This window comes from Hyperoodon ampullatus, assembly GCF_949752795.1.
Source record: "Hyperoodon ampullatus genome assembly, chromosome: 17".
Lineage (NCBI taxonomy): Eukaryota > Metazoa > Chordata > Mammalia > Artiodactyla > Ziphiidae > Hyperoodon > Hyperoodon ampullatus.
Window position 1 is genome coordinate 40,855,198 of NC_136930.1, and position 115,349 is coordinate 40,970,546.

At 40.8% G+C, this 115,349-nt stretch overlaps 2 protein-coding genes across 4 annotated transcripts; both read left to right on the forward strand.

Annotated features, from left to right (window-relative positions):
- Positions 1–17,329: 17,329 nt before the first annotated feature.
- On the forward strand, positions 17,330–70,346 carry MTDH (metadherin). 3 transcript variants are annotated; one of them, XR_013811343.1, is made up of 13 exons: positions 17,330–17,935; positions 30,095–30,199; positions 43,738–43,822; positions 44,542–44,718; positions 46,118–46,183; positions 47,802–48,038; positions 50,575–50,664; positions 52,834–52,932; positions 58,940–59,064; positions 64,107–64,214; positions 66,064–66,107; positions 66,620–66,760; positions 69,145–69,283. XR_013811343.1 is itself a non-coding variant. In XM_079722486.1 (13 exons), exons 1-13 carry the CDS (start codon positions 17,555–17,557, stop codon positions 70,015–70,017), a joined length of 1,842 nt encoding a protein of 613 aa, XP_079578612.1. In that variant the 5' UTR covers positions 17,338–17,554; the 3' UTR covers positions 70,018–70,346. The 3 variants fall into 3 exon arrangements, 2 of the variants coding, with proteins under 2 accessions (XP_079578612.1, XP_079578613.1); XM_079722486.1 differs by lacking the exon at positions 66,064–66,107 and adding an exon at positions 69,947–70,346 and having other exon boundaries at positions 17,338–17,935; positions 69,145–69,301; XM_079722487.1 differs by lacking the exons at positions 50,575–50,664; positions 66,064–66,107 and adding an exon at positions 69,947–70,333 and having other exon boundaries at positions 17,338–17,935; positions 69,145–69,301.
- Positions 70,347–84,126: 13,780 nt separating this feature from the next.
- Positions 84,127–84,773, forward strand: LOC307065748 (activator of 90 kDa heat shock protein ATPase homolog 1-like; the record flags this gene model as incomplete). The annotated part of the gene is given in 3 exon segments (XM_079722668.1): positions 84,127–84,510; positions 84,513–84,518; positions 84,522–84,773. Coding segments are annotated over 3 exon segments (642 nt in total).
- Between the last annotated feature and the right edge of the window lie 30,576 nt (positions 84,774–115,349).

A 115,349-nucleotide genomic window follows, 5' to 3' on the forward strand; every position in this document is an offset into this window, starting at 1 on the left:
ACATTTATTTCTCACAGTTCTGGAGGTCAGGAAGTCCAAGATCAAGGTGCCAGCAAATTAGGTGTCTGGTGAGAGACTACTTCCTGGTTTGTAAATGGCCAACTTTTTGCTGAGTCCTCACAGATGGAAGGGGTAAGGGAACTCTTGGGCCCCCTTTACAAGGGCACTAATCCCATTCATGAGAGCTCTGCCTTCATGTCCTAATCACCTCCTAAAAGCCCACCTCCTAATACCATCACCTTGGGGGTTAGGATTTCAACATATGAATATTGTGTGGAGAAGGGGGCAACAAATATTCAGGTCATAGCATGTATATTAATTTAATGTATTTACAAGATTTACGAGTTGCTTAAATCCTTAAAAAAAATATTTTGTTTGTTTCAAACCTAACAAGTGAAATGCCCTGCATTTGTACTATTCAAGATATTCAGATATACAATAGTTTATCAATTCCAAGGTGTACTTTTTTTCTCATTTTAACAAATCTGCAAACTGAGTGTGACTTACAATCAGTGTGGCAAGATAGCATTGGCAGTATTTTTCCTTTCATGATACTACATGAAATAATGGTGCATCTCACAATTGATGGCATCATACATTTGATGGTATTAAACTTGTAATAGTAATTTGAAATGTCTCAGGAAGCTCAATAAACTAGTTTTATTTAGGGGAATTTAATCTGTTGAATTTGGAATTTAGTGGAACATCAATTTAAAAAGCAAGTGAAAGGGATTTTTCCTAACTTTTATAAAAATTCACAAGATTTATTAACAAAATAACAAATTGGATTTAGAAGCTTAAGAAAAATGAATTTTCCCAATTTACAATAAATTGGACATTATTTAAATACAAGCAAATGTGGATAGTACTTTCCATGCATGATAGCGCTCAGGTATAAACTGAAAGGATGTCATAGATGACACACAGAATGAGGGAAAAATTTCCGTTGAGATTTCTTCTCATTATCCAAACAGTTGAAAAATATATCATTCCATATATATGCCTGAAGCATTGTAAGCAATTTTAAAAAGCTGAACTTTTAAAAGCTGAACTTTTAAGTTAATCAATAGGTGAAGTGTGGTCAGCTTTACACAAATTCATGAACTTTTTTTCCATAACAAAATTGTTAACCACAAGAAGTCCATGTGCACTGGGTTATTTGTCATGGTGCTTTCAGAGATGGTGCTTTTATCCTAAGAGACCTGTCATTGTAAGCGTTGCTAAGACAGAGGAAATTCATCTCATCAGAGGAAATGCTCTATAATGGTATTACCTGCAAAAACAATAAGTGTGCAAGTGAGAACACATTGTGTTCATGGTTAATGTTACCCGCCATTCAAGTGATCAAGCTTGATTCCTTCTCTGTTCCCATATCCAATCAGGAACCAAACTTTGGTTCTTCCTTTGATATAGAATGGAGCCTTGCACATGGGATGAGCCTTTGGCTCTTCTTTTCACATGTTATGACTGTATGATAATGGCAGTGAGAATGGGGTGGGGCTCATACCTACCCCCTCCTGCCCCACTCCCTACCCGCCAACACCAATTCTCACTGCCACTATTATTCAGTCCAGCCTTCCCTCTTTCCCATGAAATATCTTCTAAATATGGAAATATTTAGAAGTTCAAAACTCTATGAGACAGAGGCTGGCACACCATTGTAGAGCAATTATACTCCAATAAATATTTTAAAAAAAAAACTCTATGAGAGGCAGGCATCTTTCTCTTGATTACTGCAGGATTTAATTTAAATAAAAGGTTAGTTTTGCTTTTCAAAGGTAATGTCTTTTGTCCTCAGCAGATTGCTGAAGAACTACTACAGTACCTGTATATGGAAATTCTAACTTATGAATTCTGCAGTTCTTTTTCAGTGCCTAATCTATGGTCTCCTGCTGGAGCACCAGTCCTTCCAACGTCCATCAGATGCCCCTCCTAAAGCCCTCAGAGTAGACCCTAGGGCTGTCCGCACAGTTTTTCTTAGAATGACCAACTCAGCCTCTAAGGCCAGTTCCAGAAGCTTCCAAGGGGGCCTTCACAGCCAATCAGCTGTTTCTTCTGGCTGTTTCAGTCTCAATCTGTACACTATTTAAAGGGCTGAAAGTTAAAACCGAGCCAAAGAAATAGCTAGGAGGTGACAGCAGCTAAGCCCACGTGGCTTTAAATAGAGTGAGACACCACATAAGAAGTTTCCCCGGAGTGTTCCTACACGGTGATCACTCCCTGTGTATCACTCACGATTGCACTGGAGTCAAAGGCTTGGTTGCAGTCCAGATAAGAAAAAAGTGGGACAGTAGTGCTTCTACTTGCCAGGAGACAGATTTCTGTCATTATAGAGTAGGGAAAATACCATTTGTTATGCCAGAGAAAAAGATGTTTTACAAAACAAATGAGAAGAATGTATCTATTGGTCAATTGTTATTTTATCTTACTCTAGGAATTACTGAACTTCAGATAAATGATTCTTCACTACAGGAAATTTTAGCTCCTAAGACTCCTCCAACAGCAGGGCCAGGCAGGCCCCTAAATGTGTGAAATAAGAAGGTGGAAAATAAGGGTTGAAGGTAAGTTTGCCCCTACCTAAAGATATTCAAATTTTAAAATATTTAAAAACACTGAACCACCCTTTACAAAACCAAAATACAGCTGCAGGCGATTCTGGCACACATATGCCGGCTTGTCTTGCTGGCTCTCAGGTTAAGCAAAGAGATTATAAAAGTCATCAAAGGTTTGGAAATGCTTTTTTAACTACGAGGTTAAATTTTAGATAGCATGACTCTCTGCTGTGAAAAATGAGATGATACACTCCTGTTTTTTCTCCTACCTACACTTTCCCCTCACTCCATTTTTCAATGCTTATGAGACATTTTACTTTGCCAGGTTATTAACCATCACATTGTGCTCTGTAACAGTGGTACTCCTAGTTATTCAGTCTTTGTTCTTTTTAAAAATGGATCCAGTGCTCATTTCTAGTTCTTTTACCAATTTTAAATTCTTTTTAAAAAAATATTTATTGGGCTTCCCTGGTGGCGCAGTGGCTGAGAATCTGCCTGCCAACGCAGGGGACACGGGTTCGAGCCCTGGTCTGGGAGGATCCCACATGCCGCAGAGCAACTAGGCCCGTGAGCCACAACTACCGAGCCTGCGCGTCTGGAGCCTGTGCTCCACAACAAGAGAGGCCGTGACAGTGAGAGGCCCGCGCACTGCGATGAAGAGTGGCCCCCGCTCGCTGCAACTAGAGAAAGCCCACACACAGAAATGAAGACCCAACACAGCCAAAAATAAATAAATAAATAAAATTAAAAAAAAAAAAATTTATTTATTTGGCTGTGCCGGGTCTTAGTTGCAGCACGCGGGCTCTTACTTGTGGCTCAAGGGCTTTTCTCTAGTTGTGGTGCAGGGGCTCCAGAGCACGCAGGCTCTGTAGTTGCGGCACATGGGCTCTCTATTTGTGGCGCATGGTCTCTAGAGCACACAGGCTTAGTTGCCCCGCAGCATGTGGGATCTTAGTTCCCTGACCAGGGATCGAACCCATGTCCCCCTGCATTGGAAGGCGGATTCTTAGCCACTGGACCACCAGGGAAGTTCCCCCAATTTTAAATTCTTGTTCTTCATTCATTTCTTTGGCTGAATTTCAATGTCAAGTGGTTTTTTTGTTTGTTTGTTTGAGGACTCTCAGGTTTTATATCTCTTACACGCTAGATTCTAAACACTATTTTCCCTGTGCTTTTTCAGGTTTGAGAAAACCTACTTGCTGACTTTACATCCAGTTGTTCGGCTGGATCACACTTTCTTTTCCTCAGAAGTTTATAAATATTGTGTCATTGCATTCTGCCCTTGGATATTGCTGAGAAGTCTAAGGCAAGCCTAATTTTCATTATAGGTGACGTACTTTGTTTTCCTGAACAGCTAAAAAATTCTTATCCTTGAATGTCAATAACTTAACCAGAGTATGTCTTGATGTTTATGATGCTGTACCAATTTTTTCTAGCATGCAATGTGCCCTCATATCTAAGGAGTCAGTTTGTTAATTTCAGAGAAAGTTTATTTCTTAGGTATCTAGCTACTTTTCCTATTCCATTTGTTGTCTATATTGGATGGTCACTGTCCTCCATATTGTCTTTTACATATTTTAATCTTTGTCTTTTTTCTCTGCATTCATTGATTATTGTAAGCATTTCCTCCATGTCACTAATTTTATTTTCATCCACTGTCCATCCCGTTCCTTGCTCTTCCTAAATTATATATTAACTGTATTATGGTGCTCTGTAGGGTCTCAGTTTCCTTAGCACAGAAATTTCCATATTCATTTCATTCTGTTTTTTTATTACCTCATTTGGGGGACTTAGTTTTATAAAATAATAGTATTGTTTTATAAAATAATGGTATTATAAAGTTATTCTCAGGACTTCCCTGGTGGCACAGTGGTTAAGAATCCGCCTGCCAATGCAGGGGACACAGGTTCAAGCCCTGGTCTGGGAAGATCCCACATGTCACAGAGCAACTAAGCCTGTGCGCCACAACTACTGAGCCTGTGCTCTAGAGCCCGCGAGCCACAACTACTGAGGCTATGTGCCACAACTACTGAAGCCTGCACACCTAGAGCCCGTGCTCTGCAGCAAGAGAAGCCACTGCAATGAGAAGCCCGCACACCGCAAGGAAGAGTAGCCCCCGCTCGCCGCAACTAGAGAAAGCCCGCGGGCAGCAACGAAGACCCAACACAGTCAAAAATAAATAAAAAGAAAATAATAATAAAATAGTATTATAAAGTTATTCTATACCTTAAAGCACTCCCAAGAAATCTTTTTTGTTTGTTTGGAGATGGTATATTTTTCTTATTTAAAAACCCATTCTCCCCCTTAAAACGTCTCTTTTGGGCTTCCCTGGTGGCGCAGTGGTTGAGAGTCCGCCTGCCGATGCAGGGGGCGCTGGTTCGTGCCCCGGTCCAGGAAGATCCCACATGCCGCGGAGCGGCTGGGCCCATGAGCCATGGTCGCTGAGCCTCCGCGTCTGGAGCCTGTGCTCCGCAACGGGAGAGGCCACAGCAGTGAGAGGCCCGCATACCGCAAAAAAAAAAAAAAATCTGTCTTTTTAATACCATGTTCTGTTCTTTTGCTTTTCATTCTTTTCTTCCTTCTTTTTCCTGCTCTAATGAGTTTGCTTACTTGCCATTCCATTTCTTTTCACTTTTCATTAGAGAGCTCTGTCCTGATTAGGATCAGTCAGTCTGCCCCATTTGGAGATAATTTAATGTACTGGAGTTGCTCTCAATCCATTTATCTCTAGCCTGAGGTCATGGTGGGTAACATGTGAGGGGAGACCCACACTGGGTCAGGAGGAGCCTCTGATTTCTCCTGTGAAGTCCAGTTAAACATCCTGTACCAGTGCCCACCCCACCCAGCTGTGGGTATATTTCTCTCATTCATCCAGCTCCCCACAGGGACCTGGAAGTTCAGATGCCATGGAGGCCTTTCCTGCCCCTGTCAAGGCCCCAAAGGTGTAAGTAGGGTTGGCTACGCTTTTGGCGTTTTCCTTTACCTTTCCCAGGGTTACCTACTCACTTCCTCAGTCTGCTTAGTCCATTTGGAAGGCATTAATAAAAATTATCAGACCTCTCAATACTACTCCTGTGGAGTGGGTGTGAAGAAAAGAGCCACCCCCAAACCTCTCACACTCTCCTTAGCCATCACTTTTTGAAGCTTATGATGTAAAATGATTCTTTGTTTGGATGCCATTCATAAATTGTTGCCTTTTTTTTTTTCTTTCACTATTTCTGTCCATTTCATTCGATTTGGAGGAAGGGTGTTTAATCTGGATTTATCTTGCCATTGTATTCAGAGGTCAATTTACCCCATTTTCAAATCTTCAAACCCTATTCTCAAGGTTATGCACAGTGCTGTCTACTCGCAAAGAACCATTAACATAGTCTGTTAGGGAAAGTGCACCTAAATATTGAACTTCATTCTTGTTGGAACAACTAGGGCACAGACTAGAAGAAAGCATTCCAGTCATTCAAGATAAATGATTTCCTGTTGCTAAATCCTCTTAGGAGATACAAACAAATTACTCTAAATCTATATTTAACAACCTTTTCAGTTTCGGTTTTAAAGTTAGCTAAGAATAGTTTGTTCAGAAGAGATAATGGACATGTTCGAAAAGTTTCTGATATAAACTGAGATTGTTGTAACTACAAGCAATTTCAGAAAGTAGATTGTTATGAGACACAAATTCGCACTCATAAATAATTCAGTTAGAGAACTAAGCGAGAAAGTAAGCTTTGAGAATTATAAAAATAAGGAAGCAGTCAGAAAAAGAGAAATAATTTTGAAATAAAGAGCACTAGTGCTAGAAGTTTTCTTTCACTGTGATGCCCAATAAGACCATAATTTCTGTTTCTACTATGGCTACCACAAGTAAAAGACAGTGAAGATAGAAGTAGTATTATTAGAAGAGGAGAAGAAATGTGTGTTTCTAGTCTTTCTAATTCTTTTTTGGGCTACCAAAATTGGGTGAGAGAGGTAAGTCAGAAAACAGGAGCCCTAAATGTTGATGGATGAGAAAGAAATCACATAGAGTTCAAAGAAGCCGTAAGGAATATCTGGAAGAAACTACGAGGACTTTCAGTTTTACAAACTACGAATAAGTCTTAAGAGGTATCTCATTGCAAAATGAGGATTCATGCTAATAAATTAACTTCTCTCAACTTCTCTTTTTTCCACTAATGGAACAGTGATCCTCATGTCGTGCAAAAACAGAATGCCAGTCATCCATGATTCTTCCCTCCCCTTTATCTCACCTCCTTACTGTCACTCACTGTCACTCTTTCACTTCATTTCCACTGGGTTTAGGCACTTGGTCCCTCACACCCCAGACCACTGCAACAACCTCCATTCCGCCCCACTCTCCAATCACCACATTTGTTAATTCATCAGTTGATCAAATATTAATATTAATAGGCAGTGCAGTAAGTGTTAGGGGTACCACAGGACACAAGTAAGGTGCCCTTCCTGCCCCCATGGAGCTTATGTTCTAGCCAGGGATACCAGCAAATCAATTTTATGGTATTCTTGCCCTTAAAGACTCTACCCCAGTGGTCCCCAACCTTTTGGGCACTAGGGACCGGTTTCATGGAAGACAATTTTTCCACGGGCGGGCGGGGCAGGGAGGGTAGGGATGATGGTTCAGGCGGTAACGTGAGCGATGGGGAGCAGCAGATGAAGCTTCGCTCACTTGCCCGCCGCTCACCTGCTGCTGTGCGGTCGGGTTCCTAACAGGCCGTGGACCGTGACCAGCCCATGGCCCAGGGGTTGGGGACCTATGCTCTACAGAACAATCCCAGGTCTTATCCTGTGTTATAGACCGAATTGTGTCCCCTCTAAAACTCCTACTTTGAAGCCCTAACCCCCAATGTGACTGCATTTGGAGATACTGCCTTTAAAGAGGTAATTGGGGTTAAGTGAGGTCATAAGGGTGGAGCCCTAATCCAATAGGACTAGTGTCCTTATAAGAAGAGGAAAAGACACCAAAGATTTCTCTCTCCCCCTGCACACACACAGATGAAAGGCCATGTGAACACACAGTGAGAAGGAAGCTGTCTACCAGACAAGTAGACAGGAGAAACCAACCCTGAGGGCACCTTGATCTTAGACTTTCAGTCACAAGATCTATGAGAAAATTAATTTCTGTTGTTTAAGCCATCCAGTCTGTGGTCTTCTGTTACATAGCAGCCCAAGCTGACTAAGAAATCCTATTACTCTTATTCTCACCAGACAGGCACTAGTCTCTAATACTAGCCCTCAGCTCCCGGGAAGCAAAATTCTCCAAAGACACACATCTTTTCTGTTTTAAACCTTTAACCATGTTACTCCTCATCAATATTCTTGACTGTTTTAATAAAGTACGCCATTCTTTCTTTCTTTCTTTTTTTTTTTTTTTTTTTTGTGCGGTACACGGGCCTCTCACTGTTGTGGCCTCACCCGTTGTGGAGCACAGGCTCCAGACCCGCAGGCTCAGTGGCCATGGTTCACGGGCCTAGCCGCTCCGCGGCACGTGGGATCTTCCCGGACCGGGGCACGAACCCGTGTCCCCTGCATCGGCAGGCGGACTCTCAACCACTGCGCCACCAGGGAAGCCAGAGAACACCATTATTTCTTAAAGCATAAATATAGGCAAAGTTTGTCGATCTCTCTCTTAGATCCTTGTACCTATGATTGAAGCCTGTTTGGAACAGGAGGCCATAACTAAAGCACTAATGGGGGTTTTCTTACTCTAATTGCAGACAAAGTCCACCCACGGAACTAAACACCTTTTAAGAACAGGAATCATAAATACAAAGTAACTGCTTGCTTGTTACATTAACATCTGTCCAGCACTTTCACATATATAGATTTCATCTGATGCCCACAGAAGAGTAGGAAGCTGACAATTATCTTGACCAAAAACTAGACACAGCTATGAAATACCATTTTAAAGTAACTAGGTATTCCATATTACAGTTTTTTTGTTTTTACTTTTTCAGGAAAAAAATGTGTTCTAACTTATTTATCTGAAAAAGATACACTGTTTATCAAAAATGTCCTTTTTTGGTAAAGGAGGTAGATTTGTACTGAAGCAAGCAAAGCTCTCACATGTATTCACAAAATGGCTCATCAGGAATAAGGGTCACAACACAGACAAAAGGAATTTGTCCAAGTAGTAACCATACTTTACATATTGCAATTCACTTGTACCATATTCTGAGCAAAAACAAAAGCAAACAAACAAACAAAAACACATTGAGTTCAAGTAATTCATCAAATTTAGGATTTCTTAGATGAAGCAAGGCCACACGGGAGCAATAAACTTATTAACTGCCAAGTTTACCTTTTCTATTACAATATCAGTTCTTTGGTCAGCTTTTGAGTATCTGAGGTTACTAATTTACTTAAACACTTTGGTCTTTCCCAGCAAGGACACCTGTGTCTTTCCCTTCTGCTCAGTCACCAGAATAGCTACTCGTTTTTACAAACTTTAGGTCTCAAATGAGGTTTGAGGTACTATTTTTTTTTCTCTTGTCCTGCAGCGGTAACTTACCACCTTCTAAAGAAGTTTTCCTTTTAGTAATAAAGCTTTCAAAAGTTCAGAAAAACATCTTAAAATTTAACTGAAACCTTAGAAGCTGTTTCTTTGATTTTTGAGACTGTTCATATGAATGCTGCAGTCACCCTGTAGGTAAAGTTTCAACAAAGTGAACAAAAACAAAACAAAACCTTTACCTTATTCTGATTAAAAGGATAGTATATATTCATACAAAATATTCAAACAATTCAGGAGAGTACACAGAAAAAAAGTTTAAAAACACCCCGAAATCCTACTTCCTATATGTGGCTAAACTGCTGTAAAGATTTGGATGAATATCTTTCCAGATGCCTCTCTATCCATGTATACCCATATACATATCCTAAAATTTTAATTATCTAATACTCAACATGTTATTCTGTAACCTGATGTTTTTCACTTAGCAGTGTGGCTTTCCATGTCAGTGAATAATTGATATACATAGATATATGTCATACTCTTTAATGGCTTCATAATATTCCTGTCCTTGTGTATGTCACAATGTATACAAACAATCACCTCCTTAGGTTGCTTCCAATGTTTTGAGATTGTAAACCACAATGTAATGACTCTGTGATTCTACTTCTGCGTATTTGTCCAATTATTTCTTTTGGACAATTTCTTAGCAATTAGTTCTATTGCTGTGTAACAAGTTACCACAAACTTAGCAACTTAAAACACATGCATTATCTCAGTTTCTGTGACTCAGGAGTCCAGGCACAGTTTAACTGGATCCTCTAAGGTCTCTTCAAGGCTGCAGTCAAGGCATAAGCAGGGCTGGGGTCTCACCTGAAGTCTCACTTGCAAATGATAAGGAGTGAAAGTGTGATCAGAGCAAGGAAACCAAGAGGTACCTCCAACTCTCATCTCTCCTCTGGAGTTCATATCCATGTATACCTGCCTATTTCATATCTTATCTGGATAATTTGTACACTCAAAATCAATGTGTATAAAACCAAGCTACTCATCTTTGCTGGCCAAACTTAGTTCTTTCCCAATATTCCCCATTTCAGTGAATGGCACCACCATCTGACCAGCTGGAAGTGAGAAACCTAGGAGTCATTGTTGACAATTCCTTCTTCTTCAATCCCTCGCCAAAATCTTAAGACTTTATCACTAGCTACAGAGTAGTGCTCACCATTATCCAGACATACGTTGCTCTCTCATGTCCCAAAGCCTTCACTTTCACTGGTCCCCATGCTTGGAAATTCCTCTCCACTCTCTTCCTTCTCTTCTTAGCAACATCTTACTCATCCTTCTAGACTGAACCTAAACATATTGTATTTGAAGTGTTCCACTGCCCCTATGCAGAAATAACCTTTCCCTTGTTGGTTACATCAAACACTTTATAAATACCTCATCATCCCTGTTATAGACTGGATTCTCTGTGCAGCAGACTTTGAGACAGATCAGCATATAAGGAAGTGCTCCTGGAACTAATGCCAGTGGAAGGAGGAGAAGGAAGTGGGACTGAGCAGAAGGAGAACTGGGCTGAGATACAGTACCAACAGTCCTCAGCCGAGCTCAAGGAGTACACTGGGGCTGGCATGGTCTTTCAAAATTGACCCAGGTTGGGGCAAGAAGGCCAGGACTGTGTAGCCCAGGCTGATGAGTCCTTGGATGTGGGTTGTCCCTGAAAGGAGACATGACCTTGGCTGAGAAAGTTTTCCTCAGTAATCTTCCCCAAAGACTGACACCTAAGAGATGTCTTCTGGTAATACTCCCAGAGCTGGGGAATAAGTTCTTCATTACAGAAGCAGGAACTGGGAGGTACATCATAGCACCCAGTACAATCTTCATGCTCAAATCAATTTACTATGGCAATGCTCTCTTGCATTAAAGCTATTTAAGAAAGGGTCCATCATCCTCACTAGGTTCTGAGATTTTTGAGGACAGATAGCATGCATTTAAACCAAACAGTTGGGATTTAATAAAAGTCCAGTGAAGAAATGATTGAATAAATGACCCAGGGAAACTGATTAACCAAAAACACAGGAGCCTAATTGACGAAACAGAGTGCCGATTTCTTCCTTTGCACCAATGTTTCTCACTCATTTTTTCGTTATCACCCCTCTAAGGGCCTATTTTTTCCTATGAAATTTTAATGCCACATATATATCGTATCAATCTGCACATGTAGTATATTATATCTGTACTTTATATACTAAAAAAGGGTTTTTTGCCCCCAAAACCAATACTCTTCACCCACATGGGAGCAATATTGCTCCACTAAGAATGTATGATTTACATTAATAAATATAACTGTGAAGAGGATCAGATTACTTAAGCCAGCTCTTCCTGTAGTAAAGGAGATGCCTCATTACAAGGTAGGTATGGTGTGCTGAGCATGAAATCAGAGCAAAGGGGGTTAAATGACCTTAGGGGATATCTATTGATATGGTCTAATACACCTTTCCCCACTATAAGATCACAGCAACCCCACAATTGTATAGTCAGGGGAGCCTCCATTATTTTGCCTAGCTTCTGTGCAAACTATTGCTTTTGTCATTTATTTTATTTTATTTTGTGTGTGTGTGGTACGCGGGCCTCTCACTGTTGTGGCCTCTCCCGTTGCAGAGAACAGGCTCCGGACACGCAGGCTCAGCGGCCATGGCTCACGGGCCCAGCCGCTCTGCAGCATGTGGGATCTTCCCGGACCGGGGCACGAACCCGCGTCCCCCACATTGGCAGGCGGACTCTCAACCACTGTGGCACGAGGGAAGCCCTGTCGTTTAATTTTTGTCACTTAAATTACAGAGTATCTCAGGCATACAAAAAGTAGAGATAAGGAGCACTCTTTTACCCATAACCTAATTTAAGAGATAAAAACACTATAGATTCATTTGTAGCCCCGTGTATACTTCACCCCAATCCCATTTCTCTCTCTCTCTCTCTCCCTACAAATAAGTACTATTCTGACTTGGTGTTCATTACTCCCATGCATGGTTTTACATCTTTATCTATAAACCTATTTTTTAAACTTTACATACATGGTATCGCAATGAGTGTCCTTGGACACGTTCATTGCTGCACAGCATTCCACTGAATGGATACACCACAACTTTCATTTTTGTTACCACATTCACCGTCTTTTCTGCTTCCCCTGACCCTTGCCCTCATGCCCCAACCAGTTTTTAGTTCCACACAGGTTCTTAGCAAATTCTCCAATCTTTTAAAGAGGCTTGGAAGTATCCTGGCCCTTTCAGCAACACACTCATAAACTATCTTTCAGCTTAGGATACATCTGCAGAGAACTTTATTATTTACTAATTCTTACAAAATTTATTCTGAGGGTAACCCTTTCCTGACCATATCTCCAAATTCTTGGCACACTCAACTGTATTCCCTGATTTACTGTAAAATCCTTCTCCTAGGACTTCCCTGGTGGCACAGTGAAGAATCCACCTGCCAATGCAGCGGACACGGGTTCGAGCCCTGGTCTGGGAAGATCCCACATGCTGCGGAGCAACTAAGCCCATGCGCCACAAGTACTGAACCCGCGCACAACTACTGAAGCCCGTGTGCTTAGAGCCCGTGCACTGCAATGAAGAGTAGCCCTGGCTCACTGCAACTAGAGAAAGCCCGCACGCAGCAAGAAAGACTCAACACAGCCAAAAATAAAATAAATTTAAAAGAAAATCATCCTCCTAGGTATATAATCCTGTGACCCAGGAGTTCATAATGTCAATAGCCTCCATTTTAAAGACCCAAATCAGCATTTTTCTTTCATCAGCCCTGAAAGATAAGCTACTTGAATGGAAGCTTCCTGCATTGTTATGGGCTGAAAGTTTGTGTCCGCCCCCCCTCCAAATTCATATGTTGAAGCCCCAACCCCAACATGACTGCATTTGCAGATAGGGTCTTTAAGGAAGCAATTAAGGTTAAATGAAGTTGTAAGGGTGGGGCCCTGATGTGAGAGGATTAGCCTCTTTATAAGAGACACTAGAGAGCTCACTGGCTCTCTCTCCACCATGTGAGGACATAGCAAGATAGTGGCCATCTGCAAGCCAGGAAGAGAGCCCTTACCACAACCCAACCACGCTGGCTCCCAATCTTGAACTTCCAGCCTCTAGAACTGTGACAAAATAAATTTCAGGGCTTCCCTGGTGGTGCAGTGGCTGAGAGTCCGCCTGCTGATGCAGGGGACACGGGTTCGTGCCCCGGTCCGGGAGGATCCCATATGCCGCGGAGCGGCTGGGCCCGTGAGCCACGGCTGCTGGGCCTGTGCGTCTGGAGCCTGTGCTCCGCAATGGGAGAGGCCACAACAGTGAGAGGCCCGCATACCGCAAAAAACAAACAAACAAACAAAAAAATAAATAAATTTCAGTTGTTTAAGCTACCTAGTCTATGGAATGTTGTTACAGCAGTCGGAGAAAACAAACACACACTAATCCCAAGAATTGATCACAGAGTATATGAAGAAGAGGAGCAACCAAGGGGTCAAGAACAGGGAAGACTGGGTTCTACTATGAGCTCAGCCACCCTGACACTGCGGTACGAGCTCTAACCCTTTGAAGCGTCCTTTTTCTCTTCTACGAAGTGAGAGGCCTTAGGTAGAACGTCTTCAGGTCTCTTAAAACTTCCAAACTAAGCGTTAAATCACATACTGTGGGCTATGCCTCAGGCAATGACAGTGCCAGGCTTTACCCTCAAGAACTTATCATGGGGACTTCCCTGGCTGTCTGGTGGTTAAGAACCCGGCTTCCAATGCAGGGGACACAGGTTCGATCCCTGGTTGGGGAACTAAGATCCTCCATGCCGTGGGGCAACTACTGAACCCATGATGCTCTGGGGTCTGAGCGCCACAACTAGAGAGAAGCCCATGCACTGCAAGGAAAGATCCCACATGCTGCAACTAAGACCTGCACAGCCAAATTAATTAATTAATTATTTTAAAAATAAAACTGATTTTAAAAAGTTACTATGGATATTTACAAAGCTATTTAGTTACAAGCATATTCATGACAGAATTGCACTTAATGGCAAAAAAACAAAAAAAACTTGTAAATAACCTAACTATCCAACAAAAAAAGTATGTTAAATAAATTACAGTAGAGCCAGATCATAGAATAAGTGAATATTTATTATGCAAACCTGTAAAAAAGAAAACTTTTTTGATAATTAACATAAGTATATAGTGCTGAGGACTTCCCTGGTGGTGCAGTGGTTAAGAATCCGACTGCCAATGCAGGGGACACAGGTTCAAGCCCTGGTCCGGGATGATCCCACATGCAGAGCAATTAAACCCGTGTGCCACAACTACTGAGCCTGTGCTCTAGAGCCCGCGAGCCACAACTACTGAAGCCCGTGTGCCTAGAGCCCATGCTTCGCAACAAGAGAAGCCACCGCAATGAGAAGCCCACGCACCCCAACAAAGAGTAGCCCCCACTCGCCGCAACTAGAGAAAGCCCGCACGCAGCAACGAAGACCCAATGCAGCCATAAATAAATAAATAAACAAATAAATAAATAAAATAAATGGATATAGTGCTGAGAAACCTTAAAATCATAGATTGGTAAAAACTTTGTTAAAAATCCTATCAGTGGGAATTCCCCGGCAGTCCAGTGGTTAAGACTCCGTACTTTCATTGCCGAGGGCGAAGGTTCGATCCCTGGTTTCAGGGAACTAAGATCCCACAAGTCGTGAGGTGCGACCAAATAATAAATAAATAAATAAATATTTTTTAAAAATCCTATCGGTGAGCATGGAGCATGCCTCCCCTATACACAGCTGCTCCACGTGGGTCATTTTTCAAAAAACTTCTGTGAACTGTTTTATTGAGGTATATTTGACATAAACTACAATATCTAAAGTATACAATTTGGTAAGTTTTGACATACATAAACCCATAAAACCCACAGACCCATAAAACCATAATAATAAAGATAACATAGCCATCACTCCCCAAAGTTTCCTGGTGCCCCTTTTAATCCCCTCCATCCCACTGCTCCTTGGTCCCACTCCCCTCCCCAAGTCACCACTGATTTGCTGTCACTATAGATTAGTTTGCATTTTCTAGTTTTATACAAATGGAGTCATACAGTACATACTCTTTTTTGCCTGGCTTCTTTCACTCAGCGTAATTATGTTGAGATTCACCTATGTTGCTGCATGTATTTATGTCTGAGTGGTATTCCATTGTATGGGTCACTCTGACTCTCAGAATAAGCAGTCTTCATTCTCAACCCAGTTGCCTCCAGGAAAGAGGTTTCAGAAATGACGTTTTATATTTCTCTTAACTTTGCCATGTCCAAGGAATTAGGATTCTGAGTCTACTTAGGCCAGGCCTGATATTAACTCTTTTAGACACAGCTTGCTTTGTCTTTCAAAGCATTCCTTCCTTTAAATTTTACCTAAACTTCATTCTGCTGCAAGTTAATAAACCTAACTCTGTGGGGCTACTGGTATGTTCCTGGTGAGCTTCATCAGGTGGGCTTTATCAAGTGACATGAATGTTCATGACCACATCAAATGCAAAACAGTAAATAGTGTATGACTCCATTTTTGTTCTTAAAAACTTAAAAAGATGACTACAAATTATATATGAAAAATGATTATACCTGTTTTTACCAAAATACAGTAAACATTTTCTTTTTAAGATCAAAGGAGAGTCACGGAAAAACAAAGAAGAAAGGTGACAGGATTTTACATAATCAATACTTGCTAGGCTGCCAAAGGAACAGGCAAACCCAGCTACTATTATTGTATAATAGCTTAATTCATAAATCCACAGGTGTTAACCTAGAATAAGCAGTGGAACTTCTTAGGAAAGTCATCATCCTTCATGTCTCTGGAACCAAAACATAAATGTAGAATGATAAATCTACTTTCATAAATATAAGTGGAATTTGGAACCTTTTAGAGATGAAGTAGTTCCAATGACATCTTCTAAGTTTTGGTCTTGTAATTTACACAACCTTTAATTATAAGTCTGTAATAAAACTTCGCAAGAGTAGCAGTTTATTTTTATTTTATTTACCAAACTCCCTTCCACCCATTAATCACAACATGCATTACAACACAGTTGCAAAGTAGGTCAAAATACTCCTAAACACATTTTTGGATTCGGTACTTATTAATATTACCCCCCTTTCTATTCTTTGAGAAAGCCTGTTTTTAGTTCACTTAAGACACTTGCTTACATGCTAATTATCATTTAATGATAAAACACCCAGTTTCCTTACAGGGAAATGTAACTTGAAAACCCTACGGCAGCCCCGAATATCATCTTTGTAACTGAGATCTGAAAATCCATTTCTTACTAACGCTACCCAGATATGGTCAACACAGCAAAAAAATAACAGAATTTTTGCAAACTCCTCTTGTGATCTTGCCCAAAAGCTTAAAATAAAACGCAACAAGGAATCTACCTCTACATGTAAAACACAATCCAGTATGCCTCTTATTACTTCTTATTAAAGCTACAAACGAGTAGGAAAAGAATACTGCCCAGGGGCTTTCCAACTTTTGAATTCTGGCGACTAATAGCAGCGAGAGCAAGAGCGAAGGAGAGAAACCACGCAAAAGCGCCCTAGCCAGGCAGGCAAATGGTAGACACGCGACGTGGGTAAGTTGGCCGTGAAGAGACAAACCCAATTTGTGAACTAAACCTATGCGCTGAAAGAAGAGTGACCGGTTTCAGGCTCGGCTGAGCCCACCTGGAAGCATCTAGCCGACCGGTGACCCAGGGAGAAAAAGCCGCTTCCACCCCGACACCACCACCAGAAAAAGAATGGAGAAGAGACAGCTACTAGGGCAATTTTGACCCAGACCCCGTGACCCGGTTCCTCGCTCTTCGCCCTCTTCCACACCCCCAACCCGCAGGCTTCGCAGAGAGCCCCTCCCCTGGACTCATTCAAAGCGCCACGTCTCCTAGCTCCGGGCCACCAGCCATCCCGCAAAGACTTCCTCCGGTTAACCCCTCCCAGCCACCCGCCCAGAGTCACCGATCCCCAAGGCTCGGCGCCGCCACCAGGCCCGAAAAGGTCACCGCCAACTGCAGCCGCGGAGCGCTCGCTCCAACGGCTCCAGCCCCGCCCGGCCTCGCCCGCGCCCACGTGACACCCAACGCCCCGCCCACCGGCGCCCACGTGACCCGCTGCCCTGCTCCTAGTCTACGCTCGCTGCGTGGATCGCGGCCGGAGCCGCCATTGTTCCGCCGAGGGAGGACAGCGGGGCCTGGCCCTGGCGCGGAGACGCCGCTTAGCGGCCGCCGCTGGAGACACTCCCTCCCGCCGCCCCCCTCCTCCTGGCGGCGGCGGAGTGAGGCTGACGGGGGGCACTGGGAGCCCCCTGTCCTCCTGGCGGCGGCAGCGGCCGATCCTCGGCTCCGGCGCGAGGGGCGGCCGCAATGCGCTCGGCCTGAGGCTGTCCGGCCCGGCCTTTCCTTGCTTCCCTTGACTGTTCCACGGCGTCTCTGCGCCCCGGCGTCATTCTGCGAGTGCCCCTGACGGTAGGGAAGATGGCTACACGGAGCTGGCTGGACGAGCTGGCCCAGCAGGCCGAGGAGGGCTCAGCCCGGCTGCAGGAAATGCTCTCGGTCGGCCTAGGCTTTCTGCGCACCGAGCTGGGCCTCGACCTGGGGCTGGAGCCGAAACGGTACCCGGGCTGGGTGATCCTGGTGGGCATGGGCGCGCTCGGGCTCCTTCTGCTCTTCCTGCTCGGCTACGGCTGGGCCGCGGCTTGCGCCGGCGCCCGCAAGAAGCGGAGGAGCCCGCCCCGCAAGCGGGAGGAGGCGGCGGCCGCGCCGGGCCCGGCCGCTGACGACCTAGGCGCGCTGAAGAATCTCAGGAGCGAGGAGCAGAAGAAGAAGAACCGGAAGAAATTGCCGGAGAAGCCCAAAGTGAGTAGGGGAGGAGCGGCGGGAGAGTAGGGGCGAAGGGCCAGCGTGGAGCCCCTCGAGCTTGCGGGAGGCCAAACGCGAGCCGCCCCAGCCGGGACTGGAAAAGGAAAAGAGTGAGGTTAGTCGAGAGCCGGAACGCAGTCTCTCCAGGCGGAGGAGGTGATCGGTGGACACGTTTCTTGGAGAACGGTGGAAACTCAGGAAGTATGGGACCAGTGGGGAAGATGAGTGTAGAGGAAGGAAGTTAGACAGTGTGGGGTATGTTTAAATAGAAGCGCCCTGCGGTCAGGTCATTTTCGGGAACCTTGACCGCCGGAACGACATGCCAACGTCCCCGAGGCCTGCTGGGTCGGCTGCATGTGTGTGCGGAGGCTGATGGGACCTGACGGTGGGGAAGTTGTAGCAAGACTGCGCCGGGGAGGCAGAGCCTGGCTCAGGTCACACTGAGATGGGGAGATACGGCGGCCTGCAGACTCCGGGGCTGACTCGAGGCTTAAAGGTACCCAGGTCTGGACGCGCTTCCATTTTAGTTGGGACTGTTGAAGGGAGACGGTGGCCCCCTGTCATTCCGGTGCCTGTGGCAAGTGGAGGCCGGACCTGGAGCAAGGCAAGAGGGGGTCTGTTTTCTCGGGTACTCGGGGCTCCGGGGCCCTCCGAGAGAGCGCTCAGGCAAGTTCGGCGGAGCGGTGTGGGCGTTTTGAAATAGAGTAAAGGGATGACAGAGCAGAAAGGCGCAGGCTGCGCGAGGCGTTCCGGCACCGATTTACCGGGCCACGTGTGGAAACGCAGAGAGCATCACAGCCGTTTTATCTTGCCTTCGCGTTTCATTTCTGCGGCCTTTATGGCCATTTCCCCACGGTTCTCCCATTGGAACGTTCATGGTTTTATTCATTTATAAAAAAAATACCGTGCAGTTGAGCAGGGTATGGAGGGTGTGCAAAATGAGAAGCAGCTCCTAACCTATTTTTATAGCCACTGGATTTAGCTCTTCCCCTTTTCAGTACGATAAAGTACAATACTGTGTGACCTGCGCTCTGATTTTTGCTGGATAGTGAGAAGTATACACGTGAGAGTTAAAGTCAGTCATGGAAACTAATACAGGAGACAGATTCAAAAATAATTCTAATATTTTGTGGACTGACAGGTGCTGTAGAGGTGTGAGCAGTGTAAATGAGGGTTGGAGAGTGGGAGACTATTTGCATTGGAGGCATTTAGGCAAGTTATTGGAGGAAGTGAGATCTGAGTTGAAGCTAAAGTAATGAGAGTATGGTTGGTAACAGTACAAAAGATAAGGCTGTAGTAGAGATGTGACAGGTCACAGCAACTGCATTATTAGGTGTAGATTAGACCTGCTGATTAAGAGGATGCAAGATACATGCAAGACCTGGAAAAGGATACAACTTTGTCAGTGTGAATACCACCTTAGGTTAGGAAAAGAGAAAATACAAGTGATTTGGAACATAGGTAATTATATTTAAACTTGTAGGGAGTATCAGGGATTACCAGAAAGTAATGTTATGGTGGAAATAAAGAACCTGGCTCCAAGACAGGAAAGAAGGTGATCTTGAAAAAAACACATACATTAATAAGCCTAGGACCAGTGTGGATGAAGCAGGATGTGAAATTTTCAAAGCCCTGTTTGGGACGTCTGGAATTTCAGATAGACTTGGGTCAAGAGACAGGTGCTCCAAGAGCCCACCCGAAGTGCATCACAACACTTGGATGACCCATCTGAAGAAGGAACACAGACAGGCTCCTGTGGAACTTGTGCTGTGAAAAATGCTTATCAAACTTAGTACTTATTCCTTCTCCTTTTCATTTGAGTTAAGAAAAGGGGAATGAATAAATAAATCCAGTATTATCTTTGGGGAGTGGTTGAATGTTAATCGCGTGAGAAAACGTATTTGCCTACCTAATGGTAAAGTTGTGTTGGAGAAGTTCATCAGCAGTTTCAAAACTGTGGCTTTCAAACGTTTTTGCAACCTACAGTGAAAACATTTTACATTGCAATGCCCCCCACACGTGTATCAAACTATTCTATTTGTTTTTCTTTAATGATATTTGTGACCCACTAAATTGGTTTCATATTTGATTGTGAGGCGTGACCCACAGTTAGAAAAACACTGCTTTATAGGGTTAAGAAATATAAGCTTCCATTTATTTAGTTAGTACTCATATGGTTTGCACTGTGCTAAATAGTTACTTGGGGAAAAGCAGGATTCTGCTTGCAAATTGAAGGCAGTAAAAAGGAATACAATATTCATATGTCTCACAGTGAAGGAAATACAAAAGTAAAAGCTTAGTTTTTCCCCAGGGAGCTGCTTATTCCAGTTGTGGAAAAAGATACCAGAAAACCCTAGTGTGGGCCCAGCTGGCCAGGAAAAACCTTATCACAGAATTTGACTTTGAAAGTGGGGAGGAGCAGGATAGTGGGAGAGCCTGAAGAAACAGCAATGGCTCGGGGGAGGAAGACTTAACTCTGTCAGCCTGGCAGGAATTAGGACCTCTAAATTTGAGTAAGGCATTTAACCATGCTCCGATAAGCTTATCTTGTTTATAAATTGAAGATCTTAGTTGAGTTAAAACACTGCAGGATTCCTCAGCGTGTTAACCCTAACTACTTGCAATAGACTTTGGGGGTTTTTTTGGTCGTGCCACACGGCCTGTAGGATCCTAGTTCCCTGACCAGGGATCCAGCCAGTATCCCCTGCATTCGAAGCATGGAGGCTTAACCACTGGACACCAGGGACTTCCCTGCAGTAGAGTTACTTTGAATGCTTGTTAAATGGTGTAGATTCCTGAGTCCTACTACACATCTTGTAAATTCAGAATCTGTGGAACTGGGTTCAGGGAATCTGCATTTTTAACAAGCTCCCTTGCCTGTGAGTCTGAAAATCATTCCCTGCAATAGGGCCATAAGATCCATAGTATAAGAGAGATTTCTAAATGGAGTCATGTTTAATCTTATGATCCATCTTTTATTACTACATCATTCTGATCAACATTTTAAGATATACTTAATTCTGATTCAGGTGGAATCAGTGATGTCAACTACTGCAGTTTTTTAAAAGGACATTCCATATTTGTTTAAATATTTTATTTTCGTCCTTTCAATCCATCCTTTTTAGTTTTCTCTTAAATCATTGCAAATTTTACAACTCGAATTTTCAAAATTTATTTCTAGTTGCCTTCTTTTATTTGTAGAATAGACGTCGTTTAGCTTTTTAAAATCTATTGATAAGCATTTTTTTTTAATTCTTATATCGGTTTGCTTTTTATCCCCTAATTTCTTGCCATAAGTTTTGGGGGCATGCATTGCAGTTCATTCCCCTGTTCAAAGTGAAGGGAGTGATGAAGGGGGTGGCACTTGTCACTGGGCTGAGCTCTTGGCGTTGTTGGAAATCACTGTTTTCATACAGGTATTTTTCATGACACCTAGTTCATTGTGAGTGTTAAATAGGCACTCAGTAAATATTTTTCGCTTGACTTAATCTGCGCAGTGATATTGATGGATGTAAGATCTCAGATAACTGGTCTTTAACAATCGTTGCTTTGAATTTCAACTGGGAGCAGGTAACCAAGATCATCGTCAAAGAAAATTCATTTTAGTGGACAAGTTTTTTTCATATTAGTTTAGGAATTTTCATAAAGACTTGCCATAGTGCGATTGTTAATATCTAAAAGCCCAGTAAATAAAAGAGTAGTGTTTTGTCTTGTTTGCTACTGTATAACCTTGCACGGTGCTGGCAGTCAATAAGTAATTATTGAATGCATAATATAGTAAGATGTCCCACCAAAGTATTTATGCAACATACTCCTATTTTTCATGCCTAGTAAATTCCATGTGAGCCACCTTTTTCTTTTTACAGTGGAAAATGGCTGTGTTTGCCTCATCTGGCTAGAAATTTGTAAGGTCCATCTTTCTACAGCCAATAAATCATTCTAATAGTATGCTGTGTCTTTTGTAGTCATTACTTCTTTTCCAGTTTCACTGCCACTGCCCTACTTTTGGACTTTATTACCTTTTGCTTAGGCTGTCCTAACAGCATCCTAACTGGTTTTCCTGTTTCCAGTCCTTTTGTTGCCAATCCTTTCTACACACTCATGCCAGCTAAATCTTTTAAAGCCCAGCTCTGATCATGTGACTTTCAAGTTCACATCTTTTCAGTAGTTCCCCAGCACCTGTTGAATAAGATCCAGTGACATGGCACTCAGGCCTTTTCATGATCTAACCCCATCTTAGATTTATCTCATACCATTACCCCTAAGACATTACCATTAGCTAGACGTCAGTGTCTCTTTATTCATATTATCTTCTTCTATTCATATTATTTTTTCTAAAAGGCCTATTTTTTCTGTATCTCTACCAATTTCTACCTATCCTTCAAGGCCCAGCTACATTGCTGCCTTTACTATATAAAGCCTTCTCTAGCTCCCCAGCTAGAGTTAGTCTCTTTTTTATGTTTATTTTATATTTTTTATGAGAGCTGAAACAAGAAGGCAGAGCATTGCCTGGGAATGTGCTTGTAGGATGACTCAGATCTTTTCACAGCTCTGTGCATGTCCAAGAATGACAAGTATTGATTTTGGGGTTAGAAATAAATTTTAGTGAGTAAGCAAATTTGCCAATATGGAATCTTCAAATAGTGGTGATCAACTGTTTATTTGCCTGTGTCTGTAACTGGACTATTCCTCTCATCTCCAAAACCTCATGTCTAGATGTACACTGGGTTTCTTCAATTAGAAGCCTGATGTTTGTCTCAAAAGCTTTAACATCGCCAAAACAGGGCTTATAATTCCCTGCCCTCTCCCAGCCTTCCCCATTTCTGTAAATGGTAAATGACTGCCAAAAATCTAAGAATCGTTCTTGGTTCTTCTCTTTTCCTTGCCTCCTCATCTTCACCTCATATCCTAATCCTTCAGCAAGTACCATCAGTTTTATCTCCAAAACATATATTTAGTCCAGCTATTATCACCTTAACTCACTTGTACAGCAGTAGCTTCTGTTGGCTGCCCCCAGTGCTTCCTCAACAGCCTAGTAAGGAGTCTTTTTAAAAACAAGTCACAGTCTTGTCTAAAACGAACATTTCAGTAGCTTTTGCATTTAAAATCTAAACTTCTTTCCTATATGGCCCAGCACCTGCTTTTTTTTCTAAGCAATTTTGAGTTGGTTTCCTCTCATTTGCTACCTTCACCTATAGTGATCTTTTTCAGTTCTTCAAACTCTCACAACCCAGTACCTTTACATGAGCTGTTACTAACACTTCTGGAACCATCTTGACCCCACTGTTCTAATCAGCTTTTAGATCTCACTTTAATACTCACCTTCCCAGAAAATGCTTTCCTGATCACCCTATTTGAAATAGGCATCCCCTTTTATTTTCTGTCTTAACCTCTTATATGTGTTTCCTTTATTGTAGTTTGTAAATTGTCTAGTAACTTATTCATTTACTTTTGCTCAGGGTCTTTTCTCTCCACTAGATTATAAGCCTTGATATGGGATAGCAAGCAGCGACTGGCATATAACAGCCTTTGAAAATTATTTGTTAAACTAAGTGCTGAATGAAGTATCTAAAATGACATCTCACTGTTTAGTTGAATAAACTGTTATTGGGCTAAATAAATTTGTCTTTTAAGATATTCTCAATAGAATTATGTCTGTTATTCATAGGTGGTGATTTTGCCATGTCATTCCAGGTATTACTAAAGTTACGTGTCATCTACAGGATTTTCTTTTTCCCTTTAAGTCACTAGTCCCCTTAGTTTTAAGTCTTAGAAGAATACTCATTTGATTTAAAAATCCTGAGTGATAGGTAAAACAAACATTCCTGATTTTGCAAAAAGGAATCTTGAGTTTCAGAGAGATTAAGTGACTTATTCAAGGTCATAGAGCAAAGGCATTTCAAAGGCAAAACAATATCCTGATTTCTAGTCTAAGAACTCACTGTTATTTCCATTATACCTCTCTGATTTTTTTTTTAACCTCTCATTTTGATAGCATGTTCCAGGATATTATATTGCATTCAGAGAACAAATCTAATTTTCTCAGTGAGTTACAACTTTATTGCTTTTAAATTTTACTTTTAGAATCAGAAGTTTCTGCTGAAAATTATAATGACCTTTACAGAATCTCCAGAATTTTGCGTCTATTTGTTTGGTTACATGACAGGACTTTTTCATCCTGTCATTTTCTTCTGCCAGAGGCCTTGCAGAAAAGACCTTCAATAGTTCTGACAGAAAAGACCTTAAATAGTCATGCTCATCTTAAATACCAAGAGCAGCAATAAACCCTCCGAACACTTGTTTTTGTTGCACTTTGGCTTTATTGAGTATTGTACTACTTCTCAAGGTTGTGAAAGCCTTGAAAGCATTTTTAAATGATTGTCACTATTATTACTATTCAAACAAAATCATAAGATCTCTGTGAGGAGTTGGTGTTATCTGACCAGTTTTATTTGGCTGCACCGCAGGGCTTGTGGGATCTTAGTTCCCCGACCAGGGATTGAACCCGGCCCTTGGCAGTGAAAGCACCGAGTCCTAACCACTGGATCACCTGGGAATTCCTCTCCAGTTTTTAAATTTACTCTGTTTTCTCTCCAACTATGCTAGTGGTTTTCAAACTGTTCCACAGAATGCCAGTATTCCAGAAGGTGTCCTTCAGGATCTGAGAAAGAATTACATGGATATGTGTCTGCTGTATCACCTGTAATCCTTATCTCAGTACCCGTCTGACATAAAGCCTTGAAAACCAACACTGTATTTAATGTTTCAGAAATCATCTTTAGAATAATTTGGCCATGTGATAGGTATTGAATGTCATCTCTCTAACCTATATAAAAGTAGCCCTGAGCATCCCTGATGCAGGCAACAAAGAGATGTTTTGGAATCCCTGAAGAGGATTTAGTTTTTTGGCTAGCTGTTGAGAAGGCACAAGGATCTTTACCCTAAAGGAAATAACTCAGGATATATAGCAAGATTTTGCAAATTTGATTTATAGGCCATATTTGTAAGATTATCCTCTTAGTTTTTAGGAGTTTAAAATTGGGGTTGAATTTTAAAACAAGTTGGTAAATTACTGTGACTGAAGCTGTAGCTTATGTGTATGTTTAGTTTATGTAGTTGATATGTGCACAACATTTGGCAGGAAAAAACAATTTGTGTTTTCAAATAAATGACAAGAAATTATTCTATCTTGAATATGTATCAGCACTCTTCACAACTAAAACTAAGAAACTGACAAAGTCTTGTCCATTAAATGAGATAATGCATGTGCTTGGCACATGGCAAATACTTGGAAATTATTAGGTCTATCAGCTAAAGATGATATCTCTTGAATTTCCATGATGTCTTGCCTTTATTTTTTTTATCATGGACATAATATGTAGTCTTATGCTTCCTGTATGCTCAGTATAATTTCCAGCTAAGAAAATTGAGACTCCAGTGAAGTAGTAACTTGTCCAAGGTGATAGACATTTGGGATTCAACCGTGGTCTCAGCTTGCCTTCAAAACTCATACTCTTCTCCTTTAAGAGGCTGGGGAATGGGGCCGGGTTGGGGGGGGCGCGGAGGGAGGCAGAGTACATCTTTTGTCTGTTATTTTAGTGTGCGCTGTTGTATACCTGTGTTCTTCCTTTGCTTTGGTCTAAGCTTCTCGAGGGCAGGAGTTGTGCCTCACTTGTCTTTGTTTCAAGGTTTTAAGGGTTCTGCATATTACTCTACTGAGTTCATTTACTGGATATTGAGTGAATGAACATGAATGATTACTGTGTAATTTTTTTAGAAAACAGTGAAACTATAAGCAGCTTTTTAAAAAAGAAAGATAGTATGACATGTCTCTACAGCAAGCCTGGACTATTTTTAGCCTCTGAGAGGATACATTTACTCATCATTTGTATTCTGTTAACTTCCCAAAAGAATTTGTGTCTGGAGCATTGGGCCCATTGGATACGTGTACAGTTTGTTAGCCCTCTTGACCACCAGGACTTAATATTTATTTTGAGCTTGCTAGTATGAAAAATGACTTGAATGCTGGAACATGGGATGAGGATATGGGCCATCATAGCTTTGGAGAGGAAAGGATATTGAAGGAAAGAAACTCTTGAGCAAGTAAAGTATGCTTTCACATGTTTTCTCATTTACTGTCACTTTAACAAGTTACATAAGACAAGTTACATATTTTCTTCGTATTTACAGATGATGAAGTTGAGGGTTAAGTCAAGGAAAATGCTTAAAGTCACGGTGATTAAATATGGAAGTTGGGCCTTAATCCCAGGTTGTCCATTCTAAAGCCCGTAGTCTTTTCATATTTCACTTTTTTTTTTTGGTAGCTAGCAGGCTGCCCTTCTAGTTTCTAAACTTAAGAAGTGGACTTCCCTGGTGGTGCAGTGGTTAACAATCCACCTGCCAATTCAGGGAACACGGGTTCGGGAAGATCCCACGCTCCGCAGAGCAACAAAGCTCGTGTGCCACAACTACTGAGCCTGCGCTCTAGAGCTCACGGGCGACAACTGTTGAGCCCACGAGCCACAACTGCTGAGCCCACGTGCCACAACTGCTGAAGCCCGGGCGCCTAGAGCCCATGCTCCGCAACAAGAGAAGCCACCGCGATGAGAAGCCCACACACCGCAACAAAGAGTAGCCCCACTTGCTGCAACTAGAGAGCCCGTGCGCAGCAATGAAAACCCAACAGCCAAAACTAAATAAAATAAATTTTTTTAAAAAATTTAAAAAAAAATAAATAAACTTAAGAAGTTTCCAAGTAATTTGAAGTCATGGTTTTTACATTTCGTGGCTAAAAATAAAATTTATATAACTAAGTGAAAATAGGATTCTAAATGCTTTCATTTTAGAAGTGTCAAATGTTAAACCTTGTATATGCTTACCTTAGCTATAGATTCTTCTGCAATTTAGAATCAGTTTAACAGATATATAAAGGCCATTCAAATGGAGTAGAAGTCTATTATTAAGCATATCTTCTTATTCTGAACCTTAAAACTCCCAGAGGGCAGATTCCTTTCATATGTCCTTGTCCCCGAGGTCCCTAGCTCAGTGCCTTGTACTTAAGTACTTAATAAACGTTTATGGAATTAGTAAATTGGAGATTGACTAACGTGAAGAATTTTATTTCCTTGAGTAGTTATCAAATAAGAGCCTGTTCCCCTGCTGTGTGGCCACCTCCTCCATTTTATTTTCCTGATTGTCAGCTAGGTGTCTTCATTCTGCTTTATCACCCTCCCAACACACACGTTCTTTTGTGAATGTATTTTTTAAAAGGATCTGGGATGGGGGTTGAGGGAATGTTTAATAATAAGGCTGACATGGCATTGTCTACAAGTTTATCCATGTAAGAAATGATTATATCATTTTTCTGTTACTGGTTGATTTTTACCAAATTTGAAGGACATTTTGGGGTGGTCTAATTTAAAATATAGATTGCATGCTATATGTAAAATTAACTTTGGTTGGCCCTGGAGGGGAACACCTCAAAATTTTCCAGAGAATTTTAAACCGGGGTACAGCAAGAGGCCCATGTAATTCTAACCTGTAGAAACAACACCATATATATTATAAAGTCTCTATGATCAGAGAAGATACTTTGATGTAAAACCCAGCATGGAAGTCACATTGGATTTGAAGTGTTAGTTTGCGATTAGTTCTTTTCATGTGAGCAGATCTACATAATATGCTTCCATTTAGGGATTTGCTCATTTAAATGTGGTTAATGCTTTACCAGGACAAGGCTTCCTTGACCAGCTAGTAGAGATCAGATTAGTGCTGTTGATAGGTAGGAGAGGCACAACCACCATAATGTATCCTCTTTTCCTGCTACCTAAGAATGCTGTTGACTTTTCCCTTGGGATAGGGGGCTTATTATTTCATGGTGTCAGGCATTTGTGGGGAGCTGTTGATGACTTACGGAACCCCAATAGTTATGAGACCTATATAAAGCCCAAAAGTTAGTGGAAAATTGGGAAATCTGCATAGACCAGAGGGAACAGCTGCAGTTGTAGCTGCTACATAAGTCGTTGCAAAGAAGGAAGTAAAATTGGCGCAGGTTGGAATGTGGGACCACCTTTGGCTTGCTGATCATTGCAGAGCCTGTGAAATGGAGACTGAGTGTTCCTCTGTTGGTCACTGATTGAGGACTTCAGACTTTGTATTTGTCCAGAAGGAAAGATTGTTTCATCTTTCATTTGGGAGGCTCTATCAGCATTGTTTGCAGTTGTCTCAAAGGAATTGCATTGAAATTTTTAGCGGTTTTTAAGATAGTTTTTAACCACTTAATTTCACCTTTTTACAGTTAGTATATAAATTAAAATGACTCAGTTTAGTCATTTACATGAGTAAAATGGAGGTATCATATAAGTGACTATGATAGTTTGCTGAAGGAATTAGTTAAATGAAGTTTCATAGATGTGAGGCTTGTGAGCTGCCACGTGAAGAGAGGGAAACTGTGTGGACTTAGAGCTGTAAGATTGGTCAGTTGGAGTAAAGCTTACATGGAAAGGTGAGGATGACCCCAGAAAATCAGAAAAAGTAAGTTTGACTAGTCTGAAATAAGAAATGGCATACGAGAACTGACAAGTAAGATGGTGATACTGGAAAGTAGACTTAAATAAAGTTTTATATTCCTGATGTGGATATGGCTCTAAGCCCAAATCCCTTTCTGGGGTTTCTGACCTTTCTCAATGCATTGTCTCCTCCACCCCTCCCTGCCCCCCCTATATACATAAACACAGAGAAATGAGAAGAGACAGCATTAAAGTGGCAAAACAGCCCAGAGGAAAGAAAACCAAACCAAGAGTGAAGACACCTGGTTTCAACATTAGCTGTCTGACTTTAACAAGTTGCGTAAGACTCAGCATATTAAATTTGAGTTAATTAGGAAATTAATCAGCTAAAAGCTTTTGTTTGGATTTTTCTGCAATAAATCTTTGGAAAGCCTGCAGATTGAGTTTTGGAATATTAATGGTTTCTCTTTCCAACTGCATATCCCTGATAATTTTGCACAAATGCAGGTAATGTCACATTAGAAAAACTGAACATTCATATTGTTTTCGTGACTATAGCTCTGCTGTAATAAGTAATCTGGTGGAAATCTGTTCTGCAAGAACTAGAAATAAAGCAATTTAAACTAGTATATTGATTTACTAACTTACTGTGTTGAATATGAGAAGAATGGGCAAGTGAAAAGTAGTAGTAAGATCCAGAAAGGTTAGAAATGCAGATACCTGGGAGATACCTGGGCCCTTTTCTTCAAAGTTCTGAATCTAAGTATATTTCTGGTGATGGGGCTCAGAAATGCTTCATTTAAAAAACAAAACCCAAACTAGTGATTCTGATTAAAAGCCAGAATTGGTGTTCACAGACTTAATTCTACTCATGAACACCTCTAAGTGCTGTCATTTTATTTTGGGGATGTTAGGAAAACTGAGGTAGCCTTTTTAAACTGTGGCAGTGGGTTAATAAAGCTTCTTAATCCTAGAATAGTAGAGCTATTAGATTGTAAGATTACAGGGGACATTAGCGATTATCTAATACAGAGACCAACAAACTGTGGTCCATGGACCAAATCTGGCCCTCCACCTGTGTTTGTAAAGTTTTTTTGTAACACAGGCATACTAATTCCTTTATGTATCATCTATGGCTGCTTTTGTGCTACAGTAGCATAGTTTTGTAGTTGCGACAGAGACTCCATAGCTCACAAAGACTAAAATATTTTCTATCTGGCCCTTTACCAAAAAAGTTTGTGGTCTTTTGAATAGATCAGACCTATCATTTTTATAGATGTAGAAACAAAACTCAAAGATAACGAGTGAAATACTCTGAGATTACACAGCCAATTGGTGGTCAGCGTGCAAAGACAATTTAGTTCTTTTTTCTGCTTCCATTCCACTATTTTTTGTTGGAGGTACTGATGCCTGGGTGAAATCAGAAAATAAATTTGTGGTACAGTTTTGCTTATAAGTTCATTCTTTATTACATTACAAGATGTAGTTCCTGGGGACAATAGTCTTAGATAACACAGCTGTACAAAAATCTTTTTAATTTGGGTCAGGGGTAGAATTTGATTGATGTATATTCTGTGTCCTGAGTACAAATCTTTGATTTGCTCTGCCAAGCAGTTTGATAACAGAATCCATTATTGTTGCTGTGCAGCCAAACGGACGGACCATCGAAGTGGCTGAGGAAGAGGTCGTCCGAACTCCTCGGAGTGCAGCAGCAGCCAAGCAGCCATTAGAGACACACAAGAAAAATGAAAAGGTCAGTTGGGAGCATGTGAAATTATATGCAAGGCTCTTAATAAAGAGAGTGACATATAAAATGTTATGTGTACACCCCCATTTAAGGAAAACTAAAAATCTGAATTTATCATAGCGGATGGATGGGTGGTGGAGGTTTAAGTAAGTTGGTTTTGTTTGTTTGTTTTTTAAGGAGGGATGTATCACCAAGTATTTTAAACATTGCTGTGACATCATTAAGTTTTCATTTTGCCAGAAACAATTTATTCATGACTTGAACATCTTTTATATGAGTAAGGTTCCAGATATGTAACATACCTCTTATTGGAAAACAAAATTGTGATACCTTTGTTAATAGTGCACTTTTGTCATGGAAAGCTTGGCAAAATTGTTCTATGGTATTAAGTGTTAATATAGATTTCTATTGTGACAGCGACATAATCATCTATAAGATACAATTTGAATTTGTTTAACAAAGGAAAATATTCTGTACTCAGGTCATTATTAAAAGGTTTGGATGTGCACTCTTAAGTTTTCAAATAACAATCTATTATACCCCATTAATGGTACATTCCTGGGATTTTATTCATTTTCCAGTTGCCAGTGTTAGAACGGACCCGTTTTTATTTGACTTAATTTAGTTTGTAAGTAGGCAAAATGTACAAGACTCTGTTAACAGTGGTACCTCCTGCTGTGGGCGAGAGACTTTTTATTTAATTCTTTTTGGTACATTAAAAACTGCAACCTCCCCCCACCCTTTTTTTTTTTTTAACCCTTGCATGCATAACTCCTTTTCAGGGAAAACGAACAAAAAAACAACCACAGGTAGGTAAGTGGTTTCTAGGAACCAAGGTGCCACAACTCCAGCCCCGTAGAGTAGTGGTGTGAAGTGGTTGGTACAGTTTCTTAATGCTCATAATTTCAAAATACCACTGAAGAACTGGTGAGATCAATTCTGCCCTGTAACCCGGTGAAATTGGTCTAGGGCCAAGACAGCTGCAGGTAGGATGGCTTAAAATGAAGGATGGTTGTGGGAAAGAATTAAATATATGTCTGACCTTGCCTTTGGCAGAAAAATAAATAGTAAATTACTTTTGTTAACAAATAAGCATACAATTTAGGGATTTTGAATTTACACTGTGAATAGTTTATATGCTTAATGTAGATGTATACTTCTCCCATCTAGTGTTTCCTTGTTCCTGGGCTTTCTCTCTACTAGTGAGCATTTTATACTTAACTCCTGCTTCCACTCCCTGAATTATCCTGAAAAATCTGTAGTTGGAATAATTAATCAACTACCATTCATCTCTGATTGATTAATTATATATAGATTGTATGTATCGAGATGTAAAACCATAGTTTAAAGTTTTAAATCATTCTGAAATCTCTTATGTTAGAAAGTAATTATAATGGTTGACATTTGTTAAGTATCTATAACATGGCAGGCACTGTGCAAGGTGAGGTATGTGTATATATCGTACATACTTACTTCATACATAATTACTTATTTAATTATAAGTAAATATATTTACGTATAATATAGTAGGGACAACTTATTGAGCACTTACTGGGTGTACTTTTAAGACTTTATAGAATATTTATACATGTTACTTAAATTATCCTCGCAAGAATGCTGAGGAGGTGGTATCATACCTATCTTACAAATAAGAAACCTGAGGCTTAAGTTACCTAAGCTTTTAAAAGTACAGTCAGTTCTAACCTAGACTAGACCCATCTGACTCCAAAGTCTGTGCTTTTTACTGCTCTGTATTATTTCTGATCCTTTCAAAAACTCTTCCATGGAGGCAAATAGTATTAGTCCCATTTACAGATAAGGGCTCTGAAGCATAGAGGGATTGTGTGATTTCTCTAAGTTCATACGTAGTTTCTGAACTGGGATTTGAACCCAGCTCATTCTGATACCAAAGCCCATGCACTGTTTAATCACTTGACAGAACCACCTCCTTTCAGTTGCCATTGCTTTTTTAGTGCAAGGCTTCTACCTTTGGTTTGTCACCTATTTGATTTGACTTTTTGCATAATAATAAATGCTACCACTCATGCCTAATGTTTCTTTTCACAATCCTACATCTTGAATTTATGCTTTTTAACTTGGTTCAGTCCAGGTGACTCTCATTTCAGTTAACTTTTTATGCTGTTGTGCTGTGTGCTTTTATGTGTTTTAAGTATGTGGGTTTTTTTTTAAGACTTCTTACTGTCTTTTTTCGTAAATAAACATCTTAGGTCTACTTATGCACCTTAATATATGTTATTATGTATTTGTTTTCCTCTCAGAGCCACGTTAGGCACTTTAAGAAATACAGTTTGCCCGTGAAGCAATTGAACTCTATGCAGTGATATTGAATACCTTGTCCTGTCACTTGAGTAAGCCTTATAGATAAAACTGTCTAAAAACCGTATATGACAAGAGCTATAGATATTGGGTCTATAAAGCAAGTTAAGCTACCAGGTCCATTTGGATATGAAGGTTAATGCTTCATTGATGCTAGTCTCTAGTAGAGTATACATTGGATCATTAGCCAGGCTGAATGCATTGTGCTATTTGATGATGAAGAGAATAAGGAGAAATGTAAGATGTACTTACCCTCAGAGAGATTACAGTCTAGTTAAGGAAAGGCAAGCATAAGAGAAGATACCAGGTAACTTACGGCCTTGAGTGCCAGGTATTCAGAGAAGTAAGATTATCCTATTTGGGTAGCCAGAAAAGATTGACTTAATTGGACTCTTGAGGATGGGGATGGTATTTCATTGAGTAGACGTGGGGAGGCCAATTTTGGCAGGGGAGAGAAACAAATGAACACAGTCATTGTTCAGCTGAAACAAAACAACATATTCAGACTCAAGGGAAAGCCCTAGACAGGTTTGACTGGTCAGGGTGGGGTGGGGTGGGGTATGATAAAAACGTAGATATGCTCAGCTGGCAGCAACATTTGTGATTAACAAATCAGCATTGCATCTGTGATTGTAAAGGTCTGAATTAAGATAGAAGTGTAAAGATGGTTAGTAAGAAAAATAGCAAAAGCAAAAATGTATAAAATTTGGTCACCGTCAGGTTGTTGTGGACAAAGTCAGTGGTGTCCTACTGAAATATTCATTATAAATATTAACAAGTTCTTACGTTTTCGTGACGCTACACAGAGTACAAAATGTTTTCACATCTCTTAATCCTAATGCACAGGGAGGAAGGTATTATCATTTTTTTTATACAGCTCATTGAAAAGAGTTTAATGAATTGCCCAGGATCACATAGCTAGTAAGAAATGCTCTCTCAATTTCTTTGAGGTAGCAGTTCTTAAAGTGTGGTCCGTGGACCCCTGTGAAGGGGTTCCAGGGACCTTTTTGTTGGGTCCCAGAAGACAAAACTGTTTTCAGAATAATTAAGACATTGTTTGTCTTTTCCGCTGTGTTAATATTTGCATTAATGGTGCAAAAGCAGTAGTGACTAAAACTACTGACTCCTTAGTACAAATAAAGGCAGTGACACCAAGCTACTTGTAGTTGAGTTCTTTACTGCAATCCACTTACAGTTGGAAAAAAAAATTAAAAAGCTAATTCCACTTAAGAGTATCCTTGATGAATCTGAAAAAAATGATCATTATTCATTTTATTAAATCTTGACTTCTGAATACATGCCGTTTAATTATTCTGTATGATGAAATGGGAAGTATGCATAAAGTATGCTCTATACTGAAAAACAGTGGTTGCCTTGAGGAAAAACACCTGTGCAGTTGAGTTGCAAGCTGGACTAGCCACTTATTTCTTGTTACTCCATTTTTAGTTGAGAGAACAACTGATAGGCCATGGTTATTTAGAGTTGGGTGTTTGTAGACATTTTTTCAAAAATAATCAAGACAGTTCAAGGAAAACAACTGATAGTACTGTTGCAAATGATAAAATGATTTGTTGCCAAGTGAAAATTAGAAATTGGGAAAATTTGTGTCTACCACCATGAGCTTGACAACATCCCAGTACTTAATGAATTTCTGATGAGATCAGCAGTGATGTTAACAAATGTGTTGGGTTTTTTTTAATATTGTATATAATGGATTGGGGTTTTTGTTTGTTTGTTTTTATCTATTTGGTTGCGCCAGGTCTTAGTTGCAGCAGGCGGGCTCCTTAGTTGCAGCTCACGGGCTCCTTAGTTGTGGCATGCGAAATCTTAGTTGGGGCATGCATGTGGGATCTAGTTCCCTGACCAGGGATCCAACCCGGGCCCCCTGCATTGGGAGCGCGCAGTCTTGACCACTGGGAGACCACCAGGGAAGTCCCCAGAATGTTTTTTGGGTTTTTTTATAAATTTTATTTATTCACGTATATATGTATGTATGTATGTATTGGCCACATCAGGTCTTCCTTGCTGCGCGCGGGCTTTCTCTAGTTGTGGCGAGCGGTGGCTACTCTTCGTTGTGGTGCACAGACTTCTCATTGAGGTGGCTTCTTTTGTTGCGGAGCACATGCTCTAGGTGCACAGGCTTCAGTAGTTGTGGGACGCGGGCTCAGTAGCTGTGGCTCGTGGGCTCTAGAGTGCAGGCTCAGTAGTTGTGCGCACGGGCTTAGTTGCTCCGCGGCATGTAGGATCTTCCCGGATCAGGGCTCAAACCCGTGTCTCCTGCATTGGCAGGCAGATTCTTAACCACTGCGCCATCAGGGAAGTCCCCCAGAATGTTTTTTAACCTTTTGGAAGATGTATGTAACTCAGTGAATCAGTATTTTCCAAACGCTCGATTCTTGCATGTTACAAAAGTAGACAAGTATAAAAGATTCATTTAAGGTGCATGGTAGACCAATGGATTTTAATGTAGTAAAGTATAGAAAGCTCATTGATGTAGTTTCAGATTCCACATTACAACAGTTTTTAAGAAACTACCACTTGACAAGTTTTGATGTAATATTTTTTCCTTCCTCTACCTAAAATCCTTCATGATTTCCCGTTGTTATTACTCGACAATCTTGAACATAATCCAGTGGCACTGTGGCTCAAGTCTCTTTTCTTACCTCTTACCTTCTCTAAGCTCCAGACACTTTGGTTTTCTTTCTTTTCCTTTTTTTTTTTTTGATTTAGTTTATTTATTTTATTATTTTTGGCTGCGTTGGGTTTTTTCCTGCGGGCTTTCTCTAGTTGCGGCGAGTGGGGGGCTGCTCTCCGTTGCAGTGCACGGGCTTCTCATTGCGGTGGCTTCTCTTGTTGCGGAGCACGGGCTCTAGGCATGCAGGCTTCAGTAGTTGTGGCACATGGGCTCAGTAGTTGTGACTTGCAGGCTGAGTAGTTGTGGTGCACAGGCTTAGTTGCTCCGCGGCATGTGGGATCTTCCCGGACCAGGGCTCGAACCTGTGTCCCCTGCATTGGCAGGCAGATTCTTAACTGCTGTGCCACCAGGGAAGCCCCCTGGTTTTCTTTCTTTTTTGTTAAACAGCTTTATTTTGAGATATACCATAGAACTTACTTCTTTCAAGTGTACAGTTTTGGTGTGTTTACAGAATTGTACAGCTATTACCACAGTCTAATTTTTAAACATTTTCCTCTTCCCAAGAAGAAATCTTGTGCCTGTTAGCAGTTGCTCCCCGTTTTCCCCTCTCCTCCCCTTGGCAACTGCTAATCTTTGATGTGCTATCAAGAATATCACAATTATCTGAAAAAAACTATTGAAAAACTCCTCCCTTTTCCAATTACATATCCACGTGTATGTAGCCATATTTTCTTCATATGCTTCAATCAAATAATATATCACAGTAAATTAATGCAAAAACAGATATGCAGGTCCAGGTTTTTTTAATGGAGCCAGACATAAAAGATATCTGCACAATGTAAAACATGACATGCTTCTCACTAAAATGTTTGTTTTGGAAAATATAGTTCTTTATATAGGTATAATTATATAATTAGCTTATTACTTTGAGATAAATTAATACATAGCTAAACAATTTCTTAGTTTAAATTTACAATATGGTAGATATCAATAGATAGAACCCACACAAAGGCTCTTTGATATCCTCAATACTTTTTAAAAGTTTTTATTCATTCATTCATTCATTTATGGCTGCGTCAGGTCTTAGTTGCAGCACTCAGGATCTTTCGTTATGGCGTGTGAGCTCTTTCATTGCAGCGCACAGGTTACTCTCTAGCTGTGGCGTGCAGGCTCTCTAGTTATGGCATGTGGGCTCCAGAGCACATGGGCTCTGTAGTTTGTGGCACGTGGGCTCTCCAGTTGTGGCGCGTGGGCTTAGCTGTTCCGCAGCATGTGGGATCTTAGTTCCCGACCAGGGATCGAACGTGCATCCCCTGCATTGGAAGGAGGATTCTTAACCGCTGGACCAGCGGGGAAGTCCCCTCAGTACCTTTTAAGAGTAGAAAAGAGTATCCTATGACCAAGAAGTTTGAGTGATTAGTGTTTAGAAGACCAAAGACAAAATTATTCTGAGGCAGCATAGATTTTACACAGGCATAAACTCTAGCAGTTAGCAAAATAGAGAAAAACCTTCATGCTCAGGGAGCTTACATACATTTGTTTTATGTTCCATAATACATCTTAGAAACTGTAGTTTTAAACCAGGGATTGGGAAGCCATGACCTGCTGGCCATATCAGGTTCTCTGCCTATTGCTGAAAGTTTTATTGGAACACACACACTTACTCATTTGTTTATTGTCTGTGGCTGCTTTTGCAATACAACAGCAAAGTTGAGAGGCCTTATAGTTTACAAAGCCTAAAATATTTACTATCTGGTCCCTTATTTGCTGAACCCCTGTTTTAAACTCCTGATACAGTCTTTTGGGTTCATTAAAATGTTTCATTATCTGGAGTGCTTTAATATCATCTGATTCTCTAGGTCTTGGACTCTTGACCTTCCAGGCTCCCTTGTGCCGCAGTCTATAGCTTTGTGATTTTTTGGGTTTCACCTAAGGAATTAGTTTTCAAAAACTTCTTTAAGGTAAACCAAATGTTTTTTTTAATAAAAGTGGGAATATCTTACCAGAGAAGCCTCATTTCTGCCCGTAGACTTTTCTGTGTAAACACCTAATGAATAGTGGAACTGAGACCAGAACTAGGACTTCTGCCTTAACCCATCGTTTTTCCACAATACTATGGTGGTATCAGGCAGGAAGTGGCAAGAGGGGATCAAAAGTGAAATGGTGAATTTGTATTTTATAATGCTATGATTGAAGTAAGAATGGAAGTGGAATCTCCATGTGGAACTAGTTTAGGCTATTGGAAATGTGAGAACCAAACTGGGAAAGAGTTCAGGGCTAGATAAAAGAAGTTCTTAAGAAAGGTTTCTTGTAAATTTTTTAAGATTATGAGTTGATAACCATGCTGTTTATGCAGTGTTCCATAACTTATGAGGTTACACCAAACATATTTAAATAATTAAATGGCTTGGATGATGAATCAAGTATACAAATGTAATAGCTCAAAGATTTTATTTGGGGGGACAGTGAGAGTTGGGAAGACAGGGCTATACGTAATGCAGTCTAATTTTAGGCTCTTTCATTGATTAACGAAATATTAATGGAATACCTTCTATGTGCAGGATATACTATTCTAAACACAAGAAATATAATGGTTGATAACACAGGATAAAATGGTTGATAAAAGAGTCACTATTCTCATGAAGTTTAGTGGGGAAAACAAGCAAGTATAGTCTCTAAAGTCAGATGGTGATAAATGCTGTGAAAGAAAATAACTAACCAGGGTGAGGAGAAAGAGGTTAAAGTGCTAATTGTGGGCACTTCCTTGCACCTGCATCTCTACTCCTTACTTCCATTCAAAAAAAATGTATCAGAGTAGTAGTGAGTGGAGAGATGCTGAGTCTAGTTTAAATCATACCTCCTCCCCAAAATGGGGGAAATCAATTGCAAGCCTGTCTACTTTTAAAAAGGTTTGTGATACTTTTCATAATTAATCTCATCCTGATATTGTGTCACCAAGTTACTAAGATTAAGAACTGCTAGTTCAGACAGAGTAGAGAAATGGAATTCGTATGCCTCTTGGGCCATTCATCCTTTGCCATTTAACTATGCCCAACTCATCTGTATGTTTGAGACAAGTGAGAAAAATAAATAGTGCCAAAATGTGTATAAAATTAGGGACTTGCCACATTTAGGCAGGAAGTGGATGAAATTGATCCTAAAGCATAGGTTTCTCAGACTTTTTCAAGTGGCAATTGCTAAAACTTTTCAAAATAAATTTCACTAACAACTTTTAATTTTGTCAAGTACACTTTTATTTTTGTTTATTTTCTTGGCTGCGCCTCCTGGCATGTGGGATCTTAGTTCCCTGACCAGGGATCGAACCCGCACCCCCTGCATTGGAAGCACGGAGTCTTAACCACTGGACTGCCAGGGAAATCCCATCAAGTATATTTTTTTTAATTTGTTAATTTTTTTTGCTGATGTTTTTAGAATTAATTTTTATTGGAGTATGGTTGCTTTACAATGTTGTGTTTCTGCTGTACAACAAAGTGAATCAGTTATACGTACATGTATATGTATACGTGTATGTGTACGTATACGTGTACGCATCCATTCTTTTTTAGATTTCCTTCCCATTTAGGTCACCACAGATGACTGAGTAGGGTTCCCTGTGCTAAACAGTAGGTTCTCATTAATTATCTATTTTATACGATAGTAGTGTGTAGTGAATCCCAGTCTCCCACTTTGTCCCACCCCCACCCCCCCTTGGTAACTGTAAGTTTGTTCTCTACATCTGTGACTCTTTCTGCTTTACCAATAAGTTCATCTGTACCATTTTTCTAGATTCCATGTATAAGCGATATTATACAAGTACATTTTTAAAACCACTGTCACCATTGCAAAAAAAAGAAAGGAATTTTGACACAATGGAAGAAGAACAAAAATCTCGGAAAGAAGTTTTTGCCATGAGTTAATGAAAAACCTTCATACACCAGCCACTAGTCAGCAGACCAGAGCACTCTAGTATCCATTTCTAACCTTTAGAAAATACTCAGCATTCCTCTTTTTCATGCTCTGTTTACTTTATCACTCCTGACATCACCAGCAGAGACTTTCGATGATTACAGAGCTGTAAGTATTAGAGAGGTCGGTTCCCCCAAATTTTAAGGACTAGTATTTCCAAATTAGAGAATTAATAAATTGAATAAGGATTACATTCAGAACCTGGCAACTTACCTTGTGTGTAAATGGCTAATTGCAAAATAAAGTATCATTTAACTAAAAATTTGTACAGTATTTCTCTTCTGATAGTTTTGTTGCAGTGCAAATATTAGATTATACTCCCTAAATTAATCTTTTCAGCATTAATTGGGCACTGTCCTGCCTTTCTTTATACTTTGTAGTTCTTTTATCTGTTAAGAGAGCAGTTAGCCATTTTAATAGATCTGCTTTTGCTGTCAAGGTATACCTTTTGCCACTCTAATAAATGATAGCACTTATTTGGGTATTGTCTAATATTAGGGAGTGTTCATTTATGTTAAGATTAAAAGATGAGCTTAATTATGGAAGTTATTTTTGTGTGTTTTCTTTGATAACCAGTTCATATTTTTTTTATATTTAAGTTCTGTGAATTTGAGAGCAAATTATTCATACTCTTAGAACTACTTTAGCATGTGCTTTAAAGACTGTAGTCTCCAAATTGGAATACATAAGAAGATCCACTGGGATGAAGGAAGAAGATATTAGGCTTTCTATTTATACTATTTTTTTTACCAAAATATTAAGCTTTACTCATGTTTTATATATAGTCATTGGCATCCTTATTTAGGATGTTAAAAGGTATTAATTAATTAATTGGGGAGAGGGAAATGACAGAGATAAAGCAAATGGGGTGGAACTTTAGCTGGGTTAAGAAAAAATAATGCACATCATTTTAGGCATTGGACATCAGTAGAGGGAGGGGGTACATGGTAAAGGGTACAAGGAAAGTCACCCTAAGCACCCAGGCTACCGTACTTTATTTTGAGAGAAAATTCATGGTCAGTAACGTTTGGGCAAAGCCAAGAATATTTAGAGATGACAGTCGTGTTGGAACCAAATGATTATGTGAATAAAAGAATATACGGTTGAGATTAATTTGTGGAAGACCTGTATCATATGAGGAAGTTATTAGACTTTATAGATGGTAGAAAATGGTAGGGATTTTTTAAATGGGAATGTAAATTAATTGGACTGGTATAGATATGTTGGGAGATGAGCAATGGGAGGGAAACCCTTGAAGATAAGAATTTCTCCTAATGTCTCATTTACATGTCTGTTTCTCCTATTAGATTAGTATAGTACACCTTCCATAAGTAGACAGTTTTATTTAGTTCTGTATACTGAGCTCCTAAAACAGTGTCTGACACACAGTAGGTATTTAATAACTCTTGATTGTATGAAGACCATTCAAGAGAGGCTAGTTTAATAATCCACCCAGCTCCATGGTGAAGCCTGACAACAACGGGGGGAAGAACTATGGGTAACAGGAAGGCAGAACTTACGTTCTCAGTTTTCCTTCAACTGTTAGCTGTAATGGAGCTGATCAGAAGTAAGACATTGACCTCAGTAGGATGGCTGGGTCAATTAGTAGTGTGTATACATATTTACTTTAAAGCTTTTTTTTTTTTTTTTTTGCGGTACACAGGCCTCTCACTGTTGTGGCCTCTCCCGTTGCGGAGCACAGGCTCCGGACGCACAGACTCAGCGGCCATGGCTCACGGGCCCAGCTGCTCAGTGGCACGTGGGATCTTCCCGGACCGGGGCACGAACCCGTGTCCCCTGCATCGGCAGGCGAACTCTCAACCACTGCGCCACCAGGGAAGCCCACTTTAAAGCTTTTTTATAGTATATTATGTTATTAAGTCTCATCCGAGTGAGAGGTTACTTTTAAAGTGAGGTTACTTTTAAAGGTCATAGTATAAAATCAAACAAGATGGAAGCCTAAATCAAGATAATTTCCCTTACTTTTCTGCAGATTTTATTTTAATGACAAATCATAGTATATTTCAGTGTGAATGTAATTCCTGTCCTTTTTCCATAGCTTCCCTCTTTTTAAACAAAAAAAAGCTGATTTATGCATGCGGCTTTGTAGTCAGCAGTCTGCTTTCACATCTTATTTAATCCTTAAAAGAACCTTATGTGGGGAGAGAGGGAGACGCAAGAGGGAAGGGATGTGGGAACAGATGTATATGTATGACTGATTCACTTTGTTATAAAGCAGAAACTAATAAAAATAAAAAATTTTAAAAATTTTAAAAATTAAAAAAAAGAACCTTATGTGAAGTTAGTAGGAGTTTTTGTCCCATATGACAGTTGGGGAAAAGGGTTTAGAGTGATTCAACCCTAAATCACATAGCTAATACATGATTGAATTTATATTTGGCATTATATGTAGAGAGTCAGAAAGGAAAGTATTTGTGAGGCAAGGCTCTGGAGTCAGAACTGGATATTAGTCTTGTTTTCAACACTTAACACTATATCTTAGGCAAGTTATATAATCTCTTTATGGCCTCAGGTTTCCTTATCTGTAAGGCGGGGGTACTTACTTTACTTAGTTTCTGTAGGTGTGCGCTGTCCAATATAGGAGCTGTTTGCCGCATGTGGCTATTTAGCATTCTTTTTCGTACTGTCTTATTAATAGTTTTTAATATTGATTACATTTTGAAATGAGAGTATTTTGGATGCGTTGGGTGAAATATAAAAACTAATGTTACATATTTTAACTTTTTAATATCTGCTAGAAAAATTTTAATCACATACGTGGCTTGCATTATATTTCTGTTGGACAGTACTACTCTAGACCAGGGGTTGGCAAACTCTGACCCCCAAATTCAGCCAGATTCCTATTTTTAGAAATGCAGTTTTACTGGAACACAGTCACACCCATTTAATTATATATGGTATATGACTACTTTCATGCTACAGCAGCAGAATTATTTGGTTGCTACATATAAAACCATACGGCCTGCAAAGCCTAAAATATTTACAGTTTTATCCTTTATAGAAAAAGTTTGCTGGGAATTCCCTGGCGGTTCAGTGGTTAGGACTCTGCGCTTTCACTGCCGAGGACGTGGGTTCAATCCCTGGTTGGGGAACTAAGATTCCCAAAAGCCACGCGGCCAAAAAAAGAAAGAAAGAAAGAAAAAGGTTGCTGACCCTTGCTCTAGATTGCAACTGATAGATGCTCAGTGTGTTACATCTTTACTTAAGAGTGGATATGAGAGACAGAAAGTAGATTAGTGGTGGGTGCCAGTGGGGAAAAGGTAGTAGGGAGTGACTGCTAATGGGTTCCAGGTTTCTTTTTAGGGATGATGAAAATGTTCTGGAATTAGATACAAGTGATAGTTGTGCAACTTCGAAGATACTGAAAACCGCTGAACTACACTGAAAAAGATACCTCAATTTTTTTAAGTGGATATGAGCCTGGTTTGGTAGAGGTAATAAACCAGTACCTTAAACATGATACATGTTAATGATAATGAGAACATGCAAAGAAACAGATGCAAATCAACTATGGGGAACGTAAGAAAACATTTTAATAGTTTTTATGTATTCCCATGCCACTTGAGAATATTTGCAAGTAGTTTCTTGATAAGAAGCAATTAACTATCATTTATTGCTTACTCAAACTGTCAGTTACTGCTTACCCTATTTCTTTTTAGTTGTAAGCTTAACTTTAAGATAGTGCACAATAATACATACATAGCCAATCTCGGTAAATAGTCACAATAATATATACATAGCCAATCTCGGTAAATAGTTAAATGAGTGAATACAAAGTATAAATAAAATCTATATTTTTAAATATTAGTTCTCTTCTGGAAACACTTACCTAAATATAGAAATCATGGCTTTATGAAGTTTTTAGTAACCTTTTGAGAGGAGAAAATATTAGCAGAAGGGAATTGGAAAGCCATTCCAAAAATGTCCATATCTTGTATATGTGTAGGTGTTTTTTCTTTAATGAATTACTATACATCTACCATATACAAATCTTAGGTATTATCACACTGCTTGGAAACTGACAAAATATTATCTATTTTGTACAGTTGACTCATTAATTTGTTATACAAAGAGTATGCCAACAATCTGCTTTACGAAATCAAAAAACCAATAATCAGTACATCATTTTCCTTCTGACCACTAGCAATAGGTTTTCGTTTTATTGCTCTGAAAACATCATGTTGTAGTACCTTATTTATGATGTAAGTTAGGATAGCATGATGTCTAAGGGCACAGACTTTGGAGCCAGATAGACCTATTTCCTAATTTATTAACTTAATGCAACCCAGACAGCCTATTTAATATTTAACATATCTAAGTCTTTGTTTCCTAATCTCTAAAACGGGAATAATACCTTTCTAGTGAGCTTTTTTTAAGGAATAAAGAATTGAATGTAACGTACTTATATAGTAACCACTGAATAAATGGTAACCTCATACTATTATTGCCATTTAATGTTAAGTTTTTTAATCAAACATTAAATTTTTTTGGTTGTCAGCATCATACATTTCATTATGTATTTTACTGACTCCTACCTTTTCAAAAACATAATGAAATATTAAGTAACATTCTATTTTACTTTCAGTCAAAGAAAAATAAGAAGAAATCAAAGTCAGATGCTAAAGCAGTGCAAAACAGTTCACGCCATGATGGAAAGGAAGTTGATGAAGGTACTTGAGCAAGCGAAAGGACTGTAGAAAAATTTTTAATCCTTTTTTACCAAGGTGCATTATATAAAAGCTGCATTTGTTTCGCTTAATCTTTTATCTAGCTCTTCTTTTTAATAACTATAGATTTTAATGTACACATCTGTGACATTGTTAGGAGACACCTCTTCCCCCTAAATTATTTAAGTATCTAATAGTGCTTTCCTTGAAGGGAACTGCCTTGAAATTTAAGGTCTAGCTTAATATCTTGAGCAGTTTAAAAGCCGTTCATTTATGTCTTTGTTTCCTAGAAACGTGGTTTGGTTTTTTCCCCATTGTTCTTAAATATACCATCCCTAGAAGGCTGGGTACGAAATAAAGTAAGCCATTTATTGTCCTCACCTAATAAACCCATTTATTAGTAAGTATATATAACACTCCCCTACTAGTACTATCCAGCAAGATAAAAAATATGCAAGATAACTTAACATCAATTTTTTCTAAACCATAGATGACAGATCTGATAAAAATTACCAGAATAAATAACGGCAGTTAGCTGCCTAAAACAGCGAGATTCAAATAAATTCATAGGATAAATTAGTATAATCAGCACTCTTGGTTTTTAGTTTAATATCTAAATTTATCATGATACTTCAGATGCCCCACCATGTTTTCCCCCCAAAACTACAACTTTTTTGTCTTCCCCTTACTGAATAACGTTTTTTTTTCTGGGGCTATGTCAGGAGCCTGGGAAACTAAAATTAGTCACAGAGAGAAACGACAGCAGCGTAAACGTGATAAGGTGCAGTCTGATTCTGGTTCATTGGATTCAACTATCCCTGGGATAGAAAATACCATCACAGTTACCACCGAGCAAGTTACAACTGCATCATTTCCTGTTGGTTCCAAGAAGAATAAAGGTATATTAGTGGAACATAAGAGTGATACATCAAATCCAACTCCTTTTAATCAGATGTACAAAATACCATTACGTCAAAATCTGGCTATTTTGAACTGCTTACATCATTGTGCTGATATACCCTTCTTCGTGAGAGCACTGTGGACCACATATTGGTTTACCTGATACCAGCAGTGTTACTTGTTACATACTGCCTAATGAATGGCCTGTTAAATTAAAATTGCCTTTCTGCCTTGTCACATGAGAAAATGATTGCTGCTTTTTTCTCACGTGCATTGCTTTGCCCCAACTCCCTAACATCTCCATTTCTTATAGTGGACATTCATTAAATGAAATGACTTGTCACCACTCTTTTCATTCCAAGATGAAACAAGCATGTTCTGGATAATGCAGGTTCTATCTGGATTTCTTATCACCCCAACTTTTTGAGAATGCTATAGGTGTTTGATAAAGCTAGACTGGAACTGCAAACATTATTGAGCTAATGTTCTTCCCAAGTATTTCAAATGTTCAAACTATCCAATACTGATGGCTTCTTGTTAGTTCTTACATTGCCATCATTTTTACCCTGGAGACATCAGTCTACAGAGTGATGCTGTTCATCTTGCTTCAGGCATTGACTTTTCTTCCTTCACCTTTTCATTAATTGCCAGCACCTCCCACTTGTCTCCAAACCTCTGTCTTAGCCTTGGTGTCTTTTACTTTTTTGCTTGATGATTTGGTGGAATTTATTGCTGTGGTACAGCAGTGACTCCTGCTTATCCATTTTCACTGTCACATATTAGCCATGCTGTAGTGTTTCTGTTGGTGACTCTTTTTCACTGTCTTGTGCATGCCTTCCTTGCTAGCACAATCCTATGTCATGCTGGGTTTTTGATACATTGTGATCATTATGCTTTTCAGTGTCAGAGAAATAGTATCTTTGTTATAACATACAGTCTTACCGCTTGCCATATTTCCTAAGTCCTACTCCAAATATTGGCAAAATTCTTCTAAGTTGATGTGTTTGCTTCCAGGATTGTTGAAAAGGCACCTAGCTGGTATTGCTGAGAGGTGGCAAAGTTGAATCCAATTACAGAGCCCAGTTCTCCAATTCCTACTTTAAAGAATCTTGATAACCATTATAGAACAGGAGACTCTATATATACTTGGGCAATTTTCCAGGTCCTTTTTTGACATTTTAGTTGACTAAGAATATGATAACTAGAGAACTCAGTTCCTTAAGAACATGTGAAATGTGTTGTGAGTAAAAAGTGACTCTTTTCTAGTGTAAGACTTTAGTACTTAAAGGAGCAATTTATGATAAATAATTAGTAAAAATTAATTTGTATGTTACTCCTAACTTAATATGCATAGTGGCCTATTTAGTATTAAATAAATTTTATTTCTATTTCAACCAGGTGATTCTCATCTAAATGTTCAAGTTAGCAACTTTAAGTCTGGAAAAGGAGATTCTACACTTCAGGGTGAGAGAAATTACATGTAACTTAAATTGAAGGCCCATCAAGATAGAAACTTATATGTATGTCTCTTTCCTCACATGAATGACACAGAAAGAAAAAAAAGGCTTAGAAATGATTTTAATTACTAAAGTAACATAATCACAGTTCAGAGATTTTGGAAAATAAATAAACAGAAAAATCACTCCCACTTCTAACAGTCTTTGGTATATTCTAGTTGTTTCTCCCTCTCCCCTATATGTAAAAACATTCTTTAATAGTTATATGCAATTAATAGTTAATAGTTTATATGCAATTTTGATTCTTGCTTGCATTGTTTAAGCTAATAGAGAAAAAGATTTTTTTTTTCCGGACTTGGGTTTGATATAGGCATATATGGGATTAAAGACTTTACCCCTGAAATTAAATAAGAAGCCTTAATACCTATAATCTTCTAAACTGCTTCCTGAACAGTATCAAATATTTCATAATAAATGGACTATAGTATAGAGTTATGCAGTACTTCACAAATAGAAAATATATTTTATTTACTAGTTTATGATAAAGATTGAATTAAGTAGAGAATGATATACCTTACCTAAAAACTAAAGTGTAGTAAAAAGTAAATTCACAAATGAAGAAGCACCTTGTCGTTTCAGGCTTGTTCTTAACACTGTCAGCCTTCATTCTCATGGTTCTCAATCCTGGCTACACATTACAGCCATCTAGGAAGCTTAGAAAACCACACACGTATATAAAAAGAAACATGTACTTACATACACACACCTATGTGTATTTGTGTGTGTGTGTGTGTGTGTATATATATATATATATATATATATACACACACAGATAATACATACACATGTGTACATATACCTGCATATAAATGTATACACACAAACATACTGATGCCTGGACTCTATCCCTAGAGATTCTGATTTTGATTGGTTTGGGCTGAGGCTCCAGTGTCTACTTTTAAGAAATTTTTCGTTTGTTTCAAGGCTTTTTTTTTTTTTTTTTTTTTTTTTTCCCCACCGGCCCAGCCGCTCCGCGGCATATGGGATCTTCCCGGACCGGGGCACGAACCCGTGTCCCCTACATCGGCAGGCGGACTCTCAACCACTGCACCACCAGGGAAGCCCAAGAAATTTTTCATTTGATTTTAATGTGCAGCCAGGTTTTAGAATCACTACCTTATATGATATATATGTATGTATATATATATATATATGTATGTGTATATATATATGTGTGTATATATATATATATATATAAATATTTAAGGAAAGAGCATGTAACTAAGGAGAAGTCTTTATGTTTTAGTGGGTGAGTATTCTGAGTATACCAGAATATGTGTTTTCTTCTTTGCTCTGTTGTACTTCTTTTGAGCAAGTCAGTCTGCTTTTGAAAATATTATTAGTATATATATTAAGTTCAAACCTACTCATAGTTTTTAAATTAACAGTCATCTATGGTGGTCATGTCACTTTTTAAATTCTTCATTTTATCTTTAAAGCTCGAGCTATTTAGAGGATAAATAAAAATATAAATATAAATCAAACAATTATAGAAACTTGAAAATATCCCAGTTTTAACAAGGAGTCGTGTATCCATTTTTAATCTTTATTTTCTTTTCTTTAAGTTTCTTCAGGATTGAATGAAAACCTCTCTGTAAATGGAGGAGGCTGGAATGAAAAGTCTGTAAAACTCTCCTCACAGATCAGTGCAGGTGAGGAGAAGTGGAACTCTGTTTCACCTCCTTCTGCAGGCAAGAGGAAAACTGAACCATCTGCTTGGGGTCAAGACGGTGGAGATGCTAATGCAAATGGAAAAGACTGGGGAAGGAGTTGGAGTGACCGATCAATATTTTCTGGCATTGGTAAGAACTGTTAGAAAATTTTAAGTTTGTTTAAAATGCCTATCTGGTACGTTTAAAATTTTCCAAGAATGAAAAACAGATCCATTAGTAGAAAAACTAGTCATGCTATATGGAAAGAATATAGATTAACTCATCTCACATCCTTCACATGGAGCAAAATGGGAACTAAATAAGTGAATAATAGCATTTATTATTTACTCTTTATTTAATTCTTTCACTTTTATCACATTTGATTATCAGTTTAGCTAACTGATATAATTGTGTATTTTTAGTGATGTAATAAGAGTAATGTGTGAGCAGACTTTTTGATTTCAACAGTTCTACTATTGAGTTTAAATAAAAATAATAAATGGAGGTACAGTTTATAGCATCAATTTATATACTATTTTACAGTCTACAAAATGCCTGTTTGTAATTAATTTTTCCCCTGGATTCTAAAGATAAAGACTAGTAGTGAGAAGCTTATTTCTGTTGAGAGCCATCGAGTTAAAAGCAACTTAATTTCAGGTGTGTTTGTGTGTGCATGTGTTACAGAAAAGAAATCCATATTTAATATGGAAAACTGCAAAAAGAGAAGGAAAAACCCACTGTTATCACATTACCCAGTGACAACCACTGTTTTTTACATTTCCTTATGGTCCTTTTTTTTTTTTTTCCTGTGTACAATTCTGTGGGTTTCATTTTGGTTTTCTTACACAATCCAAATCATACATGCATTTTTGTGTTCCTCCTCCCTCACTTAATATTGTGCCTCAAACATTTACTTTCTGTAAGTATTTTATTTAATGACCATGTGATACATTGTGTAAGCATAGCATAAACTATTTCACTATTCCCATATTATCGGAGAAGTAACTTCTTTTTTTAAAGAAATGTAAATGACGTTGCATTGAATATATTTGTTTGGGGGTTATTTCTTTAGGATAGATTCTTGGAAGTGATATTATTGGATTAAAGGAAATATGAATGTTTACAGTGCTCTACGACATGTTGTCAAAGTATTTTCTAGGAGAATTCTAATTTATCCTGTCAGCATCAGTATGAGTGCCATTTATCATATGCTTACCAAGGTTGAGTATTCTTATTTTTTTAATCTTTTCTAATTTGATAAGGAAAAAATACGTAAATTGTTTTGGTTAACTTTTTAAAATCACTAATGAGGTTGAGTGTTTTTCACAACTTTCTTGATCATTTCTGTTTCTTTTGTAAATTGTCTATTCATGTTTTTTGCCCATTTGTGTAATGGCCTCTGTTTTTTGTGCTTTAAGTTGTAATTCTTTGTGCATTAAACATATCTTTTCTGTTGTGCTTGTTGCAGATATGTTTTGCTTGGTTTATTTTAGTTTGGGGGAGCAATAGACATTACAGAGTTTTTAGTGTTTAAGTAGAAAGAACTGTTTCTTTGCATGTTACTTGCTTTTCCCATCACTTGTAAGCTTAGAAAAACTCATGTTGACTAACATCCCTAAGAAGCAGACTCTATATCATTTGCTAATATTGTTCTTCAACTTGTTCTCCCCTCTTCCCCTGCAATGTCCAGAAGTTGTGTAGAAATATCAAAATTTGTTTGGAAGAAGAAACAATCCCTAAATTCCTAGCCTCGTTTTCGGCAGTAATAAAAGCATAAATTTCTATGCTATAAAGCATCCTTTCACACTTAATAAAAGAAATGGTCAGATTTTATCAAGTAATCTTAAGAACCATGACCTTTTGAGATATTTGCAATTTACTTATAAAACCTATGTAGCATTTTCATAATTAGTACATAAATTAGTTGGTAGTACTTGCTTAGTGTTGCTATAGACAAACTTAAGCAGCAGATTAGAGTTCCTGCCTAGATGGATTAGGACCTTTATTGAAATTGAAAGGGAACTATATTAAATGAGGTTTGCAGTGAGTTACTGAGAAGAGACAGATGTGACTTGTCTCATGGATGTATATATGTTCCTTAAAATACTCATACGTAAGTAGGCAATTGCTTTAAAATGTTGAGAAGATATCATGGTGTAGTGGAATGAGCTTGTTCCTAGTTAAGACAGACCTATTTGGTATGAATCCCTATTTTTCCACATACAAGCTTTTATGGATATTAGGCTAGTTATTTAAGCTGTGTGAATCCCATATTCAAGTAGTTGTAAGGATTGGCTATAATGAGTGTGAAGTACCAAGTTTCAGTGCCTGATCCAAACTAGTAGCTTAATTGTGGTAGATGATCGGGTAGCTTGCTGTAGTAGAGAAAGAACATGGGCTTGGAAAGTAGGTTTAAGTTCCAGTCATGGCTCGGGTGTTTTCTGTCAGCAGGTCACTTAACTGCTCTGAAACTTTGCCTAGCAGGGCTGCCCTAAGGATTAGAAGTAATTGGTGTAAAGAGCCCAGTACATAATAGACATTCAATAAATGGTAGCTATTGCCATATTAGGTGGTTCTGATTTCTAAGGGTATCTTTAAATATTATTATCATAGTTATAAATCTGTACGTATCTTTCAAGTTTCATTGCAAATTGAAGGTTCCAAGTGACGTTCTTTATTTTAACAGCTGCTTGGTCTAGTGTGGATAGGGGAATGAATACCTCTGAACAGAATTCTGCTTCTTTTGCATCTCTCACACTTAACTCTGCTGTTTCTGGTATGTGAAAACAGTCTTTCATTTAGTTAACAAAAAAATTTTCTGTTTAATTTTAGCACTTGCTATTTGAAAAAATAATCAGAGTCAAGTACTGCTATCCACATAAATTATAGATATACAGTATAAAGTAGCAGAGGCCTTAATAAAGAAAGACCTAAATTCTTACATGCAGGTGGCTTAGTTCCTTTCTCTGGTGGAGATAGGAAGATTTTGTGGCCTAGCTTAACTGAAAGTGTGTTGGCACACAGACGAATGCAAATAGAAGGCCCTCCCTTCAAGGTCATGACACTCTTCTGTTACTAGTTTACCCCTACCATAATTCTACTTGCAGTTTGGCGTTTTATTTCTATCTGCCCTTATTCATCATGAGTTTATAGCTTTCAGGTTATGTGGACCCTCTGAGTATCTGTTGAGTTAGAAAATTAATTATTACTACTAAACTACTATAATTCAGCATTACTTACATGGATATGCCTTTTATTAATAATATAGATGCTATATATACTTAACAAATACTACATAAACATGGGACACATTTAGTTTTGTAATGTTTGGTTCACATTGGAATTCATGGACCCAGTACTAATCTTGTAGTTCCACAGTGTCTGGAGTCACCTAGTCTAGAATAGAGGTTAGCAAACTTTTTCTGTAAAGAGCCCAATAGCAAATATTTTAGGCTTCGTGGGCCATACTGTCTTCTGTTGCAACTACTTAATACTGCCATTGTAGCAGGAAAGCAGCTAGAGGCAATACATAAACCAAATGAGTGTGTCTGGTTCTGAAATATTGTTCTTTTGATTTTTTTTCAACTATTTAAAAATATAAAAACTGTTCTTGGTTCATGGGCCATACAAAAAAGAGATAGTTAGATTTGGCCTATGAGTTGTAGTTTGCCAACCCTTGGTCTCATAGGCTACATTTTAGTTCCAAAGGTACAAGTTAATTTCTTCCTTCATTTGGTGACTTTGTACAACACAGATGCTATTCTATTCATATATTCAGAGAAAGCTGCTAAAGAAATAGCAGCAGTGTTACTGTAGTCTTTCTAAGCAGCTAATGTGCTATTTATATATGAATTTTATAGGGTTACTCCATTTGTCAAAATTTATATTTAAAATATATAACTGTTTTGAGTATATTTCAAGCATATTAGTGGAAGGCTAGTAAGATCGTCTATAACCAAGTGAAAATTTATAAGTGAGTAAGGACTTTTGTGAGGGGAAGTGTCTTTTATACTAACAGGTATTCTTAACTCTTTCTTTATCAGTGGCTCTGAATGCAAAGTGAATATCACAGTCACCTAAGAAGGACTCCAAAACATGTGCAAATTCTGATTCAGAAAGTCTGGGGTATATAATCCCTGATGGAAAACCACTGCTTTACATTTCTATTCTAAAACGAATTTATGGCTATAGAGCCAAGGATTTTTGACCTGGCATCCTTTAATTTATATGCAAAATTTTGTGTAAGTCCTGGACAGTAGTCCAACCACAGCTTTCATCATATTGCTAAAGGACTGTGTGACCCCACTCACCCCACCTATTCCCCACCTCCCAAAAAAGTAAAAACAGAAAAAATTTAGAAGATAATATTCTCTTGTTTTTAAGTGCACTTGAACTTACCTTGGTCTCTAAACCACCAGCACAACTGTCTTATTCTCTTTGGCTTCTTTCTGCCTCACCTCTCTAGATAGTCATCTATTTCTTTTATTTTTTCTTAGGCAGAAGGTTCTAGCAAGCTCAGACATTTTTCTAGTTGTGTCCTTCAGGGTTCTAAGGATATAGGCATACCCTGAAATTTCCAGTATTTCTTTTATGCTTTATTATTTTTCATGAAGAAGAAAAATAAAACAACTTTTCTTTGACTTCTTGAAATCTGTAGATAACCCGGTTTGAAGTATATATTATAAAAGACAAAATCTAATGGATTGGTACTAGGGAAAAAATATATTTCTGATCAGTGAATTCAATCCAGTGATTATCGTGCTTAATCTAAAATTACCCTCAATTCTGCTTTTCTTTATCTTAACTCTTTTTCTAATGTCTGCAGTTTTCCTTTTAGGAGAAATAAAAAATAATTAAGTCTTCGTGTGCAAAGTATAGAACTATTGTTATGAAACATCATTAGCAAATTCCATTTTTAATTTTATTGCATTCGTTTTCATTTAAGGGTCTACTGCTGAGCCAGTTTCTCAGTCTACCACTTCTGATTATCAGTGGGATGTTAGCCGTAATCAACCATATATCGATGATGAATGGTCTGGGTTAAGTATGTCCTTTTAAAAATTATCAGTTTGTTTTTGTTTTTGTTTTCAGAATTTCCTTTCTAGCACCCTAATTCATGCTTTATGTTTTAATTTTAATCCTAATTTTTCACCTTTCAGGTCATAGTAATATAGTTCAATACCAAATGTGTACTACTTGTAAACTGACTATTGAATACCTGTAGAATTAAAACTAAATTCACTTTTCATGATTGAGGCAATATTTAAACATGAACTTTTCATATAATTGCTCTGTAGTTTGTCTAGTTTTTAAATTGTTTTAAATGAATATTTTATTTCTTTTCCTAGTTTTAATATAATAGAGTAAATAGAATATACAGGGATGGCTTTGAATTCATGAGGTATGCACGTTTTTATATTGGTAGAAAACCATTTTCTTAGTCTAATTTCCAGTAGAAGCATAGGAAAGTTAAAGGCAAGAGTCGCAAAAAAAGAGGAAGGGAAAAAGAAGAATATGGTTTTTATGTTCAGAAAGTTCATACCATCTTCATTTAAAAAAAAAAACAACAGATTTTTTTTCCCCCCACAACCTTAAATCTTAGAATTTAAAACCTCTGGAAACAGGAACTCTCATTGACTTTCCTTATCCTCAGTACCTAGTACAGTGTTTTATACACAGGTGTTCAATAGTAGTAATGATAATAAAAGCAAACACCTGACTGTGCCAGGCACTGATCTAGATGGTTTAAGTCTTATGCATATTATTAGCTTGTTTAGTACAATTCTGTGAGGTAGGTATTATTTTTTTCCCACACTTTCCAGTTGAAGAAACTGAGGTAAAGAAAAGTTATCTAATTTTCCCCAGCCACACAGTTAAGTGGAAGAGCTGGTATCAAACTTTGGTAGTCTGGCCCCCAGAGTTCATGTTCTTAACCACTGCATGGTACAACCTCGATGATGATTGTAATCATGAAGGGATGCTTGCAACACAACCCAAAGATTAGTCTTAGACTAGTCTCTGTTAGATTAGTTGAAGCACAGTTGAGGTAGGTGAGGTTGGAAAGGTATATTAGGAAGGACCACATTGTGAAAAGCCTTGAATTGCTGGCTAAATATTAGGGAGCCAAGGGTCAGAGTACTAGTTTAGAAGGTAGATCCTGGTTCTAGTCCTGACTTTAAAACGTAGTACCTCATATGTCTTGGACTTTGTCACTTATCTTGGAATCTAGATTAATTGACCTGTAAAACAGAGCAAATAATCTTTCATGTCTACTTCCATAGAGTGTTATGAGGTTTTAATGAGGGCGTGAACATGAAAGCTCTTTGAAAATTATAAAGTATCAGATAAATACAAAGTATTACAAGGATGTGAAAGCACTGTTTTGTGGGGGGAGGGGGAGGAAACAGTCTGTACTTCCGGAAGGATGATCTGCTATGTGCAAAATGGAATTGAGGAGTGATCGTAAGAAAATAGCACTGAGGTGTCTTGGGCAGCTGTGGGTTGAAGCTGAGGAAAATGGAGCAAACAGGGCTCTAGGCTTCCCTGCTTGGAAAGAATAGCTCTACTTTTATCTTTTTATTCTTGTGATAATGAAAAACAATTGGCTGATAAATAAGAGACTGAAATAAACATATCCATGGGACTCTGTACTTAAGTATCAGACCACCTTTTTTGTTTGTTATGCTGTATTGGCAGTCTTTTTGGTCCAAAGTTACTCTTTAACCTCATTTTCTCTGTGAATTTTATTTTTTGTGTTATCTTCTTTAATGTTGCTAATTTTGGTACTCAGTGAATTTAGTTATTCCTCCTAAATTTATAGAATGCATGAAGTATTTGAGATTACTAATCCACAAAGTATATATATATTATGTTTACATTTAACAATGTGATACGATTAATATATTGACCCTCTGGTTTGAGGCATAAACATCATTATCTAGCAGAAAGGCATTGAATTTACCCAAGCACTTGAATATAAAGTTAAGATGCTAGAACTTCCCTGGCAGTCCAGTGGGTAAGACTCTGTGCTCCCACTGCAGGGGGCACAGGTTTGATCCCTGGTTGGGGAACAAAGATCCCGAATGCCACACATTGAGACCAAAAAAATTTTTAAATAAAGTTAAAGATGCTAAAGTATAGAAGGTAATGTTTTTTAAAGACAGATGTTAATCATTCAATTATCTTGATCATAAAGGAACAATATTATCATAACGACTGTAAAAAGTCAGATGTTGAATAGAATTTTGTTTTTGTTGGCTCACCAGACTTAACGGCAGCATAGTGAATGGGTTGAGAGCGTGGGCTTTGAGGACAGACTCCCTGGGTTCGAATCTTAGCTTCATTGTTTTTCTGTGCTTCAGTTTCATCATCTGTAAATATAATATTTCTTCATCTGTAAATATAGTATTTCTTCCCTCACAGACTTGTTGAGAGGATTAAGTGACATAATACTCATAAAGCCCTTAGAACACTGCCTGATGCATGGTTAATATTCAGTAAGTGCTATGATGCTATTGATGATATTCTTCTAAGAGCAGAATCAGTCTACTCAGTGGGGTTAATTTGTAAATTGTCTGTTTAAACACTAGAGAAATTCTTTCTAACATATTTGTTTTATTTTATTAAAATTAATGCTGAATTAAGTTCTGACCAGAAACAGCTGACAACCATTTTCTTACTGAGATAAAAAGGAAAATAGCTATGGGATGCTTAAACCTAAAACATTATTTCACAAGCAAATTCAATGGAGAGACAAATTCCTTACCATTTTGAAAAGACAGCTAATATAAAGCTCTTCAGAAAGACTTTGGCAAACTAATGGGAGAATTTTAAGAAATGAGAAATTACTCTATAAATGGAGGGAACTATACTATGAATGAAACTGTACTACATAGTTTCAAGGAAACTAAGAAGATTATTAGCACCAAGTATATGTATACTTGGTGCTAATAAACTAAGGTTTATTAGGCCCATGAACCTTAAGAATTATGCGTTGTCTCCTGGTGACAATTTTTAGGCTTAGTTGATTGATCTGTTGTTTTAAAGTAGTTTTATTTGGGGAATTCCCTGGTTAGGACTCTGCACTTTCACTGCTGAGGGCCCCAATTAGATACCTGGTTGGGGAACTAAAATCTCACAGGTTGGGGGTGAGAGGCGGCAGGAGGGTGGGGGGGAGTACTTTTATTTGATCCCAGTTAATTTAAAAATTATATAAAAACCAACCTGAAATCAATAAATGTGGAAAAATCACCATAAAGCTTTATAAAGCCTGTAGAGATTTATGCTTCTATTAATGTTCTGATAGAAGTTGAAACATAGGCTACAGTTACTCCTCAAACTTTATGGCTGTCTAAGCCTTTTACAAAAAAGATAATTTTACCGAGTACTTTACTAGATTTTTATCCCTCACCGCCCCCACCACCATATTTATTAAGAAAAGAGTTTATATGTTAAATAGTGCCCATTCACTTCCTTAAACTTTTTTTTTTTTTTTTTTGACAAAATAAAGGTTTTTTTCCGACAGGAAGCCCTAAGAGACCTGGCTTATGGACAGCAATTTTCCAAATCTGGGTTTCTTATTTGTGAGGTTTAAGCAAAACAATTGACAGCTTTGGCATTCAAATCTCCTAATAATATTTTTAATGAATGCTTGGTGTAAGATGAGCAATTGGTTCCAGACATCTACTAGATACTTTTTTTTTTTTTTGGCTGCACTGGATCTTAGTTGCAGCACTCGGGATCTTCCTTGCGGCATGCGGAATCTTTAGTTGCAGCATGTGGACTTCTTAGTTGTGGCATGTGAACTCTTAGTTGTTGTGGCATGCATGCAGGATCTAGGCCCCCGACCAAGGATCGAACCCGGGCTCCCTGCATTGGGAGCACAGAGTCTTACCCACTGGACCACCAAGGAAGTCCCATACTTCTAGTACGGGAGGTCCCGTACTACATACATATTTACTTATAAAAATGACTTCTACATTAAAACATAACCAAGTGTATCTTATTGAGAGATTTATCGGGATTGGGAGAAATAAATTCTTAATTGTGAATGCTTGATAGCTTAGAAACTGTCTTTCTATTGTTAATGTCATCGGTGATATATTAAAAGCAGTAGGTACCATTTATTGAGCACTTACTGCATTGCTCTGAACTGCTTTACATGTATCTAATATAATCCTTTCAACAATCCTGTGAAGCTGGTACATAGCCAATTAAGATTGAGACATTTGACCAAAATAACATAGTTATTAAATGGTAGAGCAATATTCAGATATAGGTCTGTTTGACTCTGAGGTACATGCTCTTAACCTCTATGCTGTTACTATGTAATACTGGCTCTGGATACCTGCTCATGGTAGTAAATTTAGAAATATAGGAAGGGACTTCCTTTTTTGTAACACATTTCACACTTGTAATCACTTGTTCCATGTTTTTCCTCTACTGGACCATAAATTCTTGCTTAGGATGTTTTCAGTCTCTCCCCATCCTCTACTGGTTCAGCCCCTCTTCTCCCTTTTCGCACTTCCCGTGACAGGATCTGTCACTCTGTACTTAATTGTTGTATTTACTTATCTTCATCCCTGAGTAGACAGACTGTGAGCTCCATGTGGGGAGGGATTATTTTATACTCATTTTTGTACCTCTGTTACCTGTCTAGCTCAAGTTCTAGTATTTAGTAAGTACTTAATAAGATGAAATTCCTATAACTCCATTGTTAAGATGTATCTATTATTAATGTATTCTTTTCTTTTATCTCTTCTTCTTACAAATTTGAGATCATGTTGCACAGGCAGTTTTGTCTATGATTTTTATTCTATGAGCATTTTTCCAGATCACAATATATTTATCCAAAACATAGATTTTTTTAAAAGTCTTCATGAGGTCATATAATAATACCTCTCCTCTAAACAAAAATAATAGATTTCACGTGGAAGAATAAGAATAGTGAAGAAGATAAGAGTAATGCAGGCAGATTTGTTCTAGATAATAAAATGTAAGTTATATTTTGTATGACAGGAATAGATGAATGGAACAGAAATTCCAGAAACAGACTGAAGTGTATATTTAAGAATTTAATATTTGGTAAAAGTAGCATTTGGCATTAATTGGGGAAAGGTTGGATTTTTTTCAATAAAGAGCAATGTTGGAATGACTTGTTAACCATTTAGAAATATAGCCTAAATTCTGTTATGTTAACATTGAGTAGTTATTATAGATGTATATATGGATGTGTATGATGTCCAGGGAGAGGAGGGAAGAATTAATTTTGAGAGCTACTTATCTAACCAGGGTAAAGCCAAAGATTGTTTTTGTCTTTTAGAATAAGCCAGTGATAGCTTCCCAAAGGAGGTAAAAATTCAGTGCTTCCTAGCGTGAAAGAATTTGGAAGTCTAGATTAGAAATTTATTCTTAAAAAAAAAAATTATTCTTGAGAAGAGGGTGATAGAAGCCCTGAAAGTGACTCATATATTTTGGAAAGATAAAAGTAGCATTGAATAATCTGAAAAAATAAAAGAAGGTAAAGTATTTTTTAAAAAAGAGGAGAAGAAGAAGAGGTTGACTATTTTGCATGACTTGGTGAATTTGAAGAAGAACCTAATGATAAACAGTTCATAAGGAGGGAGGAGCGTGATTTCGGCACTCCTGTTAGCCAGTGACTCATTTTACACCCTGAGGGGACGAGTCAGAAAAAATGACCAAGTCCTAGACGAAGTTACACATAAACAGTGAAAGGAAAGCAAATTCAGGGGATAAACTTCCTTTGATAATAAAGGAAGTAGCGAGAGTGGAATAAATGGTTAATTCATAAGTTTTCTGGAGTTTCTTAGACATTCCATCTAGTCATATAATGTGCCCAGCAGAAGTTGGGCAAAGGTTTTTACCGTCACGTTATTGGGTATTTTTCATTTTTCCTAGCTCTTAAAATGTACTTGGGAGGAAGAAGAGCAGTAGTTTAAAATTACAGCTTAGTTCAACATAAGGAATTTTGGGTTTTGCATTTAGTTTTTGGCAGAAGTGACAGATACCTAATTCACACTGTTAAATTTTAGATGGTATGTCTTCTGCTGATCCCAGCTCTGATTGGAATGCGCCAGCAGAAGAGTGGGGAAATTGGGTAGATGAAGAAAGAGCTTCACTTCAAAAGTCCCAGGAACCAATTCCTGATGATCAAAAAGTGAGTAAAGGGATTGGCGGGTATGTTTATTTCTCTGTGCAACCAACTGTATTGGAATTATGAAGGGTTACATTCTGTATTACACATATATCCAGGGGTAAAGTTGCTTCAGAGAGACATTCTAATTATATTTGCTTCAGTCATCTTATGTCCGCATGCCTTCTCTCTATCACTGTTTCTTCTTTCCACAAATTATTGAGGATTCTACTATGTGGAAAGCACTATTATATACTGATAAGAAAAAAACGCACAATTCCTGTCCTCATCAGAATTATTATAACAGCCTACCAACTCTTAGTGTGTTTAGAGAAGAGTAGATTGGTTCTCAGTGAAAAATTAAGGAAAGCTTCATAGCAAGATAAGGCTGAGAACCTTATGAAAAAGGGACCAAGGCAGGAAAGTAACATGTTTGGTGGAGAGGTATAATACACGTGTGGAATCAATTGGTGGTAGGATCAATTGTTTGTATGTCAGTCTTCCCTTTCTAGGCTTCATTCCTTAAAGAAAGGGACCATGAAGTTTTTATTTTTGTAGCTCTATAAACTAGAGCTACAAAACATGCTTCACATTCAGTAAATGAATAAATAGATGAAATGAGTGATATATATACCTTGCCACATTTTTATGGAATCCTAGAAGTAATGAGAACCTATTGACAGCTTTTAAACTAGGGATAACCTAATCATTGCTAGGGTTAGAAAAATTAGGCTGGGAGCTTCCCTGGTGGTCCAGTGGGTACGACTCCAAGCTCCCAATGCAGGAGGCCCGGATTTGATCCCTGGTCGGGGAACTAGAATCCTGCATGCTTGCTGCAACTAAGAGCCCTCATGCTGCTGCTAAAAGATCCCGCATGCCGCGACTTCCCTGGTGGTCCAGTGGCTAAGACTCCGCATTCCCAATGCAAGGGGCCCAGGTTCGATCCCTGGTCAGGGAACTAGATCCCACATGCTGCAACTAAGAGTTCAAATGCCACAACTAAAAAAAGATCCCATGTGCCACAACGAAGATCCTGCACACGGCAACAAAGATCCCGTGTGCCGCAACTAAGACCCAACACAGCCAGCCAAACAAACAAACAAACAAATAAATAAATAAAAAGATCACTCATGCCGCAACTAAAAAAGATCCTGCATGCTGCAATGAAGATCCTGTGTGCCACAACTAAGACCTGGCACAGCCTAAATAAATAAATTTTTTGAAAAAAATTAGACTGGATATAACAAAAATGAAGACTGGTTTGGGAGGCTATTTTGTACTATTTTTATTGCATGAATCGGGAGGAGATAATGAACTAAGTTGATAGCTTTGAAAAATAAATAATAAATAAATGGAAGTGGTTATTTACAAGAGACATTAAGCTGCTGATCGAACTTTTCTACTGGTTGGTTATAGAAAGAAGGGGGAAAAGTCAAAGAGGCTCTGAAGATACTAGGGCCATTATTATTCAACAGACATTAATTGCATCTGCCATGGGTCAGGTATTGTGCTAATAGAGAAACAAGACACAATTACTGCTTTCGAGGAGCCTACAGTCTAGTTAGAGAGGAGAGGAGGGAGACAGGCACATTGGAAGATAAAAGTAATGTTATAATGTGTTAGGTATTATGGAAGCACTTCGGCGTTTTAGCAAAGGCATCCCAGAGGTAAAAGCAGAGTGTGTAGCAAAGAGTGGTCAGAAATGAGACTGGAAAGGGAAGCAGAAACCAGGTTCTACAAGCCCTTGAATGTCATGTTTAGAACCTTGGATTTCCCGCCTGCCAATGCAGGGAACACGGGTTCAAGCCCTGGTCCAGGAAGATCCCACATGCCGCAGAGCAACTAAGCCCGTCTGCCACAACTACTGAGCCTGCGCTCTAGAGCCCGCGTGCGTGCTGCAACCACTGAAGCCCGTGTGCCTAGAGCCCATGCTCTGCAACAAGAGAAGCCACTGCAAAGAGAAGACCGCGCACCACAATGAAGAGTAGCCCCCACTCACCACAACTAGAGAAAGCCCGTGTGCAGCAATGAAGACCCAATGCAGCCATAAATTAATTAGTTAATTTTTTTAAAAAACCTTGGATTTTGTCCTATAAATAATGGACGAATTTTAATCTAAAGTGCTGTGCTTTTTGATTTTTGGTGTTTTTGTTTGGTTTTGGTTTGTTTTGGGGTTTTTTTGTTTTTGTGGGTTCTTTGGGTTTTGTTTTGTTTTTGTTTTGGCTACTCTGGCAATTCATGTAGAAAAAGGAGTGGAGGCATAATGAGAATGAAGCTATACTCTGTATACCATTCTTACCACTACCATACAGGACTACTACAACAACCTCTAAATTGGTGTTCCTGTACGGTAGTGGTAAGAATGGTATACAGAGTAGAGGACAGATTCGAAAAATAAATTGAAGCAAAATCAACAGAACCTGTGGTTAGAATTGATTGGAGAAAGAATCATCAAAAATGACTTCCAGGGGCTTCCCTGTTGGCTTAGTGGTTAAGAATCTGCCTGCCAGTGCAGGGGACACGGGTTCAATCACTGGTCCAGGAAGATCCCACATGCCACGGAGCAGCCGTGGCCTACTGAGCAGCCACGCCTACTGAGCCCGCGTTCCACAACTACTGAAGCCTGCGTGCCTAGAGCCCATGCTCCGCAACAAGAGAAGCCACCGCAATGAGAAAGAAGCTCATGCACCGCAACGAAGATGAGCCCCCACTCACTGCAACTAGAGAGAAAGCCCTGCGCAGCAACGAAGACCCAATGCAGCCAAAAAATAATTAATTAATTGATTGATTTTTTTAAAAAAAAACAACTTCCAGAATTGTAGCTTAGGTAACTGGGATGGTGAAAATGGTGTTCTCAACAGAGAAAGCAAAAGCTAGTTAATTGGGGGAAGATGGTTGGTTCAGTTTGGGATGTGCTAGATGCAAGGTGTTTTGTAGATATGCCTAAGAAAAGTTGGTTGCAACAGGTTAAAGCTTTGGGAAAAGATTTGTATTTGGAAGTTATTAGTATATGGTTGTTAAAACTTTGAGTGAAATGTGTAGAAAATTTTAGAGAGTTGAAAAGAGCAATGTAATGAGCATAGAAATCTGGGGAACTCCCAACTTTTAAGCCCATGAAAGAAACTGAGGAAGGAGAGTTCTGGGACACAGAGGCTGAGACATGTGCTCTCTGGTAATTTAGAGCAGTTTCATTAGAGACCTTGGAGACTAGTAGCCAGTCGGAGTAAGTTGAGTAAAATGATGGTTAAAAAATAATAAGGTATTTTTTTCTTGAGACTTCCCTGGTGGTCCAGTGGGTAAGACTCCGTGCTCCCTGTGCAGGGGGCCCGGGTTCAATCCCTGCTTAGGGAACTAGATCCCTCATGCTGCAACTAAGACCTGGTGCAACCAAATAAATAAATAAATATTTTTTTTAAAGATTTTTTTTCTTAAGCAAGTTTGGGTATGGATGGAGGAGAAGTAGTGGATAACAGCAAACTGTAGTATGATGAAGGGTTTTGTTGGGGTCGTTTGTATTTTAATGATAGGAGAGATTTTAGTGCAGGGGTCAGCAAACTTTTATTTAAAGGGCCATGCATTAGTGCAAAAGCAGCCATAGACAGTATGGATGGATTATAAATTGGCTGAGAAGCAGACTGACCAGAGTCCTTGTGACCTGAATATCCTTCAGAGGATGCATCTTTTCATACGACATTTTAATCATTGTGAGCCTATGGTAAAAGCTTCTGTGGAAGTTTCTCCACAACTAGCAACCAACTTGGACTGGAAGTCTCTTAGCTAAGTTTAGCAGGATTTGTGCAGGATTTGGTTTGGTTTTGTTTTTCCATCTGCTAGTAATTTCTGTAAACTATTTGATGGTTCATGAGACCTCCAAAATCATCCTAATGACTATGGTGCTGAGCAGAGAAATAGCAAGTTAGCTATATCATCTCTCCCTTTAAGTAGAGTCTAAGAATCTTGGCTGTCACCTGTACAGAATAAACTAAAAGCACTTTTCCATAGAAAACTCAGCTATATGGTATGTGTGAAGAAATATCATTCATACTAATTTAACAATTCTAATTTGCTATTCTTGTCATGCAGAATATTATTTTCAATGACATTCCTTCTCAAATTCAATTTTTTAATTAAGCCTTTTCTTATGAGGTAATTATAGAGTCACATGTACCTTTTTAAATATGTTATTTATTTGTTTGTTTGTTTGTTTGTTTGTTTTGGCTGCGCTGGGTCTTCATTGCGGCATGCGGGCTCAGAGTTGCCGCATGCGGGCTTCTTGGTTGCGGCATGCTACCTCTTAGTTGTGGCCTGCATGTGGGATTTAGTTCCCTGACCAGGGATCGAACTCAGGGCCCCTGCACTGGGAGCACGGAGTCTTACCCACTGGACCACCAAGGAAGTCCCAGAGTCACATGTACTTGTAAGAAATAATACAGAAAAATCCCTTGTACCCTTTACCCAGTGTCCCCCAATGGTAACATCTTGCAAAAGCGTAGTACAGTGTCAAAACCAGGACATTGGCATTGATACAGTCAAGATACAGAACATTTCTAATGTCTTTTGTGAAATATCTGTTGTATCTTTTGCACACTTTCTAATTGGATTGTTTATTTGTTTATTGTTGAATTTTGAGTGTTCTTTATATGTATAATCTAGATACAAGTCCTTCGTTGGATATGTAGTTTACAAATATTTTCTCCTACTCTGTAGCTTGTCATTCTCTTAACAGGGTCAAGTTCAATTTTAATGCAAACAGTTCTGTGTTTAAATAAAATGAATTACCTAAGAAACGAATTTCTAAAAACCAAGGTTTGCACAGCTGTCTAATTGATCATGTAGTGAGTAATGAAAGCTGTAAGAAAAAGGGGTTTATCATAATAGAAGAGTGAAGTTCCGTGCACTTCTGTTGTTTTTTGAGTATGTGATTTCAGATCAGTTTTATTGTTACTAATTTTTATTTAGAATTTGGGAGAAAAAGACTGCACCTAATGAATTATTTCATAATAATTTTCTGAGTAATGAAAACTTAACCAGTTGGTTCACTTCAGTATTTTTGCTTTTAATATCAGGTTTCAGATGATGATAAAGAAAAGGGAGAGGGAGCTCTTCCAACAGGGAAATCTAAAAAGAAAAAAAAGAAAAAGAAGAAGCAAGGTGAAGATAACTCTCCTGCACAGGTAGAGTATAAAACAACAGACATCATTCATTAAGCACCTACTGCTGACTTGTGAAAAGATAATTTGCAGATGCTAAGAAAATGTAGAGACATAAAGACACCATGTGAGACATCAAATTTACTTGAAAAGTAAATTTGAAAAGTCATAGAATGTTTTAAAGATTTTATGTGTCATACAGTAATAAAAATGTTATTGCTCTAAAGAAAATACCAAAGGTATAAACCAAAAACAAATAAATAAAATTCTAAATTAGATGCATTTTAGTTTATATTATGATGAAATGGACCGGGGGGGTACAGTATTTCACACATACAGAAATTCTTTGAGTAATGGAATTTAGCAAATTAGAATTTTAGCACATTTAGAAGAATCATGCGCATAACAAGTGGAGTCTTTCCCTTGACTCTGGCTGTTCCACTTGGTATCCTTTCCTGATTTTTTGGCTTCTAACAGAAACTTTCTATTTATATCACTCCTACATTTTCCTTTTCTTTTCTTTGGTTTTTCCTATCTGGGAAAGTATTTTTAGATCATTATATAGATGAAAACAAAGATTTTAATTTCAAATGTAGTAGATTACTGGAAATACGCATGGATTTGTTTTTGAAAGCATTATCACTGTTACAACTTATGAAAATCTTATTTCTTACTTATAACCATGTGGCTAATTGTTTTCATTCCTTGAAATGTAGGAGATAACCAAAATTTCTAGGGGATAGGCTACATAGTAATTTTCCTACTTATTCTATTTGGAAAAAATTTCTGCGTGACTTTTTAAAGAAGTATGTGTACAGTTCTTTTTTGTTGTGGGAAGCACAACCCTTCATAAATGATACCAATCCATTATCAATATTAGTTTTTTCTCAGTAATATTAGGTGGGCATTAAGGTTAACATAACTAAGATCAATGGACATAAAAACAAAAACTATATAGTAGGTGTGCTTTTCTTTTTTCTTTTTTTTTTTTTTGTGGTACGCGGGCTTCTTACTGTTGTGGCCTCTCCCCTTGTGGAGCACAGGCTCCGGACGCGCAGGCTCAGCGGTCATGGCTCACGGGCCCAGCTGCTCCGCGGCATGTGGGATCTTCCCGGACCGGGGCACGAACCCACGTCCCCACCTCCCCCGCATCGGCAGGCGGACTCTCAACCACTGCACCACCAGGGAAGCCCTGGTGTGCTTTTCTTGTTAGCTGAACTAGCTGATGAGAAATGTTATTGATAGCCATACTTTGTTTAGTAATACTATCTGAAATCCATTTAGCCAAACTTTTTCTGGATTTCTGTGATTCATACTATGGCCTTTACTAATACTGCTTTTCTGGCTTGTAGATTAGGTGAGTTCCTTTTAAAAGAAATTTTGTGGGGTAGAGGTATTCCTTAAATTTCAACTTAATTGGCGAAGGTAATTAAATTGTGAAAGTTCCTTTGGTATTCTGATATTCCTTTTAAAAAATGTTTGATCTGCTTTTTAAATATAGTGAATAAGTATACAGGTTTTAGAGTCAGATCTGTATTCACATTTTAGTTCTGCCATTTACTGAGTTGTTTTTTCTTTGTTTGTTGTATTTTGCACAAGTTCCTTAACTGCATAGGTTGCTTTGAGAATTAAATGAGATATCCATGAAGTTCTGTGTAAAGTACACAGCACAGAGTAGAATAAATGATTACGTTTTGGAATTTTTTTTTTCCTTACCATTCACAATGATAGTCCTATTTAATATATTCTAATTCATACTTATTTCACATACCTAAACATGTAATTTCTTTTAAAAAGTTTGAAGACCTAAGAATGGAAATGTTTAAAGTTGGAAAAGACCATAAAAATTACCTACACAAATTTTATTTTACAGTTGAGGAAACTGCAGTTTGGGGAAATCAAAGATTTGTCCTTGACGTAAGCATTTGTCCTTGACTTAGCTAGGTTGTGGCATGGCCAAAACTGAAATTCCTATCTGTCCTTTCTACTGTGTAAGCTTAATTTATCTAGAAAATGCACTTATGTATAAATATTTCATTCCTTGAAGAAGTCATTAAGTGAAAGGCTATTTCTAAAGTCTTAAAGTAGCACCTAATTCCCCGTGTACTTTTTCTAAAAGGAAAAAAATACTTGTTTGGTTTAGTAAATTAAATGGTTCCCATTTGGGGATGTGAGTATGTTGTTTTTTAATTCACAGTTGATTTAAATCCCTGAGGAAAGCAGGGATGATGAACGTATATTCCAGATGTACCTATGGTTAAAATTCTTGAATAACTATTTTTTTATGCTCTTTTAAGCCGTTTGGGCAGTTTCTGAAATAAAATTATCTTCTTGGAATATCTTCTGGACAGTAGTACTACAAACCAAATAGATTTTAATTAGTAAAAATGAGTGATTTGTATCATCTAATACACTACTTTTCTCTGTAGGACACAGAAGAATTAGAAAAAGAGATTAGAGAAGAGCTCCCAGTGAATACCTCTAAGGTCCGTCCAAAACAGGAAAAAGCTTTTTCTTTGAAGACCATAAGCACTAGTGATCCAGCTGAAGCGCTCATCAAAAATAGCCAGGTAACTTTCTGATATGTAAGGAATAAAATTTTGATGACTTGAGAATTGTATTAATAGTAATATTTTATGGAGGCCCATGCTAAACATTTTAAATACACTAAATTGCCCTTACAACAACCCCACAAGAAAGGTACAACCCATTATATAAATGAGTTTAGAGAAGTTGAATAAGTTGGCCCAAGTCCCATAACTATCAGAGGCAAAACTAGAGAGAGCCACTAGACTGTGTTTTTTTCTTAAATATCTAGGCATACAAGGGATACATGGCTTACAGAAAATGTGACTGGTTCCACTTTCCCAAAAGCATGCACATAATATAACATGACTATATAGTCCGACCTCTCAGAATGTAGCATTTGTTTAAAGTTTGCTGACAATATCTTGAACTGTGTGCCGTCTGTGGAAAATTTTGATATGTCAGAAGAGACCATTTTACAAAAGGTCTAGACCAGTGACACAAAGACCATAGCTCTTTAAAGTCTGATTTCTAATTTGCTAAGTTATATCATTATAGAAATACAAGGAATATGAATGACTGTGAAATTCTGCATGGTTCGTTTATATACTCATTCAAAAAATGTATTGAGAACCTACCACAATGCCACACACTATTTAAGGTTCTGGGGACACATCAAAGAACAAAGCAGGCAAAAAAAATCTCTGCCTCTATGGAGGCTACATATTTAATAAGACAGCTTTACACAAGAACCTGAATTACTGTTAAGAGAAAGAATTTGTAACAGTCTGGTACTAAAAATCTTAACCATACTTCCTATTTGGACTTGATGCTTTTAATTCCCTGAGAGTATTTTGATGTAAAAGAATGCAGTCTCAGTACATACACAGGACTTCCCTGGTGGCGCAATGGTTAAGAATCCACCTGCCAATGCAGGGGACACAGGTTCGAGCCCTAGCCCGGGAAGATCCCACATGCTGCAGAGCAACTAAGCCCGTGCGCCACAACTACTGAGCCTGTGCTCTAGAGCCCACGTACCTAGAGCCCGTGCTCCACAACAAGAGAAGCCACTGCAATGAGAAGCCTGTACACCGCAATGAAGAGTAGCCCCTGCTCGCCGCAACTAGAGAAAGCCCACATGCAGCAATGAAGACCCAATGCAGCCAAAAATATATAAATAAATTAATTTAAAAAAAAATACATACATAAATTTAATAGTAAGACTGCAAAGGGTCACATGACATTTTGATGTTTTACTTAATAAGTCATTTTCAGAAGCCATCTTGTAAAGGATATTTGAGTCCTTCTGTGATTTAATATAGGTAAGTGAGAGAATGGGGGGGAAAGAGATTTAAAATGAGTACTGAAACTTTTGGGTATGAAATAAATACAGGAAACATTATTAAAGTTGAACCAAGCAACATAAATGCAGCTTCAGATACCTGAGATACGAGGAAGGAATCCTAGTAGTTACCTGGGTGCACACATCTGCCTCTTGTTTCCTTTCCCGTTGTGCTTTCTTGAACCCATGGAGCCTGGAAGAACAAGGGGCAAGAGAAGCATGACTTACCTTTGTTTCTGTATTCAAAATAATCATCACAGGTAGAGCTGAAGGGTGAGATGATCTCTTACTCATCTGTTACAGCCTCAAGGCACTGTAAGTGTTGGAGTTTCTGTTGTTACCTGTCCTGAACATTCATTAACAGTCAGGCCTCATTCAGGCAAATCAGTTAGTTTACCTCTCTGCTCTGAGGTTGCAGAGGAGAAGGAAGATTCAAGAGTTTCAGGCCCTACGCATTATGATTTCACTTACCAGACTCAATAAAACTCTGACGATTTGGACCTGAGTTTTACTAGTTGCTTTAATAGATAAGACTAGTAGCCATAGTCTGCTGTATCTGAGGCCATCTTTTTCCTTGGGGAGGAAACTGAACCTATTGCTGCTGCTGTTTGAGATATCCCTAACTCTTGAGAAGGACAAAAGGGAGTATCACCTACTGGTAGTTCAGAAATTTGCTGTTTTCTTTTTGCCTTCACATGAAAAGGTTTTGAGGAGGTGAGAGTTAGTGGGAAGTGGGCAGAACCATTGAATACCAAAACATTAAAAAATCCTGTTACCTGTAATGAAAAAGAAAAATGTAAAAGTTAATGAAAATGGAATTATTCACTCTTATGTGAAATTCAGTAAACATCTTGTGATTTTACACATTCATCCATTTTTATCCCAACCTGTATGTGTGGATATTGTAAATAAAGACTTATTTGATTATATGTCACTAGAGGGCAGGCATGAGTTGTAGCGCTTCTGCTGATAAATTATTTGGCAACCATGTTCATATTACTGCTATACAGCCTCTTGTATTACTATGATATTTATTTTTATTTGAAATTTTTAATGAAAATCTAAGATAATTTCATTTCAAAATAGCCTATCAAGACTCTTCCACCTGCTATTTCTACCGAGCCATCTGTTATTTTATCAAAAAGTGATTCTGACAAGAGCTCTTCCCAAGTGCCACCGATGCTACAAGAAACAGATAAATCCAAGTCGAATACTAAGCAAAATAGTGTGCCTCCTTCACAGAGTAAGTAATTCTCATTTTTGGTTCTTTTGCTGTTCTCTGTACTGTCTATAAGTGTTACTATCTTAGAAGTCTAATGGATTACTTATTAGAGCATCCCTTTCCTCCTTTGCAAAGCCTAGATTCCTTGGACCCTTGTGGACCTCAGTTGGGAGGGCCAGGGAGCTGAAGTCACTTCAGGCAAGAATAGGTGGCCAAGGACATACACAGAGGAGGGCTATGCCTGCCCTTACTTGCCCAGTCCCTCCCTTTTTCTGTGCACATGTTCTTAAGACTGCAAATTGTTCTGTGCCCTTTTTTTTCCACCTCTTTTTCTCCCTTTAGCTACCTTTAGTGTCCATTGTATCCACTTTCACTTTTATTACTTAGATTGAGTCTTTTAAACAATGGTTTTTCTAGGTCAAAACTGATGAAATATCATCCATATCGTTAAACCAAATAATAACAGAGGAAAGGAAAAGAGGAAGGCAGCCAGAGAATATCCTAAAAACATGTAACTAGAACTTGAAAATGTAAACATAAAATTTGAGGCATTGTTAGTGGATTTCAAAGCACGTTTTTATTGATACTACTTTCATATTTTTGAAACAGAACAGTATTTACTGTCCTCCTAACTTCTCTCTCTCTCTTTTTTTCCCCCCCTTTTAGCCAAGTCTGAAACTAGTTGGGAATCTCCCAAACAAATAAAAAAGAAGAAAAAAGCCAGACGGGAAACGTGAATATTTTTTTTCCTGAATTGGACGTGTGTTTGCAAACACTGTCTTGAAGATTATGCTGTTTATGCAATAATTTGTGAACATGTACAGAGTTTTATATAAATTTAAACCAATTTTTAAAACAAAACTGTGAACACAACCACCGTAAAAATGGAATCAAAGGAAAGTTAATTTATGAAATTAAGAGGTCAGCAGAATTGGAAGACACTTGGGGAAAGTCTTTTCAATCTAACAAGAACGATCTTAATTTAAGAATATTATCCTGGTTTTACAACAGTGCCCTGTTTACAACAGATTGTGCCCTGTCTCATCTGCAGCTGAGGAATAAAGGATTCTGATTAGAGAGAGGGTTGCCTGCATATTAGTAGGCAGCTTCTTGGATCTTATGCACGGAACTTAAACCATTTGAATCTGTTTTATGCTTAAATCAAAGTGCTTTGATCAAATGCATAATCTGCCATATCTTTACATATTTGTTGGTAGCAATTTGTATTAAAGAAATCACAAGTGCAAATAAAAAGTCATTTATCGTTTGTTTAACTAAACTGTCATGGTTTAGTTTACAATTTTTAAAAAGTTCTTAAAACATTCAAAATGCAGTTGACACTTGTATGGCTTATGAAGTTATTTTTGATAGTCTTACTTTACTTGAATTGTTCAAAGTACAGTATATTTTAAGTTAAGAAAGGTAAACTATATATTTGTTTTATACTTTTAAGGTTCAGACTCACAAATAATGCTCTTGTTGATGATTTGAAAACTTTCAGGCAAAATCCACCTTACATTTTTTCCTTTCCCTAGCAATTACTTTTTTTTTCCCAGCATCAACTCTTCTTCATTACTAATACTATTTTGACTTTAAAAATGAAATCTTTCACAAACTAGTTATACAGACAGAACTTTGATTATATGATGGAGAATGAAATACTAAAGTCAGACAGCTTTAATTGACATTGTCAAGACCTCCAGTTATCAGGAATACATTTTTTTACTGCCTTAACCTGTAGTGCGTAGAATATGCATCAATTTCTTGAAGGGGGTTCGTGTTTTTATAAGAATTTTCATGTAATTATTGCGATCGTGATCAAATAAGGAACGTTTCCTGCTTGAAACTGTATTGATTTAAATGATGTGTGAGATGTTTCACCATTTTCAGGCACTGTGTAATTCTATTGTAATAAACTGGCAGGTATCTTTGTAACTATAAATAGTGCATGCTCAGCCATGTACACTGTAAATAGCCTTTACCAAACGTGTTTGACAAGGACCATAATTAACATCACTTAGTGAATTGTGATAAAGAAAAAAAGCCATGATTTATTCGATGTGATTGGCTTAATTGTTTTCCTGTGGCGCCAAGAATGAACCTGTTTAACAGCTGTAACCAATGGTACTGATCTGTCCATCCAATCTTGTCTTTATTATATTTGACTGTGGTTTGATAGTATTGCATTGTCACACTAGGAAAGCTAAAGAAACAAAATGCTTTTAGTTTTGCTGAAGACTGGCCTTATTAATGGACAGCTTTCCTAACAAGTGATTATTAACTTTTATCAGGTGTTAACATCTGTTTCAGGAACATGGCAGTATGTTTACATGTCAGAAGTTTTGTTTAATTCTATATTTCTAAATTGATTTGTTTAAATAAATTCAGCAAATGGATAGCATTGTTTTTATTTGCTTCAATATCGGGGTAAATAAGCTAAAGTGCCAGGAGTGGATTTCTTCAAGTGACTGTGCTCTGTTCGCTTTATATAGATGCTTCCTAAAGAGTTCCAAGGATTCCTACATTGCAGCACTTTGTAAAGGTATCACAAAGGAGAATTGAATAGGGAGTCTGTGTAATTTTAGAATGTGCCAAAAGATCTATGCTCCAAAAATTGAATTGAACTCTCTCAACTCTACCTCACCATTTCTTTGTCTTAGAGTTGTGTTGGCTGTGTCGAATGGCGGACTTTATTTCTCCAGCTTAGTATCTCTCATTCAACCACCAACACCAGGTGTTAAAACACCATCTTTTGAGGGCAGATTCGGTGTGGAGACGGAGAAGTGCACTGCTAAATTGGGGTGGATCCAGGATGGAGATACCTGTCCCTTCTCTCTGGCTCAAGAACTAGGGCACGGATTTTTATGTTTTAAGAGACGGCAGCCATGAGTGATAAAATTAATACGTTCATTCTCTTACACATGCATGCGATGCAAACTCTTGCACAAGGTATCATTGTTCATTGCTCTTCACTTGTTCCATAAACTTGTTTATGTGACATGAAAGCAGTTTCTGGCGTCTGAACAGAGGAACTGTTTTCCAACGTAAACTCAGAAGGCAATAAAGTCAAGGTAGTGATTCAGGGGAGAGAGGGGAGCCCGTTGTCCTTTGGAGGCTTGGATTAGATGCTCCCCAAACCACTAGTAGGGAGATAAGTGACCCCTTCAGGCTTTGTCAGGCCTGGAGGGGACCCTTGTTCTGATTAGCAAACAAAGCCTCCTAGAGAAACTGCTTAAAACTCTCCCTCATCCTGACCTGTCTCCCCGTACTTAATTGAATGAAAATCCTTCCCTGTTCTGGAGCAGGGAGTAGTGGGTTAGGAATTCCCCAGACTGGAATCCTCCCTCTCTGTCTCCTGAATTGAGCAAAACAATAGTTGAGAGAGTCCAAAAAACAAGTATTGAAATAAAATGTCATTAATGTAATTGACCGTGTTTACTTTGTGCATGCATTTTATTGGGCGGGCAGTGGGAATGACTCATCTGAATCTAATGGCATTATTTCATAGGCTAATCCAGTTTGTACTTGGGTTAAAGATACTGAAGGGCAATATTTAACTACAGAGTTTAGTTTTTCTTAATTGCAAACAGTCCTCTATTAATAGAGTGTGAAATATCTTTCAAAATTTAGAATTTAGGATGTCTAACAGATGTCTTAAGACGTTCCTATAAGCTCATTGCACAAACTGGAATTACTTTCCAAAAGACTTAGGGAATGCAAATATGTTATTTGTAAAATGCATTGAGTGTTGTAAATAAAACAAACCATTTTTGATTTAAGTTGCTCTTTACAGTTCTCTTATGGGAGGGCACTTCGCATCCTAAGCTAGTCTAAAGGCAATGACTTTTTGATGTTCTTGATGTTTCTAAACTATAGGTTCTAAATGTTTCAAATGTTCTTGATGCTCTGAAGCCATAGGTGTACTTGCAGGCTTTACCACTGGCAAGTCAAGTATTTGGAGTGAAGCATCTCTTGAAATGTCCCTGTTCGTGACACAGTGTTCTCTATGGGAAACAGCTTCCATCTTATATCATCTTAGCAGTAGATGTAACTGCCACCAGGTGTAGTGTATCACTTGTATCGACCTTTTAAATTAAGGAAATTAAACTCAAATTTGGCATTATGTATTAGTATGGGTGTGTCCTAAACAATAGTGACTTAATATAGAAGTTTATTTCTCTTGCATGTAAAAAAAAAAAAAAGAAAGCAAGCCCGAGAAAGCAGGCCAGGGCTACTCTGACACTCTGCAGGGCCAGGCATCCAAGGTCCTTCTGTGTTGCCCTTCCACATTCTCAACATGTGGCTTTTGTGTCGCGGTTGCAGGCAGCTGCACTAGCTAGAAACCTCCTCTCAGCATTTCTGCTCCCTTCCTTTAAGAGCACTTCTTCACGTTACTCACACCACACAGGCTTATCCACCCAAACTCAATCACTTGATCCTACTAGCTACAGAGAGGGATGGGAAGTCATAGTGTTTATCCTGGGCTGTCATGGGCCAAAGTAACATTTCAGGATTCATTACTGAGGAAGCAGTAGAGAAGTGGATATCAGGAACAGCTAGCGGTCTTCTGTCACAGGGTTGACTACGTTGTGTATATCCTGCAGCCAAGCGTCACTCCTGAGGTCAGGTTTTAGCTTTTCCGATTGAGCGGAAATTTTAAAATCTCTTGGATGCTGCTCAGAGTAGCAGCTAATAGTGTTTCAACTTATATGTAATAGATTGTGGAAGAAATTTCTGCCACTCAGTGACTGCTTGAAATCCTAGAGACCCAGAGGCTTCAAAAAAAACTTAGCAGCCTGCTCTCACACCTACACTGCAAGTATAGACTATAACAATTTTCAGTAGAAGTTACCCTGGTGCATAATGAAATCTTTAAAAAAATAAAAGGCACTGTTACTATTCTAAATACTTTAAAAGAATGATTTCTTTTAATCCTAGCATCAAGAAAGGTATATGAGGTGCATTGTAAGATGTTTGCTACCTACCTAATTAACAATACCGAGGTTCATGAATAGGCTAATCTGAAGAAAATTTTAAGCAGATTCAAGGTCATCCCCATAATAATGGCATTCTTTTTTGTATGTGTGCTTTCCTTTTTTATTTATTGTATCAAAGCATTCAAAATGAATATATGTAACATGTACATAAATTATAAAGCATAATAAAATGAACACCTCTGAAACCACCATTCTGCTTAAGAAATAGAACATTGCCAGTAGGGGCATCTTGGGGGTGAGCTTGCCGTTTGTTGTCAGGTAACAGGGCCGAGGTGGGGTGTAGGGGCGGGCTGTGGAGGCATGGATGAAAATAGCTGCTCTCAGGCGCCCAGCTGGGCACAGCTCCTTTTCGGGGCCACAACTGAGTAGGGGTCCCAGGTAACACATAACCTGGTCTTGGAAGGCTGTCATGACAGCCTCGCTGCTACTGCTTCCTCGAGTCACTCCACTGACATCTGTTGGGAAATTGTTGTCATAAATATGCATACGCACAGTGAATCTGAACATGAACAGTGCCCTCGGAGTTGCGTAGTGCACGCTTTACCTGGCAGCCTTTCCACAGGGAAAGAGGATAGCGAGGCTCTTTTCTAGACAGGAGCTTCCCCCAGGGTTCAGAAGAGCAGCGTGTGTCCTTAGGGCGAGGGTTCCTTGCAAAGTTTGCTGAGGGGGCTGCAGACATTCTGAAAAACACCACAAGGGTGTGTATTGGCAGGACAGCCAGAGCTGTTAGCTACTTAAGACCCTGGAATTATGAATGATTTCTTTCTCTTCTAAACTGTCTTCAATAATTTAAAAAATATATTGCCGGGAAAATTTGGAGCTATTTCCATTTCTCATCAAAACTGAAATGACCACAATAATGAACAATGGAAGAAAACCTGCCTTAGCACTGGAACTAGGAAAGGGGCATCCAAATGCCAGAAACCGGGGGGCATTTCTGTTATTAGCAATCAAAATCCAGAAATTTATCGAAAGAATAAAACAGGTATAATATCAGGAAATCTAACATCTCATTTAATCACAAGATTAAAGCAGAAAAAGTACATGATCATGACACTAAGCTGAGAAGTATGATAATCCAACAGCTATTCCAAATTTAGATTTTAAAAACTTGAAGTAGGTGAAATACTAAAGTCATATCCATTAAAGTCAGAGCAAGGCAGGGTTTCTTGCTAGTCAACATTGTCGTAGGTATGAACAGTTAAAAAAATGCTTAAATTGGGACTTCCCTGGTGGTCCAGTGGTTAAGACTCCGTGCTCCCAATGCAGGGGGCACGGGTTCAATCCCTGGTCAGGGAACTAGATCCTGCAGGCCGCAACAAAAGATCCTGCGTGCCTCAACCAAGACCTGGCGCAGCCAAATAAATAAATATTTAAAATAAAAAAAAAAACATAGAAACCATCTGTATTTTTAAAAGATGTTTAAATTGGTACAACATCAAAGAAGAGAGAGATATTTTTCCCTGTTTGCATACCTAGAAAACCCCAAGAGATTCTAATAAAAAGCTTATGAGCACTAGGAAGAGAATACACTAAAGTGGCAGATACACAAAACCAATAGGATTTTATGTACTAGAATAAGCACCTAGAAAAGGAAATGGAAAAAAAATCCAATTACATCACAACGAAAACTATGGGGTTATTTTGTTTGTTTGTTTTTTGCGGTACGTGGGCCTCTCACCGCTGTGGCCTCTCCCGTTGCGGAGCACAGGCTCCGGACGCGCAGGCTCAGCGGCCATGGCTCACGGGCCCAGCCGCTCCGCGGCATGTGGGATCTTCCCGGACCAGGGCACGAACCCGTGTCCCCTGCATCGGCAGGCGGACTCTCAACCACTGCGCCACCAGAGAAGCCTTATGATTTTTTTTTGCCCGCGCCTCACTGCTTGTGGGATCTCAGTTCCCTAACCAGGGATCAAACCCAGGGCACCAGCAGTGAAAGTGCCGAGCCCTAACCACTGGACGACCAGGGAATTTCCATAACTACCATATCTAGAAATAAATGTTTCAAGAAAGATACAAGGCCAAATGAAAACTGTAGCCTTTTTGAAGGACAGAATAATGATCTAAGAAATGAAAAATCATCATCCTTTATTTGGAAAACAAAAATATCAATATTTTCCAACTATGTAAACTCAGTTCAATTCCAGTTAGACTGAAACAGGTTTTTCAAGTACCTCAAAGACTATGGAAACAAATAATTTGAAAGAAATGACGTATGAAAAAGTAGCGAGCAGCTGCAAGAGAGGGCAGGGGGACCCACCTCATGAATACCAGTTATGAGAAGAAAATTTAAAATGACTTGTATCCATCAGGGTTCTTAGTTGTAAAACCCAGAATCCCCTCTGGCTGGTTTATGCTGAAAAGGAAGCACAAGAGATCCAGATTCCCTTAACCTACCAGGAGTAACACCTGGCCTCATAGTCTGCTGGAGCAGGAACAACCCGCCCACCAGCTCCAGTGAGGATGCTCAGACCTCAGCTCCTGACTCGTCTGCTGCTGCAGGCCATGCCTCCACAACTGGGTTCTGCCCAGGCCTCCTGTTTCCTCCCTCCTTTCTTAGTGTTGGGCAGGGGCAAGGTCATATCCACGTGTGTCAAGCAGCAAGGGATACGAGACAATGAGTTTTGGCTGTGTGAGCAACTCCAAGCATAAAGGATATTCAAAATTTATTGAGCATTACACCAATGCAGTTTAATAAGTTGTCAACAAACAGATAGTCAAATAAGTTGGAAGAACAGGATGGGGAATCCAGAGATACATTCCTATATTCATGGGAATTCTGTATACAATTTAGGTGGTGTTTTAGTTTCGTGGTAAAAGGTTGATTTCTTTAATAGGTGGTACTGGCACAACTTATCTGACTGGAAGAAAATAAAGCTGGGCCCCATCATACCTTATATGAAAATAAATCCCAGTTGGATTAAAGACTGAAAAAACAATTTGTTTAATCTTAAAAGACAGTACAGGAAACTACATGTACAACCCAGGAGTACAGGAGATATTCTTTTTTTCTTTGTTCTTATAAAGGAAAATTTTTTTTCAGTTTCATTGAGAAATACTTGACATATATCCTTTATATGGGAAGATGTTCTTAACCAAGAATGGGAAACCTAGAAGCTGTAAAAGAGAAGCTAGACATATTTAACTGTATAGAATTTTTAAAACTTTCAAAATGCTTTATTTTGGGACTGCCGTTGTGGCACAGTGGTTAAGAATCCGCCTGCCAATGCAGGGGACAAGGGTTCTAACCCTGGTCCAGGAAGATCCCACTTGCCACAGAGCAACTAAACCCATGCGCCACAACTACTGAGCCTGCGCTCTAGAGCCTGAGAGCCACAACTACTGAGCCCACGTGCTGCAACTACTGAAGCCCGTGTGCCTAGAGCCCGTGCTCCGCGACAAAGAGAAGCCACCACAATGAGAAGCTTGGGCACTGCAACGAAGAGTAGCCACCGCTCGCCGCAAGTAGAGAAAGCCTGTGTGCAGCAATGAAGACCCAATGCAGACAAAAATAAATAAATAAATTTTTTTAAAATGCGTTATTTTGAAATAATTATAAACTCACAGGAAGTTGCAAAAATAGTCTAGAGAGGTCCTGTGTCCCCTCACCCAGCTCCCCCCAGTTGCAATCTTACATAACTATGGTACTGTTACAGCAGGCAGGTAGCTACACATGAGCAGAGAAATGGGGGTAGGGGCCAGGTGGCAGGAAATTACGCATCTTGCAAACAGCGGGGGGTCCGTGGGCAGACCAAGAAAAGCAGGAACCTCCAGACTGACAGGAAACCATACCTTTTGGGTGATAAGTGTCCTGGAAGCAGACAAAGAAAGGTGAGGAAAGGCGGGAAACTCCTGCATCCGAATGTAACCTGTTGCTCATTATGCTCTCATTGCAATAAAATTAGCCTTGCAGATAAGAAGTACCCATCATGCATCAAGGCCATGACACTTCTGATCTAAGCTAAATAAGGACAAAAATCGCTGCTTCCCTTGGGAAGATCAAGCTGGGATGAAAATCAGGGAATACGACCCCCAAACTCCTCCTTCCGCAATGAATACCCCACCCCTTCATTTGTGTGCCCCTCGTAACCGGCTTGCCGAGGAAGCCCAGGGCAGCCGCTGCTCACCTGCCCACTCGCCCTCTGAGAGCGTGTTCTTGCTTAAATAAATTCTCACTTTGCTTTCTTAACCTCCCTGCCTCTTCTCCAAATTCTTTCCACGACAAGGCAAGGACCTTAAATTCACCAGGAACAGTACAATATCCAAATCAGCAAATAGATTCTATTGGTACCATCGACAGATTTTATTCAGATTTCACCAGGTTTTACTTCAGTATGTATGTACGTGCAGTTTATGCAAGTTTATCACATGTGGATTCACGTAGTCACCACCATGATCAGAATACAGAACTGTCTGTGGCCACAAAGGAACTCCCTTGTGCTTCCTATTTATAGTCAAGCATTCCCACTCCCCACCCCAACCCTGCCCTCATCCCTGACCATCACTACCCTGTTGTTTGTCATTCTGAGACTATTATATAATTGGAAGCATACAGTATGTCACCTTTGGGGATTGGCTTTTTCATTCAGCATAACGCCCTTGGATCCATCAAAGTTGTGGGGTAACAGGGTGGTGCTCCGGGAATCTTGCACTCAACCTGCAGTTACCATCCTCCACCTGAGCGGGGGCCTTAGTTTCTGCAGAAGAACTCAAAGATACTGTTAAGTATAGTCTTTGGAGAGAAACCAGGACCGTGACCCACAAGGCTGCACTACTGTTTCTTGACTGCTTCTCCTTTTTCTCTGCATTCCCTCCCTTCCCTGATTAGCAACTGTTTGAATCTGCCCTTTTAACTCAGGGGAGGCCAGGGAGGCTGAATGAATGACTAAGGCTAGTGCAGAAGGGAACATCCCAACCAAGGGTCTGCCACAGGCAAATCCCCACGTAACAGGGAAGGATACCATGGTGCCGTCACACATGAGCCTGTTACCTCACCACCAGCCAATTAGAAGAAAGTCACACACCCTGTGTCCCTCACCCCAAATTTTGCCTATAAAAACTTTCCCCCCAAAACCACTGGGGAGTTCAGGGGTTTTGAACATGAGCCACCCATTCTCCTTGCTCGGCCCTGCAATAAATCTCTGCTCCAAACTCTGACATTTTGGTTTGTTTGGCCTCACTGTGTGTCAGGCACACGAACCTGTGTTCAGTAACAGATCCAGAACGTTTGCTCCCAAAAATAGTCTAAGAAAGTAAAGGCCTTCATTGTACAGGTGGACACAGCAAAGGTTGAGATGACAAAGTCCCCTAATGACAGATTTTCCTGAGAGCTAACACTGCCAGACAAAAAGAGTGCTCAGAATCCCAGTCTTTTCAACAGGCTGCCAAATGTACACTGTAGGTGTACCTTCCAGGTGGCAAAGACTATGCTCTCAAAACACAAGACAAAACACCTAAGAAGATCAGGTAGAACATTTATATCTCAAAGGCACAGAGGGAAGAGGGGAGGGAGGGATAAATTAGGAGCTTGGAATGAACAGATACACACTTCTATATATAAAATAGATGAACAACAAGGACCTACTGTATAGCACAGGGAACCATATTCAATATCCTGTAATAACCTATAATGAAAAAGAATCTGAAAACGAATACATACATATAAAACTGAATCACGTTGCTGTACACCTGAAAGTAACACAACATTGTAAATCAACTATACTTCAATAAAAAAATTTTTTTAATTAAAAAAATTTTAAAAGGCACAGAGGGAGAAATGCAAGTTCCTCCTAAAAGGACTTTTGTTCTTTTAAGTTCAGAATTCTGAAAAGATGTTTATCAACTGGCTTCCCCTAATGGGGTACTCAAAACCAGTTTTGAAATGTCAGAAAGAGCCCCATCTTGGCCGTTTTTAGGGTGCAATTTCCCTAGTTCCCAATTAAGTAAGTACTTGCAAGTATAAATTCTGTACATACAAAACCTGGCCGGGGTGTTAGTTGGAGGTTGACTTTCTGATGCCCCTTGTTCAGGAAAGATGTTTGGCCAGCTTCCTACCTAATCACCAAGTCCAGACAAATCAGTATCTTTCAGTTGAGCAAATCTCAGTGTCTTTCAACGGGGGCACTTTTCCCTGGTGTCCTTAACTGGTCACTCCCAGTATCTTTTAACTGGGTAAACCCTCCTCAGTGTCTCTCAACTGAGGAATCAGGTACCTTTTTATCCACCATTGAATAGAACTTAGGACTGTCATCCAGTAATTGGGAGATCCAAGACCCAGAAGAGACTCACCCAAATTCATCTGGACCCAGCAAGGAAGTGGGAGGGCATGTGATCCTTGCTGGTACTGAGGCAGGAGATAGATGGGCTGCAGGTTAGACATTTACAGCCAGCCTCCTGTTTATACTTCCAGATAGAAATAACAACAGGAACAGGGTAAGTAGCTGGACTTTGCCTCTGGTGGACTCTTTAAGATAACAGTAATGGCAGGGGCAGAGAGGAGCTGAGCCCTGCCCAGATAAGAGATAAAAGACCACATATTCCTCATTCTAAAGGTCAAGGAGACCTTCCCGACTACACAAGCGCTGAAAGTCTCCTTGGGGGTCAAAAAGGGAGGGGGCGCCACCCCCATAGTAGGTGATGTCAACCTACCCATAGGCTTCTTTCTCTAGAATCCACCTTGGCTAAAAGTGCGCGCACACACAGGGGAGGACCTGTGTATGAAACCAAATATGGACTCAGAGCCAGGCAAAGCAAGATGATTGGCCGGAGGAAACCCAGAAGAAATGCCCCATAAAAGTGATTTAAACTACCATGAGGGCACGCTGTCTCTGAGTCCGCCTGTTTGTCTATCCACATGTGCTCTTTTTCCTCCCAATAAACACTTTACTTGTTTCGCTACTTTCCATCTCTTTGTGGAAATTCATTTCTACACAGCTGATGGGCCAGGGACCTTGTCACTGGCCACTGGCCCTCACGGTCTAGTGGCTAAGATGCAGCACTCTCACTGCCGTGGCCTGCCAGTCTCTGGCTGGGGAACCAAGGTCCTGCTTCAAGTCACTCCGAGATCAGTACTAAGGCTCCAGATCCTCATAGATTTCGGGCAAAGGAGAGACGTCTACTTTGGGTTCCTTCATGGTGGCCGAAACTGTTGACTGAAAGGAAAACCACACAATGTAAAAGTTGTGAGTTAAGCTTTATTCTGGGAACTTACTGAGGACTATATCCTGGGGGACAGCCACTCAGATAGATAGTTCTGAGGAACCGCTCCCGAGAAGTAAAGGATGAGTCAGAATATATATGAACTTTTTTTGCTGTGAAAACATGTAGTCAAGAATAAAAAGATTGGGACTTCCCTGGTGGCGCAGTGGTTAGGACTCTGCTCTCCCAGTGCAGGGGGCCCGGTTTCAATCCCTGGTCAGGGAACTAGATCTCACATGCATGCCGCAACTAAGACTTTGCATGCTACAACTAAGGAGCCCGCAAGGTGCAACTAAGGAGCCCGCCTGCCACAACTAAGACTGGCACAACCAAATAGATAAATAAATATATTTTAAAAAAGAATAAAAAGATTACTATTGATCACAAAGAATAGGCATCTCAAGTTAATAATTTTAGTACTTTTCTATATATGGGAAGATGCAAGAATCTGGGGTTGTTGAAAATTTTCCTTAGGGTTTCCCTGGTGGTGCAGTGGTTAAGAATCCACCTGCAGATGCAGGGGACATGAGTTCGATCCCTGGTTCGGGAAGATCCCACATGCCGCGGAGCAACTAAGCCCGTGCGCCACAACTACTGAGCCTGCACTCCAGAGCCCACCAGCCACAACTACTGAGCCTGCGTGCCACAACTACTGAAGCCCACGCACCTAGAGCCTGTGCTCCGCAACAAGAGAAGCCACTGCAATGAGAAGCCCGTGCTCTGCAAAGAAGAGTAGCCCCCGCTCGCCACAACTAGAGAAAGCCCACGCACAGCAACAAAGGCCCAACACAGCCAAAAATAAAATAAATTAAAAAAGAAAGACAAATGACAAATTCGCTGCTGATCAAAGATATGGAAAACGGTAGTATTTATGGTAACTTCCTCTTGAGCAGGATCTTTCTGATATGATGCTAGCTGATCACCAGTGGAATTAGAGTAGCCAGCTTCCCCTAGGGTAGCTTAAACTAACACACATTTTCATATCACACTCTCCATGCTGAAGCATTTTAAAGTAAATTACAGATAGCAGCACATGAGCAAAGCCATAAACTCAAGGTATTAATATTTAGAAGTGTGATTTTTAAGGTATGAAGTATAAAGCGTTGTTCTGAGAATTGCAGAATGGGACCAAGACAAAGGTACCTAGCCTTGTTATAAAGGAGCATTTTATGTGTCCTTTGAGGCAGGAAGCAAAGGGAAATAAAACTGTAGGAGAGAATGGCTGAAGATGCACTCCCGCAGAGACTCGAAGCTCAAATATGGGACAACCCTACCCCCTTCACTGGGCTTTAATGCAAACTCAGAGCAATGGGAAGTCTCTTTAAGACCAGCATGCACATATATACATCACCAAATGTAAAATAGATAGCTAGTGGGAAGCAGCGTAGCACAGGGAGATCAGCTCGGTGCTTTGTGACCACCTAGAGGGGTGGGTTAGGGAGGGTGGGAGGGAGATGCAAGAGGGAGGGGATATGAGGATGTATGTATATGTATAGCTGATTCACTTTGTTATAAAGCAGAAACTAACACACCATTGTAAAGAAATTATACTCCAATAAATATGTTAAAAAAAAAAAAAAAAGACCTTAGGTGGCGGTCGAGACATTACAGTCAGAGTAACAGCTGGAGAAGATAATGGTGCTGAAGAGGTACTAAGGGCATCTTTGACTCCAAGCAAATAATTTGGCTGGTAAGTGCTGAGACTGACCCCTGCCCTCCGGCCTGGTGTGCCTACCATTGCCTACCACAGGGCAGGTTTAAAACCTGAAGGAGGAATCTGAAAGCACTACAGATGGTAATTAGAATACAGGGCATGCTCTCAGCCCCCACTACAGAGCCCTACATCAAGGACACCCTATATCAATGACACGGGACACTTCTGCAGTTATCCAGCGGGTCAGTCAACAAGACTACAACTCCCATGAGGCTCAGCGTGGCTGATTAAGGGTTCAGGGAAACAATGAGAAGTGTCCTTTGTGTCTCCACAGGACACAGAGAGATGCTTCAAACTGGCCCACAGATAAGCTGAAAACACTGTTCCTGGCAGTGCATGTGCAAAATGAGGAAGGCAAGTGAGAGGTGACAGAAGTGAATAAGTTTGATGGAGAGGCATCTACTAACAATCGCAAAGGCAAACGTATCTTCTTTTATGAGTGGAGCATCAAACTAAACTGGACAGGGCTTCCCTGGTGGCGCAGTGGTTGAGAATCTGCCTGCCAATGCAGGGGACGCGGGTTCGAGCCCTGGTCTGGGAAGATCTCACATGCCGTGGAGCAACTAGTCCCATGAGCCACAACTACTGAGCCTGCGCATCTGGAGCCTGTGCTCCGCAACAAGAGAGGCCGCGATAGTGAGAGGCCCGCGCACCGCGATGAAGAGTGGCCCCCGCTTGCCACAACTAGAGAAAGCCCTCGCACAGAAATGAAGACCCAACACAGCAAAAAAAGATTAATTAATTAATTAATAAACTCCTACCCCCAACCTCTTAAAAAAAACAAAAAAAAACTAAACTGGACAGGTACCTCTAAGTCTGGGGTGCAGTATCAGGGCCATGGGGAGATCCCCAGTTTGTCTGATGAAAATAGTGTGGATGAAGTGGAGATTAGTGTGAGCCCTGCCAAGGATGAGCCTGACACAAATCTCGTGGCCTTGATGAAGGAAGAAGGGGTGAAACTTCTAAGAGAAGCAATGGGAATGTACAGCAGCGCCTTCAAAACAGACTGCACGCAGGGTATGATCTTGCCTACAATGAATGGACAGTCAGTAGACCCAGTCGGGCAGCCAGCGCTGAAAACTGAGGAGTGCAAGGCCAAGCCTGCTCCTTCAAAAGCCCAGGCCAGACCTGTTGGTGTCAAAATCCCCACTTGTAAGAACACCCTTAGAGAGAGCTTCCTGACCTCACCAGAGGAGCTCCATAGAGTTTTTACCACCCAGGAGCTTGTTCGGGCCTTTACCCATGTTCCTGCAATGTTAGAAGCAGACAAAGGGGGCAAGTGTCACCTGGTAGATGGCAATGTCTCTGGAGAACTCACTGATCTGCTCTGTAGATAAAATTTAAGGCTGTAATCTCTTTGATCCCTGAGAAACATATTGTGATGAAGTGGAGGTTTAAATCGTGCCCAGAAGGGCACTTTGCCACCATCACCTTGACCTTCATTGACAAGAATGGAGAGACTGAGCTGTGCATGGAAGGCAGAGGCATCCCTGCCCCAGAGGAGGAGAGGAAACAGCAGGGCTCTCAGCGGTACTACTTTGAGGGCATCAAACAGACCTTTGGCTATGGCTCACGCTTATTTTAGGGCCAGCAGCAGGGGGTACAACCTGCCAAGCACTTCAGTCCAGGCCTCTCCTGACTGGGGCTGGGATCCCTTCCCTTCGTGTATACCTTGGGTTTGTGCATGTTTTCTGTTGAGTGGGAACAGAGGGTGATTTCTCTTTATGTGTACGTACTCTAAATAAACGTAATTTAAAAATCCCCCCCCCAAAAAAAGTACACAGGACAGAAATTCCAGAATTAACCGAATCCCCATAGCAACTGTTGCCATGGGCACTCCTAATCTAACCGAACAGCCCCCCATCCCCCGACTCCATATAAGGCAAAAGAATCACCATGTAGTAACCTTGTAGCATCCTGACCAATCACCTGATGCCATCCTGCCAGCCGGAATTTTCTTTGTCTTGAGGCTATAAAAGTTGACTACTAGCCCGCAAAGGGGGTCGGCTCTCCCTGGTCTATCAATCAGGAAGTCGGCCCGCTGTACTTGCAGCGCCCTCACTAACTCTGCTCTGCTGTTTGTTCTCAAGGAACTCACTCTTTTCTAAAATACTTCATGTCTGGAAATTCTTCAAACCCGCGCCCGGACCACGATATCCATCCCATCCCCCGACTGCCATTTTTCAAACAGAAAAGAACTAGAAAAGTGGGTGCTAGGCTGGGCTCCTGGAGGCCACCACTGGAAGCATTGAGTTCAGGAGGATATTGCCCAAAACACAAAACGCCTTAGACATTAGGCACTGCTTGTAAGTGGAAGACCGGGAAGACCACAGCACCCTCAGGAGGTGCTGGCTGAATAACTTACGTTACACGCAGTGATGGCATTCTGTGCGGCTGCAGAAAGGAATAAGGAAAATCTCCATCTCCTGGTATCTCACGATCACCGGGACATATTGTTAAACAAGAAACGTAAGTGCTGATCTCCATACTCCTAGACCTTCTGTTCCTTCGGACGCTCCACAGTCTGATTCCAAGTTACCTTTACCTTTACCTCCCACGGCTGCCCTGCACACACCCCTTCCTGACTGTTCTTTGCCTGCTCCACCTAGAATACCCTTCCCTGGCTACACATGGTCAATTCCAGGCATGCGCAACCCTATGGAACTTTCTCAGTGGAAGAAATGTCCGATATCTGTGCTGCCAAATACGGAAGCCACTAGCCACATGAGCCTATGGAGTCCCTAAAACGTGGCGAGTGCAACCGAGGGACCAAACTGATAATACAATTCACTTTATTGTATTGTATTTCCTTCTCAAGAGCCATAGCGGCAGCCACTTCCAGATCAGTTTAAATCTCCTGGAATCCTTTCCTGATCTCCTCAGTCCTCGTGCCTAACTCTTTTATACACACACACACAGACTGTCCTGTCCCCCTCTGCATGGCCCTGGCCTGCATCTATACCTGTCCTGTACCTGGATCCATTACCCACGGTATCACTGCTGCCCTGTCTTCCTCAGCCGACTCCTCTGCATTCTTTGAGATCTTCTCTGTCCATCATCTTTCTGTGCCGCCACCGTGTCATCCTCACAGTGAAAATGGGAGAGCCATTTGCTGGATAGACACTTTTCAAGTGTGACAAGAATAATTGTCCACGTCTAAACACAGAAATTTGCTCATGTGCAAATCTGCAGTCTGAACCTGCATCAGTAGAGAGCCCAATTCTGAGCTCAAAATATAACAAAGGTGATTAAAATCTCATTTTTAGAATTTATTGAGAATTTATCTAGGTTACTTTCAATTTATGCTGCTCTTATCCTCGCATTGACTTCGAGAGGATACTGACACCAAATTGTTTTCTCAATAACACAAGTGATTTATAACTTTCCTGAGGCCTACAGTTCTATTTTGCAATGTGTGCCATTCCTCAGTAGAAACTGATGAGAGCTTTCTAGAAACCGATGAGAACTTTCTTTGTTTTGTAATAGTCTTTCGAATGAAAGAATTGCTTGCTCTGCAATATATTATTCAACTTTATAAGCAAAGCCTTTTATTTAATTAAACGTTTTTTATTTTGAGATAATTGTAGATTCATATGCAATTGTAAGAAATAATACAGACCCCTTCACCAGTTTCCCTCAAAGGCAATATCTTGCAAAACTCCAGCACAATGTGGCAAGCAGGAAATTGACACTGGTATGACTCCACATCTGATTCAGATTTCCTCAGTTTTAGATGCCCTTCTGTGTGTGTATTTAACACTATGCAATCTAATCACACGTCGATTTGTGTAATCAGCACCAGTTAAGCTACACAACAGCCCCATCTCACAATGTTCCCCTTCTACAATCATACACACTTTCCCAGCCCCACCCCTGTCCATAACTCATGGCAACACATACTCTGTTCTTTATCTGTAAAATTTTTTCATCTCAAGAATGTTATATAAATGGAATCATACAGTGTGTATCTTTGGGGATTGGCTTTTTCACTAAGCATAATTCCCTTCAGATCCATCCAAGCTATTGTACTAATAGTTTATTCCTGTTGTTGTTGTTGTTGTTGTTTTTGTTGTGTGGCATCCCATGGCATATTTGTATACAGCTTATTTAACCATCCATCCATTGAGGACGTTTGGATTATTTCCAGATTTGCACTGTTATGAAGAAAGCTGCAGTGACCATTCGTGTACATATTTTTAGTTTTCATTAATCTGTGATAAGTGCTCAGGAGTGAAATGACTGCATTGTATGGTGATTGCTTGTTACATTTTGTAAGAAACTGCTAAACTATTCTCCAGAGTGGCTATATACCATTCCCCAAAAGCAAAGCTTTTATTTATTTATTTATTTATTATTTATTTTATTTATTTACTTACTTATTTATTTTTGGCAGTGTTGGGTCTTCACTGCCACGCACAGGCTTTCTCTAGTTGTGGCCAGCGGGGCTACTCTTCATTGCAGTGCGTGGGCTTCTCATTGTGGTGGCTTCTCGTTGCGGAGCACGGGCTCTAGGCATGCGGGCTTCAGTAGTTGTGGCATGCGGGCTCAGTAGTTGTGGCTCACGGGCTCTAGAGCGCAGGCTCAGTAGTTGTGGCGCACGGGCTTAGCTGCTCCGCGGCATGTTGGATCTTCCTGGACCAGGGCTCGAACCCGTGTCCCCTGCATTGGCAGGCAGATTCTTAACCACTGCGCCACCAGGGAAGTCCCAAAGCTTTTAAAATAAGGGCCAATTTGGAAATAAGTTCAAATTCTCTTGAAAACCAGGTGCTTTATTAAAATAAATTTGCTTTAACCCAGGTAAGCTCTGGTCTCCCCATTAGATCCTGCTGCTGCATACTAGACCAGAAAATCCACTTGGGGATGGTTGATTTGGTTTGTTATCACCTAGAGCTTGATCATGTTAGAAATAACTGAAGTGAACGTAAATTTCTGAATAGTCATCTCCTCTGCACCCTATGGGTAGCTGATAAAAAATGTGGTGAGGCTGGTGAGTTCTGGGTTGAGAGTGGTCATTAGGGATATTAGAAAAAGTAGCAAAGATAATTTTTCGTGGTGAAATGTTAAGCACAGTTGAATCAAAAAAAAAATTTATAAACTTGTCACAGAAGGACAAATACTGCATGTTTCCACTCACATGAGAAATCTAAAGTAGTCAAACTCAGAGAAACAGAGAGCAGAATGGTGGGTGCCAGGGGCTGAGAGACGGGGAGATGGGGAGTTGCTGCTCAATGGGTATAAAGTTTCAGTTATGCAAGACGAGTAAGTTCCAGAGATTTGCTGTACAACACTGTGCCTATGGTCAGCAAAACTGTATTGTGCACTTAAAGTTTTGTTAAGAGGGTACATGCCAGGACTTTCCTGGTAGCGCAGTGGTTAAGAATCCGCCTGCCAATGCAGGGGACACTGGTTCGAGCCTTGGCCAGGGAAGATCCCACATGCTGCGGAGCACCTAAGCCCGTGCGCCACAACTACTGCCCTCTAGAGCCCATGCACCACAACTACTGAAGCCGGTGCTCCTAGAGCCCGTGCTCTGCAACAAGAGAAGCCACCACAATGAGAAGCCTGCACACCGCAACAAAAGGTAGCCCCCGCTCACCACAACTAGAGAAAGCCCACGTGCAGCAACGAAGACCCAACGCCGCCAAAAAACAAATAATAAATTAAGCAATTTAAAACAAAAGTAGAGGGTAGATTTCATGTTGTGTTATTTTGGGGGGGTGCACACCACATGGCATGTGGGATTTTAGTTCCCCCATCAGGGACAGAACCCCTGCCCCATGCAGTGGAAGCAGAGTCTCAACCACTGGACGGCCAGGGAAGTCCTCATGTTGTGTTCTTATCACAGAAATTAATAAGTAAATAAATAATAAAGCTCTTTCTTTGACAGAGCCTTGAAAATCAAGAACACAGGGACTTCCCTGGCGGTTCAGTGGTTAAGACTCCGAGCTTCCACTGCAGGGGACACGGGTTCGATCTCTGATTGGGGAAGTTCCGCATGCCGCACGGTGCAAGGGTGGGTGACTTGTAAAAAATCAAGAACAGGGCTTCCCTGGTGGCACAGTGGTTGAGAGTCTGCCTGCCGATGCAGGGGACATGGGTTCGTGCCTCGATCCGGGAAGATCTCACATGCGGCAGAGCTCCTGGACCCGTGAGCCATGGCCGCTGAGCCTGCGTGTCCGGAGCCTGTGCTCCGCAACGGGAGAGGCCACAGCAGTGAGAGGCCCGCGTACCGCAAAAAAAAAAAAATCAAGAACACATACTTCTAACAGCAACATCCTTGAGAGACTGAGAATCTCTGAGGCCTGATGTTAGGCGTGTGAAGAGAAAGTACTGGCACCCTACCCTTCTATTATTCACGTAAGGACAAAGGGCTGGAGAATATTACAAGTCAGAGAGCTTGAAGTCATCAACAATATAAACAGTGGTCAGTTCCAGGTAAAAAAAACCTTCTTGGAAAGTGTATACACACTCTGTCTATTATCATCATAAATTTAAATAGTTTATTTGCCAGAAGCTTTCTTTCTGAGAATTTGAACTCTGATGAATAAGTATTGTATAGCTTTCAACATCAATGCTGTGTAAGGCAGTAAACATCTGGCCATAATGTAGGGATGGAGCCCAAAATATTTCATCACGTAAATCACATAAAATCTAAGGTGTTTTTGCAAAATGACGAAAAACACTATTTTTTCAGCCAATATACTGTCTCATAAGGCATAAAAGTAAATATAAAGGGATTTTATCACATCTGGACAAACCCTGGTCTGAGTAGCTGTTGAATGATCATCACAAGGCCGTTCCTTTTCAATCTCCCCCAGAAGAAGGAAACAATTCGCCTTCACTATCCCCTCTTGCCAAGTGAGAATGAGGCCTGGACAGAGGAGGGAAGCAATCTAACTAGATCTCCTTCCCTCTTATCTCAGGGCTTGTCAGGTCTGGGCTTTCCTTGTTTGTTTGTTCTAGGAAATTGTATTTACTCGTTGCATGTTGGTAATAGGAAATTGAGTTTTCTACTATTTAACTCACTCTCTGTGCCTTCACCAATCTCTCTTTTTTTTTAATTAATTAATTTAGTTAGTTATTTTTAGCTGCGTTGGGTCTTCATTGCTGCACGCGGGCCCTCTCCAGCTGCAGAGAGTGGGGGGTCACTCTTCACCCCGGTGCACGGACCTCTCACTGCAGTGGCCTCTCTCCTAGCGAAGCACGGGCTCCAGGCACATGGGCTTCAGCAGTTGTGGCATGCGGGCTCAGTAGTTGTGGCACATGAGCTCTAGAGGGCAGTAGTTGTGGCGCATGGGCTTAGGTGCTCCGCAGCATGTGGGATCTTCCCCGGCCAAAGCTGGAACCCGTGTCCCCTGCATTGGCAGGTGAACTCTTAACCATTGCGCCAACAGGGAAGTCCTGCCTTCACCAATCTCTTTAAAGTCAACTTGACCAGTAGAAAAGCTATTCAGATCTTCTTGGAGTTAGGAAAATTGCACCAGATTTCATCTACGTACCAATTTTGAAGCATGGAAAGATAAAGAGTGATTATAATTTTATTATGTATTTATTTATTTGGTTGTGCCGGGTCTTAGTTGCAGCACGTGGGCTCCTTAGTTGCGGCTCACTGGCTCCTTAGTTGTGGCACGTGAACCCTTAGTTGCAGCATGCATGTGGGATCTAGTTCCCTGACCAGGGATTGAACCCGGGCCCCCTGCCTTGGGAGCACAGAGTCTTAACCACTGCACCACCAGGGAAGTCCCAGTAAAGAATGATTATAGGGCTTCCCTGGTGGCGCAGTGGTTGAGAGTCCGCCTGACGATGCAGGGGACACGGGTTCGTGCCCCGGTCCGGGAAGATCCCACATGCCGTGGAGCGGCTACGCCCGTGGGCCATGGCCGCTGGGCCTGCGCGTCCGGGGCCTGTGCTCCGCAACGGGAGAGGCCACGACAGTGAGAGGCCCGCGTACCGCAAAAAAAAAAAAAAAAAAAAAAAAGAATGATTATAGCAGAAAGGTTTTTAAAACACAGTTTAGAATTTGGACTTAATAGCACATCACACATTTGATTGTTCTTACAACAAAAGCACCATCAGTAAAATATACTTACTGATGGTAGGATGGAGTATGAGTTGATTCCAAGTCCACAAATCTCAGATCTTATTCCTAGTCATAGCTGTCATGTATGTAACATCTATTTCATAACAGGGGCTTTATGTTTGCTATCTCAGATGCTCACAAAAGCTAACTTCAGGAACTTTGGGTAATAGTCTCAAATCCCAGAGAGTCTCTGCAGCTGTGAGGGCTCAAGGAATTGAACCAGCATCTCAGGCATCTTGCTAACTCAGTATTTTTCAAGCCAGTGTTGTGTGACCACTGTATGGGAGTTACTAGTTGAGTCTCAAAATTGTGTTCCAGAGTCAAAGTTTAGGAATTCCAATATCCTCCCTTTGTAGTCTGCCATTCATATCAGCATATTAGAGTTTCAGAGAAACGTTGTATCTAAAAAAAGTGTTTAACTCTGTTTCACTTAGTTGTCCCCAAATATGTTTGGACTTGGAACTCTTTTTTTTTTTTCTTTTTTTCAAGGAATTCCTGGTCACATCCTGGAAACTTGTCGGAAGCCATCCTGGAGCCATTGCACCATGACAAAGTCATGAGCAACGGAAGGCGAAACTGCAAGGCAGCGCCATGCCAGGAAGGTGGACTACAGCTCTGTTGTTATGTTTTAGGATAATAAATTTACATATAAGGGCAATTTTGGGGGGATGTTGCTCCACGTGAAAGAAAAATTCCTCTAGGACTCCCCCTCCTGAAACTACCACAGAATGGGAAGTACCCACTAAAGCCCCAGGGAAATGGGTAAAGAATTAAGAGCCTGGAACTAAGGGGATGTTTTTATGAAAAACACCTTCTAGTATGGAGTTATGGCCATGGGCCGGAGTTTCTGATGACATAGGAAATTTATGGTTCTATTATAAAGGAAGATTAATTATAGAAAAGCAAATGCCTAGAGCAGAATTGGTTGCTAGTATAGGGAGAAAACACTGTCTCAGTTGAAGGAAACAACGAGAAAGGGCATGCAGGGTATATTGTAAATATTTTCATGGAACCATTGTAAAAGGTTGCCCATGCAAGAAGAGAAATAGGAACAAGTAGGTCCAACTTTTACAATTGAAATAATCATATAACTGCTTGGCTTGGTTACTAAGAAATAACCTGTGATTAATGGGAACTTGGGGAAATATTTTAATAGGACATCTAGAAACTAGGGGATATATTTTTTTTTAATCTTTATAGAATATTTTGAGGTTTGATTGTGCTAAAATTGTTTGGCCACGTACCTGGTAATGTAATCAACTACAATATATAAACCTGTGATTGTAAAGAATAAAGACATGAGAAAGAGAAACACGCAATGCTGATACTTTAAGAAGTGTAATAGAATTATTTCCTTCGCCGACGCTATCCATCCCTCGGGTATCCCTGGACTCGCTGGAGCTGGACTCCGGCAGAAACTTACTGTAATTGCTGTTGAGTTGACTTCTACTGAGGAATCGACTACTGAGGCCTCCAGCTGAGGACCAAGGGGCATTAAGTACCACATGTTCTAAAGAGAATGGCCATCACCGGGGCACTGTTCTGGTCCCTGCCCTCCCATCAAGTCAATCCCCGAAGCCCACCCAAGAAGACTGGGGAGGGGAGTTGGGAAGAGTCACAAGAGTAGAAGGCTGTTGGCTCAGAGCAGGCTTCCCCTGCCCTCTTTGTGAGGTGGATGGTGGAGGTCCTTCTCCACCACCCCAGCCAAACGAAGAGGGGCTCCCAGAGAAACCCTTCTGAAGATTTGGGTCCCTGTACCGCACCAGGAGGCCATTGACACAAACAAGTCAGTGATGGCACAGAAAGCAGAGAAAAACCCTTGTCAGAGTTCTCTAGAGAAACAGAACCAGCAGAGTGTGTGTGTGTGTGTGTGTGTGTGTGTGTGTGTGTGTGTGTGTAATTGTGTGGGAGGGCCTCATCCAATCGGTTGACGGCCTTAAGGGGAAATATATATATGAGCTTTCTAAAATAATTTTTTAAATTAAGACTTCATTTTTTAGGGACTTCCCTGGTGGTCCAGTGGGTAAGACTCCAAGCTCCCAATGCAAGGGTCCCCGGTTCAATCCCTGGTTGGGCAACTAGAACCCCCATGCATGCTGCAACTAAGAGAGCCCATGTGCTGCAACTAAGACCTGGCCCAGCCAAAATAAATAATACATAAATAAATAAATATTTTTTTAAAAAGACTTCATATTTTAGAGACATTTTAAGTTTACGGCAAAACTGAGCAGAAAGTACAGAGATTTCCCATATACTCCCTGCTCCCCACATACAGACTCCCCCATTACCAACATCTCCCACCAGAGTGGCACATTTACTCGGGGAGGACAAGGGATACTTAATTATCACCCAAAGTCCACAGTTTCCCTTTGGGTTCACTCTGGTGTTATACATTATACGGGTTTGGAGACACGTATGACATTTCTCCACCATTACAGCATCATACAGGGTATTCTCACTGCCCTAAAAATCCTCTGTGCTCTGCCTAGTCATCCCCCACCCCCAAACCCTGGCAACTACTCATCTTTTTACCGTCCCCATAGTTTTGCCTTTTCCAGATATAGAGTTAGAAGTAGGTAGCCTTTTCTGATTGGTTTCTTTCCATTAGTAATATACATTTAAGTTCCTCTGTATCTCTTCATGGCTTGATAGCTCATTTCTGAGAGAGAGAGAAATTTATTTTAAGGAATTGGCTCATGCAGTTGTGGGAGGTGGTAAGTCTGAAAATCCTGCAGAAGTCAATGTGCAGTCTTGAGTCCAAAGGCAGTCGGGAAGCAGAATCCTTCCTCTTGAGGGGATCTCAGTCTTTGCTCTTAAGACCTTCAGATGATTGGATGAGGCCCATCCACATTATGGAGGGTAATCTGCTTTACTCAAAGTGCACTGATTTAAATGTTACTCACAACTGAAAGTTGCCTTCACAGCAACATCTAGACTTGTGTTTGACCAAATAACTGGCACCCTAGCCTAGCCGAGGTGACACATAAAATTAACCATCACAACCCCCAAGAGAGGATCAGCAAGCAGTCAGTTAGAAAAAGACTCAGAACCTGTCTCTCTCCCAGCTGGCTACCCTCACACATTGTAGAAATTGGAGTAGGAAGGGTGGGGAATCCCCAAGGTAGATCGCAAGCCCCCCCGCCCCCCCCCTACTCAAGGTGGGAGAGGAAAGAAGTGAAACCACAGAGAAAGCTCCATCTACCTCCACACCCACAAGCCATAAGCCTGGTGAGTGCTTGGGGGTGGGGAGAGGAAGTGGAGGGAGCAAGGGATAAAGTTTATCATCATCATCATCATCTTCATCATTATTATTGCCGTGCCTCGCGGCATGCGGAATCTTAGTTTCCTGACCAGGGATTGAACCCATGTCCTCCTCAGTGGAAGGGTGGAGTCCTAACCACTGGACCGCCAGGGAATTCCCAAGTAAAGTTTAAACAGGAGCTATAAATGAGACTGGACTTTTATTTCTGAAAGTGACTGTGAACTGATGGAATCTTCCAGGGATGTCTCTAAAGTACAGGAAAGGAAGATTCAACAGGAAATGGATGAAGGAAGTCATGGATTGAGCAAAAGAAACCATTCTGTGCTTAGATCCCACTGCTCTGACACTAATGCATAAAAATGGCGGTATCGGGGCTTCCCTGGTGGCGCAGTGGTTGAGAGTCCGCCTGCAGATGCAGGGGACACGGGTTCGTGCCCCGGTTCGGGAAGATCCCACATGCCGCGGAGCGGTTAGGCCCGTGATCCATGGCCGCTGAGCCTGTGCGTCCGGAGCCTGTGCTCTGCAGCGGGAGAGGCCACAACAGTGAGAGGCCCGCGTACCACAAAAAAAAAAAATGACGGTATCTTTTTTGAGAGACTCAATTTCATGTTTTCTGTTTGTTTGTTTCTTGGTCGCACAGTGCGGCACGCGGGAAACTTAGTTTCCCAACCAGGGATCGAACCCGTGACCCCTTCGGTGGAAACTCGGAGCCCTAACCACCAGACCGCCAGGGAATTCCTTCAATTTCATGTTTATACTGCATTTGCATTGACACCATTAAACTGGTAATATATTGTCTGAGAGACCCCCAAGTTAGGACACACTGCTTTAATTCACTTCTGTCACCACTACCATAAGAAAGGCAGGTAAGCAGAGAAAAACATTTTTGAAAAATGTATATAAATGATTAAAATAGAAAAATATTACTTTTATTCCAAGAACTAGTTGGAGGTGTACTTATTTTCTCATATATCAGGCTTAGGAAACATGTCTTTAAAGAATCTGTACAGAGAGGTGATGGTGGCTGGGGGCTTTCATGCCATGCCAGACCTTAAACCTGAGGCTGTGGGACCAGGAGAGAAAATACTGTGTGTTGCTGTATGGCTCAACTCACTCTAAAAACCTCTTCTGCATAAATTTCTACAATATCCAAAGTTCAAAGGAAAACAGTACAGAGTGTTACAAAGATACATTCCAGGAAAGAGAATTAGAATTTATATCCAGCTCGGGACTTCCCTGGTTGTGCAGTGGTTAAGAATCCACCTGCCAATGCAGGAGACAAGAGGTCAAGCCCTGGTCCAGGAAGGTCCCACATGCCGTGGAGCAGCGAAGTCCGAGCACCACAACTACTGAGCCTACGCTCTAGAGTGCAAGAGCCACAACTACTGAAGCCCGTGTGCCTAGAGCCCGTACTCCGCAACAAAGAGAAGCCACCGCAATGAGACGCCCACACACCTCAAAGAGTAGCCCCCGCTCGCCGCAACTAGAGAAAGCCCGCGTGCAGCAACGAAGACCCAATGCAGCCAAAAATAAATTAATTAATTAAAATAAAAAGAATTTATATCCAGCCCTTATTATCCAATTGTTCATTTCTTTAGGGCTACAAAACTTAAAAGGGAAGAATGACCAAGTAACATTTTAAAGAGGAAACTGGGATGATAGTGAGGACATTTAACATCTCCCACTTTATCCTTCTTGTTTCAACCAGCGGCTCGATTTAGATTTATTGAATACTTACTGTAAAAGGCATAGAATTAAACTCTGAAGGAAAGAGGAAGATGAGCCCAGCAAGGCTCAGATCTGCTGCCAGGAATTTATTCTAAACATAGTACTGAATAAACAGCCATGTCTGTTTAGCTCAGTGCTGTACCTCTGGCACCTAGAACTAGTAATCAGCCTGATTCAGGTGCTCAAAAAATTTTTTTCAGTGACTACATATATAAAGGGATCCATGTCACATGTGTTGCCTATGTTATCAAGAAGGTATGCTTAAGCTAACGATGCAGACCTGTGTTGCCTCTGTTCCTAACTTAACAGTCAACAGCTCTACTTTCCTTTTGCAGTGCTGAGCACCTCCAATGTTCAAGGCACTGTGTTAGGTGCAGGGATACAGCAGTCAACAAGATACCATCACAAATCAATCCCTCATCTTACCACTGGCCCTTAAAGAGACATCACAGAAGTAAGCAGGTAATGGTGGGAGAAGAAGATAAATGTGAGCTCAGGCCAGGAGAGCCGTGAGCTCTCCCCATGACAGAGCCTGATTTATTTGGGACAGCACTGCACCCTCCCAGCCTCCTCTGGAGCTAGTTGCGGGGAGCAGACTAGTTAGTACCCTGCAGTGGTATGTAGGCCAGGGAAGGCTGCTTAAAGGGATCCGACTTACTTTGTGATTTGTGTCTGGGTCTTAGTTTATAAAGGATACTGAATGATGACGTGGAGAGGCTGATGCTGTTGGAAGAAGAACTTACTACTCACACCTCCCAAGAGGTGGGGGCACAACATGCCACCAGGGCCATGTGGTGAAGTAGCGGGTTCAGTCAGGACGCAGAAGCAGGAGCAAGGGGAAAGCACAGGCCGCAGCCTTTATTGTGTTTTCCGAGGGAAAGGTAAGCTTAATGTTGGCTCCTTGAATAATTCCAGCGGGCTTTGGGGCATAAGGGCTGTCCTTAGTTGTCTGGCACCTGGCCCCGGGTTGATTAGGGCAGGGGAAATGTTGGCTTGGTGTGTGAGAGTGAGATAAAGGAAATGGTTCAGAGTGGATCACAGGGGAGATGCAAACAACCTCGGCCGTTAGTTTTCTCTTATGATTAATGGATGCCAATTAGACAAATACAACATCTAAAATGCTTCACCTGCAATGTGGACACGATGGCTGGAGCAGTCAGCTTGGACCAAGAGGTGATCTACGCTAGCACAGGGGGTACAGAAAGAAGCCTGGGTCCCCAGTGACTGCAAAGCTGCCAAACCGCACTGGACCGTCTATCTCCACATTCATGTCACATGAGAGAGAAATCGAACTTCTACCCTGTTAAGCCACAGTAGTCAGGCCTCTGTAATGAGTAGCCAAAAATCATCCTAAGGATAAAGGCGCCTAACTCAAATAGGGTAAATCAGAGAAGACTTGCCTGAGGAGATAACATCAAAGGCAAGACGCTGGCAGACAAATCAAAGAGGTGGGGAAGAGTGTTGGTTAGGGGGACCAGCGTGAGTGAAGAAGGCCGGGGAGGAAAGGTGTGCCTCACGTAGGGGCAACGTAAGTGGGTGTGGCTGAGCTGACAGTGCAGCTCACTGGAGCCCAGAGGGCAGGGCGGGGATGCGAGCAGTGATGAGCGAGGTAGCCAGGGAGACAACAGGGCAGAATCATAAAGAAGACCTCAGATGCCGGGTTAAAGGGCTTAGCTTTTCTTTTCTTTTCTTTTTTTTTGCGCTACGCGGGCCTCTCACTGCTGTGGCCTCTCCCGTTGCAGAGCACAGGCTCCGGACGCGCAGGCTCAGCGGCCATGGCTCACGGGACCAGCCGCTCCGCAGCATGTGGGATCTTCCCGGACCGGGGCACAAACCCACGTCCCCTGCATCGGCAGGTGGACTCTCAACCACTGCGCCACCAGGGAAGCCCAGGGCTTAGCTTTAATGATGCTAGGAGGCCATCAAAGGCTTTCCAGCACGGGAGTGACATGACCAGATTTGCTGACCTTTCTGGCTGTTCTGTGGAAAACAGATCAAAGAGGGGAACTAGCTGAATGCAAGGAGAGGTAGGTAGGAGGCTGCCCAGGGGAACCCACTCATCCTGGTTTGCCAAGGACTTTCCCAATTTTAGCATCGGGAGTTCTGCATTCCAGGAACCTCTCTCTCCACCCGCTATCCCGGGCCAACAGGGACAGCTGGTCACCCTAAGGCTGCTGCGTGACCCCAGGTGAGAACTATGGCGGTAGGGACAAGGATGCAGGGATGGTTCCAGGTTACTGCACAGCGAAACGAACGCCACCTATCTGATCTTGCTCAGACAGAGCTCCCACACTCAAAAATCGCATCGTATTTCAGACATAAAAAAAGCATGAAATAATGCCATTTGCAGCAACCTGGATGGATTTAGAGATGATTATACTAAGTGAAGTAAGTAGCACAGAGAAAGACAAATACCATATGATATCACTTATACGTGGAATCTAAAAAAATGATACAAATGAACTTATTTACAAAAGAGAAACAGACTCACAGACATAGAAAACAAACTTATGGTTACTAAAGGGGAAGGGGGGAGATAAATTAGTTTAGGATTAACATATACATACAAGTGTATATAAAATGGATAAACAACAAGGTCCTACTGTATAGCCAGGGAACTATAGTCAATATCTTGTAATCACCTATAATGGAAAAGAATCTGAAAAAGAATAGATATATGTATAAATGAATCACCTTGCTGTGTACCTGAAACTAATACAACATGGTAAACCCACTATACTTCAATTAAAAAAAAAAAAGAAAGAAAGAAATCACACTAGGGAACGCTTTGTGAGCAGAAGTCTGGGTAGGCCAGAAGGCCACCAAACTCCAGGAGGAGGATAAATCATGATGGTCAAGGTCTAAAGCAATTCCTTTTGATTGACACAAAGACCAAAAACTAACATTTTGCTCTGGATGCAAGCAATCTTATTCCACGTCTCTTAATCTTGCCTTCTTGTTACAATTATCTTCTTTTGACGGTTGACATCATTTGACCCGTTCACGGCCAGGACACTGAGAGCTGAGTGAAGCACAGAGGCATTCTGACCTTCTGTTCTAACACCACAGTAATGGACCATCTTTTAAATAAGATCAATGTGGGTACATAGGCTTCCAAACACTTAGGAATTCTGTCTGACTTCAGCTGCTGTCTGTCCAGCTCTCACCTCATATTTTATAACCCTTCCCTTGAAATGTCCGGACTTCTTGAAGAAAGCTGTATCAAGATGAACAGTGTTTATTATTTTTATTACAAGCTTTATACATTCCCTGAAATCCAAAAGAAACGTAACTGCAATAACTGATCTGAGAATTACAGCATCAGGGAAAAAATGGCATAAGGTCACAGAATCTAGAAGGTTTTGCTATGTAGCAAAATGTTTTATGGGGATAACAATGCTTTGCTGTCCAGTAACCAAGTATATTACTCATAACATGAAAGAAATGTTTGAAATAAGATTGGACTAAGACTTCAGTATAAACTGTTTTGGAATTGTGTTTATAAAAATGGAATAAATAATGAAAGGAGTAGTTGACTTAATAGGAGACAGATGATATTTAGGTATTTGTTGGGAAAATTAATAAAGTAGTCTTGTTCAAGCTTCAGAGGCAGAAGCAGGCCTCTGCCCGACCTGTGACCCTGCCTGGACTGCGCGCCTGCTTGCACACCTAACAATTGCTGCTAGAAACTCAAACGACGCTTACGGTGAAAAGGGGAATAGGTCTTGGAATTTCTTGAGCCCTGGGGACCTGGCCAGTCCCCCACAGTCTAGAAAATCTTGTGACTCACATGGTGAAAGCAACAGCATTGTTAGAGTGAATCCAGAGCTGCATTTTTGCACGCAAACTGATCATATCAGTTTGCGGCCTGGAATTATAAACGAAAGCCCCCAGAACTGTAAACTGAAGTCTCACCCGTGGGTGGACGCACTGCCCGGGACCCTTCCCAACTGGAGCTCCAGATTGCTGTCGCTTGGGACTTCGCAGCTGCTGTTTGGATCTGGAAGTAAGTGTCGGCCCAATTCGGTGATGTATACTTTGTTACGTTTCCCTAATAATCTTATTCCTTTCCTTCTAATGATTGTATATTAGAATTCAGTTAAATCACCTTTCATTAAAGAATTCATTAAAGCTGTTTCTTCGTGTGAAACAAGTGCTTATTTTGCCAGCAAATCCAACGAACCTTAAAACCAAAAACAGGATTTTGGCAAAACGGTATTTTATTTCAATCATCACTCAGTTAGCCAAACAAACTCTAAAAACGTGTTTGGGGCTTCCCTGGTGGCGCAGTGGTTGAGAGTCCGCCTGCAGGTTCAGGGGACGCGGGTTCGTGCCCCGGTCCGGGAAGATCCCACATGCCGCGGAGCGGCTGGGCCCGTGAGCCATGGCCGCTGGGCCTGCGCGTCCAGAGCCTGTGCTCCGCAACGGGAGAGGCCACAACAGTGAGACGCCCGCGTACCGCCAAAAAAAAATGTGTTTGGAGGGAATTCAGTATAAAAAGTGCTAATTCAGTTTTAATTGTCTCAGCAATACCTAACCAACAGATCTCTTCCAAGTGCTAGCATTGGAAATCACAGAGTTAAGTGCATGAACCACCAAATATTTGTCTAAAATCTGCTATTTATGTGTAAAATAGGTAGCTAGTGGGAACGTGCTGTATAGCACAGGGAGCTCAGCTGGGTGCTCTGTGATGACCTAGATGGGTGGGATGGGGGTGTGTCGGAGGGAGGTCCAAGAGGGAGGGGATATAGTTATACATAGAGCTGATTCACTTGTTGTACAGCAGAAACTAACACAACATTGTAAAGCAATTTTACTCCAACTAAAAAAAAAATCTAATATGCTCCACTAGCAGGAATTTCTAACTTAAAATTTTGGCGGGGTGGTGGTTCAGAGAAGAGAGAAAGTGGAGGTTTATATGAGGGCTGTTTAAGGGCGGGGCCTGAAAGAAGCATACATCACTTCCACCCATATTTCACGGCCCAAACTCAAGCATAAGGCCTCACTGAACTGCAAGGAAACCTGGGAAATACGGTCTACACGTGGGTGCAGAGGGGAAGGACTGGGTTTGGTGAATTCCTATTCATCTACATCCAGTAGAGCACCTGGCACGTGCTACACACTCAGTAACTGTTGACTGTGTGTTTGGTCTGAGATTTCAGAACCAAGTGCTACAGCTGGAATTTCCGTTTCCTCCCCGCAGGCCATGCTGCCGGCTGCCCCGTCAACCTGCACATATACCGCTCAAGTGTTTAAACAATTAGAGGAAGGAGCTCAATGACAAACTTTTACATCAGCAAAACCAATTAGACGACACTACAGGCTGTATAGTTAGTGCTAATCCTGTAATGAAGGCAAGATGCAGAAGGCAGAGCAGGCTGCGATCTGAGCCCTGCCGAGGGGCTGTGTAAGGAGGAGAGGGAAACGTAAGGCGGGAAGGAGGCAAAAGGCCAAGTGAGCAAAGCTAGAGGATGAGAGAAACAGAGTCAACTGAGGCCTTCTCTGTCTTGAAAGAAATAAAGTTTAGTTTTGGATTCCCAATTGCATTTTTAAGCTAGAGTTGATTTAAACTGGGATTGACATTTGTCAATCTGGAGGACAGAAAACAAGCTTTGTGAGATGTTTCTGGAGGAAAGCAGGCCTTATGTGTTAGTATCAGGGGTAGGGGGGCAAACTCTGGAGTCAAGACAGTTGGGGGTTGATTCCTACCTACTTGAGCTGGAGCAAGTAACCGATCTCTGTGCCTTGATTTCCCCAATGTGAAATTGAACTAATAATTGTAACTACCTCAGAAGGTTGCTGTGAGGATTAACTGAGCTTCTATATAAAGTAGTTAGCACAGTGCCTGGAATACAGTAAGCTGTGGACATGTTGGCCATTATTATTATTATTATTAGATTATTATTATTAACCAAAAGAATCTAGTGTCACAGGGCCAGAAGGCAGGGGCATTCTCCTCCCTTCTTTTTTTTTTTTTTTTTTGCGGTACGCGGGCCTCTCACTGCTGTGGCCTCTCCCATTGCGGAGCACAGGCTCCGGACGCACAGGCTCAGCGGCCATGGCTCACGGGCCCAGCCGCTCCGCGGCATGTGGGATCTTCCCAGACCGGGGCACGAACCCGCGTCCCCTGCATCGGCAGGCGGACTCTCAAGCACCGCGCCACCAGGGAAGCCCCTGAACTTTATTTTTTAGAACAGTTTAGATGTACAGAAGGATTATGAATATAATACAGAGGGCTCCTACATACCCCACACTCAGTGTCCCCTATTAGTAACACCTTACAGTAGTCTGGTACGTTTGTCACAATTAGAGAACCAATACTGGTACACTATTGTTAACTAAAGTAGACACTTTATTCAGATATTCTTAGTTTTTCCCTAATGTCCTTTTGCTGTTCCAATATCCCATCCAGGTACCACATTATATTTACTTTAATCTCCTTAGGCTCCTCTTAGCTGTGACACTTTCTCATTTTCCTTGTTTTGTTTTGTTTTGGTTTTTTTTTGTTTTGTTTTGTTTTTGTTTTGTTTTGTTTTTTTGCTTGCAGTGCACGGGCCTCTCACTGTTGTGGCCTCTCCCGTTGCGGAGCACAGGCTCCGGACGCGCAGGCTCAGCGGCCATGGCTCATGGGCCCAGCCGCTCCGCGGCATGTGGGATCCTCCTGGACCGGGGCACAAACCCGCGTCCCCTGCATCGGCAGGCGGACTCTCAACCACTGTGCCACCAGGGAAGCCCCTTTCCTTGTTTTTGATGACCTTAACAGTTGTGAGGAGTACTGGTTAGATATTTCGTAGAATGAATCTCATTTGGGATTTGTTGATGCTTTTCTCATAATGAAACTGGGGTCATGGGTTTGGGGGATGACAAGCACAGAGGTAAAGTGCCCTTCTCATTACATCATTCAAGGGTAGGTACAGGCCATCAATAAGACTTATCACTGTTGATGTTGCCCTTGACCACCCGGCCGGGGTAGTGTTTGTCATGTTTCTCCAGGTCACACTCTTCCCCCACTTTCTATGCTGTGCTCTTTTCTATGCTGTCACTCTGCGCAGCCCACACTTATCGGAGTGAGAGTTATGCTCCATCTCCCTGTGGGCAAAACATCCACACAAATTATTTGGAATTTTCTGCACCAGGGGATTTATCTCTTCTCCCTCATTTATTTATTTATTCAATCATTTATTTACATCAGTATGGACTCATGGATATTAGCGCAGTTCATTTTTTAAAGTGCAGATTCTTTCCCCATGGGGAAAACAGGAGAAGCTGCCAAACATTTCCATAAACAAAGTGCCCTCAGCCTTTTCTCAAACACATCTCGGGAATGTGTTAAATCCTCTGGGAAGCAAGGGACTTGGCATAGATAAGAAGGGATTGCTTGATGTGATCAGATGGTTGACTCACTAAATGAAAACACCCTTGTGAAAACTTCCCTAGTATTTGCTTAATCTAAATCCCTCATTTCAAGAAAATGAAATTTAAATGCATTCTTTGTTTCTAAGTATTATTTAAATCACAGCAAAATATAAACAAATCAATGTTAAAAAGAAAAAAAAAAAAAAAAAGAAGAAGACAGGGCTTCCCTAGTGGCGCAGTGGTTGAGAGTCCACCTGCTGATGCAGGGGACATGGGTTCGTGTCCCGGTCCGGGAAGATCCCACATGCCACGGAGCGGCTGGGCCCGTGAGCCATGGCCGCTGGGCCTGCGCGTCCGGAGTCTGTGCTCCGCAACGGGAGAGGCCACAAAAGTGAGAGTCCTGCGTACCACAAAAAAAAAAAAAAAAAGACAGAAAATCTCCCTCGGACTATAAAAGCAAACCTAAAACACACCTATGAAGATGAAAGTGTGTGCTAAAATTCCTAAATAATTAAATTAAATTAAATACCACCACCACCAATGCCCAGGGATGATTTGGTCAGAGAGACAGGGAGCAGAAGCAGCGACCTCCCTGTCCCACAGCTTTCCTGGGGCCCTCAGAATCCCGAGGCCCTAAGAACTCATTTTCACTGTAAGTCTTTCCAAGTCCTAAGACCACTCAGCCTTCCGGTGAAGCTCCTGGTTGTCAGGGTGACGCCAGCAGGCAACACTGCCTTCAGACAACCACCACAGGCCATGGGTCTGGGGCACACTCACTGGGCCTCTCCTGAATTCCAATGGTCTCTGGGCCCCCGGAAGACTGGCTCTTTCCACATGGCGGCTCCTCCCTCCCTTTTCACTGTGCTGCCTCCAGAACCTCAGGATTGCTCTACTCACACCTCCTAAAGCCCCCCTGTACCCTGCACCTACTGAGAGCTGGCCCTCCCCTCCCAGTCTCCCTTCCTCACCAGTTTTGGAAGGTAATGCTATGCAGAGACAAAGTTCTAGCTCTGACACAGATTATCTGTGTGACCCTGGGCAAGTTGCTTCACCTCTCTGGGCCAATTTCTCAAGTGTAACATGAAGACACTGGTTTCAAGTCAGCTCCAAACGCTTTCACTCTGAAATGTCATGATCCTGTTAAATCCTTAAAGGCCAGGATAATACTGTTTCCCGGTTGTGTGGACAACTAGATAAACAGCGATGTAGTCATTAAATATTGTCATCTTTCCCTCAGTTCCCTCTTCTGGCTGGGAAGTTTTTAATGATTATCTGGTATTTATACCCAGATATAATAAATTGTGTTTCATTGTTTTTAGATGTATGCTTCTCAATTTTGCCATCAAAAAGGTGTATTTGGGACTTCCCTGGTGGTGCAGTGGTTGGGAATCTGCCTGCCAATGCAGAGGACACAGGTTCGAGCCCTGGTCCGGAAAGATCCCACATGCTGCGGAGCAACTAAGCCTGTGCACCACAACTACTGAGCCTGCACTCTAGAGCCCGTGAGCCACAACTACTGAGCTCAAGTGCCACAACTACTGAAGCCTGCACGCCTAGAGCCTGTGCTCTGCAACAAGAGAAGCTACCGCAATGAGAAGCCTGCACACTGCAACAAAGAGTAACCCCTGCTCGCCGCAACTAGAGAAAGCCCATGTGCAGCGACGAAGACAGAACGCAGCCAAAAATAAATAAATAAATAAATAAGTTTTTAAGTGTATTTTTTTCTAAGTGGGATTTTTATTTTGATGGTTTCTAGCTTTTTAAGATGACTAATTTACCGAGTTGTAGGCTTTTTTTTTTTTAAAGCTTTTTATTGAAACCGTTTTCAGCTTGTTAGGAGGAGACATCTTAGTTTCAGACAGAAGCGGTCCACACAATCGCAATCTTTTACCTTAAACTCTTTCAGACAGGAACTTTTTCATTTATTTAATTTATTTATTTTTGGCTGCTTTGGGTCTTCGTTGCTGGGCTTGAACCTATGTCCCCTGCATTGGCAGGTGGATTCTTAACCACTGCAGCACCAGGGAAGTCCCAAGTTGTAGGCTTTTTAAAGGAGAAAAATAGGATCAGCGAGGTGTATGCAGGAAGCTTGAATCTGTAATACTTTATTTTATAAAAAAATTTTTTTTATTAATTTTTTTTATTGGAGTATAGTTGATTTACACTGTTGCGTTAGTTTCTGCTGTACAGCAAAGTGAATCAGCCACAAATATACATATATCCACTCTCTTCTAGACTCCATTGCCATATAGGTCATGACAGAGCACTGAATAGAGTTCTCTGTGCTGTAATATTTTATTTCTTTAGGAAAAACAAGCAGCACAGACGGCAAAATCTTAGAATGTGATGAAATCTGAGTGACAGATACAAAAATTGTTACATGATTGTGAATATTTCTCACTTTCCTCGGATCACTCGAATCATTTTCTTAAGAATAAAAACTTCTCATATCCTTCTTTTTCCTTTTGTTGGCATTTTGATTATCTGCTATTTGAAAATGCATAGCCAGTCAATTAAAATAAGACAGAGAAGAGGTGAAGCACCCCCCTGTCTAAGTTCTTCTTTCCCTTTACAGCTCATATTAGGTCCCACCTCTTCTACAAAGCCTTTCGGTTTGCCTCAGTCTCCTATGGAAACTTTCAGCCCATTGCCTGGTGCCTTTGTTGTAAGGTGCCACTTCTGGGCACTTAATCCACTACTTTTTAATACTCTGCTTGTGCAACAACCCACATTTTCCTCTGTGGTACACTGATACCCTGTATCATCAGGATGGGCAAGGTCACCGTGCTAAAAACCCCACAAGTCATTTCTTGCCCACACAACATGTCCATGGTGGATTGAGTGTGGGTCTGATCCATGTCATCTTCACTCTGGGATGGCTGATGCAGCAGTCTTAACCTGTCACATTGCCTGTTTCCAGGTAGAAGAGGAATAACCTGGTAACCATCATCTAACTCTGAAAACTTCCACCCACCTGGCTTCAAACTGTATTTTATTGGCCAAAGCAAGTCACGTGGGGACTCCTGAGTTTAAGAGGGCAGGGATGGCTAATCTTCCTGTTGGGAGGGGCACCAGGCTGTTGGGTGAACAGGTCAGTAACACAATCTACCATTCCCTTAGGAAACCTTTCTTCTGCTGAATTTGAAGTTTCAACTCTCAGTTGACAAACAACCTTTCTGTGATCTCACCTGCTGATGCGGCCAATTTCAGCAATGTTGCCCTCTTAAGGAACTCTTTGTACAAGCATTTAAATATTTTATTGCATTTTAGCCCTTATTAATTTATAACCATGGATGGAAAATGGAAAATTAAAGTGCCGATAGGAGTAATAAGGAACAGAGGTCTCATAATTTAAAACACTGGAGGGCTTCCCTGGTGGCGCAGTGGTTCAGAATCTGCCAGCTAATGCAGGGGACACAGGTTTGAGCCTTGGTCTGGGAGGATCCCACATGCCGTGGAGCAACTAGGCCCGTGAGCCACAAATACTGAGCCTGCGCATCTGGAGCTAAGAGAGGCCGCGATAGTGAGAGGCCCACACACCGCGATGAAGAGTGGCCCCCACTTGCCACAACTAGAGAAAGCCCTCGCACAGAAACGAAGACCCAACACAGCAAAAATAAATAAATTAATTAATAATCTCCTACCCCCAACATCTTAAAAAAATAAAAATAAATTTTAAAAACTTAAAAAAAATAAAACACTGGAGAGGATCCTCAGGTATGCCAGAGCTGTGAATGTCTCAATCAGAGAGGTTCACCGGACAATCTAAGCTAATTGACTCTGCTCATTTGTGAAGGAAACAAATTAATAAGCTTGTAAAGAGCTAGAGCAATAACAACAAAACTTGTGCTTAAAAGCTGTGATTCAAAAGATTTTTAACTCTCTGGGAACAGGAACTATTGCATCAACTTTTGGACATTCTAGTTTCATATGCATATTTTCAGGAACTTATTATGTAGGGGCTCCCTGTGTTGGCTGATGTTTTTATTTAGTGCTTTGTACATGTGGTCTGTTTCCTCAGATTGTAAATCCCTGAGGATAGTATCTAAGGGGCACCGCGGAGAGCATAGTGCACTCAAGTTCTGCAGTGAGACCATCCTGGATCCAAATCCTGGTGCTGACACTGCCTGGCAGCAAGACACTGGGCAAGTGACTTAAAGCCTTGGGCCCTCAGTTTTCTCATCTGAAAAAAAGGCGATTTTAATACTTAGCTCATGGTTTGTTGTGAGCTTTACCTAATACATGTGAAACACTAGCAGGTGCTACATAATGTTAATTTTGTCTAATCTACCGTTTACTACGCTGACTGTGTGCCAGGCATGTAACATGCTTTATTCTGTAACAACCTCCTAACAACCATAAAAGTAGGATTATCATTCACATTTTGTAAAAATCAGAGAGATTAAGTGACTCTTCCAAAGACATAGCCATTGGCAAATTATGTCTTGAACTCATGCCCTTTTATTACAAAATTCTACAAACTGAAAAAGAGGAGATTAACCGGTCTTCCTACTTCAAGACCTAAGGCACTGCAAGATTCTGGCTTTCTAGATCATGAAAGAAGATAAATTATGAAAACATTTCAGGGTTAGGTGTCGCATTGCTCTCAATTTATTCCATTCCCCTTCCCTGCTCTTTTGCGGGTGTGGTAAAATATACATAACATAGAATTTAGCCTTTTAACCCTTTTTAGTGTACAATTCAGTGGGATTAAATACATTCACAGTGTTGTGTAACTGTTATGACTGTTTGTTTGCAGAACTTTTTCATCCCAAACAGAAAGTCTGCACCCATTAAACACTAGCTCCCCGTCTCCCTGTAACCTCTGGTAACCTCTGTTCTACTCTCCATCTCTAAGAATTTACCTACTTTTTTTTTTTTTTTTTTTTGCGGTACGCGGGCCTCTCACTGCTGTGGCCTCTCCCGTTGTGGAGCACAGGCTCCGGACGCGCAGGCTCAGCGGCCATGGCTCACGGGCCCAGCCGCTCCGCGGCATGTGGGATCTTCCCGGACCGGGGCACGAACCCCCCGTATCCCCTGCATCAGCAGGCGGACTCTCAAACACTGCGCCACCAGGGAAGCCCTTGCCTACTCTTGATACCTCACTTAACTGGAGTCATACAACTTTTGTCCTTTTAAGACTGGTTTATTTCACTTACCCTAACATTTTCCAGGTTCATCCATGCTGTAGGAGGTATCAGAATTTCATTCCTTGAAAAAATGTTTTTTATTATGGGCAAAAACACATAACAGAAAATCTACTATCTTAACCATTGTTAAGTGTATAGTACAGCAGTGTTAAGTCTATTCACATTATTGTGAAACGGATCCCCCGAACTTCTTCATCTTGCAAATCTGAAATTCTCTACCCGTGAAAAACATCTCCCCGTTTCCTTCTCCCCCCAGCCACCATTCTACATCTGTTTCTATGAGTTTGATAGTGTTTGCTTTTTTGTGTGACTGGCCTATTTTGCTTAGTATAAGGTCTTCAAGTTTCACCTGTGTTGTAGCACATGACATGATTTCCGTCCTTTTTTTAAAAAAAGATTTATTTATTATTTATTTTATTTATCTTTGGCTGCATTGGCTCTTGGTTGCAGCACAGTCTCTTCGTTGTGGCACGCAGGCTTCTCTCTAGTTGTGGCGTGCCAGCTCCAGGGCGCGTGGGCTCTGTAGTTTGCGGCAGGCAGGCTCTCTAGTTGAGGTGCGTGAGCTCAGTAGTTGTGGTGTGCGGGCTTAGCTGCCCCACAGCATGTGGGATCTAGTTCCCTGACCAGGGATGGAACCCAGTCCCCCTGCATTGTAAAGCGGATTCTTTACCACTGGACCACCAGGGAAGTCCCTTCCTTCCTTTTTAAGGCTGAATAATATCCATTATACATATGTAATGGAATATATATATATGTATATATATATCTCCCATTCTGTTTATCCATTCATCTCAATGGACACCACTTGGGTTGCTTCCCCCTTTTGTGAATAATGCTGCTGTGAACACAGAGTACCCCCTGCTGTTCTCATAAGCAGGAAAGTATGTCTCCCAGACTCCTTGTCAGCTGGTTTCCGGGAGTTCAGCCAGTGGAAAGCTCTGGCAGAAGCCTGGAGGATGGCAGGAGGGGAGAGGCCAAGGCAGTCCTCTTCTCTCTCTGCTTTGGGAGGCATTTCCACCAGCGGCAGCCCAGCTAAAGGCATCTGTGCCACCTGTGTTGCTCCACCCTTCCCACCATGGTCACGGCTCTAGCCAGGAGGTGATGGCAGCTTCCTTCCTATTTTTGCCAATATCTGTGTTGCCTCACTGTCTTTTGTCTGCCTTCTCATCTGGGTGCAACTGTGATATAAGATTTCTTTCACTGGTGGGACATAACACAATGACATTCAGAGAGATGATAGGCAGAATTCTGTTACGTAAAGCTCCAGAGGAGGGAAGACATCCAGGCAGGACCACCTGGGGACAGGGTAACAGCAAGCTGAACTGTAGGAGGTGGCTTATGTATGGCAGGCAGGGTGAGGTTCAAGGTTTCAAGGGCTTCCTGGGGATTGGGTATTTTGAATAACTCTGTGGACCTAAGGAAGAAAGCACCATCCTGGGTGTTAGGTATCTGGGGCCTCTGGCCTTGGGTAAGTGCGTATTGTAACACAGGCATGTTAGAGCCTGATAAGGCAAGTAGTTTGGGTGGGGGCTTAGCAACCGAGAGAAGATGAATTGAGAGTTTTCAGCCATGTCTTCAAAACTGGGTCAAGATGGCACTTGTGAAATATATTATTACAGCAAACAATTCCCTGACTACTTTCCCTCTGTGTAAAATGTCTAGAATGGCTTCTGTTTTCCTGACTGAGCTCTGATGGGTACAGATGCATTCGATTGTACTCCAAATCTTTAAACATTGATAAACTGTATAACTGCCATGTTAATATCACTATTGATCAGAATACTGTGCTGTGTTGTTAGCCACACTACTCACCACTAATGTATCCCTCCGTCCACCTTGTCTCTCTCATTACTTTATGAGTTTCTTGGAGGCAAGGATTGTGTCTTAGTCTCTCTTTCTCCCAACCCCCAGTCCAGAAGCTGACCAAACCCCACATGTGTGCTTTAATAAATGTATGATTCATTACATGGATCTCAGAGCATGTCAATCACGATTTTTGACTTCCACCTTGGCTACAATTCAGGGCTGGAGCCAGCTTCACTTTCTGACCTTCAGAGTCCTGACCCCTGACTGGGACAAGATCCAGATTCTTTAATGAATCATCTGGCATCCACATTTGCTTCCATACACTCCTATAAAATTGGCATCGATCGCAGCCTCCATGAAGCCCTTCTTTGTCATTTGACAGAAACAAGAGACAGCTCTCACTGTTTTTTTTCTTTTTTTTTGCTGTTGTTTAATTTGGTTTTTAATTTCTGAGAGAAATATGGGACCTATCTCTAGGGCCAGCTTCATGGGTGTGTGACCCGGGCAGTAGCACAGGGTCCCACACTTTAAAGGGCCCACACTTTGTTTAAGGTTCCACTGTTGCCACCTTGAAATTCTTAATACCCTTTAAACAAGAGGCACCACATTTTCAGCTTGCACTGGGCCCACAAGTTAGGTAGAGGGTCCTGCCGATCTCATCTGTATGTACCTTAAGCTCGTGACATCAATTTTTCAAGTCATATGGGTTTAATATTTATGAAACCCCCAGTGGTTCAGAAGTTCCCTAAGGAAATATACTCCAAACCTCAGTGGAACATGGCATGAAAAGCTTTTCATCTTCCGTTACCTCCCCTACCTAAATCGACACCCTTAAAACTTCTTTAGCCCCATCTCTCTTCTTCCTTCTTTCCCTCCAAATGTTAAGCCCCAGCTATTGTACTACTTGCTGCTTGTAAGCGCTTGCATATCCTGCTCCCATCCTGCCCAGGGTGGTCCTCTGTCTCTCTCCCTGGCTAACTCCAACTCATCTTTTTTTTTTTTTGCTGTACGCGGGCCTCTCACTGTTGTGGCCTCTCCCGTTGCAGAGCACAGGCTCCGGACGCGCAGGCTCAGCGGCCATGGCTCACGGGCCCAGCCGCTCTGCGGCATGTGGGATCTTCCCGGACCGGGGCACGAACCTGTGTCCCCTGCATCGGCAGGCGGACTCTCAACCACTGCGCCACCAGGGAAGGGAAGCCCTCCAGCTTATCTTATAATTCTGAATTTAGCTGTCACTACCTCTGGGAAGTCCTCCCTGACCTTCCCAAAGCTGAGATCTGGGGTTCTCATAGCGCTCCGTGCTACGCGTATCTTAGCACTTATCTTGCTATTATGTTTTTCTATTTATTTTTCTGTCTCCCTCATTAAACTGTGAGCTCCTTATAGAGACAGACTATTTCATTTTCTGAGGTGGCAGCCACGCTTAGCTCCAAGAAGGTACTCGATAAGCTCCCTCTCATGAAATGAGTGAATGAATGAATGAATGAATGGGTCCCTGGTTTATGTGGCGAGTGCATGAGGAGACCTCTGAGGTTTTCTTTGGTCTCACCTAGGAGAGCAGTACTTTCATTATTGAAGAAGACATTCCACAGCTCCCTCTGGCATAGGCACGTGGATTCCCCTTCCAACGCGTTGAGGGAAGGTGTCAAGCCCCCTTTTTCCTTTCCAGGAGGAATAAACAGTAGCTCTTTGAATTTCTCAGCTTTAAGAGGGGTACTGAGGTCTCTCCTGAGACAGCTGCTTGCTGAGGTCATGGAGGTAGTTCAAGTGAGACCTTCCCTCCCCCAAAGGACTGTCTGGCTCTATACAACTTGCAGATCAAGTGTCTTTTGCAAACTATCATATGTAGAATGGATAAACAACAAGGCCCTACTGTATAGCACAGGGAACTATATTCAATATCCTGTGATGAACCATAATGGAAAAGAATATGGAAAAGAATGTATATATAAGTATCACTGACTCACTTTGCTGTACAGCAGACATTAACACACCATTGTAAATCAACTCTACTTCAATAAAATAATTTTTTTTTTTAAAAGTGTCTCTTCCTTCACCTTTCCTGGTCTACGTTCTATTCACCCTTTACAAGGCCCAACCAAAACAGTAACTCCCCACAGTTTTAATGTAATCAATCCCTCTGTTTTCCCATTGCATTTTGTTTGTACCTGTAAGGATACATGGCATGCTTCTGACTAACATCACAATGACTTGTGCACTAAGCTAGACAATAGCGCTGGGAGCAGAATGTTCTAATGTTTGTAGCCTTTATATCTGTATGTCTTACAAACACTCACCACTCAAAGTAACATTGGGTAATTTGGATCTCTAACAGATGGATTGAAATACAATTTGTCCTAGAAAAGAAGAGATTTGAGAAGCCCTCAAGTTAAGATTATTATAGAATAATTGTCAAAGTTTCATTTCAGATTTGGAGCAAGAGAAAAATTGGTTGGATCTAAATTTCTTAAAGACAGGTTATATAGGAAGGAAGAGGAATGTGAGATAAGGCTGTTTAAGTGCAAGACTGGTTAGCTTTACAAGCCTGTAAAGCTGTTAACATTCTTATTGTGTAGCTTAAACATGGATCTCAAGGGACCCCAGAGTCATCCCCAGAGATGTCAGGCATGGGCCCTTAATCAGAAATAATGATGAACACCGAAACTGAGTAGGACCCTGTGAGGCCCTCCCGTGTACAAAAACCCCTCCATGTCCCCCATTTCTTGTTTGTAGAAAAAGGTTTTAGTCTCCTAGGCCTTCCCTGAGTTCCAAAGAGCAGGCACAAGCACTTACCAATTAGGGAAGTGAGGGAATGCAGAAACAAGGGAAAAGTAGTTCAGCAAGAAAAGTAATAATAGTTCAGTGATAAAACAGAATCCCAGTTCCCCCTCAAGGGATATCCATAACAATCTGACACAAATCTTTGAGTTGTTATGCAGAAACTAAGACTCACCTCCCCACCCCAGGTGGAGGATAGTGATTAAGTAGACCCCAGATGATTAATATTCCTGAAACATCACCCTCTTACCTCACCGCCAACCAATCAGAAGAAGGTCATGCTTCCTCCACCCCTCATCCCAAATGTTGCCTTTAAAAACCCTTCCCTGAAAGCCATTGGGGAGTTTGGGACTTTTGAACATGAGCCTATACTCTTTGCTTGGTGCCTCCAATAAATGCTTTACTTTCCTTCACCACCATCCAGTGTCGGTACATTGGCTTTGCTGTGCAGCGGGTAAGCTGATCCCAAATTCAGTCCAGTAACAACATCACTGTGGGAGTTAATCAGAAATACCAAACAAGAAAATCTCAGGGTTTTCTTTGTTTTGTTTTGTTTTCTCACTACAACGTTCTGTTTTCTTCCACATTAGAGATAATTTTCTGTTTGGCATCTTCCCTTTAACATTTAATCATGCTCATAGCCACTTAGAACCAGCTCTAAGATAAGCATTAGTGCTTGAGAAGGAATGGAAATAGAAAATCTGGATGGGGAGTACTACATTCCAAGTTCCAACTGCCAGCAAGTTCCCATAGTTACCTCCCACTTCGCCTTCCCCACCAGAATTGCAGATTCTTTAGGCAAATGACTCATTGATTCAAGGGAATCTTGTATTTCAGAGAGCTTACGGGGGGTGGGGGTGGGGTGGGGGGGGGTGGGGGGGTGGTTTCCCTGGTGGCACAGTGGTTAAGAATCCGCCTGCCAATTCAGGGGATACGGGTTCGAGCCCTGGTCTGGGACGATCCCACATGCTGCGGAGCAACTAAGCCTGTGTGCCGCAACTACTGAGCCTGTGCTCTAGAGCCCACGAGACACAACTACTGAAGCCCGCGTGCCTAGAGCCCGTGCTCTGCAACAAGAGAAGCCAGCACAATGAGAAACTCTCACACTGCAACAAAGAGTAGCCCCCGCTTGCCACAACCAGAGAAAAGCCCGCACACAGCAACAAAGACCCAAGGCAGCCCAAATAAATAAATAATAAAATAATTTATTTAAAAAAAAATCTTGAGTGCTTAAGTGAGATGCTTGGCTTACACAGTGATTACTAGAGGCTAACCTAGGACAAGGGCTCTTCCAGACCAAACACTAAATGGGAGGAAATAACCCCAAACTGGAGTCCTATCTCTCACTATCTCTTAACACTCTGTGTTGGGTCTTGCAGATGTTACCCAAAAAACTGGGTTCGCCTCTTGGTGGGTGTGGAGCCAAAAGACACAACCAAAACAAAGATCAGGAAAAGGAAGGATTTATTACTTGCAGCAAGTAAGGAGAGCACTGGGGAATCTTCCCCAAAGCAGTGTCTTCCCAATAGCAAAATTGGGGAAATTTTAAGCTAAGGGTACATGCATAGTCATGAAGCGGCTTGGCGGTCACAGAGTCCAAGCTTTAGTTGATTGAAGTCCTGAGGGTCAGAAAAGGTCGACATCATCATCCCTTAGAGGGTGGTTGAGTGCTCGAGGGGGGTTTTAAATTCTGCGAAACAGCTTAAGAAAGTGCTTCAGGTTAATCTTTACCATTGAAACAGAACTGGGAGTCATTACAACTGATTTATCTTCTTGTTTTTAGAAATTTATTTTTATTATTTATTTGTTTATTTATTTTTGGCTGTGTTGGGTCTTTGTTGCTGCGCGCAGGCTTTCTCTAGTTGCGGCGAGCGGGGGCTAGTCTTCGTTGCGGTGTGCAGGCTTCTCATTGTGGTGGCTTCTCTTGTGGAGCACCGGCTCTAGGTGCATGGGATTCAGTAGTTGCGGCATGTGGGTTCAGTAGTTGTGGCTCACGGGCTT

Coding starts and splice junctions, on each gene's coding strand:
- MTDH (XM_079722486.1), top strand. CDS start 17,555: ATGGCTACACGGAGCTGGCTGGACGAGCTGGCCCAGCAGGCCGAGGAG. Junction 52,933..58,939: donor TGATGAATGGTCTGGGTTAA/GTATGTCCTTTT, acceptor GTTAAATTTTAG/ATGGTATGTCTTCTGCTGAT. Junction 69,302..69,946: donor TAGTGTGCCTCCTTCACAGA/GTAAGTAATTCT, acceptor CCCCCCTTTTAG/CCAAGTCTGAAACTAGTTGG.